The following is a 144,179-nucleotide window of genomic DNA, read 5'->3' on the forward strand; positions in this document are numbered from 1 at the left end:
CGGTCACTCCCAGCCATAGGCCCCCAGACACAAACCACGGCCCGTTTCCTTGGCAAACAAAAGTAAGCTGCCCCGCTTCTGGATGGCAGATTGCAGGAGCCACTTTGTGGTATCAAACCAGCCCAATTTGGCACTGGTGCCACCACTGGTCTGGGAACCATCCTGCGTATCGTGGATTCTAATGAGCCAGCTGGCCACTGCCAGCCACAGGACCCAAACACAAACAACGGCGCTTTTCCCTGGAAAACAAAACTGGCCTGCCAACTTTTTGATGGCAGATTGCAGGAGCCACTTGGTACTATCAAACCAGCCCAACTTGGCACTGGTGCCACCATGGGTGTGGTCACCATCCTGCCTATCGTAGCTTTTCAGGAGCCAGCCGGTCACTCCCAGCCATAGGCCCCCAGACACAAACCTCGGCCCGTTTCCCTGGCAAACAAAAGTAAGCTGCCCCGCTTCTGGATGGCAGATTGCAGGAGCCACTTGGTAGTATCAAACCACCCTACCTTGGCAATGGTGCAACCTTGGGTCTGGGAACCATCCTGCGTATCGTGGATTCTAAGGAGCCAGCCGGCCATTCCCGGCCACAGGCCCCCAAACACAAAGAACGGCACTCTTCCCTGGAAAACAAAACTCGCCTGCCAACTTTTTGATGGCAGATTGCAGGAGCCACTTGGTACTATCAAATCAGCCCAACTTGGCACTGGTGCCACCATGGGTCTGGTAACCATCTTGCCTATCGTAGCTTTTCACGACCGAGCCGGTCACTCCCAGCCATAGGCTCGCAGACACAAACCAAGGCCCGTTTCCTTGGCAAAAAAAAGTAAGCTGCCCCGCTTCTGGATGGCAGATTGCAGGAGCCACTTGGTACTATCAAACCAGCCCAACTTGGCACTGGTGCCACCATGGGTCTGGTAACCATCCTGCCTATCGTAGCTTTTCAGGAGCTAGCCGGCCACTCCCAGCCACAGGCCCCCAAACAAAAACAACGGCGCTTTTCCCTGGAAAACAGAACTCGCCTGCCAACTTTTTGATGGCAGATTGCAGGAGCCACTTGGTACTATCAAACCAGCCCAACTTGGCACTGGTGCCACCATGGGTCTGGTCACCATCCTGCCTATCGTAGCTTTTCACGACCGAGCCGGTCACTCCCAGCCATAGGCCCCCAGACACAAACCACGGCCCGTTTCCTTGGCAAACAAAAGTAAGCTGCCCCACTTCTGGATGGCAGATTGCAGGACGCACTTGGTACTATCAAACCAGCCTACCTTGGCAATGGTGCAACCTTGGGTCTGGGAACCATCCTGCGTATCGTGGATTCTAAGGAGCCAGCCGGCCATTCCCGGCCATAGGCCCCCAAACACAAACAACGGCACTCTTCCCTGGAAAACAAAACTCGCCTGCCAACTTTTTGATGGCAGATTGCAGGAGCCACTTGGTACTATCAAATCAGCCCGACTTGGCACTGGTGCCACCATGGGTCTGGTAACTGTCCTGCCTATCGTAGCTTTACAGGAGCCAGCCGGTCACTTCCAGCCATAGGCCCCCAGACACAAACCTCGGCCCGTTTACCTGGCAAACAAAAGTAAGATACCCCGCTTCTGGATGGCTGATTGCAGGAGCCACTTTGCACCATCAAACTAGCCCGACTTGGCACTGGTGCCACCTTGGGTCTGTGAACCATCCTGCGTATTGTGGATTGACAGGAGCCAGCTGACCGCTCTCGGCCACCGACCCCAATCAAAAACAACGGCCCGATTCACAGGCAAAAAAAACTCAGCTGCCCCACTTCTGGATGGGAGATTGCAGGAGGCACTTGACGCTGTCAAACCAGCCCTACTTGGCACTGGTGCCACCTTGGGTCTGGGAACCATGCCGCGTATCATGGAATTTCAGGAGCCAGCCGGCCGCTGCCAGCCACAGGACCCAAACATATACCACAGCCCTTTTCTCTGGCAAGCATAACTCAGCTGCCCCGCTTTTAGATGGCAGATTGCAGGAGCCACTTGGTACTATCAAACCAGCCCAACTTGGCACTGGTGCCACCTCTGGTCTGGGAACCATCCTGCCTATCGTAGCATTTCAGGAGCCAGCCGGCCACTCCCAGCCACAGGCCCCCACACAAAAACAACGGCGCTTTTCCCTGGGAAACAGAACTCGCCTGCCAACTTTTTGATGGCAGATTGCAGGAGCCACTTGGTACTATCAAACCAGCCCAACTTGGCACTGGTGCCACCATGGGTCTGGTCACCATCCTGCCTATCGTAGCTTTTTACGACCGAGCCGGTCAATCCCAGCCATAGGCCCCCAGACACAAACCACGGCCCGTTTCCTTGGCAAACAAAAGTAAGCTGCCCCGCTTCTGGATGGCATATTTCAGGAGCCACTTTGTGGTATCAAACAAGCCCAACTTAGCACTGGTGCCACCTGTGGTCTGGGAACCATCCTGCGTATCGTGGATTCCAAGGAGCCAGCCGGCCACTCCCAGCCACAGGCCCCCAAACAAAAACAACGGCACTCTTCCCTGAAAAACAAAACTCGCCTGCCAACTTTTTGATGGCAGATTGCAGGAGCCACTTTGCACCATCAAACTAGCCCGACTTGGCACTGGTGCCGCCTCTGGTCTGGGAACCATCCTGCGTATCGTGGATTATAATTAGCCAGCCGGCCATTCCCAGCCACAGGTCCCCAAACACAAACAACGGCGCTTTTCCCTGGAAAACAAAACTGGCCTGCCAACTTTTTGATGGCAGATGGCAGGAGCCACTTGGTACTATCAAACCAGCCCAACTTGGCACTGGTGCCACCATGGGTCTGGTAACCATCCTGCCTATCGTAGCTTTTCAGGAGCCAGACGGCCACTCCCAGCCACAGGCCCCCACACAAAAACAACGGCGCTTTTCCCTGGAAAACAGAACTCACCTGCCAACTTTTTGATGGCAGATTGCAGGAGCCACTTGGTACTATCAAACCAGCCCAACTTGGCACTGGTGCCACCATGGGTCTGGTCACCATCCTGCCTATCGTAGCTTTTCAGGAGCCAGCCGGTCAGTCCCAGCCATAGGCCCCGAGACACAAACTTCGACCCGTTTCCCTGGCAAACAAAAGTAAGCTGCCCCGCTTCTGGATGGCAGATTGCAGGAGCCACTTGGTACTATCAAACCAGCCCAACTTGGCACTGCTGCCACCATGGGTCTGGTCACCATCCTGCCTATCGCAGCTTTTCAGGAGCCAGCCGGTCACTCCCAGCCATAGGCCCCCAGACACAAACTTCGGCCCGTTTCCCTGGCAAAAAAAAGTAAGCTACCCCGCTTCTGGATGGCAGATTGCAGGAGCCACTTTGCACCATGAAACAAGCCCGACTTGGCACTGGTGCCACCTTGGGTCTGTGAACCATCCTGCGTATTGTGGATTGACAGGAGCCAGCCGACCGCTCTCGGCCACCGACCCCAATGAAAAACAACGGCCCGATTCACAGGCAAAAAAAACTCAGCTGCCCCACTTCTGGATGGGAGATTGCAGGAGGCGCTTGACTCTGTCAAACCAGCCCTACTTGGCCCTGGTGCCACCTTGGGTCTGGGAACCATGCTGCGTATCATGGAATTTCAGGAGCCAGCCGGCCACTGCCAGCCACAGGACCCAAACATATACCACAGCCCTTTTCTCTGGCAAGCAAAACTCAGCTGCCCCGCTTTTGGATGGCAGATTGCAGGAGCCACTTGGTACTATCAAACCAGCCCAACTTGGCACTGGTGCCACCATGGGTCTGGTAGCCATCCTGCCTAACGTAGCTTTTCACGACCGAGCCGGTCACTCCCAGCCATAGGCCCCCAGACACAAACCACGGCCCGTTTCCTTGGCAAACAAAAGTAAGCTGCCCCGCTTCTGGATGGCAGATTGCAGGAGCCACTTTGTGGTATCAAACCAGCCCAATTTGGCACTGGTGCCACCACTGGTCTGGGAACCATCCTGCGTATCGTGGATTCTAATGAGCCAGCTGGCCACTGCCAGCCACAGGACCCAAACACAAACAACGGCGCTTTTCCCTGGAAAACAAAACTGGCCTGCCAACTTTTTGATGGCAGATTGCAGGAGCCACTTGGTACTATCAAACCAGCCCAACTTGGCACTGGTGCCACCATGGGTGTGGTCACCATCCTGCCTATCGTAGCTTTTCAGGAGCCAGCCGGTCACTCCCAGCCATAGGCCCCCAGACACAAACCTCGGCCCGTTTCCCTGGCAAACAAAAGTAAGCTGCCCCGCTTCTGGATGGCAGATTGCAGGAGCCACTTGTTACTATCAAACCAGCCCGACTTGGCACTGGTGCCACCTCAGGTCTGGGAACCATCCTGCGTATCGTGGATTCTAAGGAGCCAGCCGGCCACTTCCAGCCACAGGCCCCCAAACACAAACAACGGCGCTTTTCTCTGGCAAACAAAACTCGCCTGCCAAATTTTTGATGGCAGATTGCAGGAGCCACTTGGTACTATCAAACCAGCCCAACTTGGCACTGGTGCCACCATGGGTCTGGTCACCATCCTGACTATCGTAGCTTTTCAGGAGCCAGCCGGTCACTCCCAGCCATAAGCCCCCAGACACAAACCACGGCCCATTTCCCTGGCAAACAAAAGTAAGCTGCCGCACTTCTGGATGGGAGATTGCAGGACGCACTTGGTAGTATCAAACCACCCTACCTTGGCAATGGTGCAACCTTGGGTCTGGGAACCATCCTGCGTATCGTGGATTCTAAGGAGCCAGCCGGCCATTCCCGGCCACAGGCCCCCAAACACAAAGAACGGCACTCTTCCCTGGAAAACAAAACTCGCCTGCCAACTTTTAGATGGCAGATTGCAGGAGCCACTTGGTACTATCAAATCAGCCCAACTTGGCACTGGTGCCACCATGGGTCTGGTAACCGTCCTGCCTATCGTAGCTTTACAGGAGTCAGCCGGTCACTTCCAGCCATAGGCCCCCAGACACAAACCTCGGCCCGTTTCCCTGGCAAACAAAAGTAAGCTGCCCCGCTTCTGGATTGCAGATTGCAGGAGCCACTTTGCACCATCAAACCAGCCCGACTTGGCACTGGTGCCACCTCTGGTCTGGGAACCATCCTGCCTATCGTGGATTCTAAGGAGCCAGCCGGCCACTCCCAGCCACAGGCCCCCAAACACAAACAACGGCGCTTTTCCCTGGAAAACAAAACTCGCCTGCCAACTTTTTGATGGCAGATTGCAGGAGCCACTTGGTACTATCAAACCAGCCCAACTTGGCACTGGTGCCACCATGGGTCTGGTCACCATCGTGCCTATCGTAGCTTTTCAGGAGCCAGCCGGTCACTCCCACCATAGGCCCCCAGACAAAAACCTCGGCCCGTTTCCCTGGCAAACAAAATTAAGCTGCCCCGCTTCTGGATGGCAGATTGCAGGAGCTATTTAGTACTATCAAACCAGCTCGACTTGGCACTGGTGCCACCTTGGCTCTGGGAACCATCCTGCCTATTGTGGATTTTCAGGGGTCAGCCGGCCACTCTCAGCCATATGCCCTCAAACACAAACCACGGCCCTTTTCTCTGGCAAACAAAACTCAACTGCCCCTCTTCTGGATGGCAAATTGCAGGACGCACTTGGTACTACAAAAACAGCACAACCTGGCATTGGTGCCACCTTGGGTCTGGTCACCATCCTGCGTATCGATGATTTTAAGGAGCCAGCCGGCCACTCCCAGCCATATGTCCCCAAAAACAAACCACGGCCCTTTTCTCTGGCAAACAAAAATCCGCTGCCCCGCTTCTGGATGGCGGATTGCAGGAGCCACTTGGTACTATCAAACCAGCCCGACTTGGCACTCGTGCCACCTTGGGTCTGTGAACCATCCTGCGTATTGTGGATTGTCAGGAGCCAGCCGACCACTCTCGGCCACAGACCCCAATCAAAAACAACGGCCCGATTCTCAGGCAAAAAACACTCAGCTGCCCCACTTCTGGATGGGAGATTGCAGGAGGCGCTTGACTCTGTCAAACCAGCCCTACTTGGCACTGGTGCCACCTTGGGTCTGGGAACCATGCTGCGTATCATGGAATTTCAGGAGCCAGCCGGCCACTGCCAGCCACAGGACCCAAACATATACCACAGCCCTTTTCTCTGGCAAGCAAAACTCAGCTGCCCCGCTTTTAGATGGCAGATTGCAGGAGCCACTTGGTACTATCAAACCAGCCCAACTTGGCACTGGTGCCACCATGGGTCTGGTAACCATCCTGCCGATCTTAGCTTTTCACGACCAAGCCGGTCACTCCCAGCCATAGGCCCCCAGACACAAACCACGGCCCGTTCCCTTGGAAAAAAAAAGTAAGCTGCCCCGCTTCTGGATGGCAGATTGCAGGAGCCACTTGGTACTATCAAACCAGCCCTACTTGGCACTGGTGCCACCTTGGGTCTGGGAACCATGCTGCGTATCATGGAATTTCAGGAGCCAGCCGGCCACTCCCAGCCACAGGCCCCCAAACACAAACAACGGCGCTTTTCTCTGGCAAACAAAACTCGCCTGCCAAATTTTTGATGGCAGATTGCAGGAGCCACTTGGTACTATCAAACCAGCCCAACTTGGCAGTGGTGCCACCATGGGTCTGGTCACCATCCTGACTATCGTAGCTTTTCAGGAGCCAGCCGGTCACTCCCAGCCATAAGCCCCCAGACACAAACCACGGCCCATTTCCCTGGCAAACAAAAGTAAGCTGCCGCACTTCTGGATGGCAGATTGCAGGAGTTATTTAGTACTATGAAACCAGCCCGACTTGGCACTGGTGCCACCTTGGCTCTGGGAACCATCCTGCCTATTGTGGATTTTCAGGGGTCAGCCGGCCACTCTCAGCCATATGCCCTCAAACACAAACCACGGCGCTTTTCTCTGGCAAACAAAACTCAACTGCCCCTCTTCTGGATGGCAAATTGCAGGACGCACTTGGTACTACAAAAACAGCACAACTTGGCACTGGTACCACCTTGGGTCTGGTCACCATCCTGCGTATCGAGGATTTTAAGGAGCCAGCCGGCCACTCCCAGCCATATGCCCCCAAAAAAAACCACGGCCCTTTTCTCTGGCAAACAAAAATCCGCTGCCCCGCTTCTGGATGGCAGATTGCAGGAGCCACTTGGTACTATCAAACCACCCCAACTTGGCACTGGTGCCACCATGGGTCTGGTCACCATCCTGCCTATCGTAGCTTTTCACGACCGAGCCGGTCACTCCCAGCCATAGGCCCCCAGACACAAACCACGGCCCGTTTCCTTTGCAAACAAAAGTAAGCTGCCCCGCTTCTGGATGGCATATTGCAGGAGCCACTTTGTGGTATCAAACAAGCCCAACTTAGCACTGGTGCCACCTGTGGTCTGGGAACCATCCTGCGTATCGTGGATTCCAAGGAGCCATCCGGCCACTCCCAGCCACAGGCCCCCAAACAAAAACAACGGCACTCTTCCCTGGAAAACAAAACTGGCCTGCCAACTTTTTGATGGCAGATTGCAGGAGCCACTTTGCACCATCAAACTAGCCCGACTTGGCACTGGTGCCACCTCTGGTCTGGGAACCATCCTGCCTATCGTAGCTTTTCAGGAGCCAGCCGGTCAGTCCCACCCATAGGCCCCGAGACACAAACCTCAGCCCGTTTCCCTGGCAAACAAAAGTAAGCTGCCCCGCTTCTGGATGGCAGATTGCAGGAGCCACTTGGTACTATCAAACCAGCCCGACTTGGCTCCGGTGCCACCTCTGGTCTGGGAACCATCCCGCGTGTCGGGGATTCTAAGGAGCCAGCAGGCCACTCCCATCCACAGGCCCCCAAACACAAACAACGGCGCTTTTGCCTGGAAAACAAAACTCGCCTGCCAACTTTTTGATGGCAGATTGCAGGAGCCACTTGGTACTATCAAACCAGCCCGACTTGGCACTGGTGCCACCTTGGGTCTGTGAACCATCCTGCGTATTGTGGATTGTCAGGAGCCAGCCGACCACTCTCGGCCACAGACCCCAATCAAAAACAACGGCCCGATTCACAGGCAAAAAACACTCAGCTGCCCCACTTCTGGATGGGAGATTGCAGAAGGCGCTTGACTCTGTCAAACCAGACCTACTTGGCACTGGTGCCACCTTGGGTCTGGGAACCATGCTGCGTATCATGGAATTTCAGGAGCCAGCCGGCCACTGCCAGTCACAGGACCCAAACACATACCGCAGCCCTTTTCTCTGGCAAGCAAAACTCAGCTGCCCCGCTTTTAGATGGTAGATTGCAGGAGCCACTTGGTACTATCAAACCAGCCCAACTTGGCACTGGTGCCACCATGGGTCTAGTAACCATCTTGCCTATCGAAGCTTTTCACGACCGAGCCGGTCACTCCCAGCCATAGGCCCCCAGACACAAACCACGGCCCGTTTCCTTGGCAAAAAAAAGTAAGCTGCCCCGCTTCTGGATGGCAGATTGCAGGAGCCACTTGGTACTATCAAACCAGCCCAATTTGGCACTGCTGCCACCATGGGTCTGGTAACCATCCTGCCTATCGTAGCTTTTCAGGAGCCAGCCGGCCACTCCCAGCCACAGGCCCCCAAACACAAACAACGGCGCTTTTCCCTGGAAAACAAAACTCGCCTGCCAAATTTTGGATGGCAGATTGCAGGAACCGCTTGGTACTATGAAATCAGCCCAACTTGGCACGGGTGCCACCATGGGTCTGGTAAACCTCCCGCCTATCGTAGCTTTTCACAACCGAGCCGGTAACTCCCAGCCATAGGCCCCCAGACAAAAACCACGGCCCGTTTCCTTGGCAAACAAAAGTAAGCTGCCCCGCTTCTGGATGGCAGATTACAGGAGCCACTTTGTGGTATCAAACAAGCCCAACTTTGCACTGGTGCCACCTGTGGTCTCGGAACCATCCTGCGTATCGTGGATTCTAAGGAGCCAGCCGGCCACTCCCAGCCACAGGCCCCCAAACAAAAACAACGGCACTCTTCCCTGGAAAACAAAACTGGCCTGCCAACTTTTTGATGGCAGATTGCAGGAGCCACTTTTCACCATCAAACTAGCCCGACTTGGCACTGGTGCCACCTCTGGTCTGGGAACCATCCTGCGTATCGTGGATTCTAATTAGCCAGCCGGCCACTCCCAGCCACAGGCCCCCAAACACAAACAACGGCGCTTTTCCCTGGAAAACAAAACTGGCCTGCCAACTTTTTGATGGCAGATTGCAGGAGCCACTTGGTACTATCAAACCAGCCCAACTTGGCACTGGTGCCACCATGCGTCTGGTAACCATCCTGCCTATCGTAGCTTTTCAGGAGACAGCCGCTCACTCCCACCCATAGGCCCCGAGACACAAACCTCGGCCCGTTTCCCTGGCAAACAAAAGTAAGCTGCCCCGCTTCTGGATGGCAGATTGCAGGAGCCACTTGGTACTATCAAACAAGCCCGACTTGGCACTGGTGCCACCTTGGCTCTGGGAACCATCCTGCCTATTGTGGATTTTCAGGGGTCAGCCGGCCACTCTCAGCCATATGCCCTCAAACACAAACCACGGCGCTTTTCTCTGGCAAACAAAACTCGCCTGCCCCTCTTCTGGATGGCAAATTGCAGGACGCACTTGGTACTACAAAAACAGCACAACTTGGCACTGGTGCCACCATGGGTCTGGTCACCATCCTGCGTATCGAGCATTTTCAGGAGCCAGCCGGCCACTCCCAGCCATATGCCCCCAAAAAAAAACCACGGCCCTTTTCTCTGGCAAACAAAACTCAGCTGCCCCGCTTCTGGATGGAAGATTGCAGGAGCCACTTGGTACTATCAAACCAGCCCGACTTGGCACTGGTGCCACCTTGGGTCTGTGAACCATCCTGCGTATTGTGGATTGTCGGGAGCCAGCCGACCACTCTCGGCCACAGACCCCAATCAAAAACAACGGCCCTATTCACAGGCAAAAAAACTCAGTTTCCCCACTTCTGGATGGGAGATTGCAGGAGGCGCTTGACTCAGTCAAACCAGCCCTACTTGGCACTGGTGCCACCTTGGGTCTGGGAACCATGCTGCGTATCATGGAATTTCAGGAGCCAGCCGGCCACTGTCAGCCACAGGACCCAAACACATACCACAGCCCTTTTCTCTGGCAAGCAAAACTCAGCTGCCCCCCTTTTAGATGGCAGATTGCAGGAGCCACTTGGTACTATCAAACCAGCCCAACTTGGCACTGGTGCCACCATGGGTCTGGTAACCATCTTGCCTATCGTAGCTTTTCACGACCGAGCCGGTCACTCCCAGCCATAGGCTCGCAGACACAAACCACGGCCCGTTTCCTTGGCAAAAAAAAGTAAGCTGCCCTGCTTCTGGATGGCAGATTGCAGGAGCCACTTGGTACTATCAAACCAGCCCAACTTGGCACTGGTGCCACCATGGGTCTGGTAACCATCCTGCCTATCGTAGCTTTTCAGGAGCCAGCCGGCCACTCCCAGCCACAGGCCCCCAAACAAAAACAACGGCGCTTTTCCCTGGAAAACAAAACTCGCCTGCCAACATTTTGATGGCAGATTGCAGGAGCCACTTGGTACTATCAAACCAGCCCAACTTGGCACTGGTGCCACCATGGGTCTGGTCACCATCCTGCCTATCGTAGCTTTTCACGACCGAGCCGGTCACTCCCAGCCATAGGCCCCCAGACACACACCACGGCCCGTTTCCTTGGCAAACAAAAGTAAGCTGCCCCGCTTCTGGATGGCAGATTGCAGGAACCACTTGGTACTATCAAACCAGCCCAACTTGGCACTGGTGCCACCATGGGTCTGGTAACCATCCTGCCTATCGTAGCTTTTCAGGAGCCAGCCGTTCACTCCCAGCCATAGGCCCCAGACACAAAGCACTGCCGGTTTCCCTGGAAAACAAAAGTATGCTACCCTGCAACAGGATGGCAGATTGCAGGAGCCACTTTGCACCATCAAACCAGCCCGACTTGGCACTGGTGCCACCTCTGGTCTGGGAACCATCCTGCGTATCGTGGATTCTAAGGAGTCAGCTGGCCACTCCCAGCCACAGGCCCCCAAACACAAACAACGGCGCTTTTCCCTGGAAAACAAAACTCGCCTGCCAACATTTTAATGGCAGATTGCAGGAGCCACTTTGCACCATCAAACTAGCCCGACTTGGCGCTGGTGCCACCTCTGGTCTGGGAACGATCCTGCGTATCGTGGATTCTAATTAGCCAGCCGGCCACTCCCAGCCACAGGCCCCCAAACACAAACAACGGCACTTTTCCCTGGAAAACAAAACTCGCCTGCCAACTTTTTGATGGCAGATTGCAGGAGCCACTTGTTACTATCAAACCAGCCCAACTTGGCACTGGTGCCACCATGGGTCTGGTAACCATCCTGCCTATCGTAGCTTTTCAGGAGCCAGCCGGTCACTCCAAGCCATAGGCCCCCAGACACAAACCTCGGCCCGTTTCCTTGGCAAACAAAAGTAAGCTACCCCGCTTCTGGATGGCAGATTGCAGGAGCCACTTTGCACCATCAAAGTGGCCCGACTTGTCACTGGTGCCACCTCTGGTCTGGGAACCATCCTGCGTATCGTGGATTCTAAGGAGCCAGCCGGCCACTCCCAGCAATAGGCCCCCAAACACAAACAACGGCGCTTTCCCCTGGAAAACAAAACTCGCTTGCCATCTTTTTGATGGCAGATTTCAGGAGCCGCTTGGTACTATCAAATCAGCCCAACTAGGCACTGGTGCCACCACGGGTCTGGTCACCATCCTGCCTATCGTAGCTTTTCAGGAGCCAGCCGGTCACTCCCACCCATAGGCCCCGAGACACAAACCTCGGCCCGTTTCCCTGGCAAACAAAAGTAAGCTGCCCCGCTTCTGGATGGCAGATTGCAGGAGCCACTTGGTACTATCAAACAAGCCCGACTTGGCACTGGTGCCACCTTGGCTCTGGGAACCATCCTGCCTATTGTGGATTTTCAGGGGTCAGCCGGCCACTCTCAGCCATATGCCCTCAAACACAAACCACGGCGCTTTTCTCTGGCAAACAAAACTCAACTGCCCCTCTTCTGGATGGCAAATTGCAGGACGCACTTGGTACTACAAAAACAGCACAACTTGGCACTGGTGTCACCATGGGTCTGGTCACCATCCTGCGTATCGAGGATTTTAAGGAGCCAGCCGGCCACTCCCAGCCATATGCCCCCAAAAAAAAACCACGGCCCTTTTCTCTGGCAAACAAAACTCAGCTGCCCCGCTTCTGGATGGAAGATTGCAGGAGCCACTTGGTACTATCAAACCAGCCCGACTTGGCACTGGTGCCACCTTGGGTCTGTGAACCATCCTGCGTATTGTGGATTGTCGGGAGCCAGCCGACCACTCTCGGCCACAGACCCCAATCAAAAACAACGGCCCGATTCACAGGCAAAAAAAACTCAGCTGCCCCACTTCTGGATGGGAGATTGCAGGAGGCGCTTGACTCAGTCAAACCAGCCCTACTTGGCACTGGTGCCACCTTGGGTCTGGGAACCATGCTGCGTATCATGGAATTTCAGGAGCCAGCCGGCCACTGTCAGCCACAGGACCCAAACACATACCACAGCCCTTTTCTCTGGCAAGCAAAACTCAGCTGCCCCCCTTTTAGATGGCAGATTGCAGGAGCCACTTGGTACTATCAAACCAGCCCAACTTGGCACTGGTGCCACCACGGGTCTGGTAACCATCTTGCCTATCGTAGCTTTTCAAGACCGAGCCGGTCACTCCCAGCCATAGGCTCGCAGACACAAACCACGGCCCGTTTCCTTGGCAAAAAAAGTAAGCTGCCCTGCTTCTGGATGGCAGATTGCAGGAGCCACTTGGTACTATCAAACCAGCCCAACTTGGCACTGGTGCCACCATGGGTCTGGTAACCATCCTGCCTATCGTAGCTTTTCAGGAGCCAGCCGGCCACTCCCAGCCACAGGCCCCCAAACAAAAACAACGGCGCTTTTCCCTGGAAAACAAAACTCGCCTGCCAACATTTTGATGGCAGATTGCAGGAGCCACTTGGTACTATCAAACCAGCCCAACTTGGCACTGGTGCCACCATCGGTCTGGTCACCATCCTGCCTATCGTAGCTTTTCACGACCGAGCCGGTCACTCCCAGCCATAGGCCCCCAGACACACACCACGGCCCGTTTCCTTGGCAAACAAAAGTAAGCTGCCCCGCTTCTGGATGGCAGATTGCAGGAACCACTTGGTACTATCAAACCAGCCCAACTTGGCACTGGTGCCACCATGGGTCTGGTAACCATCCTGCCTATCGTAGCTTTTCAGGAGCCAGCCGTTCACTCCCAGCCATAGGCCCCAGACACAAAGCACTGCCGGTTTCCCTGGCAAACAAAAGTATGCTACCCTGCATCAGGATGGCAGATTGCAGGAGCCACTTTGCACCATCAAACCAGCCCGACTTGGCACTGGTGCCACCTCTGGTCTGGGAACCATCCTGCGTATCGTGGATTATAAGGAGCCAGCTGGCCACTCCCAGCCACAGGCCCCCAAACACAAACAACGGCACTTTTCCCTGGAAAACAAAACTCGCCTGCCAACTATTTAATGGCAGATTGCAGGAGCCACTTTGTACCATCAAACTAGCCCGACTTGGCACTGGTGCCACCTCTGGTCTGGGAACGATCCTGCGTATCGTGGATTCTAATTAGCCAGCCGGCCACTCCCAGCCACAGGCCCCCAAACACAAACAACGGCACTTTTCCCTGGAAAACAAAACTCGCCTGCCAACTTTTTGATGGCAGATTGCAGGAGCCACTTGTTACTATCAAACCAGCCCAACTTGGCACTGGTGCCACCATGGGTCTGGTCACCATCCTGCCTATCGTAGCTTTTCAGGAGCCAGCCGGTCACTCCCAGCCATAGGCCCCCAGACACAAACCTCGGCCCGTTTCCTTGGCAAACAAAAGTAAGCTACCCCGCTTCTGGATGGCAGATTGCAGGAGCCACTTTGCACCATCAAAGTGGCCCGACTTGTCACTGGTGCCACCTCTGGTCTGGGAACCATCCTGCGTATCGTGGATTCTAAGGAGCCAGCCGGCCACTCCCAGCAATAGGCCCCCAAACACAAACAACGGCGCTTTCCCCTGGAAAACAAAACTCGCCTGCCAACTTTTTGATGGCAGATTTCAGGAGCCGCTTGGTACTATCAAATCAGCCCAACTTGGCACTGGTGCCACCATGAGTCTGGTAACCATCCTGCCTATCGTAGCTTTTCAGGAGCCAGCCAGTCACTCCCAGCCATAGGCCCCCAGACAAAAACCTCGGCCCGTTTCCCTTGCAAACAAAAGTAAGCTACCCCGCTTCTGGATGGCAGAATGCAGGAGCCACTTGGTACTATCAAACTGGCCCGACTTGGAACTGGTGCCACCTCTGGTCTGGGAACCATCCTGCGTATCGTGGATTCTAAGGAGCCAGCCGGCCACTCCCAGCCACAGGCCACCAAAAAAAATCAACGGCACTTTTCCCTGGCAAACAAAACTCGCCTGCCAACTTTTTGATGGCAGATTGCAGGAGCCGCTTGATACTATCAAATCAGCCCAACTTGGCACTGGTGCCACCATGAGTCTGGTCACCATCCTGCCTATCGTAGCTTTTCAGGAGCCAGCCGGTCACTCTCAGCCATAGGCCCCCAGACACAAACCTCGGCCCGTTTCCCTGGCAAACAAAAGTAAGCTGCCCCGCTTCTGGATGGCAGATTGCAGGAGCCGCTTGGTACTATCAAACCAGCCCGACTTGGAACTGGTGCCACCTCTGGTCTGGGAACCATCCTGCCTATCGTGGATTCTAAGGAGCCAGCCGGCCACTCCCAGCCACAGTCCACCAAACACAAACAACGGCACTTTTCCCTGGAAAACAAAACTCGCCTGCAAACTTTTTCATGGCAGATTGCTGGAGCCACTTTGCCCCATCAAATTAGCCCGACTTGGCAGTGGTGCCACCTCTGGTCTGGGAACCATCCTGCGTATCGTGGATTCTAATTAGCCAGCAGGCCACTCCCAGCCACAGGCCCCCAAACACAAACAACGGCGCTTTTCCCTGGAAAACAAAACTCGCCTGCCAACTTTTTGATGGCAGATTGCAGGAGCCGCTTGGTACTATCAAATCAGCCCAACGTGGCACTGGTGCCACCATGAGTCTGGTAACCATCCTGCCTATCGTAGCTTTTCAGGAGCCAGCCAGTCACTCCCAGCCATAGGCCCCCAGACACAAACCTCGGCCCGTTTCCCTGGCAAACAAAAGTAAGCTGCCCCGCTTCTGGATGGCAGATTGCAGGAGCCACTTGGTACTATCAAACTGGCCCGACTTGGAACTGGTGCCACCTCTGGTCTGGGAACCATCCTGCGTATCGTGGATTCTAAGGAGCCAACCGGCCACTCCCAGCCACAGGCCACCAAACAAAATCAACGGCACTTTTCCCTGGAAAACAAAACTCTCCTGCCAACTTTTTGATGGCAGATTGCAGGAGCCACTTTTCACCATCAAACTAGCCCGACTTGGCACTGGTGCCACCTCTGGTTTGGGAACCATCCTGCCTATCGTAGCTTTTCAGGAGCCAGCCGGTCACTCCCAGCCATAGGCCCCCAGACACAAACCTCGGCCCATTTCCCTGGCAAACAAAATTAAGTTGCCCCGCTTCTGGATGGCAGATTGCAGGAGCTATTTAGTACTATCAAACCAGCCCGACTTGGCACTGTGCCACCTTGGCTCTGGGAACCATCCTGCCTATTGTGGATTTTCAGGGGTCAGCCGGCCACTCTCAGCCATATGCCCTCAAACACAAACCACGGCCCTTTTCTCTGGCAAACAAAACTCAACTGCCCCTCTTCTGGATGGCAAATTGCAGGGCGCACTTGGAACTACAAAAACAGCCCAACTTGGCACTGGTGCCACCTTGGGTCTGGTCACCATCCTGCGTATCGAGGATTTTAAGGAGCCAGCCGGCCACTCCCAGCCATATGCCCCCAAAAAAAAACCACGGCCCGTTTCTCTGGCAAACAAAACTCAGCTGCCCCGCTTCTGGATGGCAGATTGCAGGAGCCACTTGGTACTATCAAACCAGCCCGACTTGGCACTGGTGCCACCTTGGGTCTGTGAACCATCCTGCGTATTGTGGATTGACAGGAGCCAGCCGACCACTCTCGGCCACAGACCCCAATCAAAAACAACGGCCCGATTCACAGGCAAAAAAAACTCAGCTGCCCCACGTCTGGATGGGAGATTGCAGGAGGCGCTAGACGCTGTCAAAACAGCCCTACTTGGCACTGGTGCCACCTTGGGTCTGGGAACCATGCTGCGTATCATGGAATTTCAGGAGCCAGCCGGCCACTGCCAGCCACAGGACCCAAACACATACCACAGCCCTTTTCTCTGGCAAGCAAAACTCAGCTGCCCCGCTTTTGGATGGCAGATTGCAGGGGCCACTTGGTACTATCAAACCAGCCCAACTTGGCACTGGTGCCACCATGGGTCTGGTAACCATCCTGCCTATCGTAGCTTTTCAGGAGCCAGCCGGCCACTCCCAGCCACAGGCCCCCGAACAAAAACAACGGCGCTTTTCCCTGGAAAAGAAAACTCGCCTGCCAACTTTTTAATGGCAGATTGCAGGAGCCACTTGGTATTATCAAACCAGCCCAACTTGGCACTGGTGCCACCATGGGTCTGGTCACCATCCTGCCTATCGTAGCTTTTCACGACCGAGCCGGTCACTCCCAGCCATAGGCCCCCAGACACCAACCACGGCCTGTTTCCTTGGAAAACAAAAGTAAGCTGCCCCGCTTCTGGATGGCAGATTGCAGGAGCCACTTTGTGGTATCAAACCAGCCCAACTTAGAACTGGTGCCACCACTGGTCTCGGAACCATCCTGTGTATCGTGGATTCTAAGGAGCCAGCCGACCACTCCCAGCCACAGGCCCCCAAACACAAACAACGGCGCTTTTCCCTGGAAAACAAAACTGGCCTGCCAACATATTGATGGCAGATTGCAGGGACCACTTGGTACTATCAAACCAGCCCAACTTGGCACTGGTTCCACCATGGGTCTGGTAACCATCCTGCCTATCGTAGCTTTTCAGGAGCCAGCCGGTCACTCCCAGCCATAGGCCCCAGAAACAATCTCTGCCCGTTTCCTGGGCAAACAAACGTATGCTACCCCGCTTCAGGATGGCAGATTGCAGGAGCCACTTGGTACTATCAAACCAGCCCGACTTGGCACTGGTGCCACCTCTGGTCTGGGAACCATCCTGCGTATCGTGGATTCTAAGGAGCCAGCCGGCCACTCCCAGCCACAGGCCCCCAAACACAAACAACGGCGCTTTTCTCTGGCAAACAAAACTCGCCTGCCAACTTTTTGATGGCAGATTGCAGGAGCCACTTGGTACTATCAAACCAGCCCAACTTGGCACTGGTGCCACCATGGGTCTGGTCACCATCCTGCCTATCGTAGCTTTTCAGGAGCCAGCCGGTCACTCCCAGCCATAGGCCCCCAGACACAAACCACGGCCCGTTTCCCTGGCAAACAAAAGTAAGCTGCCCCACTTATGGATGGCAGATTGCAGGAGCCACTTGGTACTATCAAACCAGCCCGACTTGGAACTGGTGCCACCTCTGGTCTGGGAACCATCCTGCGTATCGTGGATTCTAAGGAGCTAGCCGGCCACTCCCAGCCACAGTCCACCAAACACAAACAACGGCACTTTTCCCTGGAAAACAAAACTCGCCTGCCAACATTTTCATGGCAGATTGCAGGAGCCACTTTGCACCATCAAACTAGCCCGACTTGGCACTGGTGCCACCTCTGGTCTGGGAACCATCCTGCGTATCGTGGATTCTAATAAGCCAGCCGGCCACTCCCAGCCATAGGCCCCCAAACACAAAAAACGGCGCTTTCCCCTGGAAAACAAAACTCGCCTGCCAACATTTTGATGGCAGATTGCAGGAGCCGCTTGGTACTATCAAATCAGCCCAACGTGGCACTGGTGCCACCATGAGTCTGGTAACCATCCTGCCTATCGTAGCTTTTCAGGAGCCAGCCAGTCACTCCCAGCCATAGGCCCCCAGACAAAAACCTCGGCCCGTTTCCCTGGCAAACAAAAGTAAGCTGCCCCGCTTCTGGATGGCAGATTGCAGGGACCACTTGGTACTATCAAACCAGCCCAACTTGGCACTGGTTCCACCATGGGTCTGGTCACCATCCTGCCTATCGCAGCTTTTCAGGAGCCAGCCGGTCACTCCCAGCCATAGGCCCCCAGACACAAACCACGGCCCGTTTCCCTGGCAAACAAAAGTAAGCTGCACCACTTCTGGATGGCAGATTGCAGGAGCCACTTGGTACTATCAAACCAGCCCGACTTGGAACTGGTGCCACCTCTGGTCTGGGAACCATCCTGCGTATCGTGGATTCTAAGGAGCCAGCCGGCCACTCCCAGCCACGGTCCACCAAACACAAACAACGGCACTTTTCCCTGGAAAACAAATCTCGCCTGCCAACATTTTCATGGCAGATTGCAGGAGCCACTTTGCACCATCAAACTAGCCCGACTTGGCACTGGTGCCACCTCTGGTCTGGGAACCATCCTGCGTATCGAGGATTCTAATTAGCCAGCCGGCCACTCTCAGCCACAGGCCCCCAAACACAAACAACGGAGCTTTCCTCTGGAAAACAAAACTCGCCTGCCAGCTTTTTGATGGCAGATTGCAGGAGCCGCTTGGTACTATCAAATCAGCCCAACGTGGCACTGGTGCCACCATGAGTCTGGTAACCATCCTGCCTATCGTAGCTTTTCAGGAGCCAGCCAGTCACTCCCAGCCATAGGCCCCCAGACAAAAACCTCGGCCCGTTTCCCTGGCAAACAAAAGTAAGCTGCCCCGCTTCTGGATGGCAGATTGCAGGAGCCGCTTGGTACTATCAAACCAGCCCGACTTGTCACTGGTGCCACCTCTGGTCTGGGAACCATCCTGCGTATCGTGGATTCTAAGGAGCCAGCCAGCCACTCCCAGCCACAGTCCACCAAACAAAAACAACGGCACTTTTCCCTGGAAAACAAAACTCGCCTGCAAACTTTTTCATGGCAGATTGCAGGAGCCACTTGGTACTATCAAACCAGCCCAACTTGGCAGTGGTGCCACCATGGGTCTGGTCACCATCCTGCCTATCGTAGCTTTTCAGGAGCCAGCCGGTCACTCCCAGCCATAGGCTCCCAGACACAAACCACGGCCAGTTTCCTTGGCAAACAAAAGTAAGCTGCCCCGCTTCTGGATGGCAGATTGCAGGAGCCACTTTGTGGTATCAAACCAGCCCAACTTAGAACTGGTGCCACCACTGGTCTCGGAACCATCCTGTGTATCGTGGATTCTAAGGAGCCAGCCGACCACTCCCAGCCACAGGCCCCCAAACACAAACAACGGCGCTTTTCCCTGGAAAACAAAACTGGCCTGCCAACATTTTGATGGCAGATTGCAGGGACCACTTGGTACTATCAAACCAGCCCAACTTGGCACTGGTTCCACCATGGGTCTGGTAACCATCCTGCCTATCGTAGCTTTTCAGGAGCCAGCCGGTCACTCCCAGCCATAGGCCCCAGAAACAATCTCTGCCCGTTTCCTGGGCAAAAAAACGTATGCTACCCCGCTTCAGGATGGCAGATTGCAGGAGCCACTTGGTACTATCAAACCAGCCCGACTTGGCACTGGTGCCACCTCTGGTCTGGGAACCATCCTGCGTATCGTGGATTCTAAGGAGCCAGCCGGCCACTCCCAGCCACAGGCCCCCAAACACAAACAACGGCGCTTTTCTCTGGCAAACAAAACTCGCCTGCCAACTTTTTGATGGCAGATTGCAGGAGCCACTTGGTACTATCAAACCAGCCCAACTTGGCACTGGTGCCACCATGGGTCTGGTCACCATCCTGCCTATCGTAGCTTTTCAGGAGCCAGCCGGTCACTCCCAGCCATAGGCCCCCAGACACAAACCACGGCCCGTTTCCCTGGCAAACAAAAGTAAGCTGCCCCACTTATGGATGGCAGATTGCAGGAGCCACTTGGTACTATCAAACCAGCCCGACTTGGAACTGGTGCCACCTCTGGTCTGGGAACCATCCTGCGTATCGTGGATTCTAAGGAGCTAGCCGGCCACTCCCAGCCACAGTCCACCAAACACAAACAACGGCACTTTTCCCTGGAAAACAAAACTCGCCTGCCAACATTTTCATGGCAGATTGCAGGAGCCACTTTGCACCATCAAACTAGCCCGACTTGGCACTGGTGCCACCTCTGGTCTGGGAACCATCCTGCGTATCGTGGATTCTAATAAGCCAGCCGGCCACTCCCAGCCATAGGCCCCCAAACACAAACAACGGCGCTTTCCCCTGGAAAACAAAACTCGCCTGCCAACATTTTGATGGCAGATTGCAGGAGCCGCTTGGTACTATCAAATCAGCCCAACGTGGCACTGGTGCCACCATGAGTCTGGTAACCATCCTGCCTATCGTAGCTTTTCAGGAGCCAGCCAGTCACTCCCAGCCATAGGCCCCCAGACAAAAACCTCGGCCCGTTTCCCTGGCAAACAAAAGTAAGCTGCCCCGCTTCTGGATGGCAGATTGCAGGGACCACTTGGTACTATCAAACCAGCCCAACTTGGCACTGGTTCCACCATGGGTCTGGTCACCATCCTGCCTATCGTAGCTTTTCAGGAGCCAGCCGGTCACTCCCAGCCATAGGCCCCCAGACACAAACCACGGCCCGTTTCCCTGGCAAACAAAAGTAAGCTGCACCACTTCTGGATGGCAGATTGCAGGAGCCACTTGGTACTATCCAACCAGCCCGACTTGGAACTGGTGCCACCTCTGGTCTGGGAACCATCCTGCGTATCGTGGATTCTAAGGAGCCAGCCGGCCACTCCCAGCCACAGTCCACCAAACACAAACAACGGCACTTTTCCCTGGAAAACAAATCTCGCCTGCCAACATTTTCATGGCAGATTGCAGGAGCCACTTTGCACCATCAAACTAGCCCGACTTGGCACTGGTGCCACCTCTGGTCTGGGAACCATCCTGCGTATCGAGGATTCTAATTAGCCAGCCGGCCACTCTCAGCCACAGGCCCCCAAACACAAACAACGGAGCTTTCCTCTGGAAAACAAAACTCGCCTGCCAGCTTTTTCATGGCAGATTGCAGGAGCCGCTTGGTACTATCAAATCAGCCCAACGTGGCACTGGTGCCACCATGAGTCTGGTAACCATCCTGCCTATCGTAGCTTTTCAGGAGCCAGCCAGTCACTCCCAGCCATAGGCCCCCAGACAAAAACCTCGGCCCGTTTCCCTGGCAAACAAAAGTAAGCTGCCCCGCTTCTGGATGGCAGATTGCAGGAGCCACTTGGTACTATCAAACCAGCCCGACTTGTCACTGGTGCCACCTCTGGTCTGGGAACCAACCTGCGTATCGTGGATTCTAAGGAGCCAGCCAGCCACTCCCAGCCACAGTCCACCAAACACAAACAACGGCACTTTTCCCTGGAAAACAAAACTCGCCTGCAAACTTTTTCATGGCAGATTGCAGGAGCCACTTGGTACTATCAAACCAGCCCAACTTGGCAGTGGTGCCACCATGGGTCTGGTCACCATCCTGCCTATCGTAGCTTTTCAGGAGCCAGCCGGTCACTCCCAGCCATAGGCTCCCAGACACAAACCACGGCCAGTTTCCTTGGAAAACAAAAGTAAGCTGCCCCGCTTCTGGATGGCAGATTGCAGGAGCCACTTTGTGGTATCAAACCAGCCCAACTTAGAACTGGTGCCACCTCTGGTCTCGGAACCATCCTGCGTATCGTGGATTCTAAGGAGCCAGCCGGCCACTCCCAGCCACAGGCCCCCAAACACAATGGCGCTTTTCCCTGGAAAACAAATCTCGCCTACCAACTTTTTGATGTCAGATTGTGTGAGCCACTTGGTACTATCAAACCAGCCCTACTTGGCACTGGTGCCACCATGCGTCTGGTCACCATCCTGCCTATCGTAGCTTTTCAGGAGCCAGCCGGTCACTCCCTGCCATAGGCCCCCAGACACAAACCTCAGCCCGTTTCCCTGGCAAACAAAAGTAAGCTACCCCGCTTCTGGATGGCAGATTGCAGGAGCCACTTTGCACCATCAAACTAGCCCGACTTGGCACTGGTGCCACCTCTGGTCTGGGAACCATCCTGCATATCGTGGATTCTAATTAGCCAGCCGGCCACTCCCAGCCACAGGCCCCCAAACACAAACAACGGCGCTTTTCTCTGGCAAACAAAACTCGCCTGCCAACTTTTTGATGGCAGATTGCAGGAGCCGCTTGGTACTATCAAATCAGCCGAACTTGGCACTGGTGCCACCTTGTGTCTGGTAACCATCCTGCCTATCGTAGCTTTTCAGGAGCCAGCCGGTCACTCCCAGCCATAGGCCCCCAGACACAAACCTCGGCCCGTTTCCCTGGCAAACACAAGTAAACTGCCCCGCTTCTGGATGGCAGATTGCAGGTGCCATTTGTTACTATCAAACCAGCCCGACTTGGAACTGGTGCCACCTCTGGTCTGGGAACCATCCTGCGTATCGTGGATTCTAAGGAGCCGGCCAGCCACTCCCAGCCACAGTCCACCAAACACAAACAACGGCACTTTTCCCTGGAAAACAAAACTCGCCTGCCAACTTATTCATGGCAGATTGCAGGAGCCACTTTTCACCATCAAACTAGCCCGACTTGGCACTGGTGCCACCTCTGGTCGGGTCACCATCCTGCCTATCGTAGCTTTTCAGGAGACAGCCGGTCACTCCCAGCCATAGGCCCCCAGACAAAAACCTCGCCTAGTTTCCCTGGCAAACAAAATTAAGCTGCCCCGCTTCTGGATGGCAGATTGCAGGAGCTATTTAGCACTATCAAACCAGCCCGACTTGGCACTGGTGCCACCTTGGCTCTGGGAACCATCCTGCCTATTGTGGATTTTCAGGGGTCAGCCGGCCACTCTCAGCCATATGCCCTCAAACACAAACCTCGGCCCTTTTCTCTGGCAAACAAAACTCAACTGCCCCTCTTCTGGATGGCAAATTGCAGGACGCACTTGGTACTACAAAAACAGCACAACTTGGCACTGGTGCCACCTTGGGTCTGGTCGCCATCCTGCGTATCGAGCATTTTCAGGAGCCAGCAGGCCACTCCCAGCCATATGCCCCCAAAAACAAACCACGGCCCTTTTCTCTGGCAAACAAAACTCAGCTGCCCCGCTTCTGGATGGCAGATTGCAGGAGCCACTTGGTACTATCAAACCAGCCCGACTTGGCACTGGTGCCACCTTGGGTCTGTGAACCATCCTGCGTATTGTGGATTGTCAGGAGCCAGCCGACCACTCTCGGCCACAGACCCCAATCAAAAACAACGGCCCGATTCACAGGCAAAAAAAATTTAGCTGCCCCACTTCTGGATGGGAGATTGCAGGAGGCGCTTGACTCTGTCAAACCAGCCCTACTTGGCACTGGTGCCACCTTGGGTCTGGGAACCATGCTGCGTATCATGGAATTTCAGGAGCCAGCCGGCCACTGCCAGCCACAGGACCCAAACACATACCACAGCCCTTTTCTCTGGCAAGAAAAACTCAGCTACCCCGCTTTTAGATGGCAGATTGCAGGAGCCACTTGGTACTATCAAACCAGCCCAACTTGGCACTGGTGCCACCATGGGTCTGGTCACCATCCTGCCTATCGTAGCTTTTCATGACCTAACCGGTCACTCGAAGCCATAGGCCCCGAGACACAAACCTCGGCCCTTTTCCCTGGCAAACAAAAGTAAGCTGCCCCGCTTCTGGATGGCAGATTGCAGGTACCACTTGGTAGTATCAAACCAGCCCAAATTGGCACTGGTGCCACCTTGGGTCTGGGAACCATGCTGCGTATCGTGGATTCCAAGGAGCCAGCCGGCCACTCTTAGCCACAAGCCCCCAAACACATTGGCGCTTTTCCCTGGAAAACAAAACTCGCCTGCCAACTTTTTGATGGCAGATTGTGTGAGCCACTTGGTACTATCAAACCAGCCCAACTTGGCACTGGTGCCACCATGGGTCTGGTCACCATCCTGCCTATCGTAGCTTTTCAGGAGCCAGCCGGTCACTCCCAGCCATAGGCCCCCAGAAAAAACCTCCGCCCGTTTCCCTGGCAAACAAAAGTAAGCTGCCCCGCTTCTAGATGGCAGATTGCAGGAGCCACTTTGCACCATCAAACTCGCCCGACTTGGCACTGGTGCCACCTCAGGTCTGGGAACCATCCTGCGTATCGTGGATTCTAATTAGCCAGCCGGCCACTCCCAGCCACAGGCCCCCAAACACAAACAACGGCGCTTTTCCCTGGAAAACAAAACTGGCCTGCCAACTTTTTGATGGCAGATTGCAGGAGCCACTTGGTACTATCAAATCAGCCCAACTTGGCACTGGTCCCACCTTGTGTCTGGTAACCATCCTGCCTATCGTAGCTTTTCAAGAGCCAGCCAGTCACTCCCAGCCATAGGCCCCCAGACACAAACCTCGGCCCGTTTCCCTGGCAAACAAAAGTAAGCTACCCCGCTTCTGGATGGCAGATTGCAGGAGCCACTTGCTACTATCAAACCAGCCCGACTTGGAACTGGTGCCACCTCTGGTCTGGGAACCATGCTGCGTATCGTGGATTCTAAGGAGCCAGCCGGCCACTCCCAGCCACAGGCCACCAAACACAAACAACGGCGCTTTTCCCTGGAAAACAAAACTGGCCTGCCAACTTTTTAATGGCAGATTGCAGGAGCCACTTTGCACCATCAAACTAGCCCGACTTGGCACTGGTGCCACCTCTGGTCTGGGAACCATCCTGCGTATCGTGGATTCTAATTAGCCAGCCGGCCACTCCCATCCACAGGCCCCCAAACAAAAACAACGGCGCGTTTCCCTGGAAAACAAAACTCGCCTGCCAACTTTTTGATGGTAATTGCAGGAGCCACTTGGTACTATCAAACCAGCCCAACTTGGCACTGGTGCCACCATGGGTCTGGTCAACATCCTGCCTATCGTAGCTTTTCAGGAGCCAGCCGGTGACTCCCAGCCATAGGCCCCCAGACACAAACCTCGGCTCGTTTCCCTGGCAAACAAAATTAAGCTGCCCCGCTTCTGGATGGCAAATTGCAGGAGCTATTTAGTATTATCCAACCAGCCCGACTTGGCACTGGTGCCACCGTGGCTCTGGGAACCATCCTGCCTATTTTGGATTTTCAGGGGTCAGCCGGCTACTCTCAGCCATATGCCCTCAGACACAAACCACGGCCCTTTTCTCTGGCAAACAAAACTCAACTGCCCCTCTTCTGGATGGCAAATTGCAGGACGCACTTGGTACGTCAAAAACAGCCCGACTTGGCACTGGTGCCACCTTGGGTCTGTGAACCATCCTGCGTATTGTGGATTGTCAGGAGCCAGCCGACCACTCTCGGCCACAGACCCCAATCAAAAACAACGGCCCGATACACAGGCAAAAAAAACTCAGCTGCCCCACTTCTGGATGGGAGATTGCAGGAGGCGCTTGACTCTGTCAAACCAGCCCTACTTGGCACTGGTGCCACCTTGGGTCTGGGAACCATGCTGCGTATCATGGAATTTCAGGAGCCAGCCGGCCACTGCCAGCCACAGGACCCAAACACATACCACAGCCCTTTTCTCTGGCAAGCAAAACTCAGCTACCCCGCTTTTAGATGGCAGATTGCAGCAGCCACTTGGTACTATCAAACCAACCCAACTTGGCACTGGTGCCACCATGGGTCTGGTAACCATCCTGCCTATCGTAGCTTTTCACGACCGAGCCGGTCACTCCCAGCCATAGGCCCCCAGACAAAAACCACGGCCCGTTTCCTTGACAAAAGAAAGTAAGCTGCCCCGCTTCTGGATGGGAGATTGCAGGAACCACTTGGTAATCTCAAACCAGCCCAACTTGGCACTGGTGCCAGCTTGGGTCTGGGAACCATCCTGCGTATCCTGGGTTCTAAGGAGCCAGCCGGCCACTCCCAGCCACAGGCCCCCAAACAAAATCAACAGCGCTTTTCCCTGGAAAACAAAACTCGCCTGCCAACTTTTTGATGGCAGATTGTGTGAACCACTTGGTACTATCAAACCAGCCCAACTTGGCACTGGTGCCACCATGGGTCTGGTCACCATCGTGCCTATCGTAGCTTTTCAGGAGCCAGCCGGTCACTCCCAGCAATAGGCCCCGACACACAAACCTCGGCCCCTTTCCCGGGCAAACAAAAGTAAGCTGCCCCGCTTCTGGATGGCAGATTGCAGGAGCCACTTGGTACTATCAAACCAGCCCGACTTGGTATTGGTGCCACCTCTGGTCTGGGAACCATCCTGCGTATTGTGGATTCTAAGGAGCCAGCCGGCCACTCCCAGCCACAGGCCCCCAAACACAAACAACGGCGCTTTTCCCTGGAAAACAAAACTCGCCTGCCAACTTTTTGATGGCAGATTGCAGGAGCCACTTGGTACTATCAAATCAGCCCAACTTGGCACTGGTGCCACCATGGGTCTGGTAACCGTCCTGCCTATCGTAGCTTTTCAGGAGCCAGCCAGTCACAAACAGCCATAGGCCCCCATACAAAAACCTCAGCCCGTTTCCCTGGCAAACAAAAGTAAGCTACCCCGCTTCTGGATGGCAGATTGCAGGAGCCACTTTGCACCATCAAACTAGCCCGACAGGTCACTGGTGCCACCTCTGGTCTGGTCACCATCCTGCGTATCGTGGATTATAATAAGCCAGCCGGCCACTCCCAGCCACAGGCCCCCAAACACAAACAACGGCGCTTTTACCTGGAAAACAAAACTGGCCTGCCAACTTTTTGATGGCAGATTGCAGGAGCCACTTGGTACTATCAAACCAGCCCAACTTGGCACTGGTGCCACCATGGGTCTGGTCACCATCCTGCCTATTGTGGATTTTCAGGGGTCAGCCGGCCACTCTCAGCCATATGCCCTCAAACACAAACCACGGCCCTTTTCTCTGGCAAACAAAACTCAACTGCCCCTCTTCTGGATGGCAAATTGCAGGACGCACTTGGTACTACAAAAACAGCACAACTTGGCACTGGTGCCACCTTGGGTCTGGTCACCATCCTGCCTATCGAGCATTTTCAGGAGCCAGCACGTCACTCCCAGCCATATGCCCCCAAAAACAAACCACGGCCCTTTTCTCTGGCAAACAAAACTCAGCTGCCCCGCTTCTGGATGGCAGATTGCAGGAGCCACTTGGTACTATCAAACCAGCCCGACTTGGCACTGGTGCCACCTTGGGTCTGTGAACCATCCTGCGTATTGTGGATTGTCAGGAGCCAGCCGACCACTCTCGGCCACAGACCCCAATCAAAAACAACGGCCCGATTCACAGGCAAAAAAACTCAGCTGCCCCACTTCTGGATGGGAGATTGCAGGAGGCGCTTGACTCTGTCAAACCAGCCCTACTTGGCACTGGTGCCACCTTGGGTCTGGGAACCATGCTGCGTATCATGGAATTTCAGGAGCCAGCCGGCCACTGCCAGCCACAGGACCCAAACACATACCACAGCCCTTTTCTCTGGCAAGCAAAACTCAGCTACCCCGCTTTTAGATGGCAGATTGCAGGAGCCACTTGGTACTATCAAACCAGCCCAACTTGGCACTGGTGCCACCTTGGGTCTGGGAACCATGCTGCGTATCGTGGATTCCAAGGAGCCAGCCGGCCACTCCCAGCCAGAGGCCCCCATATACAATGGCGCTTTTCCCGGGAAAACAAAACTCGCCTGCCAACTTTTTGATGGCAGATTGTGTGAGCCACTTGGTACTATCAAACCAGCCCAACTTGGCACTGGTGCCACCATGGGTCTGGTCACCATCGTGCCTATCGTAGCTTTTCAGGAGCCAGCCGGTCACTCCCAGCCATAGGCCCCCAGACAGAAACCTCGGCCCGTTTCCCTGGCAAACAAAGGTAAGCTGCCCCGCTTCTGGATGGCTGATTGCAGGAGCCACTTGGTACTATAAAACCAGCCCGACTTGGAACTGGTGCCACCTCGGGTCTGGGAACCATCCTGCCTATCGTGGATTCTAAGGAGCCAGCCAGCCACTCCCAGCCACAGTCCACCAAACACAAACAACGGCACTTTTCCCTGGAAAACAAAACTCGCCTGCAAACTTTTTTCATGGCAGATTGCAGGAGCCACTTGGTACTATCAAACCAGCCCAACTTGGCAGTGGTGCCACCATGGGTCTGGTCACCATCCTGCCTATCGTAGCTTTTCAGGAGCCAGCCGGTCACTCCCAGCCATAGGCTCCCAGACACAAACCACGGCCAGTTTCCTTGGCAAAAAAAAGTAAGCTGCCCCGCTTCTGGATGGCAGATTGCAGGAGCCACTTTGTGGTATCAAACCAGCCCAACTTAGAACTGGTGCCACCTCTGGTCTCGGAACCATCCTGCGTATCGAGGATTCTAAGGAGCCAGCCGGCCACTCCCAGCCACAGGCCCCCAAACACAATGGCGCTTTTCCCTGGAAAACAAAACTCGCCTGCCAACTTTTTGATGGCAGATTGTGTGAGCCACTTGGTACTATCAAACCAGCCCTACTTGGCACTGGTGCCACCATGGGTCTGGTCACCATCCTGCCTATCGTAGCTTTTCAGGAGCCAGCCGGTCACTCCCTGCCATAGGCCCCCAGACACAAACCTCAGCCCGTTTCCCTGGCAAACAAAAGTAATCTACCCCGCTTCTGGATGGCAGATTGCAGGAGCCACTTTGCACCATCAAACTAGCCCGACTTGGCACTGGTGCCACCTCTGGTCTGGGAACCATCCTGCGTATCGTGGATTCTAATTAGCCAGCCGGCCACTCCCAGCCACAGGCCCCCAAACACAAACAACGGCGCTTTTCCCTGGAAAACAAAACTCGCCTGCCAACTTTTTGATGGCAGATTGCAGGAGCCGCTTGGTACTATCAAATCAGCCCAACTTGGCACTGGTGCCACCTTGTGTCTGGTAACCATCCTGCCTATCGTAGCTTTTCAGGAGCCAGCCGGTCACTCCCAGCCATAGGCCCCCAGACACAAACCTCGGCCCGTTTCCCTGGCAAACACAAGTAAGCTGCCCCGCTTCTGGATGGCAGATTGCAGGTGCCATTTGGTAATATCAAACCAGCCCGACTTGGAACTGGTGCCACCTCTGGTCTGGGAACCATCCTGCGTATCGTGGATTCTAAGGAGCCGGCCAGCCACTCCCAGCCACAGTCCACCAAACACAAACAACGGCACTTTTCCCTGGAAAACAAAACTCGCCTGCCACCTTTTTCATGGCAGATTGCAGGAGCCACATTTCACCATCAAACTAGCCCGACTTGGCACTGGTGCCACCTTGGGTCTGGTCACCATCCTGCGTATCGGGCATTTTCAGGAGCCAGCAGGTCACTCCCAGCCATATGCCCCCCAAAATAAACCACGGGCCTTTCCTCTGGCAAACAAAACTCAGCTGCCCTGCTTCTGGATGGCAGATTGCAGGAGCCACTTGGTACTATCAAACCAGCCCGACTTGGCACTGGTGCCACCTTGGGTCTGTGAACCATCCTGCGTATTGTGGATTGTCAGGAGCCAGCCGACCACTCTCGGCCACAGACCCCAATCAAAAACAACGGCCCGATTCACAGGCAAAAAAAACTCAGCTGCCCCACTTCTGGATGGGAGATTGCAGGAGGCGCTTGACTCTGTCAAACCAGCCCTACTTGGCACTGGTGCCACCTTGGGTCTGGGAACCATGCTGCGTATCATGGAATTTCAGGAGCCAGCCGGCCACTGCCAGCCACAGGACCCAAACACATACCACAGCCCTTTTCTCTGGCAAGCAAAACTCAGCTACCCCGCTTTTAGATGGCAGATTGCAGCAGCCACTTGGGACTATCAAACCAGCCCAACTTGGCACTGGTGCCACCATGGGTCTGGTCACCATCCTGCCTATCGTAGCTTTTCATGACCTAACCTGTCACTCCAAGCCATAGGCCCCGAGACACAAACCTCGGCCCTTTTCCCTGGCAAACAAAAGTAAGCTGCCCCGCTTCTGGATGGCAGATTGCAGGTACCACTTTGTAGTATCAAACCAGCCCAACTTGGCAATGGTGCCACCTTGGGTCTGGGAACCATGCTGCGTATCGTGGATTCCAAGGAGCCAGCCAGCCACTCCCAGCCACAGGCCCCCAAACACATTGGCGCTTTTCCCTGGAAAACAAAACTCGCCTGCCAACTTTTTGATGGCAGATTGTGTGAGCCACTTGGTACTATCAAACCAGCCCAACTTGGCACTGGTGCCACCATGGGTCTGGTCACCATCCTGCCTATCGTAGCTTTTCAGGAGCCAGCCGGTCACTCCCAGCCATAGGCCCCCAGAAAAAACCTCCGCCCGTTTCCCTGGCAAACAAAAGTAAGCTGCCCCGCTTCTAGATGGCAGATTGCAGGACGCACTTTGCACCATCAAACTCGCCCGACTTGGCACTGGTGCCACCTCTGGTCTGGGAACCATCCTGCGTATCGTGGATTCTAATTAGCCAGCCGGCCACTCCCAGCCACAGGCCCCCAAACACAAACAACGGCGCTTTTCCCTGGAAAACAAAACTCGCCTGCCAACTTTTTGATGGCAGATTGCAGGAGCCGCTTCGTACTATCAAATCAGCCCAACTTGGCACTGGTGCCACCTTGGGTCTGGTAACCATCCTGCCTATCGTAGCTTTTCAAGAGCCAGCCAGTCACTCCCAGCCATAGGCCCCCAGACACAAACCTCGGCCCGTTTCCCTGGCAAACAAAAGTAAGCTACCCCGCTTCTGGATGGCAGATTGCAGGAGCCACTTGGTACTATCAAACCAGCCCGACTTGGAACTGGTGCCACCTCTGGTCTGGGAACCATGCTGCGTATCGTGGATTCTAAGGAGCCAGCCGGCCACTCCCAGCCACAGGCCACCAAACACAAACAACGGCGCTTTTCCCTGGAAAACAAAACTCGCCTGCCAACTTTTTAATGGCAGATTGCAGGAGCCACTTTGCACCATCAAACTAGCCCGACTTGGCACTGGTGCCACCTCTAGTCTGGGAACCATCCTGCGTATCGTGGATTCTAATTAGCCAGCCGGCCACTCCCATCCACAGGCCCCCAAACAAATCAACGGCGCGTTTCCCTGGAAAACAAAACTCGCCTGCCAACTTTTTGATGGTAATTGCAGGAGCCACTTGGTACTATCAAACCAGCCCAACTTGGCACTGGTGCCACCATGGGTCTGGTCAACATCCTGCCTATCGTAGCTTTTCAGGAGCCAGCCGGTGACTCCCAGCCATAGGCCCCCAGACACAAACCTCGGCTCGTTTCCCTGGCAAACAAAATTAAGCTGCCCCGCTTCTGGATGGCAAATTGCAGGAGCTATTTATTATTATCCAACCAGCCCGACTTGGCACTGGTGCCACCGTGGCTCTGGGAACCATCCTGCCTATTTTGGATTTTCAGGGGTCAGCCGGCTACTCTCAGCCATATGCCCTCAGACAAAAACCACGGCCCTTTTCTCTGGCAAACAAAACTAAACTGCCCCTCTTCTGGATGGCAAATTGCAGGACGCACTTGTTACTACAAAAACAGCCCAACTTGGCACTGGTGCCACCTTGGTTCTGGTCACCATCCTGCGTATCGGGCATTTTCAGGGCTCAGCCGGCCACTCCCAGCCATAGGCCCCCAAAAATAAACCACGGCCCTTTCTTCTGGCAAACAAAACTCAGCTGCCCCGCTTCTGGATGGCAGATTGCAGGAGCCACTTGGTACTATCAAACCAGCCCGACTTGGCACTGGTGCCACCTTGGGTCTGTGAACCATCCTGCGTATTGTGGATTGTCAGGAGCCAGCCGACCACTCTCGGCCACAGACCCCAATCAAAAACAACGGCCCGATACACAGGCAAAAAAAACTCAGCTGCCCCACTTCTGGATGGGAGATTGCAGGAGGCTCTTGACTCTGTCAAACCAGCCCTACTTGGCACTGGTGCCACCTTGGGTCTGGGAACCATGCTGCGTATCATGGAATTTCAGGAGCCAGCCGGCCACTGCCAGCCACAGGACCCAAACACATACCGCAGCCCTTTTCTCTGGCAAGCAAAACTCAGCTACCCCGCTTTTAGATGGCAGATTGCAGCAGCCACTTGGTACTATCAAACCAGCCCAACTTGGCACTGGTGCCACCATGGGTCTGGTAACCATCCTGCCTATCGTAGCTTTTCACGACCGAGCCGGTCACTCCCAGCCATAGGCCCCCAGACACAAACCACGGCCCGTTTCCTTGACGAAAGAAAGTAAGCTGCCCCGCTTCTGGATGGGAGATTGCAGGAACATCTTGGTAATCTCAAACCAGCCCAACTTGGCACTGGTGCCAGCTTGGGTCTGGGAACCATCCTGCGTATCCTGGGTTCTAAGGAGCCAGCCGGCCACCCCCAGCCACAGGCCCCCAAACAAAATCAACGGCGCTTTTCCCTGGAAAACAAAACTCGCCTGCCAAATTTTTGATGGCAGATTGCAGGAGCCACTTGGTACTATCAAACCAGCCCAACTTGGCACTGGTGCCACCATGGGTCTGGTCACCATCCTGCCTACCGTAGCTTTTCAGGACCTAGCCGGTCACTCCCAGCCATAGGCCCCCAGACACAAACCTCGGCCCTTTTCCCTGGGAAACAAAAGTAAGCTGCCCCGCTTCTGGATGGCAGATTGCAGGAACCACTTGGTACTATCAAACCAGCCCAACTTGGCACTGGTGCCAGCTTGGGTCTGGGAACCATGCTGCGTATCGTGGATTCCAAGGAGCCAGCCGGCCACTCCCAGCCAGAGGCCCCCAAACACAATGGCCCTTTTCCCGGGAAAACAAAACTCGCCTGCCAACTTTTTGATGGCAGATTGTGTGAGCCACTTGGTACTATCAAACCAGCCCAACTTGGCACTGGTGCCACCATGGGTCTGGTCACCATCGTGCCTATCGTAGCTTTTCAGGAGCCAGCCGGTCACTCCCATCCATAGGCCCCGACACACAAACCTCGGCCCCTTCCCCTGGCAAACAAAAGTAAGCTGCCCCGCTTCTGGATGGCAGATTGCAGGAGCCACTTGGTACTATCAAACCAGCCCGACTTGGTATTGGTGCCACCTCTGGTCTGGGAACCATCCTGCGTATTGTGGATTCTAAGGAGCCAGCCGGCCACTCCCAGCCACAGGCCCCAAAACACAAACAACGGCGCTTTTCCCTGGAAAACAAAACTCGCCTGCCAACTTTTTGATGGCAGATTGCAGGAGCCACTTGGTACTATCAAATCAGCCCAACTTGGCACTGGTGCCACCATGGGTCTGGTAACCGTCCTGCCTATCGTAGCTTTTCAGGAGCCAGCCAGTCACACACAGCCATAGGCCCCCATACAAAAACCTCAGCCCGTTTCCCTGGCAAACAAAAGTAAGCTGCCCCGCTTCTGGATGGCAGATTGCAGGAGCCACTTTGCACCATCAAACTAGCCCGACAGGTCACTGGTGCCACCTCTGGTCTGGGAACCATCCTGCGTATCGTGGATTATAATAAGCCAGCCGGCCACTCCCAGCCACAGGCCCCCAAACACAAACAACGGCGCTTTTCCCTGGAAAACAAAACTGGCCTGCCAACATTTTGATGGCAGATTGTGTGAGCCACTTGGTACTATCAAACCAGCCCAACTTGGCACTGGTGCCACCATGGGTCTGGTCACCATCCTGCCTATCGTAGCTTTTCAGGAGCCAGCTGGTCACTCCCAGCCATAGGCCCCCAGAAAAAAAACCTCGGCCCTTTTCCCTGGCAAACAAAAGTAAGCTGCCCCGCTTCTGGATGGCAGATTGCAGGAGCCACTTTGCACCATCAAACTCGCCTGACTTGGCACTGGTGCCACCTCTGGTCTGGGAACCATCCTGCGTATCGTGGATTCTAATTAGCCAGCCGGCCACTCCCAGCCACAGGCCCCCAAACACAAACAACGGCGCTTTTCCCTGGAAAACAAAACTCGCCTGCCAACATTTTGATGGCAGATTGCAGGAGCCGCTTGGTACTATCAAACCAGCCCAACTTGGCACTGGTGCCACCTTGGGTCTGGTAACCATCCTGCCTATCATAGCTTTTCAAGAGCCAGCCAGTCACTCCCAGCCATAGGCCCCCAGACACAAACCTCAGCCCGTTTCCCTGGCAAACAAAAGTAAGCTACCCCGCTTCTGGATGGCAGATTGCAGGAGCCACTTGCTACTATCAAACCAGCCCGACTTGGAACTGGTGCCATCTCTGGTCTGGGAACCATCCTGCGTATCGTGGAGTCTAAGGAGCCAGCCGGCCACTCCCAGCCACAGGCCACCAAACACAAACAACGGCGCTTTTCCCTGGAAAACAAAACTCGCCTGCCAACTTTTTCATGGCAGATTGCAGGAGCCACTTTGCACCATCAAACTAGCCCAACTTGGCACTGGTGCCACCTCTGGTCTGGGAACCATCCTGCGTATCGTGGATTCTAATTAGCCAGCCGGCCACTCCCAGCCACAGGCCCCCAAACAAAAACAACGGCGCTTTTCCCTGGAAAACAAAACTCGCCTGCCAACTTTTTGATGGTAATTGCAGGAGCCACTTGGTACTATCAAACCAGCCCAACTTGGCACTGGTGCCACCATGGGTCTGCTCACCATCCTGCCTATCGTAGCTTTTCAGGAGCCAGCCGGTCACTCCCAGCCATAGACCCCCAGACACAAACCTCGGCTCGTTTCCCTGGCAAACAAAATTAAGCTGCCCCGCTTCTGGATGGCAGATTGTAGGAGCTATTTAGTACTATCAAACCAGCCCGACTTGGCACTGGTGCCACCGTGGCTCTGGGAACCATCCTGCCTATTGTGGATTTTCAGGGGTCAGCGGGCTACTCTCAGCCATATGCCCTCAGACACAAACCATGGCCCTTTTCTCTGGCAAACAAAACTCAACTGCCCCTCTTCTGGATGGCAAATTGCAGGACGCACTTGTTACTACAAAAACAGCCCAACTTGGCACTGGTGCCACCTTGGTTCTGGTCACCATCCTGCGTATCGGGCATTTTCAGGGCTCAGCCGGCCACTCCCAGCCATAGGCCCCCAAAAACAAACCACGGCCCTTTCTTCTGGCAAACAAAACTCAGCTGCCCCGCTTCTGGATGGTAGATTGCAGGAGCCACTTGGTACTATCAAACCAGCCCGACTTGGCACTGGTGCCACCTTGGGTCTGTGAACCATCCTGCGTATTGTGGATTGTCATGAGCCAGCCGACCACTCTCGGCCACAGACCCCAATCAAAAACAACGGCCCGATTCACAGGCAAAAAAACTCAGCTGCCCCACTTCTGGATGGGAGATTGCAGGAGGCGCTTGACTCTGTCAAACCAGCCCTACTTGGCACTGGTGCCACCTTGGGTCTGGGAACCATGCTGCGTATCATGGAATTTCAGGAGCCAGCCGGCCACTGCCAGCCACAGGACCCAAACACATACCACAGCCCTTTTCTCTAGCAAGCAAAACTCAGCTACCCCGCTTTTAGATGGCAGATTGCAGCAGCCACTTGGTACTATCAAACCAGCCCAACTTGGCACTGGTGCCACCATGGGTCTGGTAACCATCCTGCCTATCGTAGCTTTTCACGACCGCGCCAGTCTGTCCCAGCCATAGGCCCCCAGACACAAACCACGGCCCGTTTCCTTGACAAAAGAAAGTAAGCTGCCCCGCTTCTGGATGGCAGATTGCAGGAACCACTTGGTACTCTCAAACCAGCCCAACTTGGCACTGGTGCCAGCTTGGGTCTGGGAACCATGCTGCGTATCCTGGTTTCTAAGGAGCCAGCCGGCCACTCCCAGCCACAGGCCCCCAAACACAAACAACGGCGCTTTTCCCTGGAAAACAAAACTCACCTGCCAACTTTTTGATGGCAGATTGCAGGAGCCACTTGGTACTATCAAACCAGCCCAACTTGGCACTGGTGCCACCATGGGTCTGGTCACCATCCTGCCTATCGTAGCTTTTCAGGAGCCAGCCGGTCACTCCCAGCCATAGGCCCCCAGACACAAACCTCGGCCCGTTTCCCTGGCAAACAAAAGTAAGCTGCCCCGCTTCTGGATGGCAGATTGCAGGAGCCACTTGGTATTATCAAACAAGCCCGGCTTGGAACTGGTGCCACCTCTGGTCTGGGAACCATCCTGCGTATCGTGGATTCTAAGGAGCCAGCCGGCCACTCCCAGCCACAGGCCCCCAAACACAAACAACGGCGCTTTTCCCGGGAAAACAAAACTGGCCTGCCAACCTTTTGATGGCAGATTGCAGGAGCCACTTGGTACTATCAAACCAGCCCAACTTGGCACTGGTGCCACCATGGGTCTGGTCACCATCCTGCCTATCGTAGCTTTTCAGGAGCCAGCCGGTCACTCCCAGCCATAGGCCCCCAGACACAAACCTCGGCCCGTTTCCCTGGCAAACAAAAGTGAGCTACCCCGCTTCTGGATGGCAGATTGCAGGAACCACTTGGTACTATCAAACCAGCCCGACTTGGCACTGGTGCCACCTTGGGCCTGGGAACCATCCTGCGTATCGTGGATTCTAAGGAGCCAGCCGGCCACTCCCAGCCACAGGCCCCCAAACACAAACAACGGCGCTTTTCCCTGGAAAACAAAACTCGCCTGCCAACATTTTGATGGCAGATTGCAGGAGCCACTTGGTACTATCAAACCAGCCCAACTTGGCACTGGTGCCACCATGGGTCTGCTCACCATCCTGCCTATCGTAGCTTTTCATGAACTAACCGGTCACTCCAAGCCATAGGCCCCCAGACACAAACCTCGGCCCTTTTCCCTGGCAAACAAAAGTAAGCTGCCCCGCTTCTGGATGGCAGATTGCAGGTACCACTTGGTAGTATCAAACCAGCCCAACTTGGCACTGGTGCCACCTTGGGTCTGGGAACCATGCTGCGTATCGTGGATTCCAAGGAGCCAGCCGGCCACTCCCAGCCACAGGCCCCCAAACACAATGGCGCTTTTCCCTGGAAAACAAAACTCGCCTGCCAACTTTTTGATGGCAGATTGTGTGAGCCACTTGGTACTATCAAATCAGACCAACTTGGCACTGGTGCCACCTTGGGTCTGGTAACCATCCTGCCTATCATAGCTTTTCAAGAGCCAGCCAGTCACTCCCAGCCATAGGCCCCCAGACACAAACCTCAGCCCGTTTCCCTGGCAAACAAAAGTAAGCTACCCCGCTTCTGGATGGCAGATTGCAGGAGCCACTTGCTACTATCAAACCAGCCCGACTTGGAACTGGTGCCACCTCTGGTCTGGGAACCATCCTGCGTATCGTGGATTCTAAGGAGCCAGCCGGCCACTCCCAGCCACAGTCCACCAAACACAAACAACGGCGCTTTTCCCTGGAAAACAAAACTCGCCTGCCAACTTTTTCATGGCAGATTGCAGGAGCCACTTTTCACCATCAAACTAGCCCGACTTGGCACTGGTGCCACCTCTGGTCTGGGAACCATCCTGCGTATCGTGGATTCTAATTAGCCAGCCGGCCACTCCCAGCCACAGGCCCCCAAACAAAAACAACGGCGCGTTTCCCTGGAAAACAAAACTCGCCTGCCAACTTTTGATGGTAATTGCAGGAGCCACTTGGTACTATCAAACCAGCCCAACTTGGCACTGGTGCCACCATGGGTCTGCTCACCATCCTGCCTATCGTAGCTTTTCAGGAGCCAGCCGGTCACTCCCAGCCATAGACCCCCAGACACAAACCTCGGCTCGTTTCCCTGGCAAACAAAATTAAGCTGCCCCGCTTCTGGATGGCAGATTGTAGGAGCTATTTAGTACTATCAAACCAGCCCGACTTGGCACTGGTGCCACCGTGGCTCTGGGAACCATCCTGCCTATTGTGGATTTTCAGGGGTCAGCGGGCTACTCTCAGCCATATGCCCTCAGACACAAACCACGGCCCTTTTCTCTGGCAAACAAAACTCAACTGCCCCTCTTCTGGATGGCAAATTGCAGGACGCACTTGTTACTACAAAAACAGCCCAACTTGGCACTGGTGCCACCTTGGTTCTGGTCACCATCCTGCGTATCGGGCATTTTCAGGGCTCAGCCGGCCACTCCCAGCCATAGGCCCCCAAAAACAAACCACGGCCCTTTCTTCTGGCAAACAAAACTCAGCTGCCCCGCTTCTGGATGGCAGATTGCAGGAGCCACTTGGTACTATCAAACCAGCCCGACTTGGCACTGGTGCCACCTTGGGTCTGTGAACCATCCTGCGTATTGTGGATTGTCAGGAGCCAGCCGACCACTCTCGGCCACAGACCCCAATCAAAAACAACGGCCCGATTCACAGGTAAAAAACTCAGCTGCCCCACTTCTGGATGGGAGATTGCAGGAGGCGCTTGACTCTGTCAAACCAGCCCGACTTGGCACTGGTGGCACCTTGGGCCTGGGAACCATCCTGCGTATCGTGGATTCTAAGGAGCCAGCCGGCCACTCCCAGCCACAGGCCCCCAAACACAAACAACGGCGCTTTTCCCTGGAAAACAAAACTCGCCTGCCAACATTTTGATGGCAGATTGCAGGAGCCACTTGGTACTATCAAACCAGCCCAACTTGGCACTGGTGCCACCATGGGTCTGGTCACCATCCTGCCTATCGTAGCTTTTCATGAACTAACCGGTCACTCCAAGCCATAGGCCCCCAGACACAAACCTCGGCCCTTTTCCCTGGCAAACAAAAGTAAGCTGCCCCGCTTCTGGATGGGAGATTGCAGGAGGCGCTTGATGCTGTCAAGCCAGCCCGACTTGGCACTGGTGCCACTTTGGTTCTGGGAACGATGCTGCGTATCATGGAATTTCAGGAGCCAGCCGGCCACTGCCAGCCACAGGACCCAAACACACACCACAGCCCTTTTCTATGGCAAGCAAAACTCAGCTGCCCCGCTTTTGGATGGCAGATTGCAGGAGCCACTTGGTACTATCAAACCAGCCCAACTTGGCAATGGTGCCACCATGGGTCTGGTCACCATCCTGCCTATCGTAGCTTTTCAGGAGCCAGCCGGTCACTCCCAGCCATAGGCCCACAGACGCAATCCTCGGCCCGTTTCCCTGGCAAACAAAAGTAAGCTACCCCGCTTCTGGATGGCAGATTGCAGGAACCACTTGGTACTATCAAACCACCCCAACTTGGCACTGGTGCCACCACTGGTCTGGGAACCATCCTGCCTAGCGTGGATTCTAAGGAGACAGCCGGCCACTGCCAGCCACAGGACCCCAAACACAAACAACGGCGCTTTTCCCTGGAAAACAAAACTCGCCTGCCAACATTTTGATGGCAGATTGCAGGAGCCACTTGGTACTATCAAACCAGCCCAACTTGGCACTGGTGCCACCATGGGTCTGGTCACCATCCTGCCTATCGTAGCTTTTCACGACCGAGCCGGTCACTCCCAGCCATAGGCCCCCAGACGCAAACCATGGCCCGTTTCCTTGGCAAAAGAAAGTAAGCTGCCCCGCTTCTGGATGGCAGATTGCAGGAGCCACTTGGTACTATCAAACCAGCCCAACTTGGCACTGGTGCCGCCATGGGTCTGGTCACCATCCTGCCTATCGTAGCTTTTCAGGAGCCAGCCGGTCACACCCAGCCACAGGCCCCCAGACACAAACCTCGGCCCATTTCCCTGGCAAACAAAAGTAAGCTGCCCCGCTTCTGGATGGCAGATTGCAGGAGCCACTTTGTACTATCAAACAAGCCCGACTTGGAACTGGTGCCACCTCTGGTCTGGGAACCATCCTGCGTACCGTGGATTCTAAGGAGCCAGCCGGCCACTCCCAGCCACAGGCCACCAAACAAAATCAACGGCACTTTTCCCTGGAATCAAAACTCGCCTGCCAACTATTTGATGGCAGATTGCAGGAGCCGCTTGGTACTATCAAATCAGCCCAACTTGGCACTGGTGCCACCTTGGGTCTGGTCACCATCCTGCCTATCGTAGCTTTTCAGGAGCCAGCCGGTCACTCCCAGCCATAGGCCCCCAGACACAAACCTCGGCCCGTTTCCCAAGCAAACAAAAGTAAGCTGCCCCGCTTCTGGATGGCAGATTGCAGGAGCCACTTGGTACTATCAAACCAGCCCGACTTGGAACTGGTGCCAGCTCTGGTCTGGGAACCATCCTGCGTATCGTGGATTCTAAGGAGCCAGCTGGCCACTCCCAGCCACAGGCCCCCAAACACAAACAACGGCGCTTTTCCCTGGAAAACAAAACTCGCCTGCCAACTTTTTGATGGCAGATTGCAGGAGCCGCTTGGTACTATCAAATCAGCCCAACTTGGCACTGGTGCCACCTTGGGTCTGGTAACAATCCTGCCTATCGTAGCTTTTCAAGAGCCAGCCAGTCACTCCCAGCCATAGGCCCCCAGACACAAACCTCAGCCCGTTTCCCTGGCAAACAAAAGTAAGCTACCCCGCTTCTGGATGGCAGATTGCAGGAGCCACTTGCTACTATCAAACCAGCCCGACTTGGCACTGGTGCCACCTCTGGTCTGGGAACCATCCTGCGTATCGTGGATTCTAAGGAGCCAGCCGGCCACTCCCAGCCACAGGCCACCAAACACAAACAACGGCGCTTTTCCCTGGAAAACAAAACTCGCCTGCCAACTTTTTCATGGCAGATTGCAGGAGCCACTTTGCACCATCAAACTAGCCCGACTTGGCACTGGTGCCACCTCTGGTCTGGGAACCATCCTGCGTATCGTGGATTCTAATTAGCCAGCCGGCCACTCCCAGCCACAGGCCCCCAAACAAAAACAACGGCGCGTTTCCCTGGAAAACAAAACTCGCCTGCCAACTTTTTGATGGTAATTGCAGGAGCCACTTGGTACTATCAAACCAGCCCAACTTGGCACTGGTGCCACCATGGGTCTGCTCACCATCCTGCCTATCGTAGCTTTTCAGGAGCCAGCCGGTCACTCCCAGCCATAGGCCCCCAGACACAAACCTCGGCTCGTTTCCCTGGCAAACAAAATTAAGCTGCCCCGCTTCTGGATGGCAGATTGCAGGAGCTATTTAGTACTATCAAACCAGCCCCACTTGGCACTGGTGCCACCGTGGCTCTGGGATCCATCCTGCCTATTGTGGTTTTCAGGGGTCAGCGGGCTACTCTCAGCCATATGCCCTCAGACACAAACCACGGCCCTTTTCTCTGGCAAACAAAACTCAACTGCCCCTCTTCTGGATGGCAAATTGCAGGACGCACTTGTTACTACAAAAACAGCCCAACTTGGCACTGGTGCCACCTTGGTTCTGGTCACCATCCTGCGTATCGGGCATTTTCAGGGCTCAGTCGGCCACTCCCAGCCATAGGCCCCCAAAAACAAACCACGGCCCTTTCTTCTGGCAAACAAAACTCAGCTGCCCCGCTTCTGGATGGCAGATTGCAGGAGCCACTTGGTACTATCAAACCAGCCCGACTTGGCACTGGTGCCACCTTGGGTCTGGGAACCATCCTGCGTATTGTGGATTGTCAGGAGCCAGCCGACCACTCTCGGCCACAGACCCCAATCAAAAACCACGGCCCGATTCACAGGCAAAAAAAACTCAGCTGCCCCACTTCTGGATGGGAGATTGCAGGAGGCGCTTGATGCTGTCAAGCCAGCCCGACTTGGCCCTGGTGCCACTTTGGGTCTGGGAACGATGCTGCGTATCATGGAATTTCAGGAGCCAGACGGCCACTGCCAGCCACAGGACCCAAACACACACCACAGCCCTTTTCTATGGCAAGCTAAACTCAGCTGCCCCGCTTTTGGATGGCAGATTGCAGGAGCCACTTGGTACTATCAAACCAGCCCAACTTGGCAATGGTGCCACCATGGGTCTGGTCACCATCCTGCCTATCGTAGATTTTCAGGAGCCAGCCGGTCACTCCCAGCCATAGGCCCACAGACGCAATCCTCGGCCCGTTTCCCTGGCAAACAAAAGTAAGCTACCCCGCTTCTGGATGGCAGATTGCAGGAACCGCTTCGTACTATCAAACCAGCCCAACTTGGCACTGATGCCACCACTGGTCTGGGAACCATCCTGCCTAGCGTGGATTCTAAGGAGACAGCCGGCCACTGCCAGCCACAGGACCCCAAACACAAACAACGGCGCTTTTCCCTGGAAAACAAAACTCGCCTGCCAACATTTTGATGGCAGATTGCAGGAGCCACTTGGTACTATCAAACCAGCCCAACTTGGCACTGGTGCCACCATGGGTCTGGTCACCATCCTGCCTATCGTAGCTTTTCATGAACTAACCGGTCACTCCCAGCCATAGGCCCCCAGACGCAAACCATGGCCCGTTTCCTTGGCAAAAGAAAGTAAGCTGCCCCGCTTCTGGATGGCAGATTGCAGGAGCCACTTGGTACTATCAAACCAGCCCAACTTGGCACTGGTGCCACCATGGGTCTGGTCACCATCCTGCCTATCGTAGCTTTTCAGGAGCCAGCCGGTCACACCCAGCCACAGGCCCCCAGACACAAACCTCGGCCCATTTCCCTGGCAAACAAAAGTAAGCTGCCCCGCTTCTGGATGGCAGATTGCAGGAGCCACTTTGTACTATCAAACAAGCCCGACTTGGAACTGGTGCCACCTCTGGTCTGGGAACCATCCTGCGTACCGTGGATTCTAAGGAGCCACCCGGCCACTCCCAGCCACAGGCCACCAAACAAAATCAACGGCACTTTTCCCTGGAATCAAAACTCGCCTGCCAACTATTTGATGGCAGATTGCAGGAGCCGCTTGGTACTATCAAATCAGCCCAACTTGGCACTGGTGCCACCTTGGGTCTGGTCACCATCCTGCCTATCGTAGCTTTTCAGGAGCCAGCCGGTCACTCCCAGCCATAGGCCCCCAGACACAAACCTCGGCCCGTTTCCCTGGCAAACAAAAGTAAGCTGCCCCGCTTCTGGATGGCAGATTGCAGGAGCCACTTGGTACTATCAAACAAGCCCGGCTTGGAACTGGTGCCACCTCTGGTCTGGGAACCATCCTGCGTATCGTGGATTCTAAGGAGCCAGCCGGCCACTCCCAGCCACAGGCCCCCAAACACAAACAACGGCGCTTTTCCCGGGAAAACAAAACTGGCCTGCCAACCTTTTGATGGCAGATTGCAGGAGCCACTTGGTACTATCAAACCAGCCCAACTTGGCACTGGTGCCACCATGGGTCTGGTCACCATCCTGCCTATCGTAGCTTTTCAGGAGCCAGCCGGTCACTCCCAGCCATAGGCCCCCAGACACAAACCTCGGCCCGTTTCCCTGGCAAACAAAAGTGAGCTACCCCGCTTCTGGATGGCAGATTGCAGGAACCACTTGGTACTATCAAACCAGCCCGACTTGGCACTGGTGCCACCTTGGGCCTGGGAACCATCCTGCGTATCGTGGATTCTAAGGAGCCAGCCGGCCACTCCCAGACACAGGCCCCCAAACACAAACAACGGCGCTTTTCCCTGGAAAACAAAACTCGCCTGCCAAATTTTTGATGGCAGATTGCAGGAGCCACTTGGTACTATCAAACCAGCCCAACTTGGCAGTGGTGCCACCATGGGTCTGGTCACCATCCTGCCTATCATAGCTTTTCATGAACTAACCGGTCACTCCAAGCCATAGGCCCCCAGACACAAACCTCGGCCCTTTTCCCTGGCAAACAAAAGTAAGCTGCCCCGCTTCTGGATGGCAGATTCCAGGGGCCACTTGGTAGTATCAAACCAGCCCAACTTGGCACTGCTGCCACCTTGGGTCTGGGAACCATGCTGCGTATCGTGGATTCCAAGGAGCCAGCCGGCCACTCCCAGCCACAGGCCCCCAAACACAATGGCGCTTTTCCCTGGAAAACAAAACTCGCCTGCCAACTTTTTGATGGCAGATTGTGTGAGCCACTTGATACTATCAAATCAGACCAACTTGACACTGGTGCCACCTTGGGTCTGGTAACCATCCTGCCTATCATAGCTTTTCAAGAGCCAGCCAGTCACTCCCAGCCATAGGCCCCCAGACACAAACCTCAGCCCGTTTCCCTGGCAAACAAAAGTAAGCTACCCCGCTTCTGGATGGCAGATTGCAGGAGCCACTTGCTACTATCAAACCAGCCCGACTTGGAACTGGTGCCACCTCTGGTCTGGGAACCATCCTGCGTATCGTGGATTCTAAGGAGCCAGCCGGCCACTCCCAGCCACAGGCCACCAAACACAAACAACGGCGCTTTTCCCTGGAAAACAAAACTCGCCTGCCAACTTTTTCATGGCAGATTGCAGGAGCCACTTTTCACCATCAAACTAGCCCGACTTGGCACTGGTGCCACCTCTGGTCTGGGAACCATCCTGCGTATCGTGGATTCTAATTAGCCAGCCGGCCACTCCCAGCCACAGGCCCCCAAACAAAAACAACGGCGCGTTTCCCTGGAAAACAAAACTCGCCTGCCAACTTTTTGATGGTAATTGCAGGAGCCACTTGGTACTATCAAACCAGCCCAACTTGGCACTGGTGCCACCATGGGTCTGCTCACCATCCTGCCTATCGTAGCTTTTCAGGAGCCAGCCGGTCACTCCCAGCCATAGACCCCCAGACACAAACCTCGGCTCGTTTCCCTGGCAAACAAAATTAAGCTGCCCCGCTTCTGGATGGCAGATTGTAGGAGCTATTTAGTACTATCAAATCAGCCCGACTTGGCACTGGTGCCACCGTGGCTCTGGGAACCATCCTGCCTATTGTGGATTTTCAGGGGTCAGCGGGCTACTCTCAGCCATATGCCCTCAGACATAAACCACGGCCCTTTTCTCTGGCAAACAAAACTCAACTGCCCCTCTTCTGGATGGCAAATTGCAGGACGCACTTGTTACTACAAAAACAGCCCAACTTGGCACTGGTGCCACCTTGGTTCTGGTCACCATCCTGCGTATCGGGCATTTTCAGGGCTCAGCCGGCCACTCCCAGCCATAGGCCCCCAAAAACAAACCACGGCCCTTTCTTCTGGCAAACAAAACTCAGCTGCCCCGCTTCTGGATGGCAGATTGCAGGAGCCACTTGGTACTATCAAACCAGCCCGACTTGGCACTGGTGCCACCTTGGGTCTGTGAACCATCCTGCGTATTGTGGATTGTCAGGAGCCAGCCGACCACTCTCGGCCACAGACCCCAATCAAAAACAACGGCCCGATTCACAGGCAAAAAACTCAGCTGCCCCACTTCTGGATGGGAGATTGCAGGAGGCGCTTGACTCTGTCAAACCAGCCCTACTTGGCACTGGTGCCACCTTGGGTCTGGGAACCATGCTGCGTATCATGGAATTTCAGGAGCCAGCCGGCCACTGCCAGCCACAGGACCCAAACACATACCACAGCCCTTTTCTCTGGCAAGCAAAACTCAGCTACCCCGCTTTTAGATGGCAGATTGCAGCAGCCACTTGGTACTATCAAACCAGCCCAACTTGGCACTGGTGCCACCATGGGTCTGGTAACCATCCTGCCTATCGTAGCTTTTCACGACCGAGCTAGTCAGTCCCAGCCATAGGCCCCCAGACACAAACCACGGCCCGTTTCCTTGACAAAAGAAAGTAAGCTGCCCCGCTTCTGGATGGCAGATTGCAGGAACCACTTGGTACTATCAAACCAGCCCAACTTGGCACTGGTGCCAGCTTGGGTCTGGGAACCATCCTGCGTATCCTGGTTTCTAAGGAGCCAGCCGGCCACTCCCAGCCACAGGCCCCCAAACACAAACAACGGCGCTTTTCCCTGGAAAACAAAACTCACCTGCCAACTTTTTGATGGCAGATTGCAGGAGCCACTTGGTACTATCAAACCAGCCCAACTTGGCACTGGTGCTACCATGGGTCTGGTCACCATCCTGCCTATCGTAGCTTTTCAGGAGCCAGCCGGTCACACCCAGCCATAGGCCCCCAGACACAAACCTCGGCCCGTTTCCCTGGCAAACAAAAGTAAGCTGCCCCGCTTCTGGATGGCAGATTGCAGGAGCCACTTGGTACTATCAAACAAGCCCGGCTTGGAACTGGTGCCACCTCTGGTCTGGGAACCATCCTGCGTATCGTGGATTCTAAGGAGCCAGCCGGCCACTCCCAGCCACAGGCCCCCAAACACAAACAACGGCGCTTTTCCCGGGAAAACAAAACTCGCCTGCCAAACTTTTGATGGCAGATTGCAGGAGCCACTTGGTACTATCAAACCAGCCCAACTTGGCACTGGTGCCACCTTGGGTCTGGTCACCATCCTGCCTATCGTAGCTTTTCAGGAGCCAGCCGGTCACTCCCAGCCATAGGCCCCCAGACACAAACCTCGGCCCGTTTCCCTGGCAAACAAAAGTGAGCTACCCCGCTTCTGGATGGCAGATTGCAGGAACCACTTGGTACTATCAAACCAGCCCGACTTGGCACTGGTGCCACCTTGGGTCTGGGAACCATCCTGCGTATCGTGGATTCTAAGGAGCCATCCGGCCACTCCCAGCCACAGGCCCCCAAACACAAACAACGGCGCTTTTCCCTGGAAAACAAAACTCGCCTGCCAACATTTTGATGGCAGATTGCAGGAGCCACTTGGTACTATCAAACCAGCCCAACTTGGCACTGGTGCCACCATGGGTCTGGTCACCATCCTGCCTATCGTAGCTTTTCATGAACTAACCGGTCACTCCAAGCCATAGGCCCCCAGACACCAACCTCGGCCCTTTTCCCTGGCAAACAAAAGTAAGCTGCCCCGCTTCTGGATGGGAGATTGCAGGAGGCGCTTGATGCTGTCAAGCCAGCCCGACTTGGCACTGGTGCCACTTTGGGTCTGGGAACGATGCTGCGTATCATGGAATTTCAGGAGCCTGCCGGCCACTGCCAGCCACAGGACCCAAACACACACCACAGCCCTTTTCTATGGCAAGCTAAACTCAGCTGCCCCGCTTTTGGATGGCAGATTGCAGGAGCCACTTGGTACTATCAAACCAGCCCAACTTGGCAATGGTGCCACCATGGGTCTGGTCACCATCCTGCCTATCGTAGCTTTTCAGGAGCCAGCCGGTCACTCCCAGCCATAGGCCCACAGACGCAATCCTCGGCCCGTTTCCCTGGCAAACAAAAGTAAGCTACCCCGCTTCTGGATGGCAGATTGCAGGAACCACTTGGTACTATCAAACCACCCCAACTTGGCACTGGTGCCACCACTGGTCTGGGAACCATCCTGCCTAGCGTGGATTCTAAGGAGACAGCCGGCCACTGCCAGCCACAGGACCCCAAACACAAACAACGGCGCTTTTCCCTGGAAAACAAAACTCGCCTGCCAACATTTTGATGGCAGATTGCAGGAGCCACTTGGTACTATCAAACCAGCCCAACTTGGCACTGGTGCCACCATGGGTCTGGTCACCATCCTGCCTATCGTAGCTTTTCACGACCGAGCCGGTCACTCCCAGCCATAGGCCCCCAGACGCAAACCATGGCCCGTTTCCTTGGCAAAAGAAAGTAAGCTGCCCCGCTTCTGGATGGCAGATTGCAGGAGCCACTTGGTACTATCAAACCAGCCCAACTTGGCACTGGTGCCACCATGGGTCTGGTCACCATCCTGCCTATCGTAGCTTTTCAGGAGCCAGCCGGTCACACCCAGCCACAGGCCCCCAGACACAAACCTCGGCCCATTTCCCTGGCAAACAAAAGTAAGCTGCCCCGCTTCTGGATGGCAGATTGCAGGAGCCACTTTGTACTATCAAACAAGCCCGACTTGGAACTGGTGCCACCTCTGGTCTGGGAACCATCCTGCGTACCGTGGATTCTAAGGAGCCAGCCGGCCACTCCCAGCCACAGGCCACCAAACAAAATCAACGGCACTTTTCCCTGGAATCAAAACTCGCCTGCCAACTATTTGATGGCAGATTGCAGGAGCCGCTTGGTACTATCAAATCAGCCCAACTTGGCACTGGTGCCACCTTGGGTCTGGTCACCATCCTGCCTATCGTAGCTTTTCAGGAGCCAGCCGGTCACTCCCAGCCATAGGCCCCCAGACACAAACCTCGGCCCGTTTCCCGGGCAAACAAAAGTAAGCTGCCCCGCTTCTGGATGGCAGATTGCAGGAGCCACTTGGTACTATCAAACCAGCCCGACTTGGAACTGGTGCCAGCTCTGGTCTGGGAACCATCCTGCGTATCGTGGATTCTAAGGAGCCAGCCGGCCACTCCCAGCCACAGGCCCCCAAACACAAACAACGGCGCTTTTCCCTGGAAAACAAAACTCGCCTGCCAACTTTTTGATGGCAGATTGCAGGAGCCGCTTGGTACTATCAAATCAGCCCAACTTGGCACTGGTGCCACCTTGGGTCTGGTAACAATCCTGCCTATCGTAGCTTTTCAAGAGCCAGCCAGTCACTCCCAGCCATAGGCCCCCAGACACAAACCTCAGCCCGTTTCCCTGGCAAACAAAAGTAAGCTACCCCGCTTCTGGATGGCAGATTGCAGGAGCCACTTGCTACTATCAAACCAGCCCGACTTGGCACTGGTGCCACCTCTGGTCTGGGAACCATCCTGCGTATCGTGGATTCTAAGGAGCCAGCCGGCCACTCCCAGCCACAGGCCACCAAACACAAACAACGGCGCTTTTCCCTGGAAAACAAAACTCGCCTGCCAACTTTTTCATGGCAGATTGCAGGAGCCACTTTGCACCATCAAACTAGCCCGACTTGGCACTGGTGCCACCTCTGGTCTGGGAACCATCCTGCGTATCGTGGATTCTAATTAGCCAGCCGGCCACTCCCAGCCACAGGCCCCCAAACAAAAACAACGGCGCGTTTCCCTGGAAAACAAAACTCGCCTGCCAACATTTGATGGTAATTGCAGGAGCCACTTGGTACTATCAAACCAGCCCAACTTGGCACTGGTGCCACCATGGGTCTGCTCACCATCCTGCCTATCGTAGCTTTTCAGGAGCCAGCCGGTCACTCCCAGCCATAGGCCCCCAGACACAAACCTCGGCTCGTTTCCCTGGCAAACAAAATTAAGCTGCCCCGCTTCTGGATGGCAGATTGCAGGAGCTATTTAGTACTATCAAACCAGCCCCACTTGGCACTGGTGCCACCGTGGCTCTGGGATCCATCCTGCCTATTGTGGTTTTCAGGGGTCAGCGGGCTACTCTCAGCCATATGCCCTCAGACACAAACCACGGCCCTTTTCTCTGGCAAACAAAACTCAACTGCCCCTCTTCTGGATGGCAAATTGCAGGACGCACTTGTTACTACAAAAACAGCCCAACTTGGCACTGGTGCCACCTTGGTTCTGGTCACCATCCTGCGTATCGGGCATTTTCAGGGCTCAGTCGGCCACTCCCAGCCATAGGCCCCCAAAAACAAACCACGGCCCTTTCTTCTGGCAAACAAAACTCAGCTGCCCCGCTTCTGGATGGCAGATTGCAGGAGCCACTTGGTACTATCAAACCAGCCCGACTTAGCACTGGTGCCACCTTGGGTCTGTGAACCATCCTGCGTATTGTGGATTGTCAGGAGCCAGCCGACCACTCTCGGCCACAGACCCCAATCAAAAACCACGGCCCGATTCACAGGCAAAAAAAACTCAGCTGCCCCACTTCTGGATGGGAGATTGCAGGAGGCGCTTGATGCTGTCAAGCCAGCCCGACTTGGCACTGGTGCCACTTTGGGTCTGGGAACGATGCTGCGTATCATGGAATTTCAGGAGCCAGCCGGCCACTGCCAGCCACAGGACCCAAACACACACCACAGCCCTTTTCTATGGCAAGCTAAACTCAGCTGCCCCGCTTTTGGATGGCAGATTGCAGGAGCCACTTGGTACTATCAAACCAGCCCAACTTGGCAATGGTGCCACCATGGGTCTGGTCACCATCCTGCCTATCGTAGCTTTTCAGGAGCCAGCCGGTCACTCCCAGCCATAGGCCCACAGACGCAATCCTCGGCCCGTTTCCCTGGCAAACAAAAGTAAGCTACCCCGCTTCTGGATGGCAGATTGCAGGAACCGCTTCGTACTATCAAACCACCCCAACTTGGCACTGGTGCCACCACTGGTCTGGGAACCATCCTGCCTAGCGTGGATTCTAAGGAGACAGCCGGCCACTGCCAGCCACAGGACCCCAAACACAAACAACGGCGCTTTTCCCTGGAAAACAAAACTCGCCTGCCAACATTTTGAGGGCAGATTGCAGGAGCCACTTGGTACTATCAAACCAGCCCAACTTGGCACTGGTGCCACCATGGGTCTGGTCACCATCCTGCCTATCGTAGCTTTTCATGAACTAACCGGTCACTCCCAGCCATAGGCCCCCAGACGCAAACCATGGCCCGTTTCCTTGGCAAAAGAAAGTAAGCTGCCCCGCTTCTGGATGGCAGATTGCAGGAGCCACTTGGTACTATCAAACCAGCCCAACTTGGCACTGGTGCCACCATGGGTCTGGTCACCATCCTGCCTATCGTAGCTTTTCAGGAGCCAGCCGGTCACACCCAGCCACAGGCCCCCAGACACAAACCTCGGCCCATTTCCCTGGCAAACAAAAGTAAGCTGCCCCGCTTCTGGATGGCAGATTGCAGGAGCCACTTTGTACTATCAAACAAGCCCGACTTGGAACTGGTGCCACCTCTGGTCTGGGAACCATCCTGCGTACCGTGGATTCTAAGGAGCCAGCCGGCCACTCCCAGCCACAGGCCACCAAACAAAATCAACGGCACTTTTCCCTGGAATCAAAACTCGCCTGCCAACTATTTGATGGCAGATTGCAGGAGTCGCTTGGTACTATCAAATCAGCCCAACTTGGCACTGGTGCCACCTTGGGTCTGGTCACCATCCTGCCTATCGTAGCTTTTCAGGAGCCAGCCGGTCACTCCCAGCCATAGGCCCCCAGACACAAACCTCGGCCCGTTTCCCAAGCAAACAAAAGTAAGCTGCCCCGCTTCTGGATGGCAGATTGCAGGAGCCACTTGGTACTATCAAACCAGCCCGACTTGGAACTGGTGCCAGCTCTGGTCTGGGAACCATCCTGCGTATCGTGGATTCTAAGGAGCCAGCTGGCCACTCCCAGCCACAGGCCCCCAAACACAAACAACGGCGCTTTTCCCTGGAAAACAAAACTCGCCTGCCAACTTTTTGATGGCAGATTGCAGGAGCCGCTTGGTACTATCAAATCAGCCCAACTTGGCACTGGTGCCACCATGGGTCTGGTAACAATCCTGCCTATCGTAGCTTTTCAAGAGCCAGCCAGTCACTCCCAGCCATAGGCCCCCAGACACAAACCTCAGCCCGTTTCCCTGGCAAACAAAAGTAAGCTACCCCGCTTCTGGATGGCAGATTGCAGGAGCCACTTGCTACTATCAAACCAGCCCGACTTGGCACTGGTGCCACCTCTGGTCTGGGAACCATCCTGAGTATCGTGGATTCTAAGGAGCCAGCCGGCCACTCCCAGCCACAGGCCACCAAACACAAACAACGGCGCTTTTCCCTGGAAAACAAAACTCGCCTGCCAACTTTTTCATGGCAGATTGCAGGAGCCACTTTGCACCATCAAACTAGCCCGACTTGGCACTGGTGCCAGCTCTGGTCTGGGAACCATCCTGCGTATCGTGGATTCTAATTAGCTAGCCGGCCACTCCCAGCCACAGGCCCCCAAACAAAAACAACGGCGCGTTTCCCTGGAAAACAAAACTCGCCTGCCAACTTTTTGATGGTAATTGCAGGAGCCACTTGGTACTATCAAACCAGCCCAACTTGGCACTGGTGCCACCATGGGTCTGCTCACCATCCTGCCTATCGTAGCTTTTCAGGAGCCAGCCGGTCACTCCCAGCCATAGGCCCCCAGACACAAACCTCGGCTCGTTTCCCTGGCAAACAAAATTAAGCTGCCCCGCTTCTGGATGGCAGATTGCAGGAGCTATTTAGTACTATCAAACCAGCCCCACTTGGCACTGGTGCCACCGTGGCTCTGGGATCCATCCTGCCTATTGTGGTTTTCAGGGGTCAGCGGGCTACTCTCAGCCATATGCCCTCAGACACAAACCACGGCCCTTTTCTCTGGCAAACAAAACTCAACTGCCCCTCTTCTGGATGGCAAATTGCAGGACGCACTTGTTACTACAAAAACAGCCCAACTTGGCACTGGTGCCACCTTGGTTCTGGTCACCATCCTGCGTATCGGGCATTTTCAGGGCTCAGTCGGCCACTCCCAGCCATAGGCCTCCAAAAACAAACCACGGCCCTTTCTTCTGGCAAACAAAACTCAGCTGCCCCGCTTCTGGATGGCAGATTGCAGGAGCCACTTGGTACTATCAAACCAGCCCGACTTGGCACTGGTGCCACCTTGGGTCTGTGAACCATCCTGCGTATTGTGGATTGTCAGGAGCCAGCCGACCACTCTCGGCCACAGACCCCAATCAAAAACAATGGCCCGATTCACAGGCAAAAAAAACTCAGCTGCCCCACTTCTGGGTGGGAGATTGCAGGAGGCGCTTGATGCTGTCAAGCCAGCCCGACTTGGCACTGGTGCCACTTTGGGTCTGGGAACCATGCTGCGTATCATGGAATTTCAGGAGCCAGCCGGCCACTGCCAGCCACAGGACCCAAACACACACCACAGCCCTTTTCTATGGCAAGCAAAACTCAGCTGCCCCGCTTTTGGATGGCAGATTGCAGGAGCCACTTGGTACTATCAAACCAGCCCAACTTTGCACTGGTGCCACCTTGGGTCTGGTCACCATCCTGCCTATCGTAGCTTTTCAGGAGCCAGCCGGTCACTCCCAGCCATAGGCCCCCAGACGCAATCCTCGGCCCGTTTCCCTGGCAAACAAAAGTAAGCTACCCCGCTTCTGGATGGCAGATTGCAGGAACCACTTGGTACTATCAAACCACCCAAACTTGGCACTGGTGCCACCACTGGTCTGGGAACCATCCTGCCTAGCGTGGATTCTAAGGAGACAGCCGGCCACTGCCAGCCACAGGACCCCAAACACAAACAACGGCGCTTTTCCCTGGAAAACAAAACTCGCCTGCCAACATTTTGATGGCAGATTGCAGGAGCCACTTGGTACTATCAAACCAGCCCAACTTGGCACTGGTGCCACCATGGGTCTGGTAATCATCCTGCCTATCGTAGCTTTTCACGACCGAGCCGGTCACTCCCAGCCATAGGTCCCCAGACGCAAACCATGGCCCGTTTCCTTGGCAAACAAATGTAAGCTGCCCCGCTTCTGGATGGCAGATTGCAGGAGCCACTTGGTACTATCAAACCAGCCCAACTTGGCACTGGTTCCACCATGGGTCTGGTAACCATCCTGCCTATCGTAGCTTTTCAGGAGCCAGCCGGTCACTCCCAGCCATACGCCCCAGACACAAAGCTCTGCCCGTTTCCCTGGCAAACAAAAGTATGCTACCCCGCTTCAGGTTGGCAGATTGCAGGAGCCACTTTGCACCATCAAACTAGCCCGACTTGGCACTGGTGCCACCTCTGGTCTGGGAACCATCCTGCGTATCGTGGATTCTAAGGAGCCAGCTGGCCCCTCCCAGCCACAGGCCCCCAAACAAAAACCTCAGCCCGTTTCCCTGGCAAACAAAAGTAAGCTACCCCGCTTCTGGATGGCAGATTGCAGGAGCCACTTTGCACCATCAAACTAGCCCGACTTGGCACTGGTGCCACCTCTGGTCTGGGAACCATCCTGCGTATCGTGGATTCTAATTAGCCAGCCGGCCTCTCCCAGCCTGAGGCCCCCAAACACAAACAACAGCGCTTTTCCCTGGAAAACAAAACTCGCCTGCCAACTTTTTGATGGCAGATTGCAGGAGCCACTTGGTACTATCAAACCAGCCCGACTTGGCACTGGTGCCACCATGGGTCTGGTCACCATCGTGCCTATCGTAGCTTTTCAGGAGCCAGCCGGTCACTCCCAGCCATAGGCCCCCAGACACAAACCTCAGCCCGTTTCCCTGGCAAACAAAATGAAGCTGCCCCGCTTCTGGATGGCAGATTACAGGACCTATTTAGTACTATCAAACCAGCCCGACTTGGCACTGGAGCCACCTTGGCTCTGGGAACCATCCTGCCTATTGTGGATTTTCAGGGGTCAGCCGGCCAGTCTAAGCCATATGCCCTCAAACACAAACAACGGCGCTTTTCCCTGGAAAACAAAACTCGCCTGCCAACATTTTGATGGCAGATTGCAGGAGCCACTTGGTACTATCAAACCAGCCCTACTTGGCACTGGTGCCACCATGGGTCTGGTCACCATCCTGCCTATCGTAGCTTTTCAGGAGCCAGCCGGTCACTCCCAGCCATAGGCCCCCAGACACAAGCCTCGGCCCGTTTCCCTGGCAAACAAAAGTAAGCTGCCCCGCTTCTGGATGGCAGATTGCAGGAACCACTTGGTAGTATCAAACCAGCACAACTGGGCACTGGTGCCACCTTGGGTCTGGGAACCATGCTGCGTACCGTGGATTCCAAGGAGCCAGCCGGCCACTCCCAGCCACAGGCCCTTAAACACATTGGCGCTTTTCCCTGGAAAACAAAACTCGCCTGCCAACTTTTTGATGGCAGATTGCAGGAGCCACTTGGTACTATCAAACCAGCCCAACTTGGCACTTGTGCCACCATGGGTCTGGTCACCATCCTGCCTATCGTAGCTTTTCAGGAGCCAGCCGGTCACTCCCAGCCATAGGCCCCCAGACACAAACCTCGGCCCTTTTCCCTGGCAAACAAAAGTAAGCTGCCCCGCTTCTGGATGGCAGATTGCAGGAACCACTTGGTAGTATCAAACCAGCACAACTTGGCACTGGTGCCACCTTGGGTCTGGGAACCATGCTGCGTACCGTGGATTCCAAGGAGCCAGCCGGCCACTCCCAGCCACAGGCCCGTAAACACAATGGCGCTTTTCCCGGGAAAACAAAACTCGCCTGCCAACTATTTGATGGCAGATTGCAGGAGCCACTTGGTACTATCAAACCAGCCCAACTTGGCACTTGTGCCACCATGGGTCTGGTCACCATCCTGCCTGTCACTCCCAGCCGGTCACTCCCAGCCATAGGCCCCCAGACACAAACCTCGGCCCTTTTCCCTGGCAAACAAAAGTAAGCTACCCTGCTTCTGGATGGCAGATTGCAGGAACCACTTGGTAGTATCAAACCAGCCCAACTTGGCACTGGTGCCACCTTGAGTCTGGGAACCATGCTGCGTATCGTGGATTCCAAGGAGCCAGCCGGCCACTCCCAGCCAGAGCCCCCAAACACAATGGCACTTTGCCCTGGAAAACAAAACTCGCCTGCCAACTTTTTGATGGCAGATTGTGTGAGCCACTTGGTACTATCAAACCAGCCCAACTTGGCACTGGTGCCACCATGGCTCTGGTCACCATCCTGCCTATCGTTGCTTTTCACGACCGAGCCGGTCACTCCCAGCCATAGGCCCCCAGACACAAACCACGGCCTGTTTCCTTGGCAAACAAAAGTAAGCTGCCCCGCTTCTGGATGGCAGATTGCAGGAGCCACTTGGTGGTATCAAACTAGCCCAACTTAGAACTGGTGCCACCACTGGTCTGGGAACCATCCTGCGTATCGTGGATTATAAGGAGCCAGCCGGCCACTCCCATCCACAGGCCCCCAAACACAAACAACGGCGCTTTTCCCTGGCAAACAAAACTCGCCTGCCAACATTTTGATGGCAGATTGCAGGAACCACTTGGTACTATCAAACCAGCCCAACTTGGCACTGGTTCCACCATGGGTCTGGTCACCATCCTGCCTCTCGTAGCTTTTCAGGAGCCAGCCGGTCACTCCCAGCCATACGCCCCCAGACACAAACCTCGGCCCTTTTCCCTGGCAAACAAAAGTATGCCACCCCGCTTCAGGATGGCAGATTGCAGGAGCCACTTTGCACCATCCAACTAGCCCGACTTGGCACTGGTGGCACCTCTGGTCTGGGAACCATCCTGCGTATCGTGGATTCTAAGGAGGCAGCTGGCCACTCCCAGCCACAGGCCCCCAAACAAAAACCTCAGCCCGTTTCCCTGGCAAACAAAAGTAAGCTACCGCGCTTCTGGATGGCAGATTGCAGGAGGCACTTTGCACCATCAAATTAGCCCGACTTGGCACTGGTGCCACCTCTGGTCTGGGAACCATCCTGCGTATCGTGGATTGTCAGGAGCCAGCCAGCCAGTCCCAGCCACAGGCCACCAAACACAAACAACGGCGCTTTTCCCTGGAAAAAAAAACTCGCCTGCCAACTTTTTCATGGCAGATTGCAGGAGCCACTTTGCACCATCAAACTAGCTCAACTTGGCACTGGTGCCACCTCTGGTCTGGGAACCATCCTGCGTATCGTGGATTCTAATTAGCCAGCCGGCCACTCCCAGCCACAGGCCACCAAACACAAACAACGGCGCTTTTCCCTGGAAAGCAAAGCTCGCCTGCCAACTTTTTGATGGTAATTGCAGGAGCCACTTGGTACTATCAAACCAGCCCAACTTGGCACTTGTGTCACCATGGGTCTCTTCACCATCCTGCCTATCGTAGCTTTTCAGGAGCCAGCCGGTCACTCTCAGCCATAGGCCCCCAGACACAAACCTCGGCTCGTTTCCCTGGCAAACAAAATTAAGCTGCCCCGCTTCTGGATGGCAGATTGCAGGAGCTATTTAGTACTATCAAACCAGCCCGACTTGGCACTGGTGCCACCGTGGCTCTGGGAACCATCCTGCCTATCGTGGATTTTCAGGGGTCAGCCGGCCACTCTCAGCCATATGCCCTCAAACACAAACCACGGCCCTTTTCTCTGGCAAACAAAACTCAACTGCCCCTCTTCTGGATGGCAAATTGCAGGACGCACTTGTTACTACAAAAACAGCACAACTTGGCACTGGTGCCACCTTTGTTCTGGTCACCATCCTGCGTATCGGGCACTTTCAGGGCTCAGCCGGCCACTCCCAGCCATATGCCCCCAAAAACAAACCACGGCCCTTTCTTCTGGCAAACAAAACTCAGCTGCCCCGCTTCTGGATGGCAGATTGCAGGAGCCACTTGGTACTATCAAACCAGCCCGACTTGGCACTGGTGCCACCTTGGGTCTGTGAACCATCCTGCGTATTGTGGATTGTCAGGAGCCAGCCGACCACTCTCGGCCACAGACGTCAATCAAAAACAACGGCCCGATTCCCAGGCAAAAAAAACTCAGCTGCCCCACTTCTGGATGGGAGATTGCAGGAGGCGCTTGATGCTGACAAACCAGCCCGACTTGGCACTGGTGCCACTTTGGGTCTGGGAACGATGCTGCGTATCATGGAATTTCAGGAGCCAGACGGCCACTGCCAGCCACAGGACCCAAACACACACCACAGCAATTTTCTATGGCAAGCAAAACTCAGCTGCCCCGCTTTTCGAAGGCAGATTGCAGGAGCCACTTGGTACTATCAAACCAGCCCAACTTGGCACTGGTGCCACCTTGGGTCTGGTCACCATCCGGCCTATCGTAGCTTTTCAGGAGCCAGCCCGTCACTCCCAGCCATAGGCCCCCAGACGCAATCCTCGGCCCGTTTCCCTGGCAAACAAAAGTAAGCTGCCCCGCTTCTAGATAGAAGATTGCAGGACGCACTTGGTACTATGAAACCAGCCCATCTTGGCACTGGTGCCACCATTGGTCTGGGAACCATCCTGCCTTGCGTGGATTCTAAGGAGCCAGCCGGCCACTCCCAGCCACAGGCCCCCAAACACAAACAACGGCGCTTTTCCCTGGAAAACAAAACTCGCCTGCCAACATTTTGATGGCAGATTGCAGGAGCCACTTGGTACTATCAAACCAGCCCAACTTGGCACTGGTGCCACCATGGGTCTGGTAACCATCCTGCCTATGGTAGCTTTTCACGACCGAGCCGGTCACTCCCAGCCATAGGCACCCAGACACAAACCACGGCCCGTTTCCTTGGCAAAAAGGTAAGCTGCCCCTCCTCTGGATGGCAGATTGCAGGAGCCACTTGGTACTATCAAACCAGCCCAACCTGGCACTGGTGCCAGCTTGGGTCTGGTCACCATCCTGCCTATCGTAGCTTTTAACGACCGAGCCGGTCACTCCCAGCCATAGCCCCCAGACACAAACCACGGCCCGTTTCCTTGGCAAACAAAATTAAGCTGCCCCGCTTCTGGATGGCAGATTGCAGGAGGCACTTTGTGGTATCAAACCAGCCCAACTTAGAACTGGTGCCACCACTGGTCTCGGAACCATCCTGCGTATCGTGGATTTTAAGGAGCCAGCCGGACACTCCCAGCCACAGGACCCCAAAGACAAACAACGGCGCTTTTCCCTGGAAAACAAAACTCGCCTGCCAACATTTTGATGGCAGATTGCAGGAGCCACTTGGTACTATCAAACCAGCCCAACTTGGCACTGGTTCCACCATGGGTCTGGTCACCATCCTGTCTATCGTAGCTTTTCAGGAGCCAGCCGGTCACTCCCAGCCATACGCCCCAGACACAAAGCTCTGCCCTTTTCCCTGGCAAACAAAAGTATGCTACCCCGCTTCAGGATGGCAGATTGCAGGAGCCACTTTGCACCATCAAACTAGCCCGACTTGGCACTGGTGCCACCTCTGGTCTGGGAACCATCCTGCGTATCGTGGATTCTAAGGAGCCAGCTGGCCACTCCCAGGCACAGGCCCCCAAACAAAAACCTCAGCCCGTTTCCCTGGCCAACAAAAGTAAGCTACCCCGCTTCTGGATGGCAGATTGCAGGAGCCAGTTTGCACCATCAAACTAGCCCGACTTGGCAGTGGTGCCACCTCTGGTCTGGGAAGCATCCTGCCTATCGTGGATTCTAAGTAGCCAGCCGGCCACTCCCAGCCACAGGCCCCCAAACAAAAACAACGGCGCTTTTCCCTGGAAAACAAAACTCGCCTGCCAACTTTTTGTTGGCAGATTGCAGGAGCCACTTGGTACTATCAAACCAGCCCGACTTGGCACTGGTGCCACCATGCGTCTGGTCACCATCCTGCCTATCGTAGCTTTTCAGGAGCCAGCTGGTCACTCCCAGCCATAGGCCCCCAGACAAAAACCTCGGCCCGTTTCCCTGGTAAACAAAATTAAGCTGCCCCGCTTCTGGATGGCAGATTGCAGGAGCTATTTAGTACTATCAAACCAGCCTGACTTGGCACTGGAGCCAACTTGGCTCTGGGAACCATCCTGCCTATTGTGGATTTTCATGGGTCAGCCGGCCAGTCTCAGCCATATGCCCTCAAACACAAACCACGTCGCTTTTCTCTAGCAAACAAAACTCAACTGCCCCTCTTCTGGATGGCAAATTGCAGGATGCACTTGGTACTACAAAAACAGCACAACTTGTCACTGGTGCCACCTTGGGTCTGGTCACCATCCTGCGTATCGAGGATTTTAAGGAGCCAGCCGGCCACTACCAGCCATATGCCCCCAAAAACAAACCACGGCCCTTTCTTCTGGCAAACAATAAATCCGCTGCCCCGCTTCTGGATGGCAGATTGCAGGAGCCACTTGGTACTATCAAACCAGCCCGACTTGGCACTGGTGCCACCTTGGGTCTGTGAACCATCCTGCGTATTGTGGATTGTCAGGAGCCAGCCGACCACTCTCGGCCACAGACGCCAATCAAAAACAACGGCCCGATTCACAGGCAAAAAAAACTCAGCTGCCCCACTTCTGGATGGGAGATTGCAGGAGGCGCTTGACTCTGTCAAACCAGCCCTACTTGGCACTGGTGCCACCTTGGGTCTGGGAACCATGCTGCGTATCATGGAATTTCAGGAGCCAGCCGGCCACTGCCAGCCACAGGACCCAAACACATACCACGGCCCTTTTCTCTGGCAAGCAAAACTCAGCTACCCCGCTTTTAGATGGCAGATTGCAGCAGCCACTTGGTACTATCAAACCAGCCCAACTTGGCACTGGTGCCACCATGGGTCTGGACACCATCTTGCCTATCGCAGCTTTTCAGGAGCCAGCCGGTCACTCCCAGCCATAGGCCCCCAGACACAAACCTCGGCCCGTTTCCCTGGCAAACAAAATTAAGCTACCCCGCTTCTGGATGGCAGATTGCAGGACGCACTTGGTACTATCAAACCAGCCCAACTTGGCACTGGTGCCACCTTGGGCCTGGGAACCACCCTGCGTATCGTGGATTCTAAGGAGCCAGCCGGCCACTCCCAGCCACAGGCCCCCAAACACAAACAACGGCGCTTTTCCCTGGAAAACAAAACTCGCCTGCCAACTTTTTGATGGCAGATTGCAGGAGCCACTTGGTACTATCAAACCAGCCCAACTTGGCACTGGTGCCACCATGGGTCTGGTAAACATCCTGCCTATGGTAGCTTTTCAGGAGCCAGCCGGTCACTCCCAGCCATAGGCCCCCACACACAAACCTCGGCCCGTTTCCCTGGCAAACAAAATTAAGCTGCCCCGCTTCTGGATGGCAGATTGAAGGAGCCACTTTGCACCATCAAACTAGCCCGACTTGGCACTGGTGCCACATCTGGTCTGGGAACCATCCTGCGTATCGTGGATTCTAAGGAGCCATCCGGCCACTCCCAGCCACAGGCCACCAAAAACAAACAACGGCGCTTTTCCCTGGAAAACAAAACTCGCCTGCCAACTTTTTCATGGCAGATTGCAGGAGCCATTTTGCACCATCAAACTAGCCCGACTTGGCACTGGGGCCACCTCTGGTCTGGGAACCATCCTGCGTATCGTGGATTCTAATTAGACAGCCGGCCACTCCCAGCCACAGGCCCCCAAACAAAACAACGGCGCTTTTCCCTGGAAAACAAAACTCGCCTGCCAACATTTTGATGGTAATTGCAGGAGCCACTTGGTACTATCAAACCAGCCCAACTTGGCACTGGTGCCACCTCTGGTCTGGGAACCATCCTGCCTATCGTAGCTTTTCAGGGGCCAGCCGGTCACTCCCCGCCATAGACCCCCAGACACAAACCTCGGCTCGTTCCCCTGGTAAACAAAATTAAGCTACCCCGCTTCTGGATGGCAGATTGCAGGAGCTATTTAATACTATCAAACCAGCCCGACTTGGCACTGGTGCCACCGTAGCTCTGGGAACCAACCTGCCTATTGTGGATTTTCAGGGGTCAGCCGGCCACTCTCAGCCATATGCCCTCAGACAGAAACCACGGCCCTTTTCTCTGGCAAACAAAACTCAACTGCCCCTCTTCTGGATGGCAAATTGCAGGATGCACTTGGTACTACAAAAACAGCACAACTTTGCACTGGTGCCACCTTGGTTCTGGTCACCATCCTGCGTATCGGGCATTTTCAGGGCTCAGCCGGCCACTCCCGGCCATATGCCCCCAAAAACAAACCACGGCCCTTTCTTCTGGCAAACAAAACTCCGCTGGCCCGCTTCAGGATGGCAGATTGCAGGAGCCACTTGGTACTATCAAACCAGCCCAACTTGGCACTGGTGCCACCTTGGGTCTGTGAACCATCCTGCGTATTGTGGATTGTCAGGAGCCAGCCGACCACTCTCGGCCACAGACCCCAATCAAAAACAACGGCCCGATTCACAGGCACAAAAAACTCAGCTGCCCCACTTCTGGATGGGAGATTGCAGGAGGTGCTTGATGCTGTCAAACCAGCCCGACTTGGCACTGGTGCCACTTTGGGTATGGGAACAATGCTGCGTATCATGGTATTTCAGGAGCCAGCCGGCCACAGCCAGCCACAGGACCCAAACACACACCACAGACCTTTTCTCTGGCAAGCAAAACTCAGCTGCCCCGCTTTTGGATGGCAGATTGCAGGAGCCACGTGGTACTATCAAACCAGCCCAACTTGGCACTGGTGCCAACTTGGGTCTGGTCACCATCCTGCATATCGTAGCTTTTCAGGAGCCAGCCGGTCACTCCCAGCCATAGGCCCCCTGACGCAATCCTCGGCCCGTTTCCTTGGCAAACAAAAGTAAGCTGCTCCGCTTCTGGATGGCAGATTGCAGGAGCCACTTTGTGGTATCAAACCAGCCCAACTTAGCACTGGTGCCACCACTGGTCTCGGAACCATCCTGCGTATCGTGGATTCTAAGGAGCCAGCCGGCCACTCCCAGCCACAGGCCCCCAAACAAAAACAACGGCGCTTTTCCCTGGAAAACAAAACTGGCCTGCCAACTTTTTGATGGCAGATTGCAGGAGCCACTTGGTACTATCAAACCAGCCCGACTTGGCACTGGTGCCACCATGGGTCTGGTCACCATCCTGCCTATCGTAGCTTTTCAGGAGCCAGTCGGTCACTCCCAGCCATAGGCCCCCAGACACAAACCTCGGCCCGTTTCCCTGGCAAACAAAAGTAAGCTACCCCGCTTCTGGATGGCAGATTGCAGGAACCACTTGTTACTATCAAACCAGCCCGACTTGGCACTCGTGCCACCTTGGGCCTGTGAACCATCCTGCGTATCGTGGATTCTAAGGAGCCAGCCGGCCACTCCCAGCCAGAGGCCACCAAACACAATGGCGCTTTTCCCTGGAAAACAAAACTCACCTGCCAACTTTTTGATGGCAGATTGCAGGAGCCACTTGGTACTATCAAATCAGCCCAACTTGGCACTGGTGCCACCTTGGGTCTGGTAACCATCCTGCCTATCGTAGCTTTTCAGGAGCCAGCCAGTCACTCCCAGCCATAGGCCCCCAGACACAAACCTCAGCCCGTTTCCCTGGCAAACGAAAGTAAGCTACCCCGCTTCTGGATGGCAGATTGCAGGAGCGACTTGCTACTATCAAACCAGCCCGACTTGGAACTGGTGCCACCTCTGGTCTGGGAACCATCCTGCGTATCGTGGATTCTAAGGAGCCAGCCGGCCACTCCCAACCACAGGCCCCCAAACACAAACAACGGCGCTTTTCCCTGGAAAACAAAACTCGCCTGCCAACTTTTTCATGGCAGATTGCAGGAGCCACTTTGCACCATCAAACTAGCCCGACTTGGCACTGGTGCCACCTCTGGTCTGGGAACCATCCTGCGTATCGTGGATTCTAATTAGCCAGCCGGCCACTCCCAGCCACAGGCCCCCAAACAAAAACAACGGCGCTTTTCCCTGGAAAACAAAACTCGCCTGCCAACTTTTTGATGGTAATTGCAGGAGCCACTTGGTACTATCAAACCAGCCCAACTTGGCACTGGTGTCACCATGGGTCTCTTCACCATCCTGCCTATCGTAGCTTTTCAGGACCCAGCCGTTCACTCCCAGCCATAGGCCCCCAGACACAAACCTCGGCCCGTTTCCCTGGCAAACAAAATTAAGCTGCCCCGCTTCTGGATGGCAGATTGCAGGAGCTATTTAGTACTATCAAACCAGCCTGACTTGGCACTGGTGCCACCGTGGTTCTGGGAACCATCCTGCCTATTGTGGATTTTCATGGGTCAGCCGGCCACTCTCAGCCATATGCCCTCAGACACAAACCACGGCCCTTTTCTCTGGCAAACAAAACTCAACTGCCCCTCTTCTGGATGGCAAATTGCAGGACGCACTTGGTACTACAAAAACAGCACAACTTTGCACTGGTGCCACCTTGGTTCTGGTCACCATCCTGCGTATCGGGCATTTTCAGGGCTCAGCCGGCCACTCCCAGCCTTATGCCCCCAAAAACAAACTACGGCCCTTTTCTCTGGCAAACAAAACTCAGCTGCCCCGCTTCTGGATGGTAGATTGCAGGAGCCACTTGGTACTATCAAACCAGCCCGACTTGGCACTGGTGCCACCTTGGGTCTGTGAACCATCCTGCGTATTGTGGATTGTCAGGAGCCAGCCGACCACTCTCGGCCACAGACCCCAATCAAAAACAACGGCCCGATTCCCAGGCAAAAAAACCTCAGCTGCCCCGCTTCTGGATGGGAGATTGCAGGAGGCGCTTGATGCTGTCAAACCAGCCCGACTTGGCACTGGTGCCACTTTGGGTCTGGGAACGATGCTGCGTATCATGGAATTTCAGGAGCCAGCCGGCCACTGCCAGCCACAGGACCCAAACACACACCACAGCCCTTTTCTCTGGCAAGCAAAACTCAGCTGCCCCGCTTTTGGATGGCAGATTGCAGGAGCCACTTGGTACTATCAAACCAGCCCAACTTGGCACTGGTGCCACCTTGGGTCTGGTCACCATCCTGCCTATCGTAGCTTTTCAGGAGCCAGCCGGTCACTCCCAGCCATAGGCCCCCAGACACCATCCTCGGCCCATTTCCCTGGCAAACAAAAGTAAGCTGCCCCGCTTCTGGATGGCAGATTGCAGGACGCACTTGGTACTATGAAACCAGCCCATCTTGGCACTGGTGCCACCACTGGTCTGGGAACCATCCTGCCTAGCGTGGATTCTAAGGAGACATCCGGCCACTGCCAGCCACAGGACCCCAAACACAAACAACGGCGTTTTTCCCTGGAAAACAAAACTCGCCTGCCAACTTTTTGATGGCAGATTGCAGGAGCCACTTGGTACTATCAAACCAGCCTAACTTGGCACAGGTGCCACCATGGGTCTGGTCACCATCCTGCCTATCGTGGATTTTCAGGAGCCAGCCGGTCAGTCCCAGCCATAGGCCCCCAGACACAAACCTCGGCCCGTTTCCCTGCAAACAAGACTAAGCTGCCCCGCTTCTGGATGGCAGATTGCAGGAGCCACTTGGTACTATCAAACCAGCCTGACTGACTCCTGAAAATCGACCATAGGCATGACGGCTTCCTGACCAAATGCGGCACCAGTGCCAAGTCGGTGGCAGGCTGGCTCCTTAAAAAGCTCTATACGCAGGATGGTTCCCAGACCCAAGGTGGCACCAGTGCCAAGTCGGGCTGATTTGTATTACCAAGTGCGCCCTGCAATTTGCCATCCAGAAGAGGGGCAGTTGAGTTTTGTTTAGCAGAGTAAAGGGCCGTGGTTTGTGTTTGGGGGCCTATAGCTGAGAGTGGCCGGCTGGCCCCTGAAAATCCACGATACACAGCATCGTTCCGGAGCCAAGGTGGCACCAGTGCTAAGTTGGGCTGGTTTGATAGTACCAAGTGGCTCCCGCAATCTGCCATCCAGAAGCGGGGCAGCTTACTTTGGTTTGCCAGGAAACGTGCCAAGGATTGTGTCTCGGGTCCTATGGCCAGCAGTGCTCGGCTGGTTCCTGAATATGTATGATAGGCAGGATGGTTCCCAGAGCCAAGGTGGCACCAGTGCCAAGTCTGGCTGGTTTGATACTAACAAGTGGCTCCTGCAATCTGCCATCCAGAAGAGGGGCAGTTGAGTTTTGTTTGCCAGTGAAACGGGCCGAGGTTTGTGTCTTAGGGCCTATGACTGGGAGTGTCCGGCTGGCTCCTGAAAAGATACGATAGGGAGGATAGTGACCAGACCCATGGTGGCACCAGTGCCAAGTTGGGCTGATTTGATAGTACCAAGTGGCTCCTGCAATCTGCCATCAAGAAGTTGGCAGGCGAGTTTTGTTTTCCAGGGAAAAGCGCCGCTGTTTGTGTTTGGGGTCCTGTGGCTGGGAGTGGCCGGCTGGCTCCTTAGAATCCACGATACGCAGGATGGTTCCCAGACCAGAGGTGGCACCAGTGCCAAGTCGGTCCTGGTTGATGGTTGCAAAGAGGCTCCTGCAATAGGCCATCCAGAAGTGGGGCAACTAAGTTTTGTTTGCCAGAAAATTGGGCCGTGGTTTTTGATGGGGTCTGTGGGTGGAAGTAGCCGGCTGTCCCCTGAAAATCCACGATAGACAGGATGGTCCCCACATCCAAGTTGGCACCAGAGCCAAGTCGAGCTGGTTTGATGGTGCTAAGTGGCTACTGCAATCTGCTTTCCAGAAGAGGGGCAGCTGATTTTTGTTTGCCAGATACAAAGTCCGTGGTTTGTTTCTGGGGGCATATGGCTGGGAGTGGCTGGCTGGCTCCTTAAAATCCTCGATACGCAGTATGGTTCCCAGACCCAAGGTGGCACCACTGCCAAGTCGGGCTGTTTTCGTAGTACCAAGTGCGTCCTGCAATTTCCATCCAGGAGAGGGGCACATGAGTTTTTTTTGCCAGAGAAAAGGGCTGTGGTTTGTGTTTGGGGGCCTGTGGCTTGCAGTGGCCTGCTGGCTCCTGAAAATCAACATTAGGCAGGATAGTTCCCAGAGCCAAGGTGGCACCAGTGCCAAGTCGGGCTGGTTTGATAGTACCAAGTGGCTCCTGCAATCTGCCATCCAGAAGCGGGGCAGCTTACTTTTTTTGGCCAGGGAAACGGGCCGAGGATTTTGTCTGGGGGCCTATGTCTGGGAGTGACCGGCTGGCTCCTGAAAAGCTACAATAGGCAGGAGGGTGACCAGACCCATGGTGGCACCAGTGCCAAGTGAGGCTGGTTTGATAGCACCAAGTGGCTCCTGCAATCTGCCATCAAAAATTTGGCGGGCGAGTTTTGCTTTCCCGGGAAAAGCGCCGTTGTTTGTGTTTGGGGGCCTGTCGCTGGGAGTGGCTCTCTGGCGTCTGAGAATCTATGTTACGCAACATGGTTCCCAGACCCAATGTGGCACCAGTGCCAAGTCGGGCTGGTTTGATAGTACCAAGTGCGTCCTGCAATTTGCCATCCAGAAGAGGGACAGTTGAGTTTTGTTTACCAGAGTAAAGGGCCGTGGTTTGTGTTTGGGGGCCTATGGCTGAGAGTGGCCAGCTGGCCCCTGAAAATCCACGATAGGCAGGATGGTTCCCAGATCCAAGTTGTCACCAGTGCCAAGTCGGGCTGGTTTGATGCTGCAAAGTGGCTCCTGCCATATGCCATCCACATGCCGGGCAGCTGAGTATTGTTTGCATGTGAAAAGGGCCGTAGATTTTGTTTGGGGGCATATGGCTGGCACTTTCCAGCTGGCTCCTTAAAATACACGATACGCAGGATGGTTCCCAGACCCAAGGTGGCATCAGTGCCAAGTCGGGTTGTTTTCGTAGTACCAAGTGCGTCCTGCATTTTGCCATCCAGAAGAGGGGCAGTTGAGTATTGTTTGCCAGAGAAAAGGGCCGTGGTTTGTGTTTGGGGGCCTATGGCTGAGAATGGCCGGCTGGCCCCTGGAAATCCACGAGAGGCAGGATGGTTCCCAGACCAGAGGTGGCACCAGTGCCAAGTTGGGCTGGTTTGATAGTACCAAGTGACTCCTGCAATCTGCCATCAAAATGTTGGCAGGCGAGTTTTGTTTTCCAGGGAAAAGCGCCGTTGTTTTTGTTTGGTGGCCTGTGGCTGAGAGTGGCCGGCTGGCTAATTAGAATCCACGATACGCAGGATGGTTCCCAGAACAGAGGTGGCACCATTGCCATGGTAGGCTGGTTTGATAGTACCAAGTGGTTCCTGCAATCTGCCATCCAGAAGCGGGGTAGAATACTTTTGTTTGCCAGGGAAACAGGCCGAGGTTTGTGTCTGGGGGCCTATGGCAGGGAGTGACCGGCTGGCTCCTGAAAAGCTACGATAGGCAGGATGGTGACCAGACCCAAGGTGGCACCAGTGCCAAGTTGGGCTGGTTTGATAGTACCAAGTGGCTCCTGCAATCTGCCATCAAAAAGTTGGCAGGCGAGTTTTGTTTTCCAGGGAAAAGCGCCGTTGTTTGTGTTTGGGGGCCTGTGGCTGGCAGTGGCCGGCTGGCTAATTAAAATCCACGATAGGCAGGATGGTTCCCAGACCCAAGGTGGCACCAGTGCCAAGTCGGGCTGGTTTGATAATACCAAGTGCGTCCTGCAATCTGACATCCAGAAGCGGGGCAGCTGAGTTTTTTTTGCCATTGAAACGGGCTGTTGTTTTTGATTGGGGTCTGTGGCCGAGAGTGGTCGGCTGGGTCCTGACAATCCACAATACGCAGGATGGTTCCCAGACCAGAGGTGGCACCCGTGCCAAGTTGGGCTGGTTTGATAGTATGAATTGGCCCTGCAATCTTCCACCCAGAAGGTGGGCAGCTGAGTTTTGTTTGCCAGAGTATACGGCCGTGGTTTGTGTTTGGGGGCCTATGGCTGAGAGTGGCCGGCTGGCCCCTGAAAATCCACGATAGGCAGGATCGTTCCCAGATCCAAGGTGACACCAGTGCCAAGTCAAGCTGGTTTGATGGCGCAAAGTGGCTCCTGCAATCTGCCATCCAGACGCGGGGCAGCGGATTTTTGTTTGCAAGAGAAAATGTCCGTGGTTTGTGTATGGGGGTATATGGCTGGGAGTGGCCGGCTGGCTCCTTAAAAAGCTCGATACGCAGGATGGTTCCCAGACCAGAGGTGGCACCAGTGCCAAGTTGGGCTGGTTTGATAGTACCAAGAGGCTCCTGCAATCTGCCATCCAGAAGCGGGGCAGCTTACTTTTGTTTGACAGGGAAACGGGCCGAGGTATTTGTCTGGGGGCCTATGGCAGGGAGTGACCGGCTGGCTCCTGAAAAGCTATGATAGGCAGGAAGGTGACCAGACCCATGGTGACACCAGTGCCAAGTCGGGCTGGTTTGATAGTACCAAGTGGCTCCTGCAATCTGCCATCAAAAAGTTGGCAGGCGAGTTTTGTTTTCCAGGGAAAAGTGCCATTGTTTGTGTTTGGGGGCCTGTGGCTGGGAGTGGCCGGCTGGCTCCTTAGAATCCACGATACGCAGGATGGTTCCCAGACCAGAGGTGGCACCATTGCCATGGTAAGCTGGTTTGATAGTACCAAGTGCGTCCTGCAATCTGCCATCCAGAAGCGGGGCAGCTTACTTTTGTTTACCAGGGAAACGGGCCGAGGTTTGTGTCTGGGCGCCTATGGCTGGGAGTGACCGGCTGGCTCCTGAAAAGCTACGATAGGCAGGATGGTGACCAGACCCATGGAGGCACCAGTGCCAAGTTGGGCTGGTTTGATAGTACCAAGTGGCTCCTGCAATCTACCATCAAAAAGTTGGCGGGCGAGTTTTGTTTTCCAGGGAAAAGCGCCGTTGTTTGTGTTTGGGGGCCTGTGGCTGGGAGTGGCCGCCTGGCTCCTTAGAATCCACGATACGCAGGATGGTTCCCAGACCAGAGGTGGCACCAGTGCCAAGTCGGGCTGGTTTGATAGTAACAAGTGGTTCCTACAATCTGCCATCCAGAAGCGGAGCAGCTTACTTTTGTTTGCCAGGGAAACGGGCCGAGGTTTGTGTCTCGGGGCCTATGGCTGGGAGTGACCGGCTGGCTCCTGAAAAGCTACGATAGGCAGGAGGGTGACCAGACCCATGGTGGCACCAGTGCCAAGTTGGGCTGGTTTGATAGCACCAAGTGGCTCCTGCAATCTGCCATCAAAAAGTTGGCGGGCGAGTTTTGTTTTCCAGGGAAAAGCGCCGATGATTTTCTTTGGGGGCCTGTGGCTGGGAGTGGCCGGCTGGCTCCTTAGAATCCACGATACGCAGGATGGTTCCCAGACCAGAGGTGGCACCAGTGCCAAGTCGGGCTGGTTTGATGGTGCAAAGTGGCTCCTGCAATCTGCCATCCGGAAGCGAGGTAGCTTACTTTTTTTTGCCAGGGAAACGGGCCGAGGTTTTTTCTGGGGGCCTATGGCTGGGAGTGACCGGCTGGCTCCTGAAAAGCTGCGATAGGCAGGATGGTGACCAGACCCATGGTGGCACCAGTGCCAAGTTGGGCTGGTTTCATAGTACCAAGGGGCTCCTGCAATCTGCCATCAAAAATTTGGCAGGCGAGTTTTGTTTTCCAGGGAAAAGCGCCGTTGTTTTTGTTTGGTGGCCTGTGGCTGGGAGTGGCCGGCTGGCTAATTAGAATCCACGATACGCAGGATGGTTCCCAGACCAGAGGTGGCACCAGTGCCAAGTCGGGCTGGTTTGATAGTACCATTTGGTTCCTGCAATCTGCCATCCAGAAGCGGGGTAGCTTACTTTTGTTTGCCAGGGAAACAGGCCGAGGTTTGTGTCTGGGGGCCTATGGCTGGGAGTGACCAACTGGATCCTGAAAAGCTACGATAGGCAGGATGGTGACCAGGCCCAAGTTGGCACCAGTGCCAAGCTGGGCTGGTTTGATAGTACCAAGTGGCTCCTGCAATCAGCCATCAAAATGTTGGCAGGCGAGTTTTATTTTCCAGGGAAAAGCGCCTTTGTTTGTGTTTGGGGGCCTGTGGCTGGGAGTGGCCGGCTGGCTCCTTTGAACCCAGGATACGCAGGATGGTTCCCACACCCAAGGTGGCACCAGTGCCAAGTCGGGCTGGTTTGATAGGACCAAGTGGTTCCTGCAATCTGCCATCCAAGAGCGGAGCAGCTTACTTTTGTTTTCCAGGGAAAAGCGCCGTTGTTTGTGTTTGGGGGCCTGTGGCTGGGAGTGGCCGGCTGGCTCCTGAAAATCCACGATACGCAGGATGGTTCCCAGACCAGAGGTGGCACCAGTGCCAAGTCGGGCTGATTTGATGTTACCAATTGCGTCCTGCAATCTGACATCTAGAAGCGGGGCAGCTGAGATTTTTTTGCCATTGAAACGGGCTGTTGTTTTTGATTGGGGTCTGTGGCCGAGAGTGGTCGGCTGGGTCCTGACAATCCACAATACGCAGGATGGTTCCCAGACCCAAGGTGGCACCAGTGCCAAGTCGGGCTGGTTTGATAGTACGAAATGGCTCCTGCAATCTTCCACCCAGAAGGTGGGCAGCTGAGTTTTGTTTCCCAGAGTACAGGGCCGTGGTTTGTGTTTGGGGGCCTATGGCTGAGAGTGGCCGGCTGGCCCCTGAAAATCCACGATAGGCAGGATGGTTCCCAGATCCAAGGTGGCACCAGTGCCAAGTCGGGCTGGTTTGATAGTACCAAGTGGCTCCTGCAATCTGCCATCCAGAAGCGGGGTAGCTTACTTTTGTTTGCCAGGGAAACAGGCCGAGGTTTGTGTCTGGGGGCCTATGGCTGGGAGTGACCCACTGGATCCTGAAAAGCTACGATAGGCAGGATGGTGACCAGGCCCATGGTGGCACCAGTGCCAAGCTGGGCTGGTTTGATAGTACCAAGTGGCTCCTGCAATCAGCCATCAAAATGTTGGCAGGCGAGTTTTATTTTCCAGGGAAAAGCGCCTTTGTTTGTGTTTGGGGGCCTGTGGCTGGGAGTGGCCGGCTGGCTCCTTTGAACCCAGGATACGCAGGATGGTTCCCACACCCAAGGTGGCACCAGTGCCAAGTCGGGCTGGTTTGATAGGACCAAGTGGTTCCTGCAATCTGCCATCCAGAAGCGGAGCAGCTTACTTTTGTTTTCCAGGGAAAAGCGCCGTTGTTTGTGTTTGGGGGCCTGTGGCTGGCAGTGGCCGGCTGGCTCCTGAAAATCCACGATACGCAGGATGGTTCCCAGACCAGAGGTGGCACCAGTGCCAAGTCGGGCTGATTTGATATTACCAATTGCGTCCTGCAATCTGACATCCAGAAGCGGGGCAGCTGAGTTTTTTTTGCCATTGAAACGGGCTGTTGTTTTTGATTGGGGTCTGTGGCCGAGAGTGGTCGGCTGGGTCCTGACAATCCACAATACGCAGGATGGTTCCCAGACCCAAGGTGGCACCAGTGCCAAGTCGGGCTGGTTTGATAGTACGAATTGGCTCCTGCAATCTTCCACCCAGAAGGTGGGCAGCTGAGTTTTGTTTCCCAGAGTACAGGGCCGTGGTTTGTGTTTGGGGGCCTATGGCTGAGAGTGGCCGGCTGGCCCCTGAAAATCCACGATAGGCAGGATGGTTCCCAGATCCAAGGTGGCACCAGTGCCAAGTCGGGCTGGTTTGATAGTACCAAGTGGCTCCTGCAATCTGCCATCCAGACGCGGGGCAGCGGATTTTTGTTTGCAAGAGAAAAGGTCCGTGGTTTGTGTATGGGGGTATTTGGCTGGGAGTGGCCGGCTGGCTCCGTAAAAAGCTCGATACGCAGGATGGTTCCCAGACCCAAGGTGGCATCAGTGCCAAGTCGGGCTGGTTTGGTAGTACCAAGTGCGTCCTGCAATTTGTCATCCAGAAGCGGGGCAGTTCAGTTTTGTTTGCCAGAGAAAAGGGCCATGGTTTATGTTTGGGGGCATAGGGCTGAGAGTGGCCGGCTGGCCCCTGAAAATCCACGATAGGCAGGATGGTTCCCAGAGCCAAGGTGTCACCAGTGCCAAGTCGGGCTGGTTTGATGGTGCAAAGTGGCTCCTGCAATCTGCCATCCAGAAGCGGGGCAGCTTACTTGTGTTTGCCAGGGAAACGGGCCGAGGTTTGTGTCTGGGGGCCTATGGCTGGGAGTGACCGGCTGGCTCCTGAAAAGCTACGAGAGGCAGGATGGTGACCAGACCCATGGTGGCGCCAGTGCCAAGTTGGGCTGATTTGATAGTACCAAGCGGCTCCTGCAATCTGCCATCAAAAAGTTGGCAGGCGAGTTTTGTTTTCCAGGGAAAAGCGCCGTTGTTTGTGTTTGGGGGCCTGTGGCTGGGAGTGGCCGCCAGACGCCTTATAATCTACTTTACGCAGGATGGATCCCAGAGCCAAGGTGGCACCAGTGCCAAGTCGGGCTGGTTTGATAGAACCAAGTGTCTCCTGCAATCTGCCATCCAGAAGCGGGGCAGCTTACTTTTGTTTGCAAGGGAAACGGGCCGAGGTTTGTGTCTGGGGGCCTATGGCAGGGAGTGACCGGCTGGCTCCTGAAAATCCACGATAGGCAGGATGGTTACCAGACCCATGTAGGCACCAATGCCAAGTTGGGCTGGTTTGATAGTACAAAGTGGCTCCTGCAATCTGCCATCCACATGCTGGGCAGCTGAGTTTTGTTTGCATGTGAAAAGGGCCGTAGATTTTGTTTGGGGGCCTATGGCTGGCACTTTCCAGCTGGCTCCTTAAAATGCACGATACGCGGGATGGTGACCAGACCAAAGGTGGCACCAGTGCCAAGTTGGGCTGGTTTGATAGAACCAAGTGGCTCCTGCAATCTGCCATCAAAAAGTTGGCAGGCGAGTTTTGTTTTCCAGGGAAAAGCGCCGTTGTTTGTGTTTGGGGGCCTGTGGCTGGCAGTGGCCGGCTGGCTTTTGAAAATCCACGATACGCAGGATGGTTCCCAGACCCAAGGTGGCACCAGTGCCAAGTCGGGCTGGTTTGATAGTACCAAGTGCGTCCTGCAATTTGCCATCCAGAAGAGGGGCAGTTGAGTTTTGTTTACCAGGGTAAAGGGCCGTGGTTTGTGTTTGGGGGCCTATGGATGAGAGTGGCCAGCTGGCCCCTGAAAATCCACGATAGGCAGGATGGTTCCCAGATCCAAGTTGTCACCAGTGCCAAGTCGGGCTGGTTTGATGCTGCAAAGTGGCTCCTGCCATATGCCATCCACATGCCGGGCAGCTGAGTTTTGTTTGCATGTGAAAAGGGCCGTAGATTTTGTTTGGGGGCATATGGCTGGCACTTTCCAGCTGGCTCCTTAAAATGCACGATACGCAGGATGGTGACCAGACCAAAGGTGGCACCAGTGCCAAGTCGGGCTGCTTTTTTAGTACCAAGTGCGTCCTGCAATTTGCCATCCAGAAGAGGGGCAGTTGAGTATTGTTTACCAGAGTAAAGGGCCGTGGTTTGTGTTTGGGGGCCTATGGCTGAGAGTGGCCAGCTGGCCCCTGAAAATCCACAATAGGCAGGATGGTTCCCAGATCCAAGGTGGCACCAGTGCCAAGTCGGGCTGGTTTGATGGTGCAAAGTGGCTCCTGCAATCTGCCATCCACATGCTGTGCAGCTGAGTTTTGTTTGCATGTGAAAAGGGCCGTAGATTTTGTTTGGGGGCCTATGGCTGGCACTTTCCAGCTGGCTCCTTAAAATACACGATACGCAGGATGGTTCCCAGACCCAAGGTGGCATCAGTGCCAAGTCGGGCTGTTTTCGTAGTACCAAGTGCGTCCTGCATTTTGCCATCCAGAAGAGGGGCAGTTGAGTATTGTTTGCCAGAGAAAAGGGCCGTGGTTTGTGTTTGGGGGCCTATGGCTGAGAATGGCCGGCTGGCCCCTGGAAATCCACGAGAGGCAGGATGGTTCCCAGACCAGAGGTGGCACCAGTGCCAAGTCGGGCTGGTTTGATAGTACTAAAGAGCTCCTGCAATCTGCCATCCAGAAGCGGGGCAGCTTTATTTTGTTTGCCAGGGAAACGGGCCGAGGTTTGTGTCTGGGGGCCTATGGCTGGGAGTGACCGGCTGGCTCCTGAAAAGCTACGATAGGCAGGATGGTGACCAGACCCAAGGTGGCACCAGTGCCAAGTTGGGCTGGTTTGATAGTACCAAGTGACTCCTGCAATCTGCCATCAAAATGTTGGCAGGCGAGTTTTGTTTTCCAGGGAAAAGCGCCGTTGTTTTTGTTTGGTGGACTGTGGCTGGGAGTGGCCGGCTGGCTAATTAGAATCCACGATACGCAGGATGGTTCCCAGAACAGAGGTGGCACCATTGCCATGGTAGGCTGGTTTGATAGTACCAAGTGGTTCCTGCAATCTGCCATCCAGAAGCGGGGTAGCATACTTTTGTTTGCCAGGGAAACAGGCCGAGGTTTGTGTCTGGGGGCCTATGGCAGGGAGTGACCGGCTGGCTTTTGAAAATCCACGATAGGCAGGATGGTTCCCAGACCCAAGGTGGCACCAGTGCCAAGTCGGGCTGGTTTGATAGTACCAAGTGCGTCCTGCAATCTGACATCCAGAAGCGGGGCAGCTGAGTATTTTTTGCCATTGAAACGGGCTGTTGTTTTTGATTGGGGTCTGTGGCCGAGAGTGGTCGGCTGGGTCCTGACAATCCACAATACGCAGGATGGTTCCCAGACCCAAGGTGGCACCAGTGCCAAGTTGGGCTGGTTTGATAGTACGAATTGGCCCTGCAATCTTCCACCCAGAAGGTGGGCAGCTGAGTTTTGTTTGCCAGAGTAAACGGCCGTGGTTTGTGTTTGGGGGCCTATGGCTGAGAGTGGCCGGCTGGCCCCTGAAAATCCACGATAGGCAGGATCGTTCCCAGATCCAAGGTGACACCAGTGCCAAGTCAAGCTGGTTTGATGGTGCAAAGTGGCTCCTGCAATCTGCCATCCAGACGCGGGGCAGCGGATTTTTGTTTGCAAGAGAAAAGGTCCGTGGTTTGTGTATGGGGGTATATGGCTGGGAGTGGCCGGCTGGCTCCTTAAAAAGCTCGATACGCAGGATGGTTCCCAGACCAGTGGTGGCACCAGTGCCAAGTTGGGCTGGTTTGATAGTACCAAGTGGCTCCTGCAATCTGCCATCCAGAAGCGGGGCAGCTTACTTTTGTTTGCCAGGGAAACGGGCCGAGGTATTTGTCTGGGGGCCTATGGCAGGGAGTGACCGGCTGGCTCCTGAAAAGCTATGATAGGCAGGAAGGTGACCAGACCCATGGTGACACCAGTGCCAAGTCGGGCTGGTTTGATAGTACCAAGTGGCTCCTGCAATCTGCCATCAAAAAGTTGGCAGGCGAGTTTTGTTTTCCAGGGAAAAGCGCCATTGTTTGTGTTAGGGGGCCTGTGGCTGGGAGTGGCCGGCTGGCTCCTTAGAATCCACGATACGCAGGATGGTTCGCAGACCAGAGGTGGCACCATTGCCATGGTAAGCTGGTTTGATAGTACCAAGTGCGTCCTGCAATCTGCCATCCAGAAGCGGGGCAGCTTACTTTTGTTTACCAGGGAAACGGGCCAAAGTTTGTGTCTGGGCGCCTATAGCTGGGAGTGACCGGCTGGCTCCTGAAAAGCTACGATAGGCAGGATGGTGACCAGACCCATGGAGGCACCAGTGCCAAGTTGGGCTGGTTTGATAGTACCAAGTGGCTCCTGCAATCTACCATCAAAAAGTTGGCGGGCGAGTTTTGTTTTCCAGGGAAAAGCGCCGTTGTTTGTGTTTGGGGGCCTGTGGCTGGCAGTGGCCGGCTGGCTTTTGAAAATCCACGATACACAGGATGGTTCCCAGACCCAAGGTGGAACCAGTGCCAAGTCGGGCTGGTTTGATAGTACCAAGTGGCTCCTGCAATCTGACATTTAGAAGCGGGGCAGCTGAGTTTTTTTTGCCATTGAAACGGGCTGTTGTTTTTGATTGGGGTCTGTGGCCGAGAGTGGTCGGCTGGGTCCTGACAATCCACAATTCGCAGGATGGTTCCCAGACCAGAGGTGGCACCCGTGCCAAGTTGGGCTGGTTTGATAGTATGAATTGGCCCTGCAATCTTCCACCCAGAAGGTGGGCAGCTGAGTTTTGTTTGCCAGAGTAAACGGCCGTGGTTTGTGTTTGGGGGCCTATGGCTGAGAGTGGCCGGCTGGCCCCTGAAAATCCACGATAGGCAGGATCGTTCCCAGATCCAAGGTGACACCAGTGCCAAGTCAAGCTGGTTTGATGGTGCAAAGTGGCTCCTGCACTCTGCCATCCAGACGCGGGGCAGCGGATTTTTGTTTGCAAGAGAAAAGGTCCGTGGTTTGTGTATGGGGGTATATGGCTGGGAGTGGCCGGCTGGCTCCTTAAAAAGCTCGATACGCAGGATGGTTCCCAGACCAGAGGTGGCACCAGTGCCAAGTTGGACTGGTTTGATAGTACCAAGTGGCTCCTGCAATCTGCTATCCAGAAGCGGGGCAGCTTACTTTTGTTTGCCAGGGAAACGGGCCGAGGTATTTGTCTGGGGGCCTATGGCAGGGAGTGACCGGCTGGCTCCTGAAAAGCTATGATAGGCAGGAAGGTGACCAGACCCATGCTGACACCAGTGCCAAGTCGGGCTGGTTTGATAGTACCAAGTGGCTCCTGCAATCTGCCATCAAAAAGTTGGCAGGCGAGTTTTGTTTTCCAGGGAAAAGTGCCATTGTTTGTGTTTGGGGGCCTGTGGCTGGGAGTGGCCGGCTGGCTCCTTAGAATCCACGATACGCAGGATGGTTCCCAGACCAGAGGTGGCACCATTGCCATGGTAAGCTGGTTTGATAGTACCAAGTGGTTCCTACAATCTGCCATCCAGAAGCGGGGCAGCTTACTTTTGTTTACCAGGGAAACGGGCCGAGGTTTGTGTCTGGGCGCCTATGGCTGGGAGTGACCGGCTGGCTCCTGAAAAGCTACGATAGGCAGGATGGTGACCAGACCCATGGTGGCACCAGTGCCAAGTTGGGCTGGTTTGATAGCACCAAGTGGCTCCTGCAATCTGCCATCAAAATGCTGGCAGGCGAGTTTTGTTTTCCAGGGAAAAGCGCCGATGATTTTCTTTGGGGGCCTGTGGCTGGGAGTGGCCGGCTGGCTCCTTAGAATCCACGATATGCAGGATGGTTCCCAGACCAGAGGTGGCACCAGTGCCAAGTCGGGCTGGTTTGATGGTGCAAAGTGGCTCCTGCAATCTGCCATCCGGAAGCGAGGTAGCTTACTTTTTTTTGCCAGGGAAACGGGCCGAGGTTTTTATCTGGGGGCCTATGGCTGGGAGTGACCGGCTGGCTCCTGAAAAGCTACGATAGGCAGGATGGTGACCAGACCCATGGTGGCACCAGTGCCAAGTTGGGCTGGTTTGATAGTACCAAGTGACTCCTGCAATCTGCCATCAAAATGTTGGCAGGCGAGTTTTGTTTTCCAGGGAAAAGCGCCGTTGTTTTTGTTTGGTGGCCTGTGGCTGGGAGTGGCCGGCTGGCTAATTAGAATCCACGATACGCAGGATGGTTCCCAGACCAGAGGTGGCACCAGTGCCAAGTCGGGCTGGTTTGATAGTACCAAGTGCGTCCTGCAATTTGTCATCCAGAAGAGGGGCAGTTCAGTTTTGTTTGCCAGAGGAAAGGGCCATGGTTTATGTTTGGGGGCATATGGCTGAGAGTGGCCGGCTGGCCCCTGAAAATCCACGATAGGCAGGATGGTTCCCAGAGCCAAGGTGGCACCAGCGCCAAGTCGGGCTGGTTTGATGGTGCATAGTGGCTCCTGCAATCTGCCATCCAGAAGCGGGGCAGCATACTTTTGTTTGCCAGGGAAACGGGCCGAGGTTTGTGTCTCGGGGCCTATGGCTGGGAGTGACCGGCTGGCTCCTGAAAAGCTACGATAGGCAGGATGGTTACCAGACCCATGGTGGCACCAGTGCCAAGTTGGGCTGGTTTGATAGTACCAAGTGGCTCCTGCAATCTGCCATCAAAAAGTTGGCAGGCGAGTTTTGTTTTCCAGGGAAAAGCGCCGTTGTTTGTGTTTGGGGGCCTGTGGCTGGGAGTGGCCGCCAGACGCCTTATAATCTACTTTACGCAGGATGGATCCCAGAGCCAAGGTGGCACCAGTGCCAAGTCGGGCTGGTTTGATAGTACCAAGTGTCTCCTGCAATCTGCCATCCAGAAGCGGGGTAGCTTACTTTTGTTTGCAAGGGAAACGGGCCGAGGTTTGTGTCTGGGGGCCTATGGCTGGGAGTGACCGGCTGGCTCCTGAAAAGCTACGATAGGCAGGATGGTTACCAGACCCATGGAGGCACCAATGCCAAGTTGGGCTGGTTTGATAGTACAAAGTGGCTCCTGCAATCTGCCATCCACATGCTGGGCAGCTGAGTTTTGTTTGCATGTGAAAAGGGCCGTAGATTTTGTTTGGGGGCCTATGGCTGGCACTTTCCAGCTGGCTCCTTAAAATGCACGATACGCGGGATGGTGACCAGACCAAAGGTGGCACCAGTGCCAAGTTGGGCTGGTTTGATAGAACCAAGTGGCTCCTGCAATCTGCCATCAAAAAGTTGGCAGGCGAGTTTTGTTTTCCAGGGAAAAGTGCCGTTGTTTGTGTTTGGGGGCCTGTGGCTGGCAGTGGCCGGCTGGCTTTTGAAAATCCACGATACGCAGGATGGTTCCCAGACCCAAGGTGGCACCAGTGCCAAGTCGGGCTGGTTTGATAGTACCAAGTGCGTCCTGCAATTTGCCATCCAGAAGAGGGGCAGTTGAGTTTTGTTTACCAGAGTAAAGGGCCGTGGTTTGTGTTTGGGGGCCTATGGCTGGGAGTGGCCAGCTGGCCCCTGAAAATCCACGATAGGCAGGATGGTTCCCAGATCCAAGTTGTCACCAGTGCCAAGTCGGGCTGCTTTGATGCTGCAAAGTGGCTCCTGCCATATGCCATCCACATGCCGGGCAGCTGAGTTTTGTTTGCATGTGAAAAGGGCCGTAGATTTTGTTTGGGGGCATATGGCTGGCACTTTCCAGCTGGCTCCTTAAAATGCACGATACGCAGGATGGTGACCAGACCAAAGGTGGCACCAGTGCCAAGTCGGGCTGCTTTTTTAGTACCAAGTGCGTCCTGCAATTTGCCATCCAGAAGAGGGGCAGTTGAGTTTTGTTTACCAGAGTAAAGGGCCATGGTTTGTGTTTGGGGGCCTATGGCTGAGAGTGGCCAGCTGGCCCCTGAAAATCCACGATAGGCAGGATGGTTCCCAGATCCAAGGTGTCACCAGTGCCAAGTCGGGCTGGTTTGATGGTGCAAAGTGGCTCCTGCAATCTGCCATCCACATGCTGTGCAGCTGAGTTTTGTTTGCATGTGAAAAGGGCCGTAGATTTTGTTTGGGGGCATATGGCTGGCACTTTCCAGCTGGCTCCTTAAAATACACGATACGCAGGATGGTTCCCAGACCCAAGGTGGCATCAGTGCCAAGTCGGGCTGTTTTCGTAGTACCAAGTGCGTCCTGCATTTTGCCATCCAGAAGAGGGGCAGTTGAGTATTGTTTGCCAGAGAAAAGGGCCGTGGTTTGTGTTTGGGGGCCTATGGCTGAGAATGGCCGGCTGGCCCCTGGAAATCCACGAGAGGCAGGATGGTTCCCAGAGCCAAGGTGGCACCAGTGCCAAGTCGGGCTGGTTTGATAGTACTAAAGAGCTCCTGCAATCTGCCATCCAGAAGCGGGGCAGCTTAATTTTGTTTGCCAGGGAAACGGGCCGAGGTTTGTGTCTGGGGGCCTATGGCTGGGAGTGACCGGCTGGCTCCTGAAAAGCTACGATAGGCAGGATGGTGACCAGACCCATGGTGGCACCAGTGCCAAGTTGGGCTGGTTTGATAGTACCAAGTGACTCCTGCAATCTGCCATCAAAATGTTGGCAGGCGAGTTTTGTTTTCCAGGGAAAAGCGCCGTTGTTTTTGTTTGGTGGCCTGTGGCTGGGAGTGGCCGGCTGGCTCCTTAGAATCCACGATACGCAGGATGGTTCCCAGAACAGAGGTGGCACCATTGCCATGGTAGGCTGGTTTGATAGTACCAAGTGGTTCCTGCAATCTGCCATCCAGAAGCGGGGTAGCATACTTTTGTTTGCCAGGGAAACAGGACGAGGTTTGTGTCTGGGGGCCTATGGCAGGGAGTGACCGGCTGGCTCCTGAAAAGCTACGATAGGCAGGATGGTGACCAGACCCATGGTGGCACTAGTGCCAGGTTGGGCTGGTTTGATAGTACCAAGTGGCTCCTGCAATCTGCCATCAAAAAGTTGGCAGGCGAGTTTTGTTTTCCAGGGAAAAGCGCCGTTGTTTGTGTTTGGGGGCCTGTGGCTGGCAGTGGCCGGCTGGCTTTTGAAAATCCACGATACGCAGGATGGTTCCCAGACCCAAGGTGGCACCAGTGCCAAGTCGGGCTGGTTTGATTGTACCAAGTGCGTCCTGCAATCTGACATCCAGAAGCGGGGCAGCTGAGTTTTTTTTGCCATTGCAACGGGCTGTTGTTTTTGATTGGGGTCTGTGGCCGAGAGTGGTCGGCTGGGTCCTGACAATCCACAATACGCAGGATGGTTCCCAGACCAGAGGTGGCACCAGTGCCAAGTTGGGCTGGTTTGATAATATGAATTGGCCGTGCAATCTTCCACCCAGAAGGTGGGCAGGTGAGTTTTGTTTGCCAGGGAAACGGGCCGTGGTGTTTGTCTGGGGGCCTATGGCAGGGAGTGACCGGCTGGCTCCTGAAAAGCTAATGTAGGCAGGAAGGTGACCAGACCCATGGTGACACCAGTGCCAAGTCGGGCTGGTTTGATAGTACCAAGTGGCTCCTGCAATCTGCCATCAAAAAGTTGGCAGGCGAGTTTTGTTTTCCAGGGAAAAGCGCCATTGTTTGTGTTTGGGGGCCTGTGGCTGGGAGTGGCCAGCTGGCTCCTTAGAATCCACGATACGCAGGATGGTTCCCAGACCAGAGGTGGCACCATTGCCATGGTAAGCTGGTTTGATAGTACCAAGTGCGTCCTGCAATCTGCCATCCAGATGCGGGGCAGCTTACTTTTGTTTACCAGGGAAACGGGCCGAGGTTTGTGTCTGGGCGCCTATGGCAGGGAGTGGCCGGCTGGCTCCTGAAAAGCTACGATAGGCAGGATGGTGACCAGACCCATGGAGGCACCAGTGCCAAGTTGGGCTGGTTTGATAGTACCAAGTGGTTCCTGCAATCTACCATCAAAAAGTTGGCGGGCGAGTTTTGTTTTCCAGGGAAAAGCGCCGTTGTTTGTGTTTGGGGGCCTGTGGCTGGGAGTGGCCGGCTGGCTCCTTAGAATCCACGATACGCAGGATGGTTCCCAGACCAGAGGTGGCACCAGTGCCAAGTCGGGCTGGTTTGATAGTAACAAGTGGTTGCTACAATCTGCCATCCAGAAGCGGAGCAGCTTACTTTTGTTTGCCAGGGAACGGGCCGAGGTTTGTGTCTGGGGGCCTATGGCTGGGAGTGACCGGCTGGCTCCTGAAAAGCTACGATAGGCAGGATGGTGACCAGACCCATGGTGGCACCAGTGCCAAGTTGGGCTGGTTTGATAGCACAAAGTGGCTCCTGCAATCTGCCATCAAAAAGTTGACGGGCGAGTTTTGTTTTCCAGGGAAAAGCGCCGATGATTTTCTTTGGGGGCCTGTGGCTGGGAGTGGCCGGCTGGCTCCTTAGAATCCACGATACGCAGGATGGTTCCCAGACCAGAGGTGGCACCAGTGCCAAGTCGGGCTGGTTTGATGGTGCAAAGTGGCTCCTGCAATCTGCCATCCGGAAGCGAGGTAGCTTACTTTTTTTTGCCAGGGAAACGGGCCGAGGTTTTTATCGGGGGGCCTATGGCTGGGAGTGACCGGCTGGCTCCTGAAAAGCTGCGATAGGCAGGATGGTGACCAGACCCATGGTGGCACCAGTGCCAAGTTGGGCTGGTTTCATAGTACCAAGGGGCTCCTGCAATCTGCCATCAAAATTTGGCAGGCGAGTTTTGTTTCCCAGGGAAAAGCGCCGTTGTTTGTGTTTGGTGGCCTGTGGCTGGGAGTGGCCGGCTGGCTAATTAGAATCCACGATACGCAGGATGGTTCCCAGACCAGAGGTGGCACCAGTGCCAAGTCGGGCTGGTTTGATAGTACCATTTGGTTCCTGCAATGTGCCATCCAGAAGCGGGGTAGCTTACTTTTGTTTGCCAGGGAAACGGGCCGAGGTTCGTGTCTGGGGGCCTATGGCTGGGAGTGACCGACTGGATCCTGAAAAGCTACGATAGGCAGGATGGTGACCAGGCCCATGGTGGCACCAGTGCCAAGCTGGGCTGGTTTGATAGTACCAAGTGGCTCCTGCAATCAGCCATCAAAAAGTTGGCAGGCGAGTTTTATTTTCCAGGGAATAACGCCTTTGTTTGTGTTTGGGGGCCTGTGGCTGGGAGTGGCCGGCTGGCTCCTTTGAACCCAGGATACGCAGGATGGTTCCCACACCCAAGGTGGCACCAGTGCCAAGTCGGGCTGGTTTGATAGGACCAAGTGGTTCCTGCAATCTGCCATCCAGAAGCGGAGCAGCTTACTTTTGTTTTCCAGGGAAAAGCGCCGTTGTTTGTGTTTGGGGGCCTGTGGCTGGCAGTGGCCGGCTGGCTCCTGAAAATCCACGATACGCAGGATGGTTCCCAGACCAGAGGTGGCACCAGTGCCAAGTCGGGCTGATTTGATATTACCAATTGCGTCCTGCAATCTGACATCCAGAAGCGGGGCAGCTGAGTTTTTTTTGCCATTGAAACGGGCTGTTGTTTTTGATTGGGGTCTGTGGCCGAGAGTGGTCGGCTGGGTCCTGACAATCCACAATACGCAGGATGGTTCCCAGACCCAAGGTGGCACCAGTGCCAAGTCGGGCTGGTTTGATAGTACGAATTGGCTCCTGCAATCTTCCACCCAGAAGGTGGGCAGCTGAGTTTTGTTTCCCAGAGTACAGGGCCGTGGTTTGTGTTTGGGGGCCTATGGCTGAGAGTGGCCGGCTGGCCCCTGAAAATCCACGATAGGCAGGATGGTTCCCAGATCCAAGGTGGCACCAGTGCCAAGTCGGGCTGGTTTCATAGTACCAAGTGGCTCCTGCAATCTGCCATCCAGACGCGGGGCAGCGGATTTTTGTTTGCAAGAGAAAAGGTCCGTGGTTTGTGTATGGGGGTATATGGCTGGGAGTGGCCGGCTGGCTCCTTAAAAAGCTCGATACGCAGGATGGTTCCCAGACCCAAGGTGGCATCAGTGCCAAGTCGGGCTGGTTTGGTAGTACCAAGTGCGTCCTGCAATTTGTCATCCAGAAGAGGGGCAGTTCAGTTTTGTTTGCCAGAGAAAAGGGCCATGGTTTATGTTTGGGGGCATATGGCTGAGAGTGGCCAGCTGGCCCCTGAAAATCCACGATAGGCAGGATGGTTCCCAGAGCCAAGGTGGCACCAGCGCCAAGTCGGGCTGGTTTGATGGTGCAAAGTGGCTCCTGCAATCTGCCATCCAGAAGCGGGGCAGCTGAGTTTTGTTTGCCAGGGAAACGGGCCGAGGTTTGTGTCTCGGGGCCTATGGCTGGGAGTGACCGGCTGGCTCCTGAAAAGCTACGATAGGCAGGATGGTGACCAGACCCATGGTGGCACCAGTGCCAAGTTGGGCTGGTTTGATAGTACCAAGTGGCTCCTGCAATCTGCCATCAAAAAGTTGGCAGGTGAGTTTTGTTTTCCAGGGAAAAGCGCCGTTGTTTGTGTTTGGGGGCCTGTGGCTGGGAGTGGCCGCCAGACGCCTTATAATCTACTTTACGCAGGATGGATCCCAGAGCCAAGGTGGCACCAGTGCCAAGTCGGGCTGGTTTGATAGTGCCAAGTGCGTCCTGCAATTTGCCATCCAGAAGAGGGACAGTTGAGTTTTGTTTACCAGAGTAAAGGGCCGTGGTTTGTGTTTGGGGGCCTATGGCTGAGAGTGGCCAGCTGGCCCCTGAAAATCCACGATAGGCAGGATGGTTCCCAGATCCAAGGTGTCACCAGTGCCAAGTCGGGCTGGTTTGATGGTGCAAAGTGGCTCCTGCAATCTGCCATCCACATGCTGTGCAGCTGAGTTTTGTTTGCATGTGAAAAGGGCCGTAGATTTTGTTTGGGGGCATATGGCTGGCACTTTCCAGCTGGCTCCTTAAAATACACGATACGCAGGATGGTTCCCAGACCCAAGGTGGCATCAGTGCCAAGTCGGGCTGTTTTCGTAGTACCAAGTGCGTCCTGCATTTTGCCATCCAGAAGAGGGGCAGTTGAGTATTGTTTGCCAGAGAAAAGGGCCGTGGTTTGTGTTTGGGGGCCTATGGCTGAGAATGGCCGGCTGGCCCCTGGAAATCCACGAGAGGCAGGATGGTTCCCAGAGCCAAGGTGGCACCAGCGCCAAGTCGGGCTGGTTTGATGGTGCAAAGTGGCTCCTGCAATCTGCCATCCAGAAGCGGGGTAGCTTACTTTTGTTTGCCAGGGAAACGGGCCGAGATTTGTGTCTGGGGGCCTATGGCTGGGAGTGACCGGCTGGCTCCTGAAAAGCTACGATAGGCAGGATGGTGACCAGACCCATGGTGGCACCAGTGCCAAGTTGGGCTGGTTTGATAGTACCAAGTGACTCCTGCAATCTGCCATCAAAATGTTGGCAGGCGAGTTTTGTTTCCAGGGAAAAGCGCCGTTGTTTTTGTTTGGTGGCCTGTGGCTGGGAGTGGCCGGCTGGCTAATTAGAATCCACAATACGCAGGATGGTTCCCAGAACAGAGGTGGCACCATTGCCATGGTAGGCTGGTTTGATAGTACCAAGTGGTTCCTGCAATCTGCCATCCAGAAGCGGGGTAGCATACTTTTGTTTGCCAGGGAAACAGGCCGAGGTTTGTGTCTGGGGGCCTATGGCAGGGAGTGACTGGCTGGCTCCTGAAAAGCTACGATAGGCAGGATGGTGACCAGACCCATGGTGGCACCAGTGCCAAGTCGGGCTGGTTTGATAGTACCAAGTGGCTCCTGCAATCTGCCATCAAAAAGTTGGCAGGCGAGCTTTGCTTTCCAGGGAAAAGCGCCGTTGTTTGTGTTTGGGGGCCTGTGGCTGGCAGTGGCCGGCTGGCTAATTAAAATCCACGATACGCAGGATGGTTCCCAGACCCAAGGTGGCACCAGTTCCAAGTTGGGCTGGTTTGATAGTACGAATTGGCCCTGCAATCTTCCACCCAGAAGGTGGGCAGCTGAGTTTTGTTTGCCAGAGTAAACGGCCGTGGTTTGTGTTTGGGGGCCTATGGCTGAGAGTGGCCGGCTGGCCCCTGAAAATCCACGATAGGCAGGATCGTTCCCAGATCCAAGGTGACACCAGTGCCAAGTCAAGCTGGTTTGATGGTGCAAAGTGGCTCCTGCAATCTGCCATCCAGACGCGGGGCAGCGGATTTTTGTTTGCAAGAGAAAAGGTCCGTGGTTTGTGTATGGGGGTATATGGCTGGGAGTGGCCGGCTGGCTCCTTAAAAAGCTCGATACGCAGGATGGTTCCCAGACCAGTGGTGGCACCAGTGCCAAGTTGGGCTGGTTTGATAGTACCAAGTGGCTCCTGCAATCTGCCATCCAGAAGCGGGGCAGCTTACTTTTGTTTGCCAGGGAAACGGGCCGAGGTATTTGTCTGGGGGCCTATGGCAGGGAGTGACCGGCTGGCTCCTGAAAAGCTATGATAGGCAGGATGGTGACCAGACCCATGGTGACACCAGTGCCAAGTCGGGCTGGTTTGATAGTACCAAGTGGCTCCTGCAATCTGCCATCAAAAAGTTGGCAGGCGAGTTTTGTTTTCCAGGGAAAAGCGCCATTGTTTGTGTTTGGGGGCCTGTGGCTGGGAGTGGCCGGCTGGCTCCTTAGAATCCACGATACGCAGGATGGTTCCCAGACCAGAGGTGGCACCATTGCCATGGTAAGCTGGTTTGATAGTACCAAGTGCGTCCTGCAATCCGCCATCCAGAAGCGGGGCAGCTTACTTTTGTTTGCCAGGGAAACGGGCCGAGGTTTGTGTCTGGGGGCCTATGGCTGGGAGTGACCGGCTGGCTCCTGAAAAGCTACGATAGGCAGGATGGTGACCAGACCCATGGAGGCACCAGTGCCAAGTTGGGCTGGTTTGATAGCACCAAGTGGCTCCTGCAATCTGCCATCAAAAAGTTGGCGGGCGAGTTTTGTTTTCCAGGGAAAAGCGCCGTTGTTTGTGTTTGGGGGCCTGTGGCTGGGAGTGGCCGGCTGGCTCCTTAGAATCCACGATACGCAGGATGGTTCCCAGACCAGAGGTGGCACCAGTGCCAAGTCGGGCTGGTTTGATAGTAACAAGTGGTTCCTACAATCTGCCATCCAGAAGCGGAGCAGCTTACTTCTGTTTGCCAGGGAAACGGGCCGAGGTTTGTGTCTGGGGGCCTATGGCTGGGAGTGACCGGCTGGCTCCTGAAAAGCTACGATAGGCAGGATGGTGACCAGACCCATGGAGGCACCAGTGCCAAGTTGGGCTGGTTTGATAGCACCAAGTGGCTCCTGCAATCTGCCATCAAAAATTTGGCGGGCGAGTTTTGTTTTCCAGGGAAAAGCGCCGTTGTTTGTGTTTGGTGGCCTGTGGCTGGGAGTGGCCGCCTGGCTCCTTAGAATCCACGATATGCAGGATGGTTCCCAGACCAGAGGTGGCACCAGTGCCAAGTCGGGCTGGTTTGATAGTACCAAGTGCGTCCTGCAATTTGCCATCCAGAAGAGGGACAGTTGAGTTTTGTTTACCAGAGTAAAGGGCCGTGGTTTGTGTTTGGGGGCCTATGGCTGAGAGTGGCCAGGTGGCCCCTGAAAATCCACGATAGGCAGGATGGTTCCCAGATCCAAGGTGTCACCAGTGCCAAGTCGGGCTGGTTTGATGGTGCAAAGTGGCTCCTGCAATCTGCCATCCACATGCTGTGCAGCTGAGTTTTGTTTGCATGTGAAAAGGGCCGTAGATTTTGTTTGGGGGCATATGGCTGGCACTTTCCAGCTGGCTCCTTAAAATACACGATACGCAGGATGGTTCCCAGACCCAAGGTGGCATCAGTGCCAAGTCGGGCTGTTTTCGTAGTACCAAGTGCGTCCTGCATTTTGCCATCCAGAAGAGGGGCAGTTGAGTATTGTTTGCCAGAGAAAAGGGCCGTGGTTTGTGTTTGGGGGCCTATGGCTGAGAATGGCCGGCTGGCCCCTGGAAATCCACGAGAGGCAGGATGGTTCCCAGACCAGAGGTGGCACCAGTGCCAAGTCGGGCTGGTTTGATAGTACTAAAGAGCTCCTGCAATCTGCCATCCAGAAGCGGGGCAGCTTAATTTTGTTTGCCAGGGAAACGGGCCGAGGTTTGTGTCTGGGGGCCTATGGCAGGGAGTGACCGGCTGGCTCCTGAAAAGCTACGATAGGCAGGATGGTGACCAGACCCATGGTGGCACCAGTGCCAAGTTGGGCTGGTTTGATAGTACCAAGTGGCTCCTGCAATCTGCCATCAAAAAGTTGGCAGGCGAGTTTTGTTTTCCAGGGAAAAGCGCCGTTGTTTGTGTTTGGGGGCCTGTGGCTGGCAGTTGCCGGCTGGCTTTTGAAAATCCACGATACGCAGGATGGTTCCCAGACCCAAGGTGGCACCCGTGCCAAGTTGGGCTGGTTTGATAGTACGAATTGGCCCTGCAATCTTCCACCCAGAAGGTGGGCAGCTGAGTTTTGTTTGCCAGAGTAAACGGTTGTGGTTTGTGTTTGGGGGCCTATGGCTGAGAGTGGCCGGCTGGCCCCTGAAAATCCACGATAGGCAGGATCGTTCCCAGATCCAAGGTGACACCAGTGCCAAGTCAAGCTGGTTTGATGGTGCAAAGTGGCTCCTGCAATCTGCCATCAAAAAGTTGGCAGGCGAGTTTTGTTTTCCAGGGAAAAGCGCCATTGTTTGTGTTTGGGGGCCTGTGGCTGGGAGTGGCCGGCTGGCTCCTTAGAATCCACGATACGCAGGATGGTTCCCAGACCAGAGGTGGCACCATTGCCATGGTAAGCTGGTTTGATAGTACCAAGTGCGTCCTGCAATCCGCCATCCAGAAGCGGGGCAGCTTACTTTTGTTTGCCAGGGAAACGGGCCGAGGTTTGTGTCTGGGGGCCTATGGCTGGGAGTGACCGGCTGGCTCCTGAAAAGCTACGATAGGCAGGATGGTGACCAGACCCATGGAGGCACCAGTGCCAAGTTGGGCTGGTTTGATAGTACCAAGTGGCTCCTGCAATCTACCATCAAAACGTTGGCGGGCGAGTTTTGTTTTCCAGTTAAAAGCGCCGTTGTTTGTGTTTGGGGGCCTGTGGCTGGGAGTGGCCGCCTGGCTCCTTAGAATCCACGATACGCCGGATGGTTCCCAGACCAGAGGTGGCACCAGTGCCAAGTCGGGCTGGTTTGATAGTAACAAGTGGTTCCTACAATCTGCCATCCAGAAGCGGAGCAGCTTACTTTTGTTTGCCAGGGAAACGGGCCGAGGTTTGTGTCTGGGGGCCTATGGCTGGGAGTGACCGGCTGGCTCCTGAAAAGCTACGATAGGCAAGATGGTGACCAGACCCATGGAGGCACCAGTGCCAAGTCGGGCTGGTTTGATAGCACCAAGTGGCTCCTGCAATCTGCCATCAAAAAGTTGGCGGGCGAGTTTTGTTTTCCAGGGAAAAGCGCCGTTGTTTGTGTTTGGGGGCCTGTGGCTGGGAGTGGCCGGCTGGCTCCTTAGAATCCACGATACGCAGGATGGTTCCCAGACCAGAGGTGGCACCAGTGCCAAGTCGGGCTGGTTTGATAGTACCAAGTGGTTCCTGCAATCTCCCATCCAGAAGTGGGGCAGCTGAGTTTTTTTTGCCTGTGAAACGGGCCGTTGTTTTTCATTGGGGTCTGTGGCTTGCAGGTGTCGGCTGGCTCCTGACAATCCACAATATGCAGGATCGTTCCCAGACCCAAGTTGTCACCAGTGCCAAGTCGGGCTGGTTTGATGCTGCAACGTGGCTCCTGCCATATGCCATCCACATGCCGGGCAGCTGAGTTTTGTTTGCATGTGAAAAGGGCCGTAGATTTTGTTTGGGGGCCTATGGCTGGCACTTTCCAGCTGGCTCCTTAAAATACACGATACGCAGGATGGTTCCCAGACCAGAGGTGGCACCAGTGCCAAGTCGGGCTGGTTTGATAGTACTAAAGAGCTCCTGCAATCTGCCATCAAGAAGCGGGGCAGCTTAATTTTGTTTGCCAGGGAAACGGGCCGAGGTTTGTGTCTGGGCGCCTATGGCTGGGAGTGACCGGCTGGCTCCTGAAAAGCTACGATAGGCAGGATGGTGACCAGACCAGAGGTGGCACCAGTGCCAAGTTGGGCTGGTTTGATAGTACCAAGTGACTCCTGCAATCTGCCATCAAAATGTTGGCAGGCGAGTTTTGTTTTCCAGGGAAAAGCGCCGTTGTTTTTGTTTGGTGGCCTGTGGCTGGGAGTGGCCGGCTGGCTCCTTAGAATCCACGTTACGCTGGATGGTTCCCAGAACAGAGGTGGCACCATTGCCATGGTAGGCTGGTTTGATAGTACCAAGTGGTTCCTGCAATCTGCCATCCAGAAGCGGGGTAGCATACTTTTGTTTGCCAGGGAAACAGGCCGAGGTTTGTGTCTGGGGGCCTATGGCAGGGAGTGACCGGCTGGCTCCTGAAAAGCTACGATAGGCAGGAGGGTGACCAGACCCATGGTGGCACCAGTGCCAAGTTGGGCTGGTTTGATAGTACCAAGTGGCTCCTGGAATCTGCCATCAAAAAGTTGGCAGGCGAGTTTTGTTTTCCAGGGAAAAGCGCCGTTGTTTGTGTTTGGGGGCCTGTGGCTGGCAGTGGCCGGCTGGCTTTTGAAAATCCACGATACGCAGGATGGTTCCCAGACCCAAGGTGGCACCAGTGCCAAGTCGGGCTGGTTTGATAGTACCAAGTGCGTCCTGCAATTTGACATCCAGAAGCGGGGCAGCTGGGTTTTTTTTGCCATTGAAACGGGCTGTTGTTTTTGATTGGGGTCTGTGGCCGAGAGTGGTCGGCTGGGTCCTGACAATCCACAATACGCAGGATGGTTCCCAGACCAGAGGTGGCACCCGTGCCAAGTTGGGCTGGTTTGATAGTATGAATTGGCCCTGCAATCTTCCACCCAGAAGGTGGGCAGCTGAGTTTTGTTTGCCAGAGTAAACGGCCGTGGTTTGTGTTTGGGGGCCTATGGCTGAGAGTGGCCGGCTGGCCCCTGAAAATCCACGATAGGCAGGATCGTTCCCAGATCCAAGGTGACACCAGTGCCAAGTCAAGCTGGTTTGATGGTGCAAAGTGGCTCCTGCAATCTGCCATCCAGACGCGGGGCAGCGGATTTTTGTTTGCAAGAGAAAAGGTCCGTGGTTTGTGTATGGGGGTATATGGCTGGGAGTGGCCGGCTGGCTCCTGAAAAGCTATGATAGGCAGGAAGGTGACCAGACCCATGGTGACACCAGTGCCAAGTTGGGCTGGTTTGATAGTACCAAGTGGCTCCTGCAATCTGCCATCAAAAAGTTGGCAGGCGAGTTTTGTTTTCCAGGGAAAAGCGCCATTGTTTGTGTTTGGGGGCCTGCGGCTGGGAGTGGCCGGCTGGCTCCTTAGAATCCACGATACGCAGGATGGTTCCCAGACCAGAGGTGGCACCATTGCCATGGTAAGCTGGTTTGATAATACCAAGTGCGTCCTGCAATCTGCCATCCAGAAGCGGGGCAGCTTACTTTTGTTTGCCCGGGAAACAGGCCGAGGTTTGTGTCTGGGGGCCTATGGCTGGGAGTGACCGGCTGGCTCCTGAAAAGCTACGATAGGCAGGATGGTGACCAGACCCATGGAGGCACCAGTGCCAAGTTGGGCTGGTTTGATAGCACCAAGTGGCTCCTGCAATCTGCCATCAAAAAGTTGGCGGGCGAGTTTTGTTTTCCAGGGAAAAGCGCCGATGATTTTCTTTGGGGGCCTCTGGCTGGGAGTGGCCGGCTGGCTCCTTAGAATCCACGATACGCAGGATGGTTCCCAGACCAGAGGTGGCACCAGTGCCAAGTCGGGCTGGTTTGATAGTACCATTTGGTTCCTGCAATCTGCCATCCAGAAGCGGGGTAGCTTACTTTTGTTTGCCAGGAAAACAGGCCGAGGTTTGTGTCTGGGGGCCTATGGCTGGGAGTGACCGACTGGATCCTGAAAAGCTACGATAGGCAGGATGGTGACCAGACCCATGGTGGCACCAGTGCCAAGCTGGGCTGGTTTGATAGTACCAAGTGGCTCCTGCAATCAGCCATCAAAAAGTTGGCAGGCGAGTTTTATTTTCCAGGGAAAAGCGCCTTTGTTTGTGTTTGGGGGCCTGTGGCTGGGAGTGGCCGGCTGGCTCCTTTGAACCCAGGATACGCAGGATGGTTCCCAGACCAGAGGTGGCACCAGTGCCAAGTCGGGCTGGTTTGATAGGACCAAGTGGTTCCTGCAATCTGCCATCCAGAAGCGGAGCAGCTTACTTTTGTTTTCCAGGGAAAAGCGCCGTTGTTTGTGTTTGGGGGCCTGTGGCTGGCAGTGGCCGGCTGGCTCCTGAAAATCCACGATACGCAGGATGGTTCCCAGACCCATGGTGGCACCAGTGCCAAGTCGGGCTGATTTGATATTACCAATTGCGTCCTGCAATCTGACAACCAGAAGCGGGGCAGCTGAGTTTTTTTTGCCATTGAAACGGGCTGTTGTTTTTGATTGGGGTCTGTGGCCGAGAGTGGTCGGCTGGGTCCTGACAATCCACAATACGCAGGATGGTTCCCAGACCCAAGGTGGCACCCGTGCCAAGTCGGGCTGGTTTGATAATACGAATTGGCTCCTGCAATCTTCCACCCAGAAGGTGGGCAGCTGAGTTTTGTTTCCCAGAGTACAGGGCCGTGGTTTGTGTTTGGGGGCCTATGGCTGAGAGTGGCCGGCTGGCCCCTGAAAATCCACGATAGGCAGGATGGTTCCCAGATCCAAGGTGGCACCAGTGCCAAGTCGGGCTGGTTTGATAGTACCAAGTGGCTCCTGCAATCTGCCATCCAGACGCGGGGCAGCGGATTTTTGTTTGCAAGAGAAAAGGTCCGTGGTTTGTGTATGGGGGTATATGGCTGGGAGTGGCCGGCTGGCTCCTTAAAAAGCTCGATACGCAGGATGGTTCCCAGACCCAAGGTGGCATCAGTGCCAAGTCGGGCTGGTTTGGTAGTACCAAGTGCGTCCTGCAATTTGTCATCCAGAAGAGGGGCAGTTCAGTTTTGTTTGCCAGAGAAAAGGGCCATGGTTTATGTTTGGGGGCATATGGCTGAGAGTGGCCGGCTGGCCCCTGAAAATCCACGATAGGCAGGATGGTTCCCAGAGCCAAGGTGGCACCAGCGCCAAGTCGGGCTGGTTTGATGGTGCAAAGTGGCTCCTGCAATCTGCCATCCAGAAGCGGGGCAGCTGAGTTTTGTTTGCCAGGGAAACGGGCCGAGGTTTGTGTCTCGGGGCCTATGGCTGGGAGTGACCGGCTGGCTCCTGAAAAGCTACGATAGGCAGGATGGTTACCAGACCCATGGTGGCACCAGTGCCAAGTTGGGCTTGTTTGATAGTACCAAGTGGCTCCTGCAATCTGCCATCAAAAAGTTGGCAGGCGAGTTTTGTTTTCCAGGGAAAAGCGCCGTTGTTTGTGTTTGGGGGCCTGTGGCTGGGAGTGGCCGGCTGGCTAATTAGAATCCACGATACGCAGGATGGTTCCCAGAACAGAGGTGGCACCATTGCCATGGTAGGCTGGTTTGATAGTACCAAGTGGTTCCTGCAATCTGCCATCCAGAAGCGGGGTAGCATACTTTTGTTTGCCAGGGAAACAGGCCGAGGTTTGTGTCTGGGGGCCTATAGCTGGGAGTGACCGGCTGGCTCCTGAAAAGCTACGATAGGCAGGATGGTGAGCAGACCCATGGTGGCACCAGTGCCAAGTTGGGCTGGTTTGATAGTACCAAGTGGCTCCTGCAATCTGCCATCAAAAAGTTGGCAGGCGAGTTTTGTTTTCCAGGGAAAAGCGCCGTTGTTTGTGTTTGGGGGCCTGTGGCTGGCAGTTGCCGGCTGGCTTTTGAAAATCCACGATACGCAGGATGGTTCCCAGACCCAAGGTGGCACCAGTGCCAAGTCGGGCTGGTTTGATAGTACCAAGTGCGTCCTGCAATCTGACATCCAGAAGCGGGGCAGCTGAGTTTTTTTTGCCATTGAAACGGGCTGTTGTTTTTGATTGGGGTCTGTGGCCGAGAGTGGTCGGCTGGGTCCTGACAATCCACAATACGCAGGATGGTTCCCAGACCCAAGGTGGCACCCGTGCCAAGTTGGGCTGGTTTGATAGTACGAATTGGCCCTGCAATCTTCCACCCAGAAGGTGGGCAGTTGAGTTTTGTTTGCCAGAGTAAACGGCCGTGGTTTGTGTTTGGGGGCCTATGGCTGAGAGTGGCCGGCTGGCCCCTGAAAATCCACGATAGGCAGGATCGTTCCCAGATCCAAGGTGACACCAGTGCCAAGTCAAGCTGGTTTGATGGTGCAAAGTGGCTCCTGCAATCTGCCATCCAGACGCGGGGCAGCGGATTTTTGTTTGCAAGAGAAAAGGCCCGTGGTTTGTGTATGGGGGTATATGGCTGGGAGTGGCCGGCTGGCTCCTTAAAAAGCTCGATACGCAGGATGGTTCCCAGACCAGTGGTGGCACCAGTGCCAAGTTGGGCTGGTTTGATAGTACCAAGTGGCTCCTGCAATCTGCCATCCAGAAGCGGGGCAGCTTACTTTTGTTTGCCAGGGAAACGGGCCGAGGTATTTGTCTGGGGGCCTATGGCAGGGAGTGACCGGCTGGCTCCTGAAAAGCTATGATAGGCAGGAAGGTGACCAGACCCATGTTGACACCAGTGCCAAGTTGGGCTGGTTTGATAGAACCAAGTGGCTCCTGCAATCTGCCATCAAAAAGTTGGCAGGCGAGTTTTGTTTTCCAGGGAAAAGCGCCATTGTTTGTGTTTGGGGGCCTGTGGCTGGGAGTGGCCGGCTGGCTCCTTAGAATCCACGATACGCAGGATGGTTCCCAGACCAGAGGTGGCACCAGTGCCAAGTCGGGCTGGTTTGATAGTACCAAGTGCGTCCTGCAATCTGACATCCAGAAGCGGGGCAGCTGAGTTTTTTTTGCCATTGAAACGGGCTGTTGTTTTTGATTGGGGTCTGTGGCCGAGAGTGGTCGGCTGGGTCCTGACAATCCACAATACGCAGGATGGTTCCCAGACCCAAGGTGGCACCCGTGCCAAGTTGGGCTGGTTTGATAGTACGAATTGGCCCTGCAATCTTCCACCCAGAAGGTGGGCAGTTGAGTTTTGTTTGCCAGAGTAAACGGCCGTGGTTTGTGTTTGGGGGCCTATGGCTGAGAGTGGCCGGCTGGCCCCTGAAAATCCACGATAGGCAGGATCGTTCCCAGATCCAAGGTGACACCAGTGCCAAGTCAAGCTGGTTTGATGGTGCAAAGTGGCTCCTGCAATCTGCCATCCAGACGCGGGGCAGCGGATTTTTGTTTGCAAGAGAAAAGGCCCGTGGTTTGTGTATGGGGGTATATGGCTGGGAGTGGCCGGCTGGCTCCTTAAAAAGCTCGATACGCAGGATGGTTCCCAGACCAGTGGTGGCACCAGTGCCAAGTTGGGCTGGTTTGATAGTACCAAGTGGCTCCTGCAATCTGCCATCCAGAAGCGGGGCAGCTTACTTTTGTTTGCCAGGGAAACGGGCCGAGGTATTTGTCTGGGGGCCTATGGCAGGGAGTGACCGGCTGGCTCCTGAAAAGCTATGATAGGCAGGAAGGTGACCAGACCCATGTTGACACCAGTGCCAAGTTGGGCTGGTTTGATAGAACCAAGTGGCTCCTGCAATCTGCCATCAAAAAGTTGGCAGGCGAGTTTTGTTTTCCAGGGAAAAGCGCCATTGTTTGTGTTTGGGGGCCTGTGGCTGGGAGTGGCCGGCTGGCTCCTTAGAATCCACGATACGCAGGATGGTTCCCAGACCAGAGGTGGCACCATTGCCATGGTAAGCTGGTTTGATAGTACCAAGTGCGTCCTGCAATCCGCCATCCAGAAGCGGGGCAGCTTACTTTTGTTTACCAGGGAAACGGGCCAAGGTTTGTGTCTGGGGGTCTATGGCTGGGAGTGACCGGCTGGCTCCTGAAAAGCTACGATAGGCACGATGGTGACCAGACCCATGGAGGCACCAGTGCCAAGTTGGGCTGGTTTGATAGCACCAAGTGGCTCCTGCAATCTGCCATCAAAAAGTTGGCGGGCGAGTTTTGTTTTCCAGGGAAAAGCGCCGTTGTTTTTGTTTGGTGGCCTGTGGCTGGGAGTGGCCGGCTGGCTCCTTAGAATCCACGATACGCAGGATGGTTCCCAGACCAGAGGTGGCACCAGTGCCAAGTCGGGCTGGTTTGATGGTGCAAAGTGGCTCCTGCAATCTGCCATCCAGAAGCGGGATAGCTTACTTTTTTTTGCCAGGGAAACGGGCCGAGGTTTGTGTCTGGGGGCCTATGGCTGGGAGTGACCGGCTGGCTCCTGAAAAGCTGCGATAGGCAGGATGGTGACCAGACCCATGGTGGCAGCAGTGCCAAGTTGGGCTGGTTTGATAGTACCAAGTGGCTCCTGCAATCTGACATCAAAATTTTGGCAGGCGAGTTTTGTTTTCCAGGGAAAAGCGCCGTTGTTTGTGTTTGGGGGCCTGTGGCTGGGAGTGGCCGGCTGGCTCCTTAGAATCCACGATACGCAGGATGATTCCCAGACCAGAGGTGGCACCAGTGCCAAGTCGGGCTGGTTTGATAGTACCAAGTGGTTCCTGCAATCTCACATCCAGAAGCGGGGCAGCTGAGTTTTTTTTGCCTGTGAAACGGGCCGTTGTTTTTCACTGGGGTCTGTGGCTTGCAGTTGTCGGCTGGCTCCTGACAATCCACAATATGCAGGATCGTTCCCAGACCCAAGTTGGCACCAGTGCCACGTCGGGCTGGTTTGATAGTACAAAGTGGCTCCTGCAATCTGCCATCCACATGCTGTGCAGCTGAGTTTTGTTTGCATGTGAAAAGGGCCGTAGATTTTGTTTTGAGGCATATGGGCTGCACTTTCCAGCTGGCTCCTTAAAATGCACGATACGCAGGATGGTGACCAGACCAAAGGTGGCACCAGTGCCAAGTCGGGCTGCTTTTTTAGTACCAAGTGCGTCCTGCAATTTGCCATCCAGAAGAGGGGCAGTTGAGTTTTGTTTACCAGAGTAAAGGGCCGTGGTTTGTGTTTGGGGGCCTATGGCTGAGAGTGGCCGGCTGGCCCCTGAAAATCCACGATAGGCAGGATGCTTCCCAGATCCAAGGTGTCACCAGTGCCAAGTCGGGCTGGTTTGATGGTGCAAAGTGGCTCCTGCAATCTGCCATCCACATGCTGTGCAGCTGAGTTTTGTTTGCATGTGAAAAGGGCCGTAGATTTTGTTTTGAGGCATATGGGCTGCACTTTCCAGCTGGCTCCTTAAAATACACGATACGCAGGATGGTTCCCAGACCCAAGGTGGCATCAGTGCCAAGTCAAGCTGTTTTCATAGTACCAAGTGCGTCCTGCATTTTGCCATCCAGAAGAGGGGCAGTTGAGTATTGTTTGCCAGAGAAAAGGGCCGTGGTTTGTGTTTGGGGGCCTATGGCTGAGAATGGCCGGCTGGCCCCTGGAAATCCACGAGAGGCAGGATGGTTCCCAGACCAGAGGTGGCACCAGTGCCAAGTCGGGCTGGTTTGATAGTACTAAAGAGCTCCTGCAACCTGCCATCCAGAAGCGGGGCAGGTTAATTTTGTTTGCCAGGGAAACGGGCCGAGGTTTGTGTCAAGGGGCCTATGGCTGGGAGTGACCGGCTGGCTCCTGAAAAGCTACGATAGGCAGGATGGTGACCAGACCCATGGTGGCACCAGTGCCAAGTTGGGCTGGTTTGATAGTACCAAGTGACTCCTGCAATCTGCCATCAAAAAGTTGGCAGGCGAGTTTTGTTTTCCAGGGAAAAGCGCCGTTGTTTTTGTTTGGTGGCCTGTGGCTGGGAGTGGCCGGCTGGCTAATTAGAATCCACGATACGCAGGATGGTTCCCAGAACAGAGGTGGCACCATTGCCATGGTAGGCTGGTTTGATAGTACCAAGTGGTTCCTGCAATCTGCCATCCAGAAGCGGGGTAGCATAATTTTGTTTGCCAGGGAAACAGGCCGAGGTTTGTGTCTGGGTGCCTATGGCAGGGAGTGACCGGCTGGCTCCTGAAAAGCTACGATAGGCAGGATGGTGACCAGACCCATGGTGGCACCAGTGCCAAGTTGGGCTGGTTTGATAGAACCAAGTGGCTCCTGCAATCTGCCATCAAAAAGTTGGCAGGCGAGTTTTGTTTTCCAGGGAAAAGCGCCGTTGTTTGTGTTTGGGGGCCTGTGGCTGGCAGTGGCCGGCTGGCTTTTGAAAATCCAGGATACGCAGGATGGTACCCAGACCCAAGGTGGCACCAGTGCCAAGTCGGGCTGGTTTGATATTACCAAGTGCGTCCTGCAATCTGACATCCAGAAGCGGGGCAGCTGAGTTTTTTTTGCCATTGAAACGGGCTGTTGTTTTTGATTGGGGTCTGTGGCCGAGAGTGGTCGGCTGGGTCCTGACAATCCACATTACGCAGGATGGTTCCCAGACCAGAGGTGGCACCCGTGCCAAGTCGGGCTGGTTTGATAGTACGAATTGGCCCTGCAATCTTCCACCCAGAAGGTGGGCAGCTGAGTTTTGTTTGCCAGAGTTAACGGCCGTGGTTTGTGTTTGGGGGCCTATGGCTGAGAGTGGCCGGCTGGCCCCTGAAAATCCACGATAGGCAGGATCGTTCCCAGATCCAAGGTGGCACCAGTGCCAAGTCAGGCTGGTTTGATGGTGCAAAGTGGCTCCTGCAATCTGCCATCCAGACGCGGGGCCGCGGATTTTTGTTTGCAAGAGAAAAGGTCCGTGGTTTGTGTATGGGGGTATATGGCTGGGAGTGGCCGGCTGGCTCCTTAAAAAGCTCGATACGCAGGATGGTTCCCAGACCAGTGGTGGCACCAGTGCCAAGTTGGGCTAGTTTGATAGTACCAAGTGGCTCCTGCAATCTGCCATCCAGAAGCGGGGCAGCTGAATTTTTTTTGCCAGGGAAACGGGCCGAGGTATTTGTCTGGGGGCCTATGGCAGGGAGTGACCAGCTGCCTCCTGAAAAGCTATGATAGGCAGGAAGGTGACCAGACCCATGGTGACACCAGTGCCAAGTCGGGCTGGTTTGATAGTACCAAGTGGCTCCTGCAATCTGCCATCAAAAAGTTGGCAGGCGAGTTTTGTTTTCCAGGGAAAAGCGCCATTGTTTGTGTTTGGGGGCCTGTGGCTGGGAGTGGCCGGCTGGCTCCTTAGAATCCACGATACGCAGGATGGTTCCCAGACCAGAGGTGGCACCAGTTCCAAGTCGGGCTTGTTTGATAGTACCAAGTGGCTCCTGCAATCTGCCATCCAGAAGCGGGGTAGCTTACTTTTGTTTGCCAGGGAAACGGGCCGAGGTTTGTGTCTGGGGGCCTATGGCGGGGAGTGACCGGCTGGCTCCTGAAAAGCTACGATAGGCAGGATGGTGACCAGACCCATGGTGGCACCAGTGCCAAGTTGGGCTGGTTTGATAGTACCAAGTGGCTCCTGCAATCTGCCATCAAAAAGTTGGCAGGCGAGTTTTGTTTTCCAGGGAAAAGCGCCGTTGTTTGTGTTTGGGGGCCTGTGGCTGGGAGTGGCCGGCTGGCTCCTTAGAATCCACGATACGCAGGATGGTTCCCACATCCAAGGTGGCACAATTGCCATGGTAGTCTGGTTTGATAGTACCAAGTGGCTCCTGCAATCTGCCATCCAGAAGCAGGGCAGCTTACTTTTGTTTACCAGGGAAAAGCGCCGAGGTTTGTGTCTGGGCGCCTATGGCTGGGAGTGACCGGCTGGCTCCTGAAAAGCTGCGATAGGCAGGATGGTGACCAGACCCATGGTGGCACCAGTGCCAAGTTGGGCTGGTTTGATAGTACCAAGTGGCTCCTGCAATCTACCATCAAAAAGTTGGCGGGCGAGTTTTGTTTTCCAGGGAAGAGTGCCGTTGTTTGTGTTTGGGGGCCTGTGGCTGGGAGTGGCCGGCTGGCTCCTTAGAATCCACGATACGCAGGATGGTTCCCAGACCAGAGGTGGCACCAGTGCCAAGTCTGGCTGGTTTGATAGTACCAAGTGCGTCCTGCAATCTGCCATCCAGAAGCGGGGCAGCTTACTTTTGTTTGCCAGGGAAACGGGCCGAGCTTTGTGTCTGGGGGCCTATGGCTGGCAGTGGCCGGCTGGCTTTTGAAAATCCACGATACGCAGGATGGTTCCCAGACCCAAGCTGGCACCAGTGCCAAGTTGGGCTGGTTTGATAGTACCAAGTGCGTCCTGCAATCTGACATCCAGAAGCGGGGCAGCTGAGTTTTTTTTGCCATTGAAACGGGCTGTTGTTTTTGATTGGGGTCTGTGGCCGAGAGTGGTCGGCTGGGTCCTGACAATCCACAATACGCAGGATGGTTCCCAGACCCAAGGTGGCACCCGTGCCAAGTTGGGCTGGTTTGATAGTACGAATTGGCCCTGCAATCTTCCACTCAGAAGGTGGGCAGCTAAATTTTGTTTGCCAGAGTAAACGGCCGTGGTTTGTGTTTGGGGGCCTATGGCTGAGAGTGGCCGGCTGGCCCCTGAAAATCCACGATAGGCAGGATCGTTCCCAGATCCAAGGTGGCACCAGTGCCAAGTCAGGCTGGTTTGATGGTGCAAAGTGGCTCCTGCAATCTGCCATCCAGACGCGGGGCAGCGGATATTTGTTTGCAAGAGAAAAGGTCCGTGGTTTGTGTATGGGGGTATATGGCTGGGAGTGGCCGGCTGGCTCCTTAAAAAGCTCGATACGCAGGATGGTTCCCAGACCAGTGGTGGCACCAGTTCCAAGTTGGGCTGGTTTGATAGTACCAAGTGGCTGCTGCAATCTGCCATCCAGAAGCGGGGCAGCTGAGTTTTTCTTTCCTGTGAATCGGGCCGTTGTTTTTGATTGGGGTCTGTGGCCGAGAGTGGTCGGCTGGCTCCTGTCAATCCACGATACGCAGGATGGTTCCCAGACCCAAGGTGGCATCAGTGTCAAGTCGGGCTGTTTTCGTAGTACCAAGTGCGTCCTGCATTTTGCCATCCAGAAGAGGGGCAGTTGAGTATTGTTTGCCAGAGAAAAGGGCCGTGGTTTGTGTTTGGGGGCCTATGGCTGAGAATGGCCGGCTGGCCCATGGAAATCCACGATAGGCAGGATGGTTCCCAGACCAGAGGTGGCACCAGTGCCAAGTCGGGCTGGTTTGATAGTACTAAAGAGCTCCTGCAATCTGCCATCCAGAAGTGGGGCAGCTTCATTTTGTTTGCCAGGGAAATGGGCCGAGGTTTGTGTCAAGGGGTCTATGGCTGGGAGTGACCGGCTGGCTCCTGAAAAGCTACGATAGGCAGGATGGTGACCAGACCCATGGTGGCACCAGTGCCAAGTTGGGCTGGTTTGATAGTACCAAGTGACTCCTGCAATCTGCCATCAAAAAGTTGGCAGGCGAGTTTTGTTTTCCAGGGAAAAGCGCCGTTGATTTTGTTTGGTGGCCTGTGGCTGGGAGTGGCCGGCTGGCTAATTAGAATCCACGATACGCAGGATGGTTCCCAGAACAGAGGTGGCACCAGTGCCAAGTCGGGCTGGTTTGATAGTACCAAGTGGTTCCTGCAATCTGCCATCCAGAAGCGGGGTAGCATACTTTTGTTTGCCAGGGAAACAGGCCGAGGTTTGTGTCTGGGGGCCTATGGCAGGGAGTGACCGGCTGGCTCCTGAAAAGCTACGATAGGCAGGATGGTGACCAGACCCATGGTGGCACCAGTGCCAAGTTGGGCTGGTTTGATAGAACCAAGTGGCTCCTGCAATCTGCCATCAAAAAGTTGGCAGGCGAGTTTTGTTTTCCAGGGAAAAGCGCCGTTGTTTGTGTTTGGGGGCCTGTGGCTGGCAGTTGCCGGCTGGCTTTTGAAAATCCACGATACGCAGGATGGTTCCCAGACCAGAGGTTGCACCAGTGCCAAGTCGGGCTGGTTTGATAGTACCAAGTGCGTCCTGCAATTTGCCATCCAGAAGAGGGGCAGTTGAGTTTTGTTTACCAGAGTAAAGGGCCGTGGTTTTTGTTTGGGGGCCTATGGCTGAGAGTGGCCAGCTGGCCCCTGAAAATCCACGATAGGCAGGATGGTTCCCAGATCCAAGTATTCACCAGTGCCAAGTCGGGCTGGTTTGATGCTGCAAAGTGGCTCCTGCAATCTGCCATCCACATGCCGGGCAGCTGAGTTTTGTTGGCATGTGAAAAGGGCCGTAGATTTTGTTTTGGGGGCATATGGCTGGCACTTTCCAGCTGGCTCCTTAAAATGCACGATACGCGGGATGGTGACCAGACCAAAGGTGGCACCAGTGCCAAGTCGGGCTGCTTTTTTAGTACCAAGTGCGTCCTGCAATTTGCCACCCAGAAGGTGGGCAGCTGAGTTTTGTTTGCCAGAGTAAACGGCCGTGGTTTGTGTTTGGGGGCCTATGGCTGAGAGTGGCCAGCTGGCCCCTGAAAATCCACGATAGGCAGGATGGTTCCCAGATCCAAGGTGGCACCAGTGCCAAGTCGGGCTGCTTTGATGGTGCAAAGTGGCTCCTGCAATCTGCCATCCACATGCTGTGCAGCTGAGTTTTGTTTGCATGTGAAAAGGGCCGTAGATTTTGTTTGGGGCATATGGCTGGCACTTTCCAGCTGGCTCCTTAAAATACACGATACGCAGGATGGTTCCCAGACCCAAGGTGGCATCAGTGCCAAGTCGGGCTGTTTTCGTAGTACCAAGTGCGGCCTGCATTTTGCCATCCAGAAGAGGGGCAGTTGAGTATTGTTTGCCAGAGAAAAGGGCCGTGGTTTGTGTTTGGGGGCCTATGCCTGAGAATGGCCGGCTGGCCCCTGGAAATCCACGAGAGGCAGGATGGTTCCCAGACCAGAGGTGGCACCAGTGCCAAGTTGGGCTGGTTTGATGGTGCAAAGTGGCTCCTGCAATCTGCCATCCAGACGCGGGGCAGCGGATTTTTGTTTGCAAGAGAAAAGGTCCGTGGTTTGTGTATGGGGGTATATGGCTGGGAGTGGCCGGCTGGCTCCTTAAAAAGCTCGATACGCAGGATGGTTCCCAGACCAGTGGTGGCACCAGTGCCAAGTTGGGCTGGTTTGATAGTACCAAGTGGCTCCTGCAATCTGCCATCCAGAAGCGGGGCAGCTTACTTTTGTTTGCCAGGGAAACGGGCCGAGGTATTTGTCTGGGGGCCTATGGCAGGGAGTGACCGGCTGGCTCCTGAAAAGCTACGATAGGCAGGATGGTGACCAGACCCAAGGTGGCACCAGTGCCAAGTTGGGCTGGTTTGATAGTACCAAGTGACTCCTGCAATCTGCCATCAAAAAGTTGGCAGGCGAGTTTTGTTTTCCAGGGAAAAGCGCCATTGTTTGTGTTTGGGGGCCTGTGGCTGGGAGTGGCCGGCTGGCTCCTTAGAATCCATGATACGCAGGATGGTTCCCAGACCAGAGGTGGCACCAGTTCCAAGTCGGGCTTGTTTGATAGTACCAAGTGGCTCCTGCAATCTGCCATCCAGAAGCGGGGTAGCTTTCTTTTGTTTGCCAGGGAAACGGGCCGAGGTTTGTGTCTGGGGGCCTATGGTTGGGAGTGACCGGCTGGCTCCTGAAAAGCTGCGATAGGCAGGATGGTGACCAGACCCATGGTGGCACCAGTGCCAAGTTGGGCTGGTTTGATAGTACCAAGTGGCTCCTGCAATCTGCCATCAAAAAGTTGGCAGGCGAGTTTTGTTTTCCAGGGAAAAGCGCCGTTGTTTGTGTTTGGGGGCCTGTGGCTGGGAGTGGCCGGCTGGCTCCTTAGAATCCACGATACGCAGGATGGTTCCCACATCCAAGGTGGCACAATTGCCATGGTAGTCTGGTTTGATAGTACCAAGTGGCTCCTGCAATCTGCCATCCAGAAGCAGGGCAGCTTACTTTTGTTTACCAGGGAAAAGCGCCGAGGTTTGTGTCTGGGCGCCTATGGCTGGGAGTGACCGGCTGGCTCCTGAAAAGCTACGATAGGCAGGATGGTGACCAGACCCATGGTGGCACCAGTGCCAAGTTGGGCTGGTTTGATAGTACCAAGTGGCTCCTGCAATCTACCATCAAAAAGTTGGCAGGCGAGTTTGGTTTTCCAGGGAAGAGTGCCGTTGTTTGTGTTTGGGGGCCTGTAGCTGGGAGTGGCCGGCTGGCTCCTTAGAATCCACGATACGCAGGATGGTTCCCAGACCAGAGCTGGCACCAGTGCCAAGTCGGGCTGGTTTGATATTAACAAGTGGTTCCTACAATCTGCCATCCAGAAGCAGAGCAGCTTACTTTTGTTTGCCAGGGAAACGGGCCGAGGTTTGTGTCTGGGGGCCTATGGCTGGGAGTGACCGGCTGGCTCCTGAAAAGCTACGATAGGCAGGATGGTGACCAGACCCAAGGTGGCACCAGTGCCAAGTTGGGCTGGTTTGATAGTACCAAGTGACTCCTGCAATCTGCCATCAAAAAGTTGGCAGGCGAGTTTTGTTTTCCAGGGAAAAGCGCCATTGTTTGTGTTTGGGGGCCTGTGGCTGGGAGTGGCCGGCTGGCTCCTTAGAATCCATGATACGCAGGATGGTTCCCAGACCAGAGGTGGCACCAGTTCCAAGTCGGGCTTGTTTGATAGTACCAAGTGGCTCCTGCAATCTGCCATCCAGAAGCGGGGTAGCTTACTTTTGTTTGCCAGGGAAACGGGCCGAGGTTTGTGTCTGGGGGCCTATGGTTGGGAGTGACCGGCTGGCTCCTGAAAAGCTGCGGTAGGCAGGATGGTGACCAGACCCATGGTGGCACCAGTGCCAAGTTGGGCTGGTTTGATAGTACCAAGTGGCTCCTGCAATCTGCCATCAAAAAGTTGGCAGGCGAGTTTTGTTTTCCAGGGAAAAGCGCCGTTGTTTGTGTTTGGGGGCCTGTGGCTGGGAGTGGCCGGCTGGCTCCTTAGAATCCACGATACGCAGGATGGATCCCACATCCAAGGTGGCACAATTGCCATGGTAGTCTGGTTTGATAGTACCAAGTGGCTCCTGCAATCTGCCATCCAGAAGCAGGGCAGCTTACTTTTGTTTACCAGGGAAAAGCGCCGAGGTTTGTGTCTGGGCGCCTATGGCTGGGAGTGACCGGCTGGCTCCTGAAAAGCTACGATAGGCAGGATGGTGACCAGACCCATGGTGGCACCAGTGCCAAGTTGGGCTGGTTTGATAGTACCAAGTGGCTCCTGCAATCTACCATCAAAAAGTTGGCGGGCGAGTTTTGTTTTCCAGGGAAGAGTGCCGTTGCTTGTGTTTGGGGGCCTGTGGCTGGGAGTGGCCGGCTGGCTCCTTAGAATCCACGATACGCAGGATGGTTCCCAGACCAGAGGTGGCACCAGTGCCAAGTCGGCCTGGTTTGATATTAACAAGTGGTTCCTACAATCTGCCATCCAGAAGCAGAGCAGCTTACTTTTGTTTGCCAGGGTACGGGCCGAGGTTTGTGTCTGGGGGCCTATGGCTGGGAGTGACCGGCTGGCTCCTGAAAAGCTACGATAGGCAGGATGGTGACCAGACCCATGGTGGCACCAGTGCCAAGTTGGGCCGGTTTGATAGCACCAAGTGGCTCCTGCAATCTGCCATCAAAAAGTTGGCGGGCGAGTTTTGTTTTCCAGGGAAAAGCGCCGATGATTTTCTTTGGGGGCCTGTGGCTGGGAGTGGCCGGCTGGCTCCTTAGAATCCACGATACGCAGGATGGTTCCCAGACCAGAGGTGGCACCAGTGCCAAGTCGGGCTGGTTTGATAGTACCAAGTGCGTCCTGCAATCTGCCATCCAGAAGCGGGGCAGCTTACTTTTGTTTGCCAGGGAAACGGGCCGAGCTTTGTGCCTGGGGGCCTATGGCTGGCAGTGGCCGGCTGGCTTTTGAAAATCCACGATACGCAGGATGGTTCCCAGACCCAAGCTGGCACCAGTGCCAAGTCGGGCTGGTTTGATAGTACTAAGTGCGTCCTGCAATCTGACATCCAGAAGCGGGGCAGCTGAGTTTTTTTTGCCATTGAAACGGGCTGTTGTTTTTGATTGGGGTCTGTGGCCGAGAGTGGTCGGCTGGGTCCTGACAATCCACAATACGCAGGATGGTTCCCAGACCAGAGGTGGCACCCGTGCCAAGTTGGGCTGGTTTGATAGTACGAATTGGCCCTGCAATCTTCCACCCAGAAGGTGGGCAGCTAAATTTTGTTTGCCAGAGTAAACGGCCGTGGTTTGTGTTTGGGGGCCTATGGCTGAGAGTGGCCGGCTGGCCCCTGAAAATCCACGATAGGCAGGATCGTTCCCAGATCCAAGGTGGCACCAGTGCCAAGTCAGGCTGGTTTGATGGTGCAAAGTGGCTCCTGCAATCTGCCATCCAGACGCGGGGCAGCGGATTTTTGTTTGCAAGAGAAAAGGTCCGTGGTTTGTGTATGGGGGTATATGGCTGGGAGTGGCCGGCTGGCTCCTTAAAAAGCTCGATACGCAGGATGGTTCCCAGACCCAAGGTGGCATCAGTGCCAAGTAGGGCTGGTTTGGTAGTACCAAGTGCGTCCTGCCATTTGTCATCCAGAAGAGGGGCAGTTCAGTTTTGTTTGCCAGAGAAAAGGGCCATGGTTTTTGTTTGGGGGCATATGGCTGAGAGTGGCCGGCTGGCCCCTGAAAATCCACGATAGGCAGGATGGTTCCCAGAGCCAAGGTGGCACCAGCGCCAAGTCGGGCTGGTTTGATAGTACCAAGTGGCTCCTGCAATCTGCCATCCAGAAGCGGGGCAGTTTACTTTTGTTTGCCAGGGAAACGGGCCAAGGTTTGTGTTTGCGGGCCTATGGCTGAGAGTGACCGGCTGGCTCCTGGAGAGCTACAATAGGCAGGATGGTTACCAGACCCATGGTGGCACCAGTGCCACGTTGGGCTGGTTTGATAGTACCAAGTGGCTCCTGCAATCTGCCATCCAGAAGCAGGGCAGCTGAGTTTTGTTTGCCAGAGAAAAGGGCCGTGGTTTGTGTTTGGGGGCATATGGCTGGGTGTGGCCAGCTGGCTCCTTAAAATGTACGATATGCAAGATGGCTCCCAGACTCAAGGTGGCACCAGTGCCAAGTCGGGCTGGTTTGATAGTACCAAGTGGCTCCTGCAATCTTCCATGATCACGTGGAGAAATACTTTCTGGTTTCAGCCATATGCTCTTTCTTCTCTCCCTCAACTTCTCTATCACCTCTCATCTGTTTCACATGCGCTGTCTTCAAGGTCCACAGGCTACTTTTCACAGAATCTTCTGGCCTGATGAAGTAAGAATGATGAATAGAACAGAGCTGGGATCTATTTTCCAGTTTGGATAAAAGGCATTCTGCACACAAATCCAAGGAGAACGTGCTGCCCCGATGCCCAGAAAATCTTTCACTCCTGCTAGTGTTCTACGTCAACCGCAACTTAGTCTGAAAGAAAAGCTTTTTCTCTGAGATCATCTGAGAGGTTTGCATGAAGCACTGATATCTGACATATGCAATTTTGAATAGGAGAGGAAAAAGAAAATGGCAAGGAGTTTTTAATTTTAGTGGTTTCAATTTTAATTTCCGTGCACTTTTCAAAACTTGTCAGCTCAAATGCCCATCAACATCTTTTAGTCATCTGGAAGTCAGTATTCATATAAAATGTGCTTCAAATCCAAAGAATTTCAAATTTGCACTCCAAGCTTCTATGCCTAGATTTATGATTTCCTACACATATTAGATGAAAGGAAGGCCTTTTTTACTGTGGGAGTGCTGGAACACTGGAACAGGTTGCCCAGAGAAGTTGTGGGTGTCCCATCCCTGAAAGTATTCAAGGTCACCTTGGACGGGGCTTGGAGCAGCAACAAAGGAGAAGCTTGATGGTAGAGAAACAAAGTTGGACTATAGAAGAAACTCGGATTGAAGTATAGGATCAAGTTTTCTCTCAGCTCTTGGGGTAAATTCAAAGTTGTACAAAATGACATTTATCTGTGCTATTCACTACTGTAACAGAAAGTTTCATGAAAACTGTACAGAAGATAGTAAATTTTAAAAGAGATAAGAATTACAGCATAAAATCCATGGGATAGGTTACAACATGAGACACTCTCTAAGAGAAAATCTCTGTGTTTCAGCACTTCATCGGGGTAAGATTTCATGAAGTGCCAAAGAAGGCGGCAAAATATCATTCGGGACATTATTTACTGGAATTCAGCCTGGCCATTAGTAGGAACTGCCTTTGAACATATCATGTAGATATACCACACACACTTTCCCTTCACTGAAAAATTACTGTTTACAACAAATAAGCAATTGACGATCAAAATTGATTGAAAGCATCTTAAACATGTCAAGTATTTCATTGTAGATGATCTGTGATCCAAATGCTTCTTCCACCTTCGAGAGGGACAGAAGAATTCTTCCATATCATGATGGTTTAAAATTGTATCAACCAATGTTTTCTGCTGAAAAGATATCATCTATTTTTTTCTATTTTTGGAAGAAAATATTCCTAGACATACAACAGGTGAGAACTAAGTAATTTTAAAGAAACAAATGAAATGAAAATATTCTGTAAATAGAATGAAATGAAAAGCTGTGTTTTAAATAGGAGCTAAATATGAAACAGAATTTTTGTACCAGGCATTTGAATTACTGCACCAGCTCTTTTGCCCATCAAGAGAGGCATTTAGCATTTCAGTCTTTTCCAAGGAGTTCATGATCTGCTATGCTGATCTCTGTGTGTGCCTAGGTGTGTGTGGAGGGGGGGGCATCTGAAGGGGAGTGTGTATGTTTGCTTTACAATTGTTGTGGCAGATTCATGCCTCAGCTCCACATTTTGTTTTAAAAAGGTCACACCGAGTGGATATGAAGTTTACTATCAACAAGAGATCGATTCCCAAATCATCCATTTGACTCTCCCTTATAAATCATGTGCTTTGTTGCATATTTTATCAAATATACTTTCAAGCCAGATGGAGGAAGGAGGATGTGGGAATCCCTCCACCATCTTGCAACTTTTATGTAAGTGGGTTTTCAAGAAAATCATCATTTCTCTTTTAAATATGTCTGGAACAGGCATGATGGTAGTGTCAACCTGTTGGAGTTTTTGTTGCTGGAAGAAGTTGTACAAAAGGATTGGTTTTTACATTGACCAGTTACTGAATCAAGCGCAGGCATACATTGGAAATTTAGCTGGGGGTTCCTTTTCCCAGCAGACTACTTCTAGGACGAGCTTGTACACTGAAGCTGACTCTTTTGCTCTCTTTTTGTTTCTTTCCTATTTTCTTGGCTTCTTTGCCACTATCTAGACAATTTTGGAACTTTGTTCCCAACTAAAATGGTTTCAATAGTCTGATTGTGATCATACATTTTTATAAGGAATTTTTAAAATCTTTCCTCGAGTCCAGAAAGTCAAGGACTTAGATTTTTTTCTTCCCTTATCAATATTGCCATGAAATTGATAAATAAAGACCAACTCTTTATTTTTGTTTTTAACCCACGTAGATAATTCCCATCCATTAATCCATTTTGTGGACCAATAGTTGCCATTCTGATGGAAGCTGTCACTTCTTAACAATAGGCATTCTGTGACTATGTTGACAGCACTTTGGGTGAAGATCCTAACTGGTCTTAGATATACATAGGGAGAAATTTGCTCAGCCAGTGTCGGTCTTAAGCATGCATATCAGAAGATCTTTCTAGAGCTGGGAATTTTCCCATGAAAGGGATTCAGTTCGGGAAGAGACACTTGTGCCAGAGTTTTACATTCTTCTTGAACACTGCTTAAGGAACTTAGATGCCATGTCCATTTGGATCTCTGTCTGCACAGAACTTTGTCATGCCAGTGCTTGAAATGCATCTTGAAGAGAATTCACTAGCACAGAATGAAAGAGAGTGGAAGGGGTTGGTGGGGCTAACCAGGCCCAACCCCCCTGCCTAAACCAGGATACCTAGAGCCTCTTGCCCAGGATTCTATCTGGGTGTACTTTTAATGTCTTCAAAGATCCAGGCTCCACAATCTTTCTGGGCAGTCTGTGCCGTGGTTCAGTCACCCTGACAGTAAAGAAACATTTACTGATGTTCAAAGGCAATCTCCTGTATTTCAGTGTGTGCCCACTGCCTCTTGTCTTTTCCCTCAGCATCACTGAAAAGACACTGATTCCCTCCCCTTTGCACTATTGCTTCCATATGTATGTGTGATGCCATCTAGAGGTATGTCAAAAACCTCCCTGAAGCCCAGGCAGATAATATTCCCTTCATCTACCAGTCAAGTTGATTCATCAGAGGAGTTTAAAGTGATGTTCAGCATGAAATTCCCCTGAAAAATCATGCCAACTACATTATTTGGTCATCTTTCATGTGCCTGGCAAGGATTTCCAGGAAGAGCTGCTTCATCAACTTCCTGGGGATAAAAAAGAGGATGGCTGGTTTGTACTATCGCGAGTCCTCTTAATTGCCTTTTTTGAAGATGGGTGTCATTTGCTAACATCCACTCTTTAGCCTCTCTTGTCGTCTACATCTTAGCAAAACGCTTTCCCACTATGTCTGGCTAGGAAAAACTGTGCCAGCACAGAAAACATCTCCCATCGTGTTCTAGAAGTTGCACGGATGTCTGCCAAGTGTTTGGCAGGAAGAAAAGAAAAGTTGTCCAAAACAGCTTCCAATCGAATGTTCCTGTGATTGGAAAAGTCAGGAGAGTGCAAAGGTACTGTTTTCTATCAGTTGGCAAGGTGCGCACACAATCCCAGTGTTGTACAGCTTGCTTCTTCACCTTCCCGAAGCTGCCGCTCTCGCCGGCTGCCGGAGCCCAAGAAGCGGCTTCTTCGCGCAAAGACGATTGTGCCGCTCACAGTGCTCTCCTTAGCGCGGCTTCTGCCGAAAGACGCCCGGCAGCGGCTCTTACCTCCGGAGAGCATCCTACCTTCGTCTTTCGCGTCTTTTGTAGTCTACATCTTAGCAAAACGCTTTTCCACTATGTCTGGCTAGGAAAAACTGCCAGCACAGAAAACATCTCCCATCGTGTTCTAGATGTTGCAGAGATGTCTGCCAAGTGTTTGGCAGGAAGAAAAGAAAAGTTGTCCAAAACAGCTTCCAATCGAATGTTCCTGTGATTGGAAAAGTCAGGAGAGTGCAAAGGTACTGTTTTCTATCAGTTGGCAAGGTGCGCACACAATCCCAGTGTTGTACAGCTTGCTTCTTCACCTTCCCGAAGCTGCCGCTCTCGCCGGCTGCCGGAGCCCAAGAAGCGGCTTCTTCGCGCAAAGACGATTGTGCCGCTCACAGCGCTCTCCTTAGCGCGGCTTCTGCCGAAAGACGCCCGGCAGCGGCTCTTACCTCCGGAGAGCATCCTACCTTCGTCTTTAGCTCCTCTTCTCATCTACACCTCGGCAAAAAGCTTTTCCACTATGTCTGGCTAGGAAAAACTGTGCCAGCACAGAAAACATCTCCCATCGTGTTCTAGAAGTTGCACGGATGTCTGCCATGTTTTTGGCAGGAAGAAAAGAAAAGTTGTCCAAAACAGCTTCCAATCGAATGTTCCTGTGATTGGAAAAGTCAGGAGAGTGCAAAGGTACTGTTTTCTATCAGTTGGCAAGGTGCGCACACAATCCCAGTGTTGTACAGCTTGCTTCTTCACCTTCCCGAAGCTGCCGCTCTCGCCGGCTCCCGGAGCCGAAAAAGCGGCTTCTTCGCGCAAAGACGATTGTGCCGCTCACAGTGCTCTCTTTAGCGCGGCTTCTGCCGAAAGACGCCCGGCAGCGGCTCTTACCTCCGGAGAGCATCCTATCTTCGTCTTTCGCGTCTTTTGTAGTCTACATCTTAGCAAAACGCTTTCCCACTATGTCTGGCTAGGAAAAACTGTGCCAGCACAGAAAACATCTCCCATCGTGTTCTAGAAGTTGCACGGATGTCTGCCAAGTGTTTGGCAGGAAGAAAAGAAAAGTTGTCCAAAACAGCTTCCAATCGAATGTTCCTGTGATTGGAAAAGTCAGGAGAGTGCAAAGGTACTGTTTTCTATCAGTTGGCAAGGTGCGCACACAATCCCAGTGTTGTACAGCTTGCTTCTTCACCTTCCCGAAGCTGCCGCTCTCGCCGGCTGCCAGAGCCGAAGAAGCGGCTTCTTCGCGCAAAGACGATTGCGCCGCTCACAGTGCTCTCCTTAGCGCGGCTTCTGCCGAAAGACGCCCGGCAGCGGCTCTTTCCTCCGGAGAGCGGCAGCTTCGGGAAGGTGAAGAAGCAAGCTGTACAACACTGGGATTGTGTGCGCACCTTGCCAACTGATAGAAAACAGTACCTTTGCACTCTCCTGACTTTTCCAATCACAGGAACATTCGATTGGAAGCTGTTTTGGACAACTTTTCTTTTCTTCCTGCCAAAAACTTGGCAGACATCCGTGCAACTTCTAGAACACGATGGGAGATGTTTTCTGTGCTGGCACAGTTTTTCCTAGCCAGACATAGTGGAAAAGCTTTTTGCCGAGGTGTAGATGAGAAGAGGAGCTAAAGACGAAGGTAGGATGCTCTCCGGAGGTAAGAGCCGCTGCCGGGCGTCTTTCGGCAGAAGCCGCGCTAAGGAGAGCGCTGTGAGCGGCACAATCGTCTTTGCGCGAAGAAGCCGCTTCTTGGGCTCCGGCAGCCGGCGAGAGCGGCAGCTTCGGGAAGGTGAAGAAGCAAGCTGTACAACACTGGGATTGTGTGCGCACCTTGCCAACTGATAGAAAACAGTACCTTTGCACTCTCCTGACTTTTCCAATCACAGGAACATTCGATTGGAAGCTGTTTTGGACAACTTTTCTTTTCTTCCTGCCAAACACTTGGCAGACATCTCTGCAACATCTAGAACACGATGGGAGATGTTTTCTGTGCTGGCAGTTTTTCCTAGCCAGACATAGTGGAAAAGCGTTTTGCTAAGATGTAGACTACAAAAGACGCGAAAGACGAAGGTAGGATGCTCTCCGGAGGTAAGAGCCGCTGCCGGGTGTCTTTCGGCAGAAGCCGCGCTAAGGAGAGCACTGTGAGCGGCACAATCGTCTTTGCGCGAAGAAGCCGCTTCTTGGGCTCCGGCAGCCGGCGAGAGCGGCAGCTTCGGGAAGGTGAAGAAGCAAGCTGTACAACACTGGGATTGTGTGCGCACCTTGCCAACTGATAGAAAACAGTACCTTTGCACTCTCCTGACTTTTCCAATCACAGGAACATTCGATTGGAAGCTGTTTTGGACAACTTTTCTTTTCTTCCTGCCAAACACTTGGCAGACATCCGTGCAACTTCTAGAACACGATGGGAGATGTTTTCTGTGCTGGCACAGTTTTTCCTAGCCAGACATAGTGGGAAAGCGTTTTGCTAAGATGTAGACGACAAGAGAGGCTAAAGAGTGGATGTTAGCAAATGACACCCATCTTCAAAAAAGGCAATTAAGAGGACTCGCGATAGTACAAACCAGCCATCCTCTTTTTTATCCCCAGGAAGTTGATGAAGCAGCTCTTCCTGGAAATCCTTGCCAGGCACATGAAAGATGACCAAATAATGTAGTTGGCATGATTTTTCAGGGGAATTTCATGCTGAACATCACTTTAAACTCCTCTGATGAATCAACTTGACTGGTAGATGAAGGGAATATTATCTGCCTGGGCTTCAGGGAGGTTTTTGACATACCTCTAGATGGCATCACACATACATATGGAAGCAATAGTGCAAAGGGGAGGGAATCAGTGTCTTTTCAGTGATGCTGAGGGAAAAGACAAGAGGCAGTGGGCACACACTGAAATACAGGAGATTGCCTTTGAACATCAGTAAATGTTTCTTTACTGTCAGGGTGACTGAACCACGGCACAGACTGCCCAGAAAGATTGTGGAGCCTGGATCTTTGAAGACATTAAAAGTACACCCAGATAGAATCCTGGGCAAGAGGCTCTAGGTATCCTGGTTTAGGCAGGGGGGTTGGGCCTGGTTAGCCCCACCAACTCCTTCCACTCTCTTTCATTCTGTGCTAGTGAATTCTCTTCAAGATGCATTTCAAGCACTGGCATGACAAAGTTCTGTGCAGACAGAGATCCAAATGGACATGGCATCTAAGTTCCTTAAGCAGTGTTCAAGAAGAATGTAAAACTCTGGCACAAGTGTCTCTTCCCGAACTGAATCCCTTTCATGGGAAAATTCCCAGCTCTAGAAAGATCTTCTGATATGCATGCTTAAGACCGACACTGGCTGAGCAAATTTCTCCCTATGTATATCTAAGACCAGTTAGGATCTTCACCCAAAGTGCTGTCAACATAGTCACAGAATGCCTATTGTTAAGAAGTGACAGCTTCCATCAGAATGGCAACTATTGGTCCACAAAATGGATTAATGGATGGGAATTATCTACGTGGGTTAAAAACAAAAATAAAGAGTTGGTCTTTATTTATCAATTTCATGGCAATATTGATAAGGGAAGAAAAAAATCTAAGTCCTTGACTTTCTGGACTCGAGGAAAGATTTTAAAAATTCCTTGTAAAAATGTATGATCACAATCAGACTATTGAAACCATTTTAGTTGGGAACAAAGTTCCAAAATTGTCTAGATAGTGGCAAAGAAGCCAAGAAAATAGGAAAGAAACAAAAAGAGAGCAAAAGAGTCAGCTTCAGTGTACAAGCTCGTCCTAGAAGTAGTCTGCTGGGAAAAGGAACCCCCAGCTAAATTTCCAATGTATGCCTGCGCTTGATTCAGTAACTGGTCAATGTAAAAACCAATCCTTTTGTACAACTTCTTCCAGCAACAAAAACTCCAACAGGTTGACACTACCATCATGCCTGTTCCAGACATATTTAAAAGAGAAATGATGATTTTCTTGAAAACCCACTTACATAAAAGTTGCAAGATGGTGGAGGGATTCCCACATCCTCCTTCCTCCATCTGGCTTGAAAGTATATTTGATAAAATATGCAACAAAGCACATGATTTATAAGGGAGAGTCAAATGGATGATTTGGGAATCGATCTCTTGTTGATAGTAAACTTCATATCCACTCGGTGTGACCTTTTTAAAACAAAATGTGGAGCTGAGGCATGAATCTGCCACAACAATTGTAAAGCAAACATACACACTCCCCTTCAGATGCCCCCCCCTCCACACACACCTAGGCACACACAGAGATCAGCATAGCAGATCATGAACTCCTTGGAAAAGACTGAAATGCTAAATGCCTCTCTTGATGGGCAAAAGAGCTGGTGCAGTAATTCAAATGCCTGGTACAAAAATTCTGTTTCATATTTAGCTCCTATTTAAAACACAGCTTTTCATTTCATTCTATTTACAGAATATTTTCATTTCATTTGTTTCTTTAAAATTACTTAGTTCTCACCTGTTGTATGTCTAGGAATATTTTCTTCCAAAAATAGAAAAAAATAGATGATATCTTTTCAGCAGAAAACATTGGTTGATACAATTTTAAACCATCATGATATGGAAGAATTCTTCTGTCCCTCTCGAAGGTGGAAGAAGCATTTGGATCACAGATCATCTACAATGAAATACTTGACATGTTTAAGATGCTTTCAATCAATTTTGATCGTCAATTGCTTATTTGTTGTAAACAGTAATTTTTCAGTGAAGGGAAAGTGTGTGTGGTATATCTACATGATATGTTCAAAGGCAGTTCCTACTAATGGCCAGGCTGAATTCCAGTAAATAATGTCCCGAATGATATTTTGCCGCCTTCTTTGGCACTTCATGAAATCTTACCCCGATGAAGTGCTGAAACACAGAGATTTTCTCTTAGAGAGTGTCTCATGTTGTAACCTATCCCATGGATTTTATGCTGTAATTCTTATCTCTTTTAAAATTTACTATCTTCTGTACAGTTTTCATGAAACTTTCTGTTACAGTAGTGAATAGCACAGATAAATGTCATTTTGTACAACTTTGAATTTACCCCAAGAGCTGAGAGAAAACTTGATCCTATACTTCAATCCGAGTTTCTTCTATAGTCCAACTTTGTTTCTCTACCATCAAGCTTCTCCTTTGTTGCTGCTCCAAGCCCCGTCCAAGGTGACCTTGAATACTTTCAGGGATGGGACACCCACAACTTCTCTGGGCAACCTGTTCCAGTGTTCCAGCACTCCCACAGTAAAAAAGGCCTTCCTTTCATCTAATATGTGTAGGAAATCATAAATCTAGGCATAGAAGCTTGGAGTGCAAATTTGAAATTCTTTGGATTTGAAGCACATTTTATATGAATACTGACTTCCAGATGACTAAAAGATGTTGATGGGCATTTGAGCTGACAAGTTTTGAAAAAGTGCACGGAAATTAAAATTGAAACCACTAAAATTAAAAACTCCTTGCCATTTTCTTTTTCCTCTCCTATTCAAAATTGCATATGTCAGATATCAGTGCTTCATGCAAACCTCTCAGATGATCTCAGAGAAAAAGCTTTTCTTTCAGACTAAGTTGCGGTTGACGTAGAACACTAGCAGGAGTGAAAGATTTTCTGGGCATCGGGGCAGCACGTTCTCCTTGGATTTGTGTGCAGAATGCCTTTTATCCAAACTGGAAAATAGATCCCAGCTCTGTTCTATTCATCATTCTTACTTCATCAGGCCAGAAGATTCTGTGAAAAGTAGCCTGTGGACCTTGAAGACAGCGCATGTGAAACAGATGAGAGGTGATAGAGAAGTTGAGGGAGAGAAGAAAGAGCATATGGCTGAAACCAGAAAGTATTTCTCCACGTGATCATGGAAGATTGCAGGAGCCACTTGGTACTATCAAACCAGCCCGACTTGGCACTGGTGCCACCTTGGGTCTGGGAGCCATCTTGCATATCGTACATTTTAAGGAGCCAGCTGGCCACACCCAGCCATATGCCCCCAAACACAAACCACGGCCCTTTTCTCTGGCAAACAAAACTCAGCTGCCCTGCTTCTGGATGGCAGATTGCAGGAGCCACTTGGTACTATCAAACCAGCCCAACTTGGCACTGGTGCCACCATGGGTCTGGTAACCATCCTGCCTATCGTAGCTTTTCAGGAGCCAGCCGGTCACTCCCAGCCATAGGCCCCAGACACAAACTCTGCCCGTTTCCCTTGCAAACAAAAGTAAGCTGCCCCAATTCTGGATGGCAGATTGCAGGACGCACTTGGTACTATCAAACAAGCCCGACTTGGAACTGGTGCCACCTCTGTTCTGGGAACCATCCTGCGTATCGTGGATTCTAAGGAGCCAGCCGGCCACTCCCAGCCATATGCCCCCCAAAAAAAACCACGGCCCTTTTCTCTGGCAAACAAAACTCAGCTGCCCCGCTTCTGGATGGCAGATTGCAGGAGCCACTATGCACCATCAAACCAGCCCCACGTGGCACTGGTGCCACCTCTGGTCTGGGAACCATCCTGCGTATCGTGGATTCTAAGGAGCCAGCCGGCCACTCCCAGCCACAGGCCCCCAAACACAAACAACGGCGCTCTTCCCTGGCAAACAAAACTTGCCTGCCAACTTTTTGATGGCAGATTGCAGGAGCCACTTGGTACTATCAAACCAGCCCAACTTGGCACTGGTGCCACCATGGGTCTGGTCACCATCCGGCCTATCGTAGCTGTTCAGGAGCCAGCCGGTCTCTCCCAGCCATAGGCCCCCAGACACAAACCTCGGCCCGTTTCCCTGGCACAAAAAAGTAAGCTGCCCCACTTCTGGATGGCAGATTGCAGGAGCCACTTGGTACTATCAAACCAGCCTACCTTGGCAATGGTGCAACCTTGGGTCTGGGAACCATCCTGCGTATCGTGGATTCTAATTAGCCAGCCGGCCATTCCCGGCCACAGGCCCCCAAACAAAAACAACGGCACTCTTCCCTGGAAAACAAAACTCGCCTGCCAACTTTTTGATGGCAGATTGCAGGAGCCACTTGGTACTATCAAATCAGCCCAACTTGGCACTGGTGCCACCATGGGTCTGGTCACCATCCTGCCTATCGTAGCTTTTCAGGAGCCAGCCGGTCACTTCCAGCCATAGGACCCCAGACACAAACCTCGGCCCGTTTCCCTGGCAAACAAAAGTAAGCTGCCCCACTTCTGGATGGCAGATTGCAGGAGCCACTTGGTACTATCAAACCAGCCTACCTTGGCAATGGTGCAACCTTGGATCTGGGAACCATCCTGCGTATCGTGGATTCTAAGGAGCCAGCCGGCCATTCCCGGCCACAGGCCCCCAAACACAAACAACGGCACTCTTCCCTGGAAAACAGAACTCGCCTGCCAACTTTTTGATGGCAGATTGCAGGAGCCACTTGGTACTATCAAATCAGCCCAACTTGGCACTGGTGCCACCATGGGTCTGGTCACCATCCTGCCTATCGTAGCTTTTCAGGAGCCAGCCGGTCACTTCCAGCCATAGGACCTCAGACACAAACCTCGGCCCGTTTCCCTGGCAAACAAAAGTAAGCTACCCCGCTTCTGGATGGCAGATTGCAGGAGCCACTTTGCACCATCCAACTGGCCCGACTTGTCACTGGTGCCACCTCTGGTCTGGGAACCATCCTGCGTATCGTGGATTCTAATTAGCCAGCCGGCCACTCCCAGCCACAGGCCCCCAAACACAAACAACGGCGCTTTTCCCTGGAAAACAAAACTCGCCTGCCAACTTTTTGATGGCAGATTGCAGGAGCCACTTGCTACTATCAAACCAGCCCAACTTGTCACTGGTGCCACCTCTGGTCTGGGAACCATCCTGCGTATCGTGGATTCTAATTAGCCAGCCGGCCACTCCCAGCCATAGGGCCCCAAACACAAACAACGGCGCTTTTCCCTGGAAAACAAAACTGGCCTGCCAAGTTTTTGATGTCAGATTGCAGGAGGCACATGGTACTATCAAACCAGCCCAACTTGGCACAGGTGCCACCATGGGTCTGGTCACCATCGTGCCTATCGTAGCTTTTCAGGAGCCTGCCGGTCAGTCCCAACCATAGTCCCCCAGACAAAAACCTCCGCCCGTTTCCCTGGCAAACAAAAGTAAGCTGCTCCGCTTCTGGATGGCAGATTGCAGGAGCTATTTAGTACTATCAAACCAGCCCAACTTGGCACTGGTGCCACCTTGGCTCTGGGAACCATCCTGCCTATTGTGGATTTTCAGGGGTCAGCCGGCCACTCTCAGCCATATGCCCTCAAACACAAACCACGGCGCTTTTCTCTCGCAAACAAAACTCAACTGCCCCGCTTCTGGATGGCAAATTGCAGGACGCACTTGGTACTACAAAAACAGCCCAACTTGGCATTGGTGCCACCTTGGCTCTGGTCACCATCCTGCGTATCGAGGTTTTTAAGGAGCCAGCCGGCCACTACCAGCCATATGTCCCCAAAAACAAACCACGGCCCTTCTCTCTGGCAAACAAAAATCCGCTGCCCCGCTTCTGGATGGCAGATTGCAGGAGCCACTTGGTACTATCAAACCAGCCCGACTTGGCACTGGTGCCACCTTGGGTCTGTGAACCATCCTGCGTATTGTGGATTGTCAGGAGCCAGCCGACCACTCTCGGCCACAGACCCCAATCAAAAAGAACGGCCCGATTCACAGGCAAAAAAAACTCAGCTGCCCCACTTCTGGATGGGAGATTGCAGGAGGCGCTTGACTCTGTCAAACCAGCCCTACTTGGCACTGGTGCCACCTTGGGTCTGGGAATCATGCTGCGTATCATGGAATTTCAGGAGCCAGCCGGCCACTGCCAGCCACAGGACACAAAAATATACCACAGCCCTTTTCTCTGGCAAGCAAAACTCAGCTGCCCTGCCTTTAGATGGCAGATTGCAGGAGCCACTTGGTACTATCAAACCAGCCCAACTTGGCACTGGTGCCACCATGGGTCTGGTAACCATCCTGCCTATCGTAGCTTTTCACGACCGAGCCGGTCACTCCCAGCCATAGGCCCCCAGACACAAACCACGGCCCGTTTCCTTGGCAAAAAAAAGTAAGCTGCCCCGCTTCTGGATGGCAGATTGCAGGAGCCACTTGGTACTATCAAACCAGACCAACTTGGCACTGCTGCCACCATGGGTCTGGTAGCCATCCTGCCTATCGTAGCTTTTCAGGAGCCAGCCGGCCACTCCCAGCCACAGGCCCCCAAACAAAAACAACGGCGCTTTTCCCTGGAAAACAGAACTCGCCTGCCAACTTTTTGATGGCAGATTGCAGGAGCCGCTTGGTACTATCAAACCAGCCCAACTTGGCACTGGTGCCGCCATGGGTCTGGTCACCATCCTGCCTATCGTAGCTTTTCAGGAGCCAGCCGGTCACTCCCAGCCATAGGCCCCCATACACAAACCACGGCCCGTTTTCTTGGCAAACAAAAGTAAGCTGCCCCGCTTCTGGATGGCAGATTGCAGGAGCCACTTTGTGGTATCAAACCAGCCCAACTTGGCACTGGTGCCACCACTGCTCTGGGAACCATCCTGCGTATCGTGGATTCTAAGCAGCCAGCCGGCCACTCCCAGCCACAGGGCCCCAAACAAAAACAACGGCGCTTTTCCCTGGAAAACAAAACTGGCCTGCCAACTTTTTGATGGCAGATTGCAGGAACCACTTGGTACTATCAAACCAGCCCAACTTGGCACTGGTTCCACCATGGGTCTGGGAACCATCCTGCCTATCGTAGCTTTTCAGGAGCCAGCCGGTCACTCCCAGCCATAGGCCCCAGACACAAAGCACTGCCGGTTTCCCTGGCAAACAAAATTAAGCTGCCCCGCTTCAGGATGGCAGATTGCAGGAGCCACTTTGCACCATCAAACCAGCCCGACTTGGCACTGGTGCCACCTCTGGTCTGGGAACCATCCTGCGTATCGTGGATTCTAAGGAGCCAGCTGGCCACTCCCAGCCACAGGCCCCCAAACACAAACAACGGCGCTTTTCCCTGGAAAACAAAAATCGCCTGCCAACTTTTTGATGGCAGATTGCAGGAGCCGCTTGGTACTATCAAATCAGCCCAACTTGGGACTGGTGCCACCATGGGTCTTGTCACCATCCTGCCTATCGCAGCTTTTCAGGAGCCAGCCGGTCACTCCCCGCCATAGGCCCCCAGACACAAACCTCGGCCCTTTCCCTGGCAAACAAAAGTAAGCTGCCCCGCTTCTGGATGGCAGATTGCAGGAACCAAATGGTACTATCAAACCAGCCCGACTTGGAACTGGTGCCACCTCTGGTCTGGGAAACATCCTGCGTATCGTGGATTCTAAGGAGCCAGCCGGCCACTCCCATCCACAGTCCACCAAACACAAACAACGGCACTTTTCCCTGGAAAACAAAACTCGCCTGCAAACTTTTTCATGGCAGATTGCAGGAGCCACTTTGCACCATCAAACTAGCCCGACTTGGCACTGGTGCCACCATGGTCTGGGAACCATCCTGCGTATCGTGGATTCTAATTAGCCTGCCGGCCACTCCCAGCCATAGGCCCCCAAACAAAAACAACGGCGCTTTTCCCTGGAAAACAAAACTCGCCTGCCAACTTTTTGATGGCAGATTGCAGGAGCCGCTTGGTACTATCAAATCAGCCCAACGTGGCACTGGTGCCACCATGAGTCTGGTAACCATCCTGCCTATCGTAGCTTTAAAGGAGCCAGCCAGTCACTCCCAGCCATAGGCCCCCAGACAAAAACCTCGGCCGGTTTCCCTTGCAAACAAAAGTAAGCAGCCCCGCTTCTGGATGGCAGATTTCAGGAGCCACTTGGTACTATCAAACAAGCCCGACTTGGAACTGGTGCCACCTCTGTTCTGGGAACCATCCTGCGTATCGTGGATTCTAAGGAGCCAGCCGGCCACTCCCAGCCATATGCCCCCCCAAAAAAACCACGGCCCTTTTCTCTGGCAAACAAAACTCAGCTGCCCCGCTTCTGGATGGCAGATTGCAGGAGCCACTATGCACCATCAAACCAGCCCGACGTGGCAGTGGTGCCACCTCTGGTCTGGGAACCATCCTGCGTATCGTGGATTCTAAGGAGCCAGCCGGCCACTCCCAGCCACAGGCCACCAAAAAAAATCAACGGCACTTTTCCCTGGAAAACAAAACTCGCCTGCAACTTTTTGATGGCAGATTGCAGGAGCCGCTTGATACTATCAAATCAGCCCAACTTGGCACTGGTGCCACCATGGGTCTGGTCACCATCCTGCCTATCGTAGCTTTTCAGGAGCCAGCCCGTCACTCCCAGCCATAGGCCCCCAGACACAAACCTCGGCACGTTTCCCTTGCAAACAAAAGTAAGCTGCCCCGCTTCTGGATGGCAGATTGCAGGAGCCACTTGGTACTATCAAACCAGCCCGACTTGGAACTGGTGCCACCTCTGTTCTGGGAACCATCCTGCGTATCGTGGATTCTAAGGAGCCAGCCGGCCACTCCCAGCCACAGGCCACCAAAAAAAATCAACGGCACTTTTCCCTGGAAAACAAAACTCGCCTGCCAACTTTTTGATGGCAGATTGCAGGAGCCACTTTTCACCATCAAACTAGCCCGACTTGGCACTGGTGCCACCTCTGTTCTGGGAACCATCCTGCCTATCATAGCTTTTCAGGAGCCAGCCGGTCACTCCCAGCCATAGGCCCCCAGACACAAACCTCGGCCCGTTTCCCTGGCGAACAAAATTAAGCTGCCCCGCTTCTGGATGGCAGATTGCAGGAGCTATTTAGTACTATCAAACCAGCCCGACTTGGCACTGGTGCCACCTTGGCTCTGGGAACCATCCTGCCTATTGTGGATTTTCAGGGGTCAGCCGCCCACTCTCAGCCATATGCCCTCAAACACAAACCACGGCCCTTTTCTCTGGCAAACAAAACTCAACTGCCCCTCTTCTGGATGGCAAATTGCAGGACGCACTTGGTACTACAAAAACAGCACAACTTGGCACTGGTGCCACCATGGGTCTGGTCACCATCCTGCGTATCGAGCATTTTAAGGAGCCAGCCGGCCACTCCCAGCCATAGTCCCCCAAAAAAAACCATGGCCCTTTTCTCTGGCAAACAAAACTCAGCTGCCCCGCTTCTGAATGGCAGATTGCAGGAGACACTTTGCACCATCAAACCAGCCCGACTTGGCACTGGTGCCACCTCTGGTCTGGGAACCATCCTGCGTATCGTGGATTATAAGGAGCCAGCTGGCCACTCCCAGCCACAGGCCCCCAAACACAAACAACGGCGCTTTTCCCTGGAAAACAAAACTCGCCTGCCAACATCTTGATGGCAGATTGCCGGAGCCACTTTGCACCATGAAACCAACCCGACTTGGCACTGGTGCCACCTCTGGTCTGGGAACCATCCTGCGTATCGTGGATTCTAAGGAGCGAGCCGGCCACTCCCAGCCACAGGCCCCCAAACACAAACAACGGCGCTTTTCCCTGGAAAACAAAACTCGCCTGCCAACTTTTTGATGGCAGATTGCAGGAGCCACTTGGTACTATCAAACCAGCCCAACTTGACACTGGTGCCACCATGGGTCTGGTCACCATCCTGCCTATCGTAGCTTTTCAGGAGCCAGCCGGTCAGTCCCACCCATAGGCCCCCAGACACAAACCACGGCCCGTTTCCCTGGCAAACAAAAGTAAGCTACCCCGCTTCTGGATGGCAGATTGCAGGAGACACTTTGCACCATCAAACTAGCCCAACATGGCACTGGTGCCACCTCTGGTCTGGGAACCATCCTGCGTATCGTGGATTCTAAGGAGCCAGCCGGCCACTCCCAGCCACAAGCCCCCAAACACAAACAACGGCGCTTTTCCCTGGAAAACAAAACTCGCCTGCCAATTTTTTGATGGCAGATTGCAGGAGCCATTTGCTACTATCAAACCAGCCCAACTTGTCACTGGTGCCACCTCTGGTCTGGGAACCATCCTGCGTATCGTGGATTCTAATTAGCCAGCCGGCCACTCCCAGCCATAGGGCCCCAAACACAAACAACGGCGCTTTTTCCTGGAAAACAAAACTGGCCTGCCAAATTTTTGATGGCAGATTGCAGGAGCCACATGGTACTATCAAACCAGCCCAACTTGGCACAGGTGCCACCATGGGTCTGGTCAGCATCGTGCCTATCGTAGCTTTTCAGGAGCCAGCCGGTCACTCCCAGCCATAGTCCCCCAGACAAAAACCTCCGCCCGTTTCCCTGGCAAACAAAAGTAAGCTGCCCCGCTTCTGGATGGCAGATTGCAGGAGCTATTTAGTACTATCAAACCAGCCCAACTTGGCACTGGTGCCACCTTGGCTCTGGGAACCATCCTGCCTATTGTGGATTTTCAGGGGTCAGCCGGCCACTCTCAGCCATATGCCCTCAAACACAAACCACGGCGCTTTTCTCTCGCAAACAAAACTCAACTGCCCCTCTTCTGGATGGCAAATTGCAGGACGCACTTGGTACTACAAAAACAGCCCAACTTGGCATTGGTGCCACCTTGGCTCTGGTCATCATCCTGCGTATCGAGGTTTTTAAGGAGCCAGCCGGCCACTACCAGCCATATGCCCCCAAAAACAAACGACGGCCCTTTTCTCTGGCAAACAAAAATCCGCTGCCCCGCTTCTGGATGGCAGATTGCAGGAGCCACTTTGTGGTATCAAACCAGCCCAACTTGGCACTGGTGCCACCACTGGTCTGGGAACCATCCTGCGTATTGTGGATTGTCAGGAGCCAGCCGACCACTCTCGGCCACAGACCCCAATCAAAAAGAACGGCCCGATTCACAGGCAAAAAAAACTCGGCTGCCCCACTTCTGGATGGGAGATTGCAGGAGGCGCTTGACTCTGTCAAACCAGCCCTACTTGGCACTGGTGCCACCTTGGGTCTGGGAATCATGCTGCGTATCATGGAATTTCAGGAGCCAGCCGGCCACTGCCAGCCACAGGACACAAAAATATACCACAGCCCTTTTCTCTGGCAAGCAAAACTCAGCTGCCCCGCTTTTAGATGGCAGATTGCAGGAGCCACTTGGTACTATCAAACCAGCCCAACTTGGCACTGGTGCCACCTCTGTTCTGGGAACCATCCTGCCTATCGTAGCATTTCACGACCGAGCCGGTCACTCCCAGCCATAGGCCCCCAGACACAAACCACGGCCCGTTTCCTTGGCAAAAAAAAGTAAGCTGCCCCGCTTCTGGATGGGAGATTGCAGGAGCCACTTGGTACTATCAAACCAGCCCAACTTGGCACTGCTGCCACCATGGGTCTGGTAGCCTTCCTGCCTATCGTAGCTTTTCAGGAGCCAGCCGGCCACTCCCAGCCACAGGCCCCCAAACAAAAACAACGGCGCTTTTCCCTGGAAAACAGAACTCGCCTGCCAACTTTTTGATGGCAGATTGCAGGAGCCGCTTGGTACTATCACACCAGCCCAACTTGGCACTAGTGCCGCCATGGGTCTGGTCACCATCCTGCCTATCGTAGCTTTTCAGGAGCCAGCCGGTCACTCCCAGCCATAGGCCCCCAGACACAAACCACGGCCCGTTTCCTTGGCAAACAAAAGTAAGCTGCCCCGCTTCTGGATGGCAGATTGCAGGAGCCACTTTGTGGTATCAAACCAGCCCAACTTGGCACTGGTGCCACCTTGGGTCTGGGAACCATCCTGCGTATCGTGGATTCTAAGGAGCCAGCCGGCCACTCCCAGCCACAGGACCCCAAACAAAAACAACGGCGCTTTTCCCTGGAAAACAAAACTGGCCTGCCAACTTTTTGATGGCAGATTGCAGGAACCACTTGGTACTATCAAACCAGCCCAACTTGGCACTGGTTCCACCATGGGTCTGGTCACCATCCTGCCTATCGTAGCTTTTCAGGAGCCAGCCGGTCACTCCCAGCCATAGGCCCCAGACACAAAGCACTGCCGGTTTCCCTGGCAAACCAAATTAAGCTGCCCCGCTTCAGGATGGCAGATTGCAGGAGCCACTTTGCACCATCAAACCAGCCCGACTTGGCACTGGTGCCACCTCTGGTCTGGGAACCATCCTGCGTATCGTGGATTCTAAGGAGCCATCCGGCCACTCCCAGCCACAGGCCCCCAAACACCAACAACGGCGCTTTTCCCTGGAAAACAAAAATCGCCTGCCAACTTTTTGATGGCAGATTGCAGGAGCCGCTTGGTACTATCAAATCAGCCCAACTTGGGACTGGTGCCACCATGGGTCTTGTCACCATCCTGCCTATCGCAGCTTTTCAGGAGCCAGCCGGTCACTCCCCGCCATAGGCCCCCAGACACAAACCTCGGCCCGTTTCCCTGGCAAACAAAAGTAAGCTGCCCCGCTTCTGGATGGCTGATTGCAGGAGCCACTTGGTACTATCAAACAAGCCCGACTTGGAACTGGTGCCACCTCTGGTCTGGGAACCATCCTGCGTATCGTGGATTCTAACGAGCCAGCCGGCCACTCCCATCCACAGTCCACCAAACACAAACAACGGCACTTTTCCCTGGAAAACAAAACTCGCCTGCAAACTTTTTCATGGCAGATTGCAGGAGCCACTTTGCACCATCAAACTAGCCCGACTTGGCACTGGTGCCACCATGGTCTGGGAACCATCCTGCGTATCGTGGATTCTAATTAGCCAGCCGGCCACTCCCAGCCATAGGCCCCCAAACACAAACAACGGCGCTTTTCCCTGGAAAACAAAACTGGCCTGCCAACTTTTTGATGGCAGATTGCAGGAGCCGCTTGGTACTATGAAATCAGCCCAACGTGGCACTGGTGCCACCATGAGTCTGGTAACCATCCTGCCTATCGTAGCTTTTCAGGAGCCAGCCAGTCACTCCCAGCCATAGGCCCCCAGACAAAAACCTCGGCCGGTTTCCCTTGCAAACAACAGTAAGCAGCCCCGCTTCTGGATGGCAGATTTCAGGAGCCACTTGGTACTATCAAACAAGCCCGACTTGGAACTGGTGCCACCTCTGTTCTGGGAACCATCCTGCGTATCGTGGATTCTAAGGAGCCAGCCGGCCACTCCCAGCCATATGCCCCCCAAAAAAAACCACGGCCCTTTTCTCTGGCAAACAAAACTCAGCTGCCCCGCTTCTGGATGGCAGATTGCAGGAGCCACTATGCACCATCAAACCAGCCCCACGTGGCACTGGTGCCACCTCTGGTCTGGGAACCATCCTGCGTATCGTGGATTCTAAGGAGCCAGCCGGCCACTCCCAGCCACAGGCCCCCAAACACAAACAACGGCGCTCTTCCCTGGCAAACAAAACTCGCCTGCCAACTTTTTGATGGCAGATTGCAGGAGCCACTTGGTACTATCAAACCAGCCCAACTTGGCACTGGTGCCACCATGGGTCTGGTCACCATCCTGCCTATCGTAGCTGTTCAGGAGCCAGCCGGTCTCTCCCAGCCATAGGCCCCCAGACACAAACCTCGGCCCGTTTCCCTGGCAAACAAAAGTAAGCTGCCCCACTTCTGGATGGCAGATTGCAGGAGCCACTTGGTACTATCAAACCAGCCTACCTTGGCAATGGTGCAACCTTGGGTCTGGGAACCATCCTGCGTATCGTGGATTCTAATTAGCCAGCCGGCCATTCCCAGCCACAGGCCCCCAAACAAAAACAACGGCACTCTTCCCTGGAAAACAAAACTCGCCTGCCAACTTTTTGATGGCAGATTGCAGGAGCCACTTTGCACCATCAAACTAGCCCAACTTGGCACTGGTGCCACCTCTGGTCTGGGAACCATCCTGCGTATCGTGGATTCTAATTAGCCAGCCGGCCACTCCCAGCCATAGGCCCCCAAACACAAAGAACGGCGCTTTTCCCTGGAAAACAAAACTCGCCTGCCAACTTTTTGATGGCAGATTGCATAAGCCGCTTGGTACTATCAAATCAGCCCAACGTGGCACTGGTGCCACCATGAGTCTGGTAACCATCCTGCCTATCGTAGCTTTTCAGGAGCCAGCCAGTCACTCCCAGCCTTAGGCCCCCAGACACAAACCTCGGCCTGATTCCCTGGCAAAAAAAAGTAAGCTGCCCCGCTTCTGGATGGCAGATTGCAGGAGCCACTTTGTACTATCAAACAAGCCCGACTTGGAACTGGTGCCACCTCTGGTCCGGGAACCATCCTGCGTATCGTGGATTCTAATTAGCCAGCCGGCCACTCCCAGCCACAGGCCACCAAACAAAATCAACGGCACTTTTCCCTGGAAAACAAAACTCGCCTGCCAACTTTTTGATGGCAGATTGCAGGAGCCACTTTTCACCATCAAACTAGCCCGACTTGGCAATGGTGCCACCTCTGTTCTGGGAACCATCCTGCCTATCGTAGCTTTTCAGGAGCCAGCCGGTCACTCCCAGCCATAGGCCCCCAGACACAAACCTCGGCCCGTTTCCCTGGCAAACAAAATTAAGCTGCCCCGCTTCTGGATGGCAGATTGCAGGAGCTATTTAGTACTATCAAACCAGCCCGACTTGGCACTGGTGCCACCTTGGCTCTGGGAACCATCCTGCCTATTGTGGATTTTCAGGGGTCAGCCGGCCACTCTCAGCCATATGCCCTCAAACACAAACCACGGCCCTTCTCTCTGGCAAACAAAACTCAACTGCCCCTCTTCTGGATGGCAAATTGCAGGACGCACTTGGTACTACAAAAACAGCACAACTTGGCACTGGTGCCACCATGGGTCTGGTCACCATCCTGCGTATCGAGCATTTTAAGGAGCCAGCCGGCCACTCCCAGCCATAGTCCCCCAAAAAAAACCATGGCCCTTTTCTCTGGCAAACAAAACTCAGCTGCCCCGCTTCTGAATGGCAGATTGCAGGAGACACTTTGCACCATCAAACCAGCCTGACTTGGCACTGGTGCCACCTCTGGTCTGGGAACCATCTTGCGTATCGTGGATTATCAGGAGCCAGCTGGCCACTCCCAGCCACAGGCCCCCAAACACAAACAACGGCGCTTTTCCCTGGAAAACAAAACTCGCCTGCCAACATTTTGATGGCAGATTGCCGGAGCCACTTTGCACCATCAAACCAACCCGACTTGGCACTGGTGCCACCTCTGGTCTGGGAACCATCCTGCGTATCGTGGATTCTAAGGAGCGAGCCGGCCACTCCCAGCCACAGGCCCCCAAACACAAACAACGGCGCTTTTCCCTGGAAAACAAAACTCGCCTGCCAACTTTTTGATGGCAGATTGCAGGAGCCACTTGGTACTATCAAACCAGCCCAACTTGACACTGGTGCCACCATGGGTCTGGTCACCATCCTGCCTATCGTAGCTTTTCAGGAGCCAGCCGGTCAGTCCCACCCATAGGCCCCCAGACACAAACCACGGCCCGTTTCCCTGGCAAACAAAAGTAAGCTACCCCGCTTCTGGATGGCAGATTGCAGGAGACACTTTGCACCATCAAACTAGCCCAACATGGCACTGGTGCCACCTCTGGTCTGGGAACCATCCTGCCTATCGTGGATTCTAAGGAGCCAGCCGGCCACTCCCAGCCACAAGCCCCCAAACACAAACAACGGCGCTTTTCCCTGGAAAACAAAACTCGCCTGCCAACTTTTTGATGGCAGATTGCAGGAGCCACATGGTACTATCAAATCAGCCCAACTTGGCACTGGTGCCACCATGGGTCTGGTAACCATCCTGCCTATCGTAGCTTTTCAGGAGCCGGCCGGTCACTCCCAGCTATAGGCCCACAGACACAAACCTCGGCCCGTTTCCCTGGCAAACAAAAGTAAGCTGCCCCGCTTCTGGATGGCAGATTGCAGGAGCCACTTGGTACTATCAAACAAGCCCGACTTGGAACTGGTGCCACCTCTGGTCTGGAAACCATCCTGCGTATCGTGGATTCTAAGGAGCCAGCCGGCCGCTCCCAGCCACAGGCCCCCAAACACAAACAACGGCGCTTTTCCCTGGAAAACAAAACTCGCCTGCCAACATTTTGATGGCAGATTGCAGGAGCCACTTTGCACCATCAAACTAACCCGACTTGGCACTGGTGCCACCTCTGGTCTGGGAACCATCCTGCGTATCGTGGATTCTAAGGAGCCATCCGGCCACTCCCAGCCACAGGCCCCCAAACACAAACAACGGCGCTTTTCCCTGGAAAACAAAACTCGCCTGCCAACTTTTTGATGGCAGATTGCAGGAGCCACTTGGTACTATCAAACCAGCCCAACTTGGCACTGTTGCCACCATGGGTCTGGTCACCATCCTGCCTATCGTAGCTTTTCAGGAGCCAGCCGGTCTTTCCTAGCCATAGGCCCCCAGACAGAAACCTCGGCCAGTTTCCCTGGCAAACAAAAGTAAGCTGCCCCGCGTCTGGATGGCAGATTGCAGGAGCCACTTGGTACTATCAAACCAGCCCGACTTGGAACTGGTGCCACCTCTGGTCTGGGAACCATCCTGCGTATCGTGGATTCTAAGGAGCCAGCCGGCCACTCCCAGCCACAGTCCACCAAACACAAACAACGGCGCTTTTCCCTGGAAAACAAAACTCGCCTGCCAACTTTTTGATGGCAGATTGCATAAGCCGCTTGGTACTATCAAATCAGCCCAACGTGGCACTGGTGCCACCACGAGTCTGGTAACCATCCTGCCTATCGTAGCTTTTCAGGAGCCAGCCAGTCACTCCCAGCCTTAGGCCCCCAGACACAAACCTCGGCCTGATTCCCTGGCAAAAAAAAGTAAGCTGCCCCGCTTCTGGATGGCAGATTGCAGGAGCCACTTTGTACTATCAAACAAGCCCGACTTGGAACTGGTGCCACCTCTGGTCCGGGAACCATCCTGCGTATCGTGGATTCTAATTAGCCAGCCGGCCACTCCCAGCCACAGGCCACCAAACAAAATCAACGGCACTTTTCCCTGGAAAACAAAACTCGCCTGCCAACTTTTTGATGGCAGATTGCAGGAGCCACTTTTCACCATCAAACTAGCCCGACTTGGCAATGGTGCCACCTCTGTTCTGGGAACCATCCTGCCTATCGTAGCTTTTCAGGAGCCAGCCGGTCACTCCCAGCCATAGGCCCCCAGACACAAACCTCGGCCCGTTTCCCTGGCAAACAAAATTAAGCTGCCCCGCTTCTGGATGGCAGATTGCAGGAGCTATTTAGTACTATCAAACCAGCCCGACTTGGCACTGGTGCCACCTTGGCTCTGGGAACCATCCTGCCTATTGTGGATTTTCAGGGGTCAGCCGGCCACTCTCAGCCATATGCCCTCAAACACAAACCACGGCCCTTCTCTCTGGCAAACAAAACTCAACTGCCCCTCTTCTGGATGGCAAATTGCAGGACGCACTTGGTACTACAAAAACAGCACAACTTGGCACTGGTGCCACCATGGGTCTGGTCACCATCCTGCGTATCGAGCATTTTAAGGAGCCAGCCGGCCACTCCCAGCCATAGTCCCCCAAAAAAAACCATGGCCCTTTTCTCTGGCAAACAAAACTCAGCTGCCCCGCTTCTGAATGGCAGATTGCAGGAGACACTTTGCACCATCAAACCAGCCTGACTTGGCACTGGTGCCACCTCTGGTCTGGGAACCATCTTGCGTATCGTGGATTATCAGGAGCCAGCTGGCCACTCCCAGCCACAGGCCCCCAAACACAAACAACGGCGCTTTTCCCTGGAAAACAAAACTCGCCTGCCAACATTTTGATGGCAGATTGCCGGAGCCACTTTGCACCATCAAACCAACCCGACTTGGCACTGGTGCCACCTCTGGTCTGGGAACCATCCTGCGTATCGTGGATTCTAAGGAGCGAGCCGGCCACTCCCAGCCACAGGCCCCCAAACACAAACAACGGCGCTTTTCCCTGGAAAACAAAACTCGCCTGCCAACTTTTTGATGGCAGATTGCAGGAGCCACTTGGTACTATCAAACCAGCCCAACTTGACACTGGTGCCACCATGGGTCTGGTCACCATCCTGCCTATCGTAGCTTTTCAGGAGCCAGCCGGTCAGTCCCACCCATAGGCCCCCAGACACAAACCACGGCCCGTTTCCCTGGCAAACAAAAGTAAGCTACCCCGCTTCTGGATGGCAGATTGCAGGAGACACTTTGCACCATCAAACTAGCCCAACATGGCACTGGTGCCACCTCTGGTCTGGGAACCATCCTGCCTATCGTGGATTCTAAGGAGCCAGCCGGCCACTCCCAGCCACAAGCCCCCAAACACAAACAACGGCGCTTTTCCCTGGAAAACAAAACTCGCCTGCCAACTTTTTGATGGCAGATTGCAGGAGCCACATGGTACTATCAAATCAGCCCAACTTGGCACTGGTGCCACCATGGGTCTGGTAACCATCCTGCCTATCGTAGCTTTTCAGGAGCCGGCCGGTCACTCCCAGCTATAGGCCCACAGACACAAACCTCGGCCCGTTTCCCTGGCAAACAAAAGTAAGCTGCCCCGCTTCTGGATGGCAGATTGCAGGAGCCACTTGGTACTATCAAACAAGCCCGACTTGGAACTGGTGCCACCTCTGGTCTGGAAACCATCCTGCGTATCGTGGATTCTAAGGAGCCAGCCGGCCGCTCCCAGCCACAGGCCCCCAAACACAAACAACGGCGCTTTTCCCTGGAAAACAAAACTCGCCTGCCAACATTTTGATGGCAGATTGCAGGAGCCACTTTGCACCATCAAACTAACCCGACTTGGCACTGGTGCCACCTCTGGTCTGGGAACCATCCTGCGTATCGTGGATTCTAAGGAGCCATCCGGCCACTCCCAGCCACAGGCCCCCAAACACAAACAACGGCGCTTTTCCCTGGAAAACAAAACTCGCCTGCCAACTTTTTGATGGCAGATTGCAGGAGCCACTTGGTACTATCAAACCAGCCCAACTTGGCACTGTTGCCACCATGGGTCTGGTCACCATCCTGCCTATCGTAGCTTTTCAGGAGCCAGCCGGTCTTTCCTAGCCATAGGCCCCCAGACAGAAACCTCGGCCAGTTTCCCTGGCAAACAAAAGTAAGCTGCCCCGCGTCTGGATGGCAGATTGCAGGAGCCACTTGGTACTATCAAACCAGCCCGACTTGGAACTGGTGCCACCTCTGGTCTGGGAACCATCCTGCGTATCGTGGATTCTAAGGAGCCAGCCGGCCACTCCCAGCCACAGTCCACCAAACACAAACAACGGCGCTTTTCCCTGGAAAACAAAACTCGCCTGCCAACTTTTTGATGGCAGATTGCATAAGCCGCTTGGTACTATCAAATCAGCCGAACGTGGCACTGGTGCCACCATGGGTCTGGTAACCATCCTGCCTATCGTAGCTTTTCAGGAGCCAGCCAGTCACTCCCAGCCTTAGGCCCCCAGACACAAACCTCGGCCCGTTTCCCTGGCAAACAAAAGTAAGCTGCCCCGCTTCTGGATGGCAGATTGCAGGAGCCACTTGGTACTATCAAACAAGCCCGACTTGGAACTGGTGCCACCTCTGGTCTGGGAACCATCCTGCGTATCGTGGATTCTAAGGAGCCAGCCGGCCACTCCCAGCCACAGGCCACCAAACAAAATCAACGGCACTTTTCCCTGGAAAACAAAACTCGCCTGCCAACTTTTTGATGGCAGATTGCAGGAGCCACTTTTCACCATCAAACTAGCCCGACTTGGCACTGGTGCCACCTCTGTTCTGGGAACCATCCTGCCTATCGTAGCTTTTCAGGAGCCAGCCGGTCACTCCCAGCCATAGGCCCCCAGACACAAACCTCGGCCCGTTTCCCTGGCAAACAAAAGTAAGCTGCCCCGCTTCTGGATGGCAGATTGCAGGAGCTATTTAGTACTATCAAACCAGCCCGACTTGGCATTGGTGCCACCTTGGCTCTGGGAACCATCCTGCCTATTGTGGATTTTCAGGGGTCAGCCGGCCACTCTCAGCCATATGCCCTCAAACACAAACCACGGCCCTTTTCTCTGGCAAACAAAACTCAACTGCCCCTCTTCTGGATGGCAAATTGCAGGACGAACATGGTACTACAAAAACAGCACAACTTGGCACTGATGCCACCATGGGTCTGGTCACCATCCTGCGTATCGAACATTTTAAGGAGCCAGCCGGCCACTCCCAGCCATAGGCCCCCCAAAAAAAACCACGGCCCTTTTCTCTGGCAAACAAAATTCAGCTGCCCCGCTTCTGGATGGCAGATTGCAGGAGCCACTTTGCACCATCAAACCAGCCCGACTTGGCACTGGTGCCACCTCTGGTCTGTGAACCATCCTGCGTATCGTGGATTATAAGGAGCCAGCTGGCCACTCCCAGCCACAGGCCCCCAAACACAAACAACGGCGCTTTTCCCTGAAAAACAAAACTCGCCTGCCAACATTTTGATGGCAGATTGCAGGAGCCACTTTGCACCATCAAACCAACCCGACTTGGCACTGGTGCCACCTCTGGTCTGGGAACCATCCTGCGTATCGTGGATTCTAAGGAGCCATCCGGCCACACCCAGCCACAGGCCCCAAAACACAAACAACGGCGCTTTTCCCTGGAAAACAAAACTCGCCTGCCAACTTTTTGATGGCAGATTGCAGGAGCCACTTAGTACTATCAAACCAGCCCAACTTGGCACTGGTGCCACCATGTGTCTGGTCACCATCCTGCCTATCGTAGCTTTTCAGGAGCCAGCCGGTCAGTCCCACCCATAGGCCCCCAGACACAAACCACGGCCCGTTTCCCTGGCAAACAAAAGTAAGCTACCCCGCTTCTGGATGGCAGATTGCAGGAGCCACTTTGCACCATCAAACTAGCCCAACTTGGCACTGGTGCCACCTCTGGTCTGGGAACCATAGTGCGTATCGTGGATTCTAAGGAGCCAGCCGGCCACTCCCAGCCACAAGCCCCGAAACACAAACAACGGCGCTTTTCCCTGGAAAACAAAACTCGCCTGCCAACTTTTTCATGGCAGATTGTAGGAGCCACTTTGCACCATCAAACTAGCCCGACTTGGCACTGGTGCCACCTCTGGTCTGGGAACCATCCTGCGTATCGTGGATTCTAATTAGCCAGCCGGCCACTCCCAGCCATAGGCCCCCAAACACAAACAACGGCGCTTTTCCCTGGAAAACAAAACTCGCCTGCCAAATTTTGATGGGAGATTGCATAAGCCGCTTGGTACTATCAAATCAGCCCAACGTGGCACTGGTGCCACCATGAGTCTGGTAACCATCCTGCCTATCGTAGCTTTTCAGGAGCCAGCCAGTCACTCCCAGCCTTAGGCCCCCAGACACAAACCTCGGCCCGTTTCCCTGGCAAAAAAACTAAGCTGCCCCGCTTCTGGATGGCAGATTGCAGGAGCCACTTTGTACTATCAAACAAGCCCGACTTGGAACTGGTGCCACCTCTGGTCTGGGAACCATCCTGCGTATCGTGTATTCTAATTAGCCAGCCGGCCACTCCCAGCCGCAGGCCACCAAAAAAAATCAACGGCACTTTTCCCTGGAAAACAAAACTCGCCTGCCAACTTTTTGATGGCAGATTGCAGGAGCCACTTTTCACCATCAAACTAGCCCGACTTGGCACTGGTGCCACCTCTGTTCTGGGAACCATCCTGCCTATCGTAGCTTTTCAGGAGCCAGCCGGTCACTCCCAGCCATAGGCCCCCAGACACAAACCTCGGCCCGTTTCCCTGGCAAACAAAATTAACCTGCCCCGCTTCTGGATTCCAGATTGCAGGAGCTATTTAGTACTACCAAACCAGCCCGACTTGGCATTGGTGCCACCTTGGCTCTGGGAACCATCCTGCCTATTGTGGATTTTCAGGGGTCAGCCGGCCACTCTCAGCCATATGCCCTCAAACACAAACCACGGCCCTTTTCTCTGGCAAACAAAACTCAACTGCCCCTCTTCTGGATGGCAAATTGCAGGACGAACATGGTACTACAAAAACAGCACAACTTGGCACTGATGCCACCATGGGTCTGGTCACCATCCTGCGTATCGAGCATTTTAAGGAGCCAGCCGGCCACTCCCAGCCATAGGCCCCCCAAAAAAAACCACGGCCCTTTTCTCTGGCAAACAAAACTCAGCTGCCCCGCTTCTGGATGGCAGATTGCAGGAGCCACTTTGCACCATCAAACCAGCCCGACTTGGCACTGGTGCCACCTCTGGTCTGTGAACCATCCTGCGTATCGTGGATTATAAGGAGCCAGCTGGCCACTCCCAGCCACAGGCCCCCAAACACAAACAACGGCGCTTTTCCCTGAAAAACAAAACTCGCCTGCCAACATTTTGATGGCAGATTGCAGGAGCCACTTTGCACCATCAAACCAACCCGACTTGGCACTGGTGCCACCTCTGGTCTGGGAACCATCCTGCGTATCGTGGATTCTAAGGAGCCATCCGGCCACACCCAGCCACAGGCCCCAAAACACAAACAACGGCGCTTTTCCCTGGAAAACAAAACTCGCCTGCCAACATTTTGATGGCAGATTGCAGGAGCCACTTAGTACTATCAAACCAGCCCAACTTGGCACTGGTGCCACCATGTGTCTGGTCACCATCCTGCCTATCGTAGCTTTTCAGGAGCCAGCCGGTCAGTCCCACCCATAGGCCCCCAGACACAAACCACGGCCCGTTTCCCTGGCAAACAAAAGTAAGCTACCCCGCTTCTGGATGGCAGATTGCAGGAGCCACTTTGCACCATCAAACTAGCCCAACTTGGCACTGGTGCCACCTCTGGTCTGGGAACCATAGTGCGTATCGTGGATTCTAAGGAGCCAGCCGGCCACTCCCAGCCACAAGCGCCGAAACACAAACAACGGCGCTTTTCCCTGGAAAACAAAACTCGCCTGCCAACTTTTTCATGGCAGATTGCAGGAGCCACTTTTCACCATCAAACTAGCCCGACTTGGCACTGGTGCCACCATGGTCTGGGAACCATCCTGCGTATCGTGGATTCTAAGGAGCCATCCGGCCACTCCCAGCCACAGGCCCCCAAACACAAACAACGGCGCTTTTCCCTGGAAAACAAAACTGGCCTGCCAACTTTTTGATGGCAGATTGCAGGAGCCACTTGGTACTATCAAACCAGCCCAACTTGGCACTGGTGCCACCATGGGTCTGGTCACCATCCTGCCTATCGTAGCTTTTCAGGAGCCAGCCGGTCACTCCCAGCCATAGGCCCCCAGACACAAACCTCGGCCCGTTTCCCTGGCAAACAAAAGTAAGCTGCCCCGCGTCTGGATGGCAGATTGCAGGAGCCACTTGGTACTATCAAACCAGCCCGACTTGGAACTGGTGCCACCTCTGGTCTGGGAACCATCCTGCGTATCGTGGATTCTAAGGAGCCAGCCGGCCACTCCCAGCCACAGTCCACCAAACACAAACAACGGCACTTTTCCCTGGAAAACAAAACTCGCCTGCCAACTTTTTGATGGCAGATTGCAGGAGCCACTTTGCACCATCAAACTAGCCCAACTTGGCACTGGTGCCACCATGGTCTGGGAACCATCCCGCGTATCGTGGATTCTAATTAGCCAGCCGGCCACTCCCAGCCATAGGCCCCCAAACAAAAACAACGGCGCGTTCCCCTGGAAAACAAAACTCGCCTGCCAACTTTTTGATGGCAGATTGCAGGAGTCGCTTGGTACTATCAAATCAGCCCAACGTGGCACTGGTGCAACCATGAGTCTGGTAACCATCCTGCCTATCGTAGCTTTTCAGGAGCCAGCCAGTCACTCCCAGCCATAGGCCCCCAGACAAAAACCTCGGCCCGTTTCCCTGGCAAACAAAAGTAAGCTACCCCGCTTCTGGATGGCAGATTGCAGGAGCCACTTTGCACCATCAAACTAGCCCGACTTGGAACTGGTGCCACCTCTGGTCTGGGAACCATCCTGCGTATCGTGTATTCTAATTAGCCAGCCGGCCACTCCCAGCCACAGGCCACCAAAAAAAATCAACGGCACTTTTCCCTGGAAAACAAAACTCGCCTGCCAACTTTTTGATGGCAGATTGCAGGAGCCACTTTTCACCATCAAACTAGCCCGGCTTGGCACTGGTGCCACCTCTGGTCTGGGAACCATCCTGCCTATCGTAGCTTTTCAGGAGCCAGCCGGTCACTCCCAGCCATAGGCCCCCAGACACAAACCTCGGCCCGTTTCCCTGGCAAACAAAATTAAGCTGCCCCGCTTCTGGATGGCAGATTGCAGGAGCCACATTGTACTATCAAACCAGCCCGACTTGGCACTGGTGCCACCTTGGCTCTGGGAACCATCCTGCCTATTGTGGATTTTCAGGGGTCAGCCGCCCACTCTCAGCCATATGCCCTCAAACACAAACCACGGCCCTTTTCTCTGGCAAACAAAACTCAACTGCCCCTCTTCTGGATGGCAAATTGCAGGACGCACTTGGTACTGCAAAAACAGCACAACTTGGCACTGGTGCCACCTTGGGTCTGGTCACCATCCTGCGTATCGAGCATTTTAAGGAGTCAGCCGGCCACTCCCAGTCATATGCCTCCAAAACAAAACCACGGACCTTTTCTCTGGCAAACAAAAATCAGCTGCCCCGCTTCTGGATGGCAGATTGCAGGAGCCACTTTGCAGCATCAAACCAGCCCGACTTGGCACTGGTGCCACCTCTGGTCTGGGAACCATCCTGCGTATCGTGGATTCTAAGGAGCCAGCTGGCCACTCCCAGCCACAGGCCCCCAAACACAAACAACGGCGCTTTTCCCTGGAAAACAAAACTGGCCTGCCAAATTTTTAATGGCAGATTGCAGGAGCCACTTTGCATCATCAAAATAGCCCGACTTGGCACTGGTGCCACCTCTGGTCTGGGAACCATCCTGCGTATCGGGGATTCTAATTAGCCAGCCGGCCACTCCCAGCCACAGGCCACCAAAAAAAATCAACGGCACTTTTCCCTGGAAAACAAAACTCGCCTGCCAACTTTTTGATGGCAGATTGCAGGAGCCGCTTGGTACTATCAAACCAGCCCAACTTGGCACTGGTGCCACCATGGGTCTGGTAACCATCCTGCCTATCGTAGCTTTTCAGGAGCCAGCCGGTCACTCCCAGCCATAGGCCCCCAGACAAAAACCTCGGCCCGTTTCCCTTGCAAACAAAAGTAAGCTGCCCCGCTTCTGGATGGCAGATTGCAGGAGCCACTTGGTACTATCAAACCAGCCCGACTTGGCACTGGTGCCACCTCTGGTCTGGGAACCATCCTGCGTATCGTGGATTCTAATTAGCCAGCCGGCCACTCCCAGCCATAGTCCCCCAAACACAAACAACGGCGCGTTCCCCTGGAAAACAAAACTCGCCTGCCAACCTTTTGATGGCAGATTGCATAAGCCGCTTGGTACTATCAAATCAGCCCAACGTGGCACTGGTGCCACCATGAGTCTGGTAACCATCCTGCCTATCGTAGCTTTTCAGGAGCCAGCCAGTCACTCCCAGCCTTAGGACCCCAGACACAAACCTCGGCCCGTTTCCCTGGCAAACAAAAGTAAGCTGCCCCGCTTCTGGATGGCAGATTGCAGGAGCCACTTGGTACTATCAAACAAGCCCGACTTGAAACTGGTGCCACCTCTGGTCTGGGAACCATCCTGCGTATCGTGGATTCTAATTAGCCAGCCGACCACTCCCAGCCACAGGCCACCAAACAAAATCAACGGCACTTTTCCCTGGAAAACAAAACTCGCCTGCCAACTTTTTGATGGCAGATTGCAGGAGCCACTTTTCACCATCAAACTAGCCCGACTTGGCACTGGTGCCACCTCTGGTCTGGGAACCATCCTGCCTATCGTAGCTTTTCAGGAGCCAGCCGGTCACTCCCAGCCATAGGCCCCCAGACACAAACCTCGGCCCGTTTCCCTGGCAAACAAAATTAACCTGCCCCGCTTCTGGATGGCAGATTGCAGGAGCTATTTAGTACTATCAAACCAGCCCGACTTGGCACTGGTGCCACCTTGGCTCTGGGAACCATCCTGCCTATTGTGGATTTTCAGGGGTCAGCCGGCCACTCTCAGCCATATGCCCTCAAACACAAACCACGGCCCTTTTCTCTGGCAAACAAAACTCAACTGCCCCTCTTCTGGAAGGCAAATTGCAGGACGCACTTGGTACTGCAAAAACAGCAGAACTTGGCACTGGTGCCACCTTGGGTCTGGTCACCATCCTGCGTATCGAGCATTTTAAGGATTCAGCCGGCCACTCCCAGCCATATGCCCCCCCAAAAAAACCTCGGCCCGTTTCCCTGGCAAACAAAAGTAAGCTGCCCAGCTTCTGGATGGCAGATTGCAGGAGCCACTTGGTACTATCAAACCAGCCCGACTTGGAACTGGTGCCACCTCTGGTCTGGGAACCATCCTGCCTAACGTGGATTCTAAGGAGCCAGCCGGCCACTCCCAGCCACAGTCCACCCAACACAAACAACGGCGCTTTTCACTGGAAAACAAAACTCGCCTGCCAACTTTTTCATGGCAGATTGCAGGAGCCACTTTTCACCATCAAACTAGCCCGACTTGGCACTGGTGCCACCATGGTCTGGGAACCATCCTGCGTATCGTGGATTCTAAGGAGCCATCCGGCCACTCCCAGCCACAGGCCCCCAAACACAAACAACGGCGCTTTTCCCTGGAAAACAAAACTGGCCTGCCAACTTTTTGATGGCAGATTGCAGGAGCCACTTTGTACTATCAAACCAGCCCAACTTGGCACTGGTGCCACCATGGGTCTGGTCACCATCCTGCCTATCGTAGCTTTTCAGGAGCCAGCCGGTCACTCCCAGCCATAGGCCCCCAGACACAAACCTCGGCCCGTTTCCCTGGCAAACAAAAGTAAGCTGCCCCGCGTCTGGATGGCAGATTGCAGGAGCCACTTGGTACTATCAAACCAGCCCGACTTGGAACTGGTGCCACCTCTGGTCTGGGAACCATCCTGCGTATCGTGGATTCTAAGGAGCCAGCCGGCCACTCCCAGCCACAGTCCACCAAACACAAACAACGGCACTTTTCCCTGGAAAACAAAACTCGCCTGCCAACTTTTTGATGGCAGATTGCAGGAGCCACTTTGCACCATCAAACTAGCCCAACTTGGCACTGGTGCCACCATGGTCTGGGAACCATCCCGCGTATCGTGGATTCTAATTAGCCAGCCGGCCACTCCCAGCCATAGGCCCCCAAACAAAAACAACGGCGCGTTCCCCTGGAAAACAAAACTCGCCTGCCAACTTTTTGATGGCAGATTGCAGGAGTCGCTTGGTACTATCAAATCAGCCCAACGTGGCACTGGTGCAACCATGAGTCTGGTAACCATCCTGCCTATCGTAGCTTTTCAGGAGCCAGCCAGTCACTCCCAGCCATAGGCCCCCAGACAAAAACCTCGGCCCGTTTCCCTGGCAAACAAAAGTAAGCTACCCCGCTTCTGGATGGCAGATTGCAGGAGCCACTTTGCACCATCAAACTAGCCCGACTTGGAACTGGTGCCACCTCTGGTCTGGGAACCATCCTGCGTATCGTGTATTCTAATTAGCCAGCCGGCCACTCCCAGCCACAGGCCACCAAAAAAAATCAACGGCACTTTTCCCTGGAAAACAAAACTCGCCTGCCAACTTTTTGATGGCAGATTGCAGGAGCCACTTTTCACCATCAAACTAGCCCGGCTTGGCACTGGTGCCACCTCTGGTCTGGGAACCATCCTGCCTATCGTAGCTTTTCAGGAGCCAGCCGGTCACTCCCAGCCATAGGCCCCCAGACACAAACCTCGGCCCGTTTCCCTGGCAAACAAAATTAAGCTGCCCCGCTTCTGGATGGCAGATTGCAGGAGCCACATTGTACTATCAAACCAGCCCGACTTGGCACTGGTGCCACCTTGGCTCTGGGAACCATCCTGCCTATTGTGGATTTTCAGGGGTCAGCCGCCCACTCTCAGCCATATGCCCTCAAACACAAACCACGGCCCTTTTCTCTGGCAAACAAAACTCAACTGCCCCTCTTCTGGATGGCAAATTGCAGGACGCACTTGGTACTGCAAAAACAGGACAACTTGGCACTGGTGCCACCTTGGGTCTGGTCACCATCCTGCGTATCGAGCATTTTAAGGAGTCAGCCGGCCACTCCCAGTCATATGCCTCCAAAACAAAACCACGGACCTTTTCTCTGGCAAACAAAAATCAGCTGCCCCGCTTCTGGATGGCAGATTGCAGGAGCCACTTTGCACCATCAAACCAGCCCGACTTGGCACTGGTGCCACCTCTGGTCTGGGAACCATCCTGCGTATCGTGGATTCTAAGGAGCCAGCTGGCCACTCCCAGCCACAGGCCCCCAAACACAAACAACGGCGCTTTTCCCTGGAAAACAAAACTGGCCTGCCAAATTTTTAATGGCAGATTGCAGGAGCCACTTTGCATCATCAAAATAGCCCGACTTGGCACTGGTGCCACCTCTGGTCTGGGAACCATCCTGCGTATCGGGGATTCTAATTAGCCAGCCGGCCACTCCCAGCCACAGGCCCCCAAACACAAACAACGGCGCTTTTCCCTGGAAAACAAAACTCGCCTGCCAACATTTTGATGGCAGATTGCAGGAGCCACTTTGCACCATCAAACTAACCCGACTTGGCACTGGTGCCACCTCTGGTCTGGGAATCATCCTGCGTATCGTGGATTCTAAGGAGCCAGCCGGCCACTCCCAGCCACAGGCCCCCAAACACAAACAACGGCGCTTTTCCCTGGAAAACAAAACTCGCCTGCCAACATTTTCATGGCAGATTGCAGGAGCCACTTGGTACTACCAAACCAGCCCAACTTGGCAATGGTGCCACCATGGGTCTGGTCACCATCCTGCCTATCGTAGCTTGTCAGGAGCCAGGCGGTCTGTCCCACCCATAGGAGCCCAGACACAAACCTCGGCCCGTTTACCTGGCAGACAAAAGTAAGCTACCCCGCTTCTGGATGGCAGATTGCAGGAGCCACTTTGCACCATCAATCTAGCCCGACTTGGCACTGGTGCAACCTCTGGTCTGGGAACCATCCTGCGTATCGTGGATTCTAAGGAGCCAGCCGGCCACTCCCAGCCACAAGCCCCCAAACACAAACAACGGCGCTTTTCCCTGGAAAACAAAACTCGCCTGCCAACTTTTTGATGGCAGATTGCAGGAGCCACTTGGTACTATCAAATCAGCCCAACTTGGCACTGGTGCCACCATGGGTCTGGTAACCATCCTGCCTATCGTAGCTTTTCAGGAGCCGGCCGGTCACTCCCAGCCATAGGCCCCCAGACACAAACCTCGGCCCGTTTCCCTGGCAAACAAAAGTAAGCTGCCCCGCTTCTGGATGGCAGATTGCAGGAGCCACTTGGTACTATCAAACAAGCCTGACTTGGAACTGGTGCCACCTCTGGTCTGGGAACCATCCTGCGTATCGTGGATTCTAAGGAGCCAGCCGGCCACTCCCAGCCACAGGCCACCAAAAAAAATCAACGGCACTTTTCCCTGGAAAACAAAACTCGCCTGCCAACTTTTTGATGGCAGATTGCAGGAGCCGCTTGGTACTATCAAACCAGCCCAACTTGGCACTGGTGCCACCATGGGTCTGGTAACCATCCTGCCTATCGTAGCTTTTCAGGAGCCAGCCGGTCACTCCCAGCCATAGGCCCCCAGACAAAAACCTCGGCCCGTTTCCCTTGCAAACAAAAGTAAGCTGCCCCGCTTCTGGATGGCAGATTGCAGGAGCCACTTGGTACTATCAAACCAGCCCGACTTGGCACTGGTGCCACCTCTGGTCTGGGAACCATCCTGCGTATCGTGGATTCTAATTAGCCAGCCGGCCACTCCCAGCCATAGTCCCCCAAACACAAACAACGGCGCGTTCCCCTGGAAAACAAAACTCGCCTGCCAACCTTTTGATGGCAGATTGCATAAGCCGCTTGGTACTATCAAATCAGCCCAACGTGGCACTGGTGCCACCATGAGTCTGGTAACCATCCTGCCTATCGTAGCTTTTCAGGAGCCAGCCAGTCACTCCCAGCCTTAGGACCCCAGACACAAACCTCGGCCCGTTTCCCTGGCAAACAAAAGTAAGCTGCCCCGCTTCTGGATGGCACATTGCAGGAGCCACTTGGTACTATCAAACAAGCCCGACTTGAAACTGGTGCCACCTCTGGTCTGGGAACCATCCTGCGTATCGTGGATTCTAATTAGCCAACCGACCACTCCCAGCCACAGGCCACCAAACAAAATCAACGGCACTTTTCCCTGGAAAACAAAACTCGCCTGCCAACTTTTTGATGGCAGATTGCAGGAGCCACTTTTCACCATCAAACTAGCCCGACTTGGCACTGGTGCCACCTCTGGTCTGGGAACCATCCTGCCTATCGTAGCTTTTCAGGAGCCAGCCGGTCACTCCCAGCCATAGGCCCCCAGACACAAACCTCGGCCCGTTTCCCTGGCAAACAAAATTAACCTGCCCCGCTTCTGGATGGCAGATTGCAGGAGCTATTTAGTACTATCAAACCAGCCCGACTTGGCACTGGTGCCACCTTGGCTCTGGGAACCATCCTGCCTATTGTGGATTTTCAGGGGTCAGCCGGCCACTCTCAGCCATATGCCCTCAAACACAAACCACGGCCCTTTTCTCTGGCAAACAAAACTCAACTGCCCCTCTTCTGGATGGCAAATTGCAGGACGCACTTGGTACTGCAAAAACAGCACAACTTGGCACTGGTGCCACCTTGGGTCTGGTCACCATCCTGCGTATCGAGCATTTTAAGGATTCAGCCGGCCACTCCCAGCCATATGCCCCCCCAAAAAAACCACGGCCCTTTTCTCTGGCAAACAAAACTCAGCTGCCTCGCTTCTGGATGGCAGATTGCAGGAGCCATTTTGCACCATCAAACCAGCCCGACTTGGCACTGGTGCCACCTCTGGTCTGGGAACCATCCTGCGTATCGTGGATTATAAGGAGCCAGCTGGCCACTCCCAG

Source organism: Melospiza melodia, chromosome 7 (assembly GCF_035770615.1).
Source record: "Melospiza melodia melodia isolate bMelMel2 chromosome 7, bMelMel2.pri, whole genome shotgun sequence".
Classification (NCBI taxonomy): Eukaryota; Metazoa; Chordata; class Aves; order Passeriformes; family Passerellidae; genus Melospiza; species Melospiza melodia.